At 43.7% G+C, this 141,478-nt stretch overlaps 3 protein-coding genes and 1 long non-coding RNA gene across 6 annotated transcripts; 1 reads left to right on the top strand and 3 right to left on the bottom strand.

Annotated features, from left to right (window-relative positions):
- Window positions 1-20,091: 20,091 nt before the first annotated feature.
- Window positions 20,092-49,513, bottom strand: LOC109283365 (uncharacterized). The gene is made up of 3 exons (XR_002090516.2): window positions 49,465-49,513; window positions 24,306-24,420; window positions 20,092-21,903 (listed from the first exon to the last, which is right to left on the bottom strand). It is a non-coding gene; the product is annotated as an uncharacterized LOC109283365 (long non-coding RNA).
- A 55-nt stretch (window positions 49,514-49,568) lies between these two features.
- Window positions 49,569-63,963, top strand: MEAK7 (MTOR associated protein, eak-7 homolog). Of its 3 annotated transcripts, none has more exons than XM_019488234.2 (8): window positions 49,569-49,617; window positions 52,468-52,658; window positions 54,862-55,092; window positions 55,774-55,918; window positions 56,529-56,969; window positions 59,070-59,188; window positions 60,351-60,530; window positions 61,644-63,963. In XM_019488234.2, the coding sequence occupies exons 2-8, from the start codon at window positions 52,491-52,493 to the stop codon at window positions 61,761-61,763; spliced, it is 1,404 nt and encodes a 467-aa protein (XP_019343779.1). In that variant the 5' UTR covers window positions 49,569-49,617; window positions 52,468-52,490; the 3' UTR covers window positions 61,764-63,963. The 3 variants fall into 3 exon arrangements, with proteins under 3 accessions (XP_019343779.1, XP_014464747.1, XP_019343778.1); XM_014609261.3 differs by lacking the exon at window positions 49,569-49,617 and adding an exon at window positions 49,650-49,743; XM_019488233.2 differs by lacking the exon at window positions 49,569-49,617 and adding an exon at window positions 52,232-52,321.
- A 2,349-nt stretch (window positions 63,964-66,312) lies between these two features.
- On the bottom strand, window positions 66,313-106,814 carry ATP2C2 (ATPase secretory pathway Ca2+ transporting 2). Its single transcript, XM_006263391.4, has 27 exons — window positions 106,527-106,814; window positions 91,584-91,691; window positions 90,206-90,322; window positions 88,395-88,484; window positions 88,273-88,308; window positions 88,105-88,166; window positions 85,907-86,015; window positions 85,674-85,823; window positions 85,511-85,579; window positions 84,449-84,524; window positions 84,223-84,289; window positions 82,865-82,989; window positions 80,647-80,744; window positions 79,445-79,546; window positions 78,251-78,340; window positions 76,448-76,549; window positions 75,401-75,557; window positions 74,042-74,212; window positions 72,969-73,066; window positions 72,822-72,872; window positions 72,184-72,350; window positions 71,204-71,272; window positions 70,987-71,103; window positions 69,712-69,859; window positions 68,480-68,575; window positions 68,023-68,164; window positions 66,313-66,880 (listed from the first exon to the last, which is right to left on the bottom strand). Exons 1-27 carry the CDS (start codon window positions 106,623-106,625, stop codon window positions 66,765-66,767), a joined length of 2,832 nt encoding a protein of 943 aa, XP_006263453.2. The 5' UTR covers window positions 106,626-106,814; the 3' UTR covers window positions 66,313-66,764.
- An 8,189-nt stretch (window positions 106,815-115,003) lies between these two features.
- WFDC1 (WAP four-disulfide core domain 1) lies at window positions 115,004-134,828 on the bottom strand. The gene is made up of 7 exons (XM_014609265.3): window positions 134,353-134,828; window positions 124,665-124,860; window positions 124,020-124,103; window positions 122,188-122,328; window positions 119,964-120,005; window positions 119,226-119,300; window positions 115,004-118,477 (listed from the first exon to the last, which is right to left on the bottom strand). Exons 1-6 carry the CDS (start codon window positions 134,506-134,508, stop codon window positions 119,242-119,244), a joined length of 678 nt encoding a protein of 225 aa, XP_014464751.1. The 5' UTR covers window positions 134,509-134,828; the 3' UTR covers window positions 115,004-118,477; window positions 119,226-119,241.
- Window positions 134,829-141,478: the final 6,650 nt, after the last annotated feature.

Genomic DNA, 141,478 nt, shown 5'->3' with positions numbered 1-141,478 from the left:
TAAATAAAAGCCTTTTTGAAACAAAAAGTCCCTTCAAAATTTCAACCGCTTCTATTCTGAAAACATTGGAACGTCTTCAATATTTTCTTTTTTTGTTTTGTCCAAACATGAAGTTTTGTCAAACCTGGCCCAATCTGGCAGAAAATTTTTATTTTGACAAAAATGAGGTTTTTAGAAGGAAAATGATTCTGTGTGATTTTTGGGGGGACTAGCTTTGCCCTATGTTCTTATTTCTTTAAAGCTTTGAGACTGGACATTAGGAAGAACATCTTCACAGTTAGATTAGACTGGACATTAGGAAGAACTTCTTCACAGTTCGAGTGGCTAAGGTCTGGAACGGGCTCCCAAGGGAGGTGGTGCTCTCCCCTACCCTGGGGGTCTTCAAGAGGAGGTTGGATATGCATCTGGCTGGGGTCATCTAGACCCAGCACTCCTTCCTGCCTATGCAGGGCATCAGACTCGATGATCTATTGAGGTCCCTTCTGCCCCTAACATCTATGAATTTATGAGTTTGGTTGGTATAGATTCCTTCCTCTGGTTTATATTTATTTCTGACAGGTAGAAAATACTCACCTACCCTAAATGCTTCAGTAGTAATAATTGGGACCTCAGCCCTACCTGCTGCATTTTTGGCTTTCTTATAACACATTGTATGTAACAGGAGACCTGGTATTTTGGACATATGGCTGGCATGCATATGACTTAGTCTCACACGTTAGGCGTTGTTAAAGTGCCATGGTGACTGTTGTCAAGGAGACTTCAAAAATATTGATTCATGGTACAATGACAAATGTCTCTGATGTTATTCAGAAAATGTGTTTCTATCACATGTATTTTTTTGGAGCTCTGGGCTTCAAAGGAGCGGGAATTAGCTTATATATTATTTTGATGCTGCATTCCTCAGTTGTTGTGCGACACTTGGAGAACCGCTGTTTATTTTAATCCACTTTCACAGTCTTCATCCACCGTGAAAAACGTCAGCTAGTCCATTTGCTTTCCTTAGAACAAGATGGCAGGAAATAGTGTGGGTCTTAAAATATCCCACTGTTGGCAAATCCTGCTGTTGACAAACCGGCACAAGTATTTCAAGATCCTGCAAACCAAGAATGTGTAAGGATTTCCATAGGACACTTTAGCTGCTAAGTTTTGGATGTATGGATCTCTCTTTGAGTGCACAAAGGTACTCTTCGTGTCAACTTGTTGATGACCATCAGTCAACTAATCCTGGATCCAGGATCTCTTGAGCATATATTGACAACATTTCATAGAAGCAGGACATTGGGTGCCGTGTTTCCCCTGCTTTACCTGTGGCAGGTTAGAGTAGTAGATCTGTGTTGAGTCAGGGTTGATGGTAGTCTTATGTAGACTTTAGCTGATGGATTGTATAGGATGGTTTGGATAGGGATAATCCTGCCTTAGGTGGGGGGTTGGACTAGATGTGACCTCTGGAGGTCCCTTCCAGCCTGACTTCTCTATGATTGTATGATATGATTATGAAAAAGACAGCAAGGCCCAGTTACATTGGTGTAAGCAGGTGACTAAGCTGGCACATGGATTAAGAGCAGGAAAACCTGGGTTTGACTTCTCACGGTGCCACAATGGGCTGACCCTGTGCTCTCTGTCATCATCTGCTTGCCATTTTTAAACCACAGAAAGAAAGATTTGGCTGGGCCAAAGCACAAATCTCAGGAAGAGCTTCCTAACTGTACAGAAAAAGAAGAAGGAATTCAAGAATGACTGACGTTTGATGGTAGAATTTGTTTCCCCCTATTATTAACCACCAGTAACCATTACCAAGCCAGCATACCAGTACAATCTCCAGTGCAAAAGCAAGCCTGTCTCTAGGGTGCTCTTTAGGAAATCTCATCCATTGTGACATGTCAGGTTTTTGGGGGAACTACTTAACAAACGATCCATTTGGCACATGAGGTTTGCTAGCTTGAAAGAATAGCACAAGTATCAGCAATACCTTCAGCGATTAACTGATCCTTGTGCGCACTTTCATCCCATCCAGCATTTGATGTTGCAGATAGAAAGAAGGAGAAGCAGAGACAAAAATGAGTATGCTTGTTGTTCAGATGAAGGACTTTGCCTCCCAGTGTCTGCAAACCTCTTAAAGCAGTAAGACTCCTGAGATGAACAGCATAAACAGTTATATTTAATACTGACATTAAGGCAATTTGGGAGTATCTATGCAATACAGACTGAACACTCAGGCCACGTCCAAATAAGCGTGGACATTTGGTTCCCCAGGGACAACTAGCAGTGGCATACCTTGTGCCTCTGCTAGTTGTCCCCGGGAATGCCCATGCCATGCAACCTCTGGCGCGCAACAAATTACCCCGGGTGGGGTAGAGAAAGTTGGAGCCAGCAACTGTGCTGGCCCCAGAAACTTTATCTGGGGCCCTGGGGACCTTGGGGAGCTGCAGCCGTATGAAGCTGGGAGCCTGGCCGGCAGCTGTAGTGTAGCTTCGGCTGGCCAGGCTCCAGTTTTGGGCAGCCTGCACTGCCTGCATGTGCACAACCCCACTTTTTGTGTGTGTGTGTTGTTTTGACCCCAGGATCCCCAGGGGTCAACAAAACCCCTCGTGCTGCAAGGTAGTAGCACAGGAAATGCTTGAATGTGAGGTGTGTGGTGCCGCAGACAGGTCTGCAGTGCCACATACTTGCGCTCATCTGCGTGCGGCCTCAGACTTTTGTTGCAGCGAGCGCTAGAACATGCTGCATTTCACCGAGCTCACGGAGAAATAGGCATGATTTCTCTTTGGAAAGTCCTTGCTTTCATGGCTCCAGATCCCTTGTTCTTTGGAAGGCAAAACAATTGGGACTCTGCTGACTCGTCTGAGTGTAACCGGAGATTTCCGAGTTTACTATCAAAGTAGCATGTATCAGCACTGTTTCTCCTTGTTGGGGGCTACAAGGAAAGCTTCCAGTAAACCTGATACATTTCCAGTGTGGTCCTTTTTGGCAACCAAACCCAAAGCGTAGCTCCTTCAGATTCCAAAACAGATTATTCATTCTCCTACAAGGGCTTACTAGGAAGACATTTCTTGACTGGAATTGCTAGTACAATTAAAATTAAGGCTACGTGGCACAGCTGCACATTTCTTAAAGAAAGAAGTGACTAGTCAAAACATTGAGAAAATGCAACAGGGACTTTAAGGCATAAAAAAGGATTTGGCAGAACTGAAGAAAGATTGCCATCGGGGCACTAGAAACACAATCTTTGGGTGGTTGGTTAGTTTTCTGGGTGAAAATGTCCTGCATTTGGTTCAAAGCAATGCCATCAGCAAAGGAGTTGGGCAAATCAGCCAAATAGTTTTGCACAGCATTTCTCTGCTGAATCAACTAAAATGCCTTTAAGCTGGTTCACTCACAATTGTCACGGTCCTTTTGAGACGATTTGGGGGCTATGAGAGAAGTTACCGCTAACTAATTTCTTAGGAAATCTTCTCCGTCATGGTGGGAAGATGAAGAGTTCTGCATACCAGGCACTTTGCTGATGTTTCACAGCGTCTTTGTGGTTTTGTAATATCTCATCCCATTCCTCAGTCTCTCCAGCATTTCAGGAAGAGTCCTTTGAAGTGAGCTTTATGTGCAGCTGCTGGTCTTCATCCTGCTGGCAGGATTTGGTGCCAATGGAAGTACTCTCTTGTCCCTGTCCGCACCTTCTGTAATAACATCCAGATCCTAATAAATGCCTTCAGGCTGTCCCAGAGATATGTGCTAGAGAAGAGCCTGAACCAAGCTCGGTGACCCAAAGACAACTTTGCTTTGAAATTGAGGGATCTATTGAAGGTAATGGCAAAACCTATTAGTTGATGCCTGTTCGGTAGCAGTGTGTTGGTGCCCCCATGCCAGGTTTCTCTGACGCAGTTAGGAAGTGTTATTATTTCAATACATGGCACAGCAAATGTTCCCAGGGGAAGAACTGCTGTTAACAGGTTGTTGCTCTTACCAGGTGTTGCTGCAAGCAGGCATTGGCTGCACTAAATGTGGTCAGAATTCAAACTGGTTGGAATTTTCCAAAAATAATAAAACCAAACCCAATTTTTCACAGGAAAATGTTGACTGCTGAACCCAAAGCTTCTGTAGAGACACCCACATCAGACCAAGGATAGGATTTCTGGTCTAAACAACCAGGAAAAGGAGGAGCCCTTACTCAGACGATGGCCAAGAAACTTGGGCACTCGCCTGGTATATGGGAAACCCACATACTAAGGCCCACTCTACCTGATTCACATCAGGTATTTGACCCTTGCCGTAGCTGAGATGTCCTTCAGGACTTTGAGTTGAGCCTCTCTCTAATATGCAACACATTCTCCATATAGGACAGGTGACAAACATGATCTTCACTCCTGAAAAATAACAGGTTCCCAAAAACCCTTTTTGAGTTGTTCTTGTAGGGCTTGTCCAAAAGTTTCTGCAGCAAGCTCAAGTGGCTCTGCTTTTCGTTCTAAATTTGGGATAAGCTGCAAGACAAACAGACCTAGGCGCATGGCAGATCATTACATTTTCTGGGCGATTTAGCCAGCTGAGACTCTAACCGTATTTTTCTTTCCTACATTTTAATTAGAAGAAGAATTTTCTTTCAAGCAGATATGTTTTTTTCCACCAAATGTATTGCTTTAGACGAATGCGTTGCACAGCTACAAAGACAGGTTAATTACAGAATACAATGCAAAAAGCTTCTTGTTTTCATGAATGGGTCAGGCAGAAAAGGGGCCTGTCTCTTCTAAATAAAACCCAGTCAGTTATAAGGGTCAATACTCTGTCTATTCAACATCACAAAGCAGGACAAAACGAGGAGGCGCGTGGGAGATAAAACAATACTGAGACCAGGGGAAGAGGAAGAAAGTAAGGTGGGGAAAGTAGAAGATAAAGTTAAGCTTTGCTGTTCTCTATTTACAGATCTTTAACAAGCCTTCCAGTTTAGAGACTACCTGTAGCAGCAACTCATCCAAACTCTTGTGCGGGTGTGCAATTATGTGAATGTTGGGAGCAGGCTGGGGCAGTTATTGAGTGAAAAAGGAGGCACAGAAACACTGAACTCTGCAACACCCAGTGCCTTGCAGGGATAAATAAAGGCCAACAAGGTTCTTTGGGTAAAAGTGTTTTATTAGACCAAATAAATAGTTGGAAAAATTGTTCTTCGTAAGCTTTCGGGCACAAATGCCCTTCTTCAGGCAGAGGGAAAGTCTGTAGAAGTGTGTTTGTGCTTGAAAGTTTACAAAGAACAATTTTCCCAACTATTTAGTTGGTCTAATAAAGGATATCACATCTACCCAAAGAACCTTGTTTGCCTATGTCCTTGGACCAACATGGCTACAACCAGCAACCCCTTTGCAGGGATAAGGAAATTTATGCCAATACTTCCAGCAGCATCAGTCAGAGCAGTGATGAAAGCATTCAATGCTAGATTTCCTGCCCAGTCTTGACCTCTGAGGCACGGATATTGGAGAACTCCAAGGAAATCACACAAAAAGGTTTATGTTACAAACCACTGGCTAGGTTTTGCATGTAAATCAAGACGTGCAGAAAGCAAGATGCATTTCTGGATCACTTCGGTTAGTGTCACTGCACAGTCCAAGAGGAGAAACCTAGAGGGCCCAAACTATGCATCAGATCTATATGATGAATACAGGGTTGCCAGCTACATTGCCTGAAATTGCTTGGACAGCAGAGAATTGAATTACAATGATGTTAGTCAAAGTATCAGATACTGTGAACTAAGAATATATGTGCACATTGATTACACATTAACCTCTTGCTTTTCATATAGCCATAAATAACACATGAGGTGTTTCTCCAAAATGACTGATGGTCCAGTTCATTTTGGATGTGCATTCACCTACAGGTCAAATGAGTTGTGTTAATGAGAGCTCTCTCACAGAAACATGGGAAGGACTCAGCTCCCAACAGTACACTCCTCTCTATTTGGTGGAGGTGAGGAGAAATCACCCAACCCAGGTATCCTACAGATCTTTCAACTTGGGGCATATAAACATGCTCTATATAGGGCATATAACCATAGGGAAGGAGAAAGGCATATATTATAGTAAACCCACCCTTTGGTTATGGCCTAACCTTGCACAGACCTAACACTGTCAAGCACTTTGTTTTAATTTAGGAAGGCCGATTTCTACAATGATCATTGGTAATGGGATCAGTAGGTGCCGCATCTGATTTCAAGGGGGCAATATAGGAAAGAAAAAAAATGGCAATCTAGCAGTCAAAGAGAGTCAAACTACTCCGTCTGCTTGGACTCTTCAGGTCAGGAAGATGCTACACATCGCTATGGACCACACAAACACTTTGGGGCCATATTTTGAAATAAAGCTTCAACTTCAGGAATATATGACATGTTAATGGGGTTTTGGACATTTTCAGAATTGGACTGAACTGGTAGAGTGGTTTACATGTTTCATGATTTTGTAATAATTTTGTTTCCTAACATTTTTCATAAAAAAATCAAATATTTTTACAGTTTTATTGAAATAGTAAAAAAATGGAGGAATCACAATTTCAATCAAATGAAAAAACAAACAAAACCCCAAACTTTCTCCTTTCCCTGCCCCCTTGGCTGTTTCCTGTTTTGCTACTGCAAAGAAGGGGGAGCAGATTAAAAAAAGGGAGATAGAAAGGAAGATCTAATAAAACATTAAAAGAACCAAAGAATTGTTAGCTTTTGATTGTTTTTTTCCCCAAGGAAAAAGTGAACATTTTTATTTTTGATAAAAATGTAATTTGTTGTTAAAATCACAAAATACATGATTTTATTTTAGTAGCTCTAGTCTAGAGTGGTAATGTTAATAAATAATTGGCTGAGACACTGACTGAATATTGGCTCATTAAAAAGGCAGTGAATACTAGTTCCTTCTCCTTCTTTGCCACATCACATTTTTCCTTTTTGAACTTTCTCATTCAGCTAGTGGCTGGATCCAAGGCTTCGTAGCCTCTTGGAGCCGACCTTCCAAAGCCAGAACCGTGGGGTGAGTTTTCATCTAGGAGCTGTTGGCTGTTCAGGTAGAAGTCGAATGGAGGTTTTCCAAACAAGGACAGAAAGTAACTCCGGTAACCGAGCCAGCATCTCCCATGTGAAACGCAACCAACCACTGACTTCACTGGTGCTAGTGTTCGTGTCAATACGTAGCATATTGCTGTGGACATAATGGCTGCTGTGTTTACATGTTCCCTTCACTTGTCACTCCTTTACCATTCCGTAATTAAGTGCTTTGTAAAGCCCCTTTGGGACATTTGATAATCCGAACGGTTCCATAGAAATGCAATGTAGTGTTGTTTTTGTATGGCCGGCAAAGCTGGAGCTAGAGTTGAAGCGTAGAAAATAGGGCACTTTAACCCTAATTTGACACGTTATTAAATCCTAAAAGCATGAGAACAAAACAGTTAGTGAAAGGGGACTGTGATGAGTCTGTTTTTCACAACCTGCCAAGGGTAATCAGTATTCAGCACACTCGGAGGGAGGAATGCTCTCCATCTTATAATTGTTTTTTTCCTGGTGCTTTACCCCTCCAAGACCAGTTCTTGAAAGAGCATTTCTAAGTGTGCAAAGAACAGTCGAAGGTATTGAAAGAGCAGCACTTCCAAAGATTTTAACCCTCGGTGACCCTGTGTCCTGTTATCCTTTTATTTCTAGGTTTCTAAAAAGATAAATATTTTGCCCAACTAAGATCTTGAATGACAAAATAAGCCAAGATCTTTGTGAGAGGTACCATGCTGTCTAGAAGGCTCAGTCCTAACCTGAAAGCTGGGAGCTCCTGATACTAATTTTTACTATGATGCTGATTTTGCTGTGTGTTGAGATCCAGATCTACTTAATTTCTATTGCCCCAATTTAGCTTTAGCATCTTTAAGCGTTGACTTCTTCAAAAAATTAAATCATCTGCTGCTCTGTCTGGGGTCTGGTGAGATTAAATGAAAGCACTTGGAAGGTATACAAAGGCTTGCTGATGTATACGTCGAAACTCATTAATAGCAAGAAAGTTGGAGATTGCAAATACAGGGGGTTATCCACTGATCAATGTTGCACCTGTCTGAGGCTGAGATATTTGCTGCTGCTTATCTTGCTGTGAAAATAGTGCAGACAATCTAGGTAAGGTCAGAAAAGAGGTAGCGTCTAATTAGAGATGCAGTCAGCTAGCTACTATTCTCAGAAGTTCTTATGGGATCACTTAGGAACAGCTGCAAAATTTCTGCTGCCTTTGCTTGTCAGTGGCTTGGGATAAGAAAGGAAAATTCAGAAGCCATCAGGATCATGGACTGAACTACTTCATCATTGTAATGCATGAACACGTGTCTCTAGCCCTAGCAACAGTATTTGGTATATTGTTGATGACAGTGCTCTCTAAAGAGGAAGAATACTACTGGCTTCACTTAACACTAGTATTATACTTTGTAAGTCACAGATAGTGTAATCCAAATGCACTCCCCATAGGCAAATAGATCTTAACTAGTGATCGGGAGGATCCATACCCCACTATCAACGAGCAATTTGAAATAGCAGACGGGCAGCAACAGACACATGCAGAATGGCATGGAGGGAAGAGGAGGAGGACCGCAGATGAGAAGGATGGCAGGAAGGAGGACCACTGAGAGGAGAAGTTAACGTAAGATTATGGTATCTATCAGCCTTGCTGAAGAGCCTAATGTAAGAGTACATGGCAGAGGTGGCATGTGGAAGTCACAGGAGTCTGGAGGACACAGGGGTGGCCCCAGGAGCAAAGGGCCAACAGAGGGATTTTCCTTTGCTTCATCACATAGTAGTGGAAGAAACTGGTTTTGATTCAAAATAAAATAGAAATTAGGCCAGGGTAGCAGTTAAAATTAGAGGAGTTTAGTGGTGCAATGAAAGAAGTACTATAAAATACCAACTTGGCTGAAGTTATATCCCCCTATCCCTTAACTGTCACACATCTTCTAGGACGAAGTTCTGAAACACGGACCAGGTCTTCTGCCGTGTTTGTGCAGTGGCTGGTGCAACTGGGACCTTCTGGGGCTACTGCAGTATAAATGATAGTAAGTCTCAGACCCTCAAACTGTATCATCCTCCAAGCACTCTTATATGCTTCAGCTTTTCTTCTTGGAGGTTTCTCCACTGGCTTCACTTACCCTATCCCTAGGCTTGCTATCAGGGAGGGATTGAAATCATTCTTATTTAAACAACAGAGGAGACCCAACAATACTTCTTTGCAAGGCTATCACTTCACTGCTCTCATGTGACTGGTCTTGGTGACTTTTCAGTGACATTCGTTATTGTGACATTTTAATTTCTTCAAGCAACAGGAAGATATTAGCAAGGAAAGGTCTTTGGCTGCAAGCACTGCAATAAGGTCCATGGGGAGCCCCACCATATTTTGGATCTCTGTGGGTCATCCAGGGGCGTGCGGCATCACTGAAGACAAAGGGCAACTCGCAGCAGAGGTTACCATTTTGCCTCTGACCTCTTCTTAATACCATACCCCTATTTGGGTGATCCAGAAGCTCTTTGAACACTTTTCAGTCGAGCAATAAGAGCTGGAGAAGGCACAGGAATGTGATAGGAGCTCAAAGAACAGACCGATGTAGGCCTAGAGCTTTTCATTATACACAGAAATTAATTCAATTCGGGATGCATGTCCCTCTTTTTAAAGGTCAACTTCCGTCCTGTCGAGTCTTCTGCTTGTCTGGCTTAAGAAAAGATCTGGCTAGTTAATACATTATTACAACAAAAAGCCCTTTCAGCTGAATTTTGACAGCTGCTTGAAATGGATTCAGAACCCATTCTTAGAAATGAACCATTTGATCTGATAAGACTGTGAACAATTAGCTTAAGTTCTTTGCAGAGGCATAACTAGGCAGACAGTGGCTGCAATGTCAGCAATAGCTTGGACTAAGCCTTAGTATGGAAAATTGGAGCATAACATTTTTTTTGATAGGAGATTGCAGGCATCATCTCCTATGATTCACACTCTCGATCTTCCATGGGAAAGAGGAACGTACAGGCACCGACTGAACCCTCAGATGGGTGAAGTGACCAGAACGCCAGCACTTAACATGTGCTCATATATGGTATAAGCAAAACCGTAGCAAGAATATGAAAGAAATGGGTTGCAATTCTAAAACCGCAATAACTAATGAGCCAAGGAGCTCTTACTTTTAATGCTTTATCACTGTGGTAATCCTGGATCACAGTGACACGGTACATGTCTTCAAGACTTGCTGGTGACGATCATGTGGCAAAGAAAACATGCACATACCATGTAAGAATATTCATGCGTGTTGTATCTTATATTTATAGCTTCATAAAGAACAAAAAGACATGGAGAAAACTGGAGTTAAATTCTTTCATTTCAGATGTGACTTGCTGGAGTCAAGTTGTCTAAAAACAATCCCCTATTTTCGTTGACAGGCTTTTTATAAATAGGAAAATAAACTATGATAAACCGGTGACCATGCAGTTCTTGGACTTCATCCTGCAAGCTCCCTTGACTGGAATGGATCTGGACAGGCGTCACCTGGCAATTCTGCCCATGTCATAGCTCATTCTTCCTGTAAGACATCCCTCAAACGGTGCCTTTTGTCACTTGGTGTCACCTTGTCACCTATATAAGAAACAGAAGGGAGATGCTGATGCTATCTGTGCTGTGCCATCAGCTTTCAAGAGCATTTGATTTGTTTGACTCACCTGACATGCATAGAGGAAGTGGATGGGAAAGTCCTTCAGCAGCACCATTCCCTTGTTTTGTGGATAACAAAAACCATGGTGTACATTCAGGCTTGAGGAGCTTCTGGAGCCCTTCTTCTCGTCTTCATTGTAGGAGCAAGTCCTGCTTGAGAAGAGAGATCATAATTCACAGCTCTCTAAACTCAATGTGGGGGTGGGAGTCTTGCCTTTGGTTTCATTTCTGGATAAGGCTATAAGGGCACACCAGCACTGAAAATGTCCCTGCTGAGCACTGGTGCCCTCAAACACAGCCCTGTGTTGGACAGGCTGTCTCCTGCATCAGGCTACATTCACAACAACCCACAGACCTTGTGATTGTCTGTGGGTCATTTAATTAATGCTACAGGCAGTTCCCATTAGCTCAGCCTCAAGACAATTAGCCTGCCTGCTGTGCCACATGCCTGTGGCTACGTAAGGAGCACCTGGTATGTCCAAGTCTGGCACGTTTTGCTGTGCAGAGCTACCTAGGTGAGCTGCATGGGCCTGCAGTGATCCCAACATGGGGATGACTCAACTCTGCAGTCCTTTTTCACTGATCATGAACACAGCAGGTTCTGGGATTTCCCATGGACTAAAGAGGAAGAAGGGCATGGGAGTGAACTGATGAACTCAATCTGGAACGAAACAGAAGCAATGAAATTCTGCTAGGAGTCGTCTTAGGATGGGGCATAGGGCCATCAGAGCACTCTCAATGGTGTCCAGCTCTGGCCAATAAAATATGTAAGCTTGGTCCACTGAGCAGTCTTCAACATGGACCAGGGGAGGATTGCTGACAACCTTCAAACTGAAAGTCTGATGTGTTCTAGTTTTATTAAAGCATGGCTTCAAGTGGGCCCATATCTTTAACTAACACCCCCAATAACCCTGTGAGTGAGGTATTTTAATCCTCTTTCTATAGCCAGACAACATAGCGTATACAGATATTAAGTAAGTCAATATTCACTAATTCCTCCCTTCTGTACAGACATAGACATTAGGGCTGGAAAGGACCTCGGAAGATCATGTATTTATGTTCATACGTTCTCCAAAGTACTGCTCTAAGAGTTCATTACTAACTGTGCCTGATGCTCCGTCAGCTCCTCAAGTCAAGTCAAATTGTTATTGTGGTCATTACTATTAATCATTGTTTCCTTCATGCCGCCGTGAAAACGTTCCTATGATATGATTCCTACTGCATCTCATGGACTGTTGCACAGTACTGGTTTGTTTCTTGTCCATTTTTTATTAGCTTCATTACTCATCTCTACTTTTTTAAAGCATTCCCTCCTCCAGATTGTTAGGGTGTTCCTATTTCCAGAACTCCCTTCCATTGCAAACGGATTGTGTGTTATTATAAAGCTACTGCAGGGAAGGCCTTTATTAGGACATTCAAACTGACCTATGCATCTAAAGGACCATCATTCCCTCTCTGATATTGTTCAAGAACATGCCAAAAAAGTAGCTAAAACAAAGGCACAGGGGAATGAAAAAGTGCAAGCTGAAGAAACTGGCTGAGTTCAAATACAGACATTTGCACTGGGGCATCTCATTTCATTCCCCTTGCATGAAATATAGTGGAGAATAATTAGCTTGCTTGATGTTAAGTGAGTGCATGCCCTGATTTGACCCCCAGGGAAATCAATGGCAAAACTGCCTTAGATTGCAGATAGGAGCAAAACCAGGCCCTCGTTGCACCTCTTTCTAGGATCATTAAGCACCTGGGGAGTTTTTCTCCTTACAATTATATAACTACCCCCAGGAACTCTCACTAGCATGTTCTACACTGATGGGAATGAGGATTTATGGCCCGGCAGTTACCTCTAGAGTACAGCACAACAGAAACGTGTGTCGGTATCTCTGCCTCTCACAAAATCCCTTCAAGGCTTTATCCAAGGCATAACCCACAAAAATACCATCATAAGTAATTCTAAGCATGTGTCTCAAAGCACCACTGGTTCCCACTCCAGTGTTAAGAATGGGGTAGTTTTTTTGTTACAGTCAGAAAAAAAGAAAAGACAGTTTTTAAAGAATTTGGATCAACTTAATCCCTAGTTATTAGATCAGGCCCATTTTATGCTTCCTGGTGTGTTTGACTTTAAAAAGCATCTGAGCAAGGGTTATGTAATCAAATGTATATAATTCATGGATTTTCCTGTGCTAATGAAGATGGAATGACTTTATAGAGGAGACCTTGCATAAAGCAATGAGTTATGACTGCATCCTGCTTTGCAAGTTCCATGGAAAGTAATGATTTTGAGATCACCAAGGTGGGAGAGAGCCCACTCGACCAGGTTTCTGGTGGTACTGGATAATAATCAGCGGCTTTCCCTCAACAATGGCTTTCCTGCTCTGTCCTCATCCCATGCTGGGTCTCTATCCACCTTTCTGTTCTCTTTTTCTACAGTGATTCTCTCTCCTACCTTCCCACTTCTGCTTCATAAACATTTTCTTTGCATTATATTGCTATGCCTTTTGGCTGCGGTAGCCTCCTATTTCCTGTCCTACGAGAATTTTCCGTTTCCTCCTTCAAATCCTTCCTTAAGATTGACTTCTTTCCCTCTTCTTAAATTAATCTGTTCTCTATCTTGGGGACAAATAGTGCATTAAACTCTCTATCCTGCATTTCAGTTGTCTTCTACTTGCTTGAATTTGGCTGCCAGCATATGGCGGAAATTTTTTGGCTGTAAGAAGAGTTTTTCTCCTTAGTTTTTCTTGAAGGCTGCAGGCTTTACAGCGAAGGATTTTCACCTGTCTGTTTAGAGAGTTTCCTGGTTCCTCCATATGGGTATGAATCTGCCAGGCATCTGGCAGGAGCCTGTGGGCATTTATGGTCCATTAGTCCTCAACAGGATTGAGCCTTCTTTGTCCTATGGAGGCCAGATGGGGAAGTCCAGCTGGGTAATTCAGACTCTGAGAACCAGCAATAATATGTGTCTGTAGGGCACTATTTTATTTGCTGCATAGCACTCAGGTGAGCAGAAGGTTTCTAGAAGGACAGGATGAAGGAATCCTTGATAGCACTTTTTATCCTTCATGTGCTTCAGGACCACATCCCTGTACATGAACCTCTCTGACTATGCCAGCTCAGTCAGGGTTACCCTCTCTATTATGGAAGCCCAGTACTAATAATCCACAACAAAATACAACTCTTCGTCTTCAGTAAACACGGCTTTCCAAAGAGATGTTCCCTCATTTGCAGAGCCATGGCTGTTGTTGAAGGGAGTGGAGCCTGATTTTGCCATTTCCATGCTGAATAATCATTGTTGGCTAGTCTGTTCCTTGAAGATTTATTTTCCATGTTTGCTGACTTGGAAATCCTTCCAGGCAGCTACTCTTAGGAAAGTCTTTATTTATAAACATACCCAATAATCTGACCGTTAACCCCTGATGGGCCCTAAGCAACTACTAGGAGGACTGGTGGTAACAACCACTCTCCTGGTCCAGTGGGAGTGTGTTAAACTGTAGTCAATCGTTATCTAACACACACCACAGGATTTCTGATCTGCTTATTTCCACTTTCTGCTTTAGGTGCCATGAACATTACTCCAGACACGCTGATCTCCAGCCAAAAGGGTATCTAATCCTACATCATATAGTGTGCATCTCTATCGCATGATTCAGCTGAGAGCAGCTGCAGTTATTTACTTGTGGGGTGAACGACTGAAGGCTGGGATCCAGAAGCCATGCCTTCCCAGTGTCAGTTTGGGTCATGCTCAGGGTCTGTGCCTAGCCGAGGGATAGATCAAGAGGGAGATTGTGACTTAGAAAGTCACAGAGTAAACTCTCCTGGGCCTGGCAAAGAGTAGGTTGCCCAAAGTACTGCCATGTAAGCTGGGGACCAAAGTCCAGGCTTTGCCCCTTCAGTCCTATTCCTGCTCCCATGCATGGAGACTGGGAGCCTACAGCAGCTCAGGTGTCTATTTTCCTACTGGCAACCAGGACTCGTGGTAGAGGCGATACCTTTTATTAGACCAACTAGATTTTTGCGCACACACAAAAAAATCTTGATTTTTCTGCAAAAATCTAGTTGGTCTAATAAAAGATATCACTTCTACCATGAGTCCTGATTGCTTTTGCCACTAGACCAATACGGCTACAACCTGGATACCTATTTCCCCACTACTTCGTTGCTCTGGTCTCCTGTGATGTTGAACAAGTCAGAGGAGAATCAATTCCAGCATTAAAGAGCATAAAGACATCTCTTTGCCCCACCAAAGACCCTGTTGACAGACTTATCAGCTTTCTGGACTCCCAAGAGGAATGCAGTCTCTTAAATCTAATCTAGGCTTTCCTTGAGCCGACAGATGATGTCAACATAGTTGTAGTTTAGCCTGGGGCCAAACTTGTTGAGTTGTATCCTCACCAGCTAGGACTGAATTTTGCAAGTATGTGTGGCTGACAAACTGGCAAGTGCTACTGAATTCAAGAGTATTAATCTCCAGTGTGGTTTTGCTTCTGAATTTCCTTCATTATGACTGAGACATACAACTAACACCTTCCCCACATGTGGCTTCTAAGGCCTTGATTTTCTGAAGTACAGATGTCTATTAGCTCATGCCTCTCATTTTTGGATTAAGTAGTGCAGCTGGGTTTGCAAACTGGGTATTTGCATAGGCATGCGGTCAATTGACGGTCTAACTGGATCTGTGAAGCAAATTAGACACTTAGCCTGCATTTTGCATATGAGTCTGCACTGCAAATCAGATCTCTCAGGTAAAGCTTGTCAGGCATTTACTGATGAAACATTTCCCACTGGTGAGTCATCTACATTTTTGTGGGAACATGTTGATTTCTATGAACTTTCATTACAAAATTCAAATGAAACACTCAGCAATGCCAAAACGTTCTGCTTTGGAGTGGCATGCTGCCATTGTTCATTTGGAAATGATTTCTGTTTTGAAACGCATGGCATGGCATGGCATGTTGCTGTGCTCCGGTAAACAGCTGATGGGTTCCACCCCGAGCAGGATGAATGGGATAACAACGTACCTCCTAATTGCTGACTTTTATTCTACATCCCATTCTGCTATTTTCATAGCCGGCAGAATTTCCTTGCACTAGGATACATCACTTGACAAAACAGATTCATCAACCTGGCAGCACAAGAAGAAAGAAATCTCTCCCAGTACTCACATCAAGATATTACTCAACTAACATCCTGCTTAAACGGAAGTATGCAGCATAGCAAATATATTAGGGTACTGCAAAAATCTCTGGATTCTTTTGAGGAACTAACAGTCTTAAGTTTTGTAATATAGGGATCGTTCAGACAATTGCAACATAACTTTACCTTAATTAGCCTACAATATGATACGGGCAATTCTTCAAATTCTTCTTATTGGTTTTCTGCTGGGTTAATTTTGAGCTTCAGTTTAAAAAAGTAAACCCTTTTCATTCTGTCAAGCCAATATGATAGTGGGAGCCCAATGAGCCTGGAAAAAAAATCCCCAAGGAATGTCTTCTACATATTCAAGAGAGAACTTTTGGCTGAACTTCCCTATTTGCTGTTTCAGTCAAGGAACACTCCACCCATCCATCTGGTTCCCCTTGCAGAAGAAGGGTGTAAAGTGCAAATGGATCGTTTCATAATCTCTGCACCACACCCAGTAGTGTAAATTCTCAGATGGACCTAGAGGACATGAAGTTTCAGCAAATGGCCAGATCCTCAGAAACTGGTGTCATTCCTTTCACATTGATGAGGCCAAGTCAGTTGTATGAGCCAAAAAACATATCCCAAATCCTGGCAGGGAGCAAAAGGAGGCACTGATCATGGGCTCACCTGACCCTGAACAATGAAGGGGAAATTTCTCAGTGGCAGATGCAGTAGTAGAAGTGTCCTGGAAAAGCTGCAATTCCTAACAAGTCGCACAAGTAGTGGATGTTGAGAAGGAGTGGATAGGAACATGTAGGACTGATGGACTTTCCTTATTCAGGGGTATAGATAAGCAGGAGGTGGCAATAGAGAACACTTGGGAAAGAAAAGACTCACAATTAAGCTGTTTCAGGCTCTTCTGTACTGAAGCTATTTCCATGATAGGGGGAGGGGAGAAATAAAGACAGGAAGACCACTGAACAGTTTGTGAGCCTGTGTTTGGATTTGGAAAGATACAGTTTGTGATCTGGGTTGTCATGGTGATCATTTCGGATTTGAAAATGAAGGTAGGTATTTGCAGCAATATTCAACTTGCCAGTGCATGGGAACTCCCTGGCATGTGTGGATCATTAGGACACCAATGACTCATATCAAGAGGCGCATCTACACACACATTAAGGTACTTTTTCTAATGCGCATTAAATTTAGTACCTCCAATATGAGGTACTAAAGAAATGCACATTGGACTGCCTTAATGTGCAGTAACGAATATGCATGTTTTTAAAGTGATGCTCCATGTGCAGTAGCCTATTTTACTGCACATTTGTGGAACTACACTGTTTATGTGCCACTTTAATGCACAGTAAAACAGGCTACTACACATTAAAGCACATCTAGACGCACCCAAGGTGTCTGAGTGGGACTGTGGCATCACCAAGCAGGGACAGTGAGCTCCGTTGTATCATTTGCTGTTTTGTTAATGATCAGAGTTTTTAAGAAGTGAGTCCTGCTTTAGGACCTGGTCCTTGGGGGAGCTGAGCACCTAGTTACCTACAAGAGAGGCAAGGATTGGTGTGGGTAATATCGTTTATTGGAGCAACTCCAACTGCATGCTTGGGATAGTCAGCCAAGCTTTTGAATGCAGGGCATTCCTCCCCAGGTCTCTGTTGGAGTGATGTTGTAGCCACGACGGTCCAGGAATTCTCTCTTGCATAATTCCTGGACCATCGTGGCTGCAATGTGACTCCAACGTTAGTCAGACTGAAATCAGAGCAGTTGTAGCCACTACACATCTGGTTGGAGATCTTCAGCCTCCAGCCAAACTGGACCCAGAGATTCCCTAGCAAAAAAGCCCTCCCCAGAGCAGCTGAAGAACAAAAGGACCAATCCTGCATCCATAGAAGTCAATAGCTGTTCTACCACTAACCTCAGTGAGAGTTGGGCAGGCTCCAAATGAAAAAAGGCTAAAACTCCATAACTTTTATCAACAAAGAGGCTGCCACAGAGCCAGGGCTCTGATGTACCGAGTGCCAACATCTCTTCACTCCAGTGGGATTTCAGAGTGCTCAGCATTTCCAAGTTTGCAAAGGCGGTCCACGTAATCCTGCGGTCACATACAAAGGGAAGTCTGTAGTTCTGTGTCTCTCTGAAGAGGAATAGGATCCCATGGCAACTTTTATTCTACAACTTGCAAACAGAAAGCCTTACAGCAGGGCAACAGAGGGCACGGGAGGCGGGGGCAGAATCACAGCCCTGACACATTTCTCTCAGACATTTGTGCCTCGCTGATGTGTCTTGGCTCTGGGAGTCTCCATTGTGTGTATTGGGAAGGCTGATGCCAACCTCGCGCTGCACCTCCATGTTTCTGAGCAGACTGCTCTGAGCCATCCCAGGCTCTGAAATGCTAATAGAAGATGCAGCCTGATGAAGTGCCAAGGTCAACATTCAGGAAGAGGTTCAGGGGTCTCCAGAAGGGGTTTTGTATTGAAAAACCAAAGAAACATGCACTCAACTGCTCTGAGTTGTAATCCCCTTTGTGGCACTGACTTTGTGGCACTGACTTGGAAAGGAGCCACTTATTTCTCTGCCCTATCAGTGAAGGTTACAATACCTGCAGAGCCTAATAACTGTGCAGGCTGCAATGGAGGAAGAATGACAGAATCTGGGGGTGTTTGAAGCAAACCGTATGCTCAGTGAAAACTCCCAGTGTCAGCAGGAGATTTTGACTCAGGGGGCTTGGAAGGTAACATCCCATATGAAAATGCTAGGGATTGTAAAGCGAGGGATCTTCATTCAGTGACTGCTTTGGGGGTCCGTGTGCTCGAACCATGCATCTTACGTGGCCACTGAATAAAAGCTGCAAGACTATTCTGGTTCAAGTCCAGCCCGTGGAACTTTCCTTAATGCTAATAACAAAACCCTTCCTTGATACAGGCTGCAGGACCCATTTTCTTTGACACTCCGTTGTCTTCCATTACCATAGACTGTGCTGAATTTTTGATTTAGAAGCCAAATATTTTGCATTCCTAGCCCCCAACTATACCAAACACCTCTTTCTGAGCCCAGCCCTTGTTTAACGATAACTCTGGTACAGTGGCTTTTTAATAACCCTCTGGAAACAGCTTGCCTTGTGTTGCTGTGCACCCTGGCAGGTCAGCAATTGTTAGCATTATACTTAGCACCACATTAAACATATGCTGGGTGAAATCAGCAGACTCTCCAGCTGAGCAAATTGCTGGGTGTTGCACTGGGATTGTGTTGATGCTGTGGTCATTTACTAGATAGAGCAAAAATACAAACCCACCCCTCACACAGCCTCCAACAAGGGACTGTAGTGCACCAGCTGTCAGGGTGGGGAAAGCACTGTAATTGGAGTGATTAAAAGCTCACAATGACAACAGACATGCTTTCCCACTTAAGGTGGAGAAACAGGCTGCACCGTAAAGCTTCTAGCTCCTTGCCTGGTAATTTTAAATGCTTTAATTCTTAGTTCGATCAGCTGGCTGTAAACGAATACTTTCCATTTTTTTTATTTGGGAGAATAGACTATAAAGGGATCTGTTGACTTTGGTACCGTATACCAATTGTTATACCATCTGTATACCAATCTATTGATTTTGGTACCATCTGTACAGGCGTGTTCTTCCACTCGTGTGCATGTGTCATTTCAAGCATGGACGCTGAATCAGGGGGTCTGGATTTTAAAGCAGATCTGTGTTTGGATAGGTCATAAAATAAATGATACTTTATATATCTATATCCATGCACTTCAGTCAGTCTAGAAAGTGCTAATCTACCTTGCCTTCTGGTTGACTTCAGACTAACATGGCTAAATACATCTTTCCACTTTTTATGACCCAATAAATGACCCATCTGTCCCTTCAGGGTTTTAAACAATAGCTGGGTTTTACAATGTTGCAATTTTTCCACATATATTTGATAGGACTCCCAAAGAATAGGATCCAAACAAGACAAAGGACTGGGGCCAAACCCTCAGCTGGGGGAAATTAGTTCAGTGCAAATGAAATCAGTGGAGTTATTGTCATCTGAACTAGCCAACAACCTAGCCCTTTGCAAATGGGGATTTATGACAGCTGAGGAATTGGCCAAACTGTGTGTGGGTATATGAAGGGCTTTTCTGAATCCCCAGAATAAGGCCAGGTTTGTGTTTTATCCGAAGAATTTCTCCACGTTGCTCAACAAATCCTTGATAAGAGGGAAACCCTGAGGGGACCAAACAGCACTGTCCTCTACTTCCAATTGTTTCACTCCAGACAAATGTCATGCTGAATAAAAATAGTCTGAAAGTAAGCCTCTTATAATTGAGGAATCTGCTTGGAGCTGACAAAGGAAGCAAAACTAAAATACCATGAAACGCCTTCAGTCTCAGAAGCCGCAACTTGAAATACTTTATCAGGTCCATTTGTGTGTCACTCAAGAGGGAACTCAGTAGAACCAAAATGAGTCGAGTAAATACAAAAAGGGAAATGTCTGGAAACAGGGTGTGGGCGTCTAGTTCCCTTTTCAAATTGTCTCTTTTGAGATTAGGTTAAGTTTCTTTACTAGACTCACTGGAAGTTACGTGAAAAAGTCCCCACTGGGCTAAAGCCCAATTTATTCTGCACCATTTAGTACTAAACCAAGAGGATGCTAGATTAAAATCTAGTCAAAATCTGCTACGTAGATAGAAAATTGTCTATGAACAGCATGTTATCATGCTTTTTATAATACACAGTTTTCTAGTTAGTGCCTTCCTATTCACCCTATTCATTTGGTCCCTTTCCATTGATAATTCCATTTTGAGTTACAGATCCATGAACCTATGGTGAGGCAAAGGGGATTGGGGATCCTACAAGTCAGGAGACAGGGACAGGTGAGTCTACTCTCAACTCTATTATTAGCTTGCCGCTGTCTGCCTCAGTTTCCCCATCTGAAAAAAAGGACTAATAGTTACTTTCCTTTGGGAAGAACTTTGAAATCAAGAGAAAAACTCTGGCCCCAATCCCAAAAGTTGCTTTTGGCAGGACTGGACACTGCAGTATTATTATTGTACCTGCTTTCTTTGATCATCTCCAGGTCCAAATTCGGATTTCAGTTCAGATTTGCTGACATGGGAGAATTAGTTTGCAAAGAAACCCACCTGCTCCAATCCTTTCCCCACAGCTGCTTTGGAACAGAGGAAAAATCACTGCCTGACAGTCATTTTTGCTAGGATTAAACAAATGGTCTGATATTTTTTTTTCCGCTGGGTTTGCTGATAGAGAGCATGGAGACTGTGAACATTTGATTGCATCTCAAACTGGGAAGCCTAGGTGAGCTGGGGAAGAATAAAGAAATGACTGTTTTTCTTTCCTAGCTTCCTGGTTTTCATTCAGCAAAGTCTGTGTCTGCTGCATTTAAAGGCTGTTGGATTGAGAAGCTTGGCTCCCTCCAAGCTTAAATGCAAACAAGGGTGTGAGGTGGTGAATTTTCTAGGAGATGAGTCTCCCTCTCCTTACTCACACCTGAATGAAATCAGGAGGCCTGTTCCTCTTGCCCCGTGAAGTAACGCTCACTGCTCAGCATGTGTCATGGTATCAAGGCCATACACGAATAAACTAGAAAAAGGATGTGGTTACTCCGTGCCCTCCTGGCTTCAGACACATTTCTCTCCGTAAAAAATCCCTACTCTGCTTTCTTACAAAGTGCTTGGGTCAAGGATGAGGTGCAGGGACAAAAAGAAATGGCTTGAAACCATTTAGGAGGTGATTTTTTTTTTACATGCATAGCTGATAGACCTCATGAATCCCAAGGCAGCATCAATTCAGGCAATTTTCTGGTCTCTGAGACAGTGGCATTCAGCTGGTCCAGATTTTGATGTCTCTTGCATTCATGTACATCTAGAGCAATTCTCCTGAAGTCACTGAAGCTACTTCAAGGTTTACCAGGCAGAATCCAGTTCTTTGAATTTTGCTGTGAACAGCCCTTGGAAGGAGGAGGCAGGGGAGAAACTGCAAAGCGTGAGCCAGATCTTTCGCCACCTTTTCATGTTGCAAACAGAGACGTGCTTCATCCTGTCAGACATGGTCTCACAAATGGCAGAGCTGCGCGAGCCAGGAGATGCTGGCAACTGTCGACAGGAAGAGATGAGAGAGAGTCTTGTCAGATAAGATATATCTTAAATGCCACATACTTAGCATCTCAGGGATCCTCACGGCCCCACAGTGGGCTCCCAGTAGCTCAGGGGACAGCCTGTTTCAACACATTTTCAAGGCAATGTTTCCTTGGGGGAGGTGAGCCAGTTAGCTCTGAAGCTGTGGAGTTGAGTCAAAGTCCACAGCAAAGTAAAATAACCTCTCTGTGATCCTGCTAAGCAGCTAGCTGGAGCGGAGACCAGCAAGAGTCTAAGCAGGGATTTGCCTGGGGGGGGGGTGGGAAGCGGGAAAGCCACCAGACCCAGAACAGCTGCAAAACTGCAATAATCTGACGGGACTCATTTCGGCAGGAAATGCTCACGCGCCGAAGCACCGGTGACCCACTCGGCAGAATCTGGCACCACCGCTGCCAGCGTCATCATCTGGCTGCAGCAGGAAGCGAACAGGGAAATGAGCTAGGTGGGGTTGCTCCATCAGCACTTGTCTTGCCAAAAAGACATTGCTTTTTCATATGTGGCTGCAATCTGTTTGCAACCGCTCCCCTCCGGGACCCACCCCAGGATGCTGCTTCTGGGGCACTGATGATGACCCAGCACATAAGAAGCTTTGGCATATGTATTCCCTTTTTTAGAAGTCACTAGGATTGCTTTTCTGGTTCAGTTTATACAGAGCACAGCCCACATCACAAACCCACCCCTGCCTGAATTATGTGGACTGAGCACTGATCTCGGTGTGTGGAAACTAAAGAACCCAAATTAAAACCCCCTCTTATATTCTAGGCATCATAGACGGAGCACATTAAATGCCTGAAACAGGCTGATCGGTGGGGATTGTACATAGTTCTCATTCCCCACCCCTGTCCCCTTGCCCCTGCCCCCTTAAAAGCTTAATCAGGACAACTTTTGAAATGCTGAGAAAGGACAGGGCTGGGCTGCATCAATAATGAGGGCCAGGCTGAGGTTTCCAATAGGTTACTGGGTGGAGAAGGATTTCTGTTGCTCTCACACAGCCTGAGCCCAGATAAGCTGGGATGACAGCTAATTTAATGACATGACTGAATAAACCTGATGCAGACAGCAGACAGGACCTGTCAAAACAGCAGAATTCCCTTAATCTTTGACATTGCAGATCACCAGGCGGGGGTCCCGTGTCTGCCTAACAGCAGAGCAGCCCACGTGAGATCTGAAAAATAGAAACCGCCCTTGGACAAAGAAGGCAGGTACAAGCAATTTAAAAATCTGCCCATTTAAATGAATCATGTGCCTGCTCATGCTGGTCTATAGGAGAAAGGCACTGGTCAATAAGTGCCTCCACAATTGTCTCAGTCTGGTTGTGATTGACAAGTTTTTGCAGGATTTTTCAGTAGGTGGAAAATTTCTGTACTGCTGCGTTCCAGTAGGAGGGCTGTAGGTATAAGGCTTAGAAATGCATATAAGTGGAATCGAGGAAGACCTGAAATCTCTGAAAGAACGTCTTAAAGAACAGAAACTGTCCCAAATGAATTCAAAATGTATTATCGGCAAGAGCAGGATGCCTAATGGCTCTCTCCAACTTCAGCATCATCTGGGAATAGTTCTTGGATCTCCCAGAGACCTTAACGCCTTCCAAACTGTATCTGGGAGGAACAGAAGATTTACAGACGTCAGGACTGGTCAGATATTGGGAACTTTATATCCAGGAGATGACACTTGGGATGATAATGCCAGGATTATTGGGTGAAATTTGGTGGCCTGTGCAATGCAGGAGATGGGAGTAGTTAGTTATAATGATCCTTTTGATCACACCATGGTTGAGGCATTGGACAGGGAGTCAAAGTGTTTGGATTTAAATGTTAGCTCTGCCACAGCTTTCTTATATGATGTGGGGCAAGTCACTTAGTCTCTCCAAGAGAGATCCTGGCCTCACTAAAGATAACAACAAAATTATTTCATGGACATAGACATTAGGAGCTGGAAGGGACCTCATGAGATCATCGGGTCCAGCTGATTATGTTTGATTTAAGGTGGGGGGTGGGGGGGCGCTCAGATTTCAACTTCATTCTTTGTTTCCCCTTATATAAAACAGGGAGGATGATCATTTATCCCACCTTTTTTTGGCTGTCCCACCTACTTAAGCATGGAAAGATGCTGAGTGTAGTACTGCTGTCTTTCTGAATGAAACAGTGCTACAAAAGGATTCCCAACAGCACAGGCAAGGTAACAGAAACAGATGAAGTGGAAAAGCAGGGCATGCCGGCCTTCTTGAAACAAACACATCGAAGACGTTCTCTTTCTCAGACTAAAGCAGCAGCACATGTCAACAGATCCGGACTTGAGCTGTGTATCCTGCACGCTGCAAAGGTTAACTTGGTGCACACACAATATAGGAGTTTGGATACCTTTTGTGTAAGGTTTAGCTCGTTAATCTTGTTTCTTGGGCAAAGTTTTTCTTTTCACAAATTCACGCTTCCAAAGAAACTTCTCCTCTTTCTTTGGCCTCAGTGGGAACTTCACCTGCAAAGGCAGTGTTGGATCAGGTCTTTAGGAAGCATTGGAGGAGTGCAAACATTAATCAAGGAAAGGAATAATTTAAGGTAGTCGGAGGGGTTATCACGAGGAATAATAGGGTGAAATTTAGCCATAGGAAATTTAGATTCAAGGTCAAGACAACTGTCTTATCAACAAAAACAAATAGATTATAAAATGATCTCCTATGATATATGGTGGAAGTGCCATCATTTCAGTCATTAAATATTAGACCACTCATGAGAGCTGGCCAAATAGCTCAAAGCTTTCCCACTAATAATTTTGTTTTAAATTACTTCTATACATTTTCCAACTAATAATTGCTACATTTCATTTTAAATTACTTCTAACCAATTTATGCACCTTTTATGGAATTTTTTGCTCTGCAAATATTCTAGCACTTTGATCCCAGAAAAGATATTTTTAAGCTTGATTTGCATATTTTACATTCAAAAACACAATTTGAAATTTGACCTGTCACCATCTAGCTTTCTAAGTCATCCAGTCAGGGAATATGAACAATGCCGGGTTATTTATGTAACTACACAATATATCTCAAAATTCATGTAGCTAACAATTCTCAACGAGCTGTGCACAACGTAATTTGCAAGCTGAGAATTAGGTGCTGGAGACATTTATAAATATCTCTAATGGCAAATAAGCATGAGAATTTTGCAGTTTGTCTGCAAACAGAAAACGTAACAGGATTTGTTGAAATGATTTGCTATGAATTATTTACCAAAGTTCTCTGTATATTAATGTAGAGAACAATTCTACACTGATTGATAGAAAGTAGATGATGATCTAATAGGCCTTTTTCATCTTGGGGGCCTATGAATCAGTAAACACCCTGGAGATCTTGCTTATATATCATCCTTTACAGCATTTAGCATGCTCCTGATGTGAAGTTGATAAGGAGCGTGTGCTACAAAACTCTCATCCTTGCCTAGTAAAAGCTTTTTCATTTTCCCATAACAACAGAATAATGGGCCCCAACCATCTACGCCATCAGCCAGGTTTAGAAGCACAAGACAATGAACAATGTCAATTCTCAGCCATTTTAAGATTTTGGGGGCACACGTATGTCAAAATATAAACCGCTGACAATCCTTTCTAGCAAGTCTATCTCAAGGCCCATGTGAGACCAATCAGTCACTCTGGGCTCTCACCCACTCATCATTTTATTTCAACCTATAGTTGAAAATGGCACCATCTGCTTTTGAAAATCAAAGAGTGGCAGCTGGTGATCAGTTCTCTTTGCAGAAGCCACAAAGTCTGCAGGTCTTAGCAATATTGTCCTGATCAACTCAGCCAAAGTTAATTACAACGTTGCTGGCATTAATTAGTGGCTATCTTTATTTCACCTCTGTTGTTCAGGCAGTCGTTTAGCATTTGCTCACATGATTTGGCAATTATAGTGAAATGATATGTCTTTAAATGAACCGCCCTGAATCCTCTTTGATTTAGATTTACAAGGGCAAGTCCTGTTTTTTAAGTAAATAATAGGGCTATATACTTAAAAGGGAACTGTCAGTTCTCATTACCACTTAGCTGAGGCAAGATAGTAAGAGAGTTGCATCAAAAAAATAGGCTTCGAGAAAGTCATATCAGAAACATAAACTGCTGGGTAAGTAGTATTCTCAGCTGGTGTAAAAAACAGCCTGTGTTCAGTAGAGCTGTATGCATTTACAGCATCATTTAAAAAATGAAGCCAGCAATCAAGTAGGAAAGAAAGGGAACAAACTCAGAGATGAAAGATGGAGCTAAAGAGGAGTGAGAAGAATTGTGAGGGACAGCTTGGGAGAGTAGTTTATTTAAATACTACAATAAAAAAATCCATGCAGTATTTTGGTTATGCCCTTGCTATTTCTGTAGAGACATTTTTGTAGCATTATTTCTACAAAGTGCACCCTACGCAAGGATTTAGGTTGTAGCCGTGTTGGTCTAAGGATATAGGCAGACAAGGTTCCTTGGGTGAATTTGATATCTTTTATTAGACCAACCTAAATGGTTGGAGAATAGTTATTAAGCAAGCTTTCGGGTTCAAAAACCCTTCGTCAGGCTAAGGAAGCTGCAGCAGTTGGTGTGTGCTCTTCCTGGATGGAATGACAAGTACGCAAGGAGCGGCCCAAGTGGAAGAGCGACAATCCCGACCCCTCGGGCCGCCCGTGGCTCTGCATTGGGGGCAGGTGGCTGCACCCCCCGGGCCATGCACCGGTGGCATAGGGGGCTGCAACGAGCCACTACAAAATGCTCTTATTCTCAAAGTTCAGGACATTATCATTATATCGAATATTTTGCACCGCAGAGTAAAATTGGCAGCAATCTTCCAGCCCTTCACCATATTCAAAAGGCATTTGAATGTCTTTACATTCCTGGGCGGGTAGTGGGGGTGCTCTTGGGAGCCGCTCTATTTAAAGCTCCTGCGATGTCTCATATATTTAGTGTCCCGCACTTCAAAATGACTGCGGGGCCGCTTTCACTAACACTCATCAAACGACCATTAGTTAAAGCACCCATGCTGCCACTTTGAAGCATAGGGATGCTGAATACGTGGGACGCTGAGGCTGCTGGAGTGGGGTGTTTCGTTTTAATCATGGAAAAATGTGGATTTGAGTGGGGAGTTTAATTAGAAAATTTGGGGGTTGTTTTAATCAGAGAAAACCGGGATCCCTGCTAATTAGCACATTCCAGCAGACTCGATTAATCAAGTCTGCTCTGATGCGTTCTAATTAAAACGTGGGAGCAGGCACTGGACACGTGTATAAGTGCTACAGGAAATACATTTTCATATTCACCAGCTGCTTTTTCTAGGCTTTCCATGTGCTGGAGATATTACATACACGAGACTCAGCTTTGCGAGGGGAATTGTGTTCAAAGTAGAAGTGGAATACTCTTTCCATTGCTGTACCTAAAGGATCTCTCCAAAGAGGTCTAAGGGGCAGCAGGCCTTCTTTTGGAAGCAGATTTATGCTGGAAACTGTATTTCACATGAGAGCTCTATTTTTAGCACCAACCCAAATGCCATGGTTCTGTTTGGCACTTCCTATTACTATTGTCTTTGGGCAAGTAATGCTAAAATTACTACTTTTGGTTTTTGAGACCTAAGAAAATAGACAGGAAATAATTTCCGCTATGACCAGTACAGTGACAAGAAAAGACACTGGTCCGTATATGATTTGCTGAGCTGATTGGTCATGATGAATTAGGAAAGGCAAAATTACTCTCAATCTATAATGAGAATTTTTTTACTTGTGGTGGGGCAAGAGCCTGGTGGTTCCCCCAGGAGAGGTTCATGGTTTTGGGGGCAATCAATGAAAGGTGTTCCCGATGTCTTTAAGCAAAGACAAAACTAGCAGTTGGGGAACTGGGCCAGGATGAATCCTGAGCTCAAAAGTGGGGTGGAGATGAATGCTTAATTTATTTGGTTCCTGCCGCCAGAAAGCCACAGAGGAGCATGGCTGTAAAGGGTCTATTTTTAGAGACCAGAATCTTATGAAATTATCATGAGTTTGAGATGCATAATACATGAGAGGGCAGAAGGTGCAGCCTCTAATCCTGCTTTTCATACATTTTGCAGTTTACAGCTGTATTTTGGTCTAATCTGTCATATGACGAGGATGTTGGAAAGAGGGATGGAAACAAAAGGACTTACATCTCCTTGAGAGAAACATGTTTCCCTTTCCAAATGTTCCCCCTTCCAGTTTCTGAAGATCTTCCTTATTAAACAGAGGAACAACATCCTTCATCAGAAATTCAAAAGACATACTCTACAACAATCACAGAGGTTTTGTTCTAATAGCTACGGCTACAGCTGGGATATCCACGTGTTGGCAAATGCTGAATAAGCATTTAAAATAATCCAAAACCTGTTCCAGGAGTCAACTGAAGGCAAAACTGAACCACAGGAATTCAAACTTACACTGCATCCTGACTTTATTACAGTGAGTCTGGATTCACCAGAATTTAAGCTCCTATACTACTTTCTGCAACAATCATTTTAATAACACCCCAGTAACTTCACAAGGCATTCCCAACACATCTATTGACTGAAAAATGACATGGGTTTCCTATTGCTATCACAGGTGTGTGGAAGCAGTTTATATGTGCTACTAAAGGCAAATAAAATGTCAAGATGTGTTTTCCTCAGTAGCTGGTGATTCTCCATGGCAGTTTGATTTGATTTTAGAAATACACATATCTTCCCCCCCTCCCCCCCTTCTTTCCTCTTGGGGATCAATAACTATTCATTGTGTGTCTCTGTCTAGATTAGAATCAGTACAGTAAAACATTAAAACAGCCGAGGTCTTGATGTTGGGAAAGGTCATCACTTGCATTATGTTCACTGGAGCAGGGATAAAATTGATTAAAATAAAGAATGGAAATCTTCCTAATAAATAACTGGTTGAGTGAGCAAGAAGTTTAATTTGAAAATGAGCTGGGGAAAAAAGATGCTCTATTCAGTAGCAGCAAAATAAACAGAAACAAATCTCCTTTTAAGCCCAAATTTGCAAATATTGTACCAGCGATGCTGACTGTTTGCAGTCTCTTCCCTGCCTAGAAGTAGGCTTTAACCAGTATATGTCCCAGGCAGCTGGACCATAAAAGCAGCTCCTAGTGTTCAAGGGAAAATGGGTGAAGTTACTTCATGTAAATTGGCAGAGACGCGCAGATCTCAGCAGAACTAGACGGTCGCTTAGATTTCAACAGAAGTATGTGGTTCTGTGCTCTGCTAGGTAAATTCTGCGGCTCGGACTGCGAATGCTGCAGCTCAGGGACTATTATTTGTACAGGACCAAGCACAATGGGCCTTTGATACCCAATTGCGGCTTTGTTTAATGTTACTATGATGGATTTCACTGACTCCAGCAGAATTACATTAAGAATGAATATGGCCTGTTATTTATACTGAATGGAATGTGTAATTAATTGGCTATCTGTAGTGGTTTATGGAAACAGATTCCAGATGGATGGGGATTTGTCATGGTGTTTTCACTGGCATCCGCAGCCTATTACATTTGGGACTCTGAAGGAACTCAGCTCTCTCTCTCAGGTAAGTCTTCTGAGCCAGCATTTCCATTTCCTTTTGGTATCCCATGCAACTGCTTAATGTAACATCTATACAGCCGTGAAGATAATACACCATATGTTTCCTGGTGATCATACGTGTAATAAGAGATACAATGCAGGCAGCAGCTGGAGCAGCTGTTCCCCATCTTTTTACATGTATGACACCACATCTGGTCAGCTCATGGCACAACTTCTTGTGCATGCCCGAGTGCTATAATTGAACTTCCGTACGGCTCGCAAGTACCGTGACACCAGCTGGAGTTGCAATCCTTATCTAGGGAAGTGCTGAGCTGGAAAAAAAACTTTGTCATTAGACCTCAGACTGGAATGTCGACTTAGGGCAGTATATAACAGCCACCGGGACTTTTTTTTGCACACTTGAGCAATATTTTGTTGCTATGGTGCTGAAAGCCTTTGAAGAACACTCTCAGAGGAAGTGTTTTCTTCCAGCTCCCCTGTGCAAGACATGGCCGTTTTATGAGCACGTGAACAGCATGAACTCATGGGTCTGTTGCCAGCAATGTGGCTGCCAGTGCAGCACACATCAAATGGGGCACATCTGCAGTGTTGCAGAGTAGCTTGTCCTCCTACACCCACACCTTTTCTACAGCTAGTAGCAAGCAGGAGCTAATACCATGGCTCATTGTGTTGCCCTACATTACTTGAGACACTCATGGAGGCAAAATGCCTCCTTCAAACACTGTTTATGGGCTACAGCTGTTTCACACTCTATCCCCTACCTTGATGAGCCCTCTATAGCCTCAAGTGCTATATTTTTTCCTATATAAACACCCAGGGGAGCTAAACAAATGGATAGATGAGCATTGCAGCATTTAGTCCTCTGTGGAATACAGTGTACATAAAGCATGCCTTCTTTACCACCTCTCCCATCAGGCATCTTAAACACTTGCTGTAACGCATGGTAATGTAAATGCATGTTTTCAGTGCGACACAGCACCATTAGCTTAGTACTCACAGGGATCTCCTGATTTCTTCAGGGTACTTCACATTAATGTAACATAAGATGTAGACCTGAGTAGGAAACAGAATACGCTGCCATTTCTCTATCCAGTCCTTCCCTTGAACCTTTGTCCTTGGGGCCTTGTCCCTCTCAGATTATATGGTGTACACATTTTTCATATTGATGGCCACGTTCTCTTTACATCAGCATTTTCCAGCAAAATGAAATCTGCAAAATTGGTTCCACCATGTGTTAGCATGAATAATAAATGAGGCAAGCTGATTGTTCCAAATGGCCAATTATCAGGTTATGGCAGAGACGGACCAACAAAAACGATCAGGATTTCACATGGAAATCCAGTATCAACTTTCAGCACTACCCCACCTCGAAGAATAGTGACCTCCCGCTCTTGTGAGAGGAGGCCTAAACAATAAGATAAGATAGCCTACAGAGCAGATCTCCCAGCGCCCAGGTTTGGCGAACATAATCTATCACGTTGCCTTTGATTATGTGACATTTTCCAGGGCTTCATTGATATTTAAATACCACTGGGGCAGTACTGTTAACACTTGATCAATAATAATAATCAAGATGAAAAAAAAGGGACCAGAGGGAAAGTACTGGGGAAAAAGGATGAAAGGAAGTAAATATGTACAGGACAGAAAGTGAGGCTGTATGGAAGGAAACATTAGTATGGTAACAGACATTGCAATTAGGAAGAGGAGGAATTTTTATCATTCAGTAGAGATCGAATACATTTAAATTAAAGGAAGTAAAGCCACATTCCTATGGTGTTAAAATAAAAATAACTCTATGATCAACTAGGATATCAAACTGGCTTCCCATTCTGCAAAAGGTCAGACTGCTGCTTGATCAACAGCAGCTCTGGAAGGTGTGATATTAATTAGAGGCATACAAAAAAGGACAGGGTTTGATTAGCTCTCTTAGCAGTTTTTAGCTTCACTGTTGCTTACATCCTTGGGTTTTTTCCATTTAAAGTTATCCTTCACATTTGAAAACCGCCTGTCACAGAAACATGAATATACTGTAGTTGCCTTCCAAACAGATTCTACTTGGATCCCATATTTGCCTAGATTTTTATATAACTGGCACCGAGGCAGAACGTTACCGTTTTGATGAGAATTTGTTATTTTTAGAATCTGTAGAATAAAGCCTCCTCCTGAAAAAATAAAAATGAATGGCAGCTCATGAAATTTATCCCGTACCATGAGAAACGCGTCACAAAAAGCAGAGTTACTAATCACCGCAGGGCTCCTCTCTATCATAGTAGGAGTGAAAGGCCATTAGCTCCTCCTGATGTTTTATTTCCTCAAAACCCATCTTGTGGCCACGGCAAAGAACAAGAATCAGACCATTTCAAGGAATTTTCAAATAGCGCCAGAGACAAACAAAATGCAGAAGGCTTGCACTTATTCCAGCAACAGCATGTGGCTAGATGAGCTATCGCATTAAATACTGATTCTGGAAACAATCAAACATTTTTAAATCACTTCTTTTCCGGTTTCACAACAAAAAAAAAATATGCACAAAAAAACTTTCTTGCTAGCATAGTGATAAAAATACATTAACAACTCAAACTCCAACTACAAACTTCTTTTATATTCCATGAACATTTTTTGTCTAGGTTTTTTTTTCCTTTCCTTTGCTTTAGTCAAAGCAAATTTCCTCGCTGTGCTTTTATCATCAGCTAGTTATAGAATGCTGGGTTATTCCTAAGATTTATCCCAATGCCAGTGGCTTGGTATAATTTCATGGGAGAGCTTGGCTCTTTTTAAACCCTTTCATCGTAATCGTAAGGCATACAGCATAAATGGGTTTGTATTGTCTCTACTTGGCTGGTTGACTAGCTATTGTGCTGCTGTGACTTCATTCCCACTGAGGGACTTGCTGCTAGTGCAGTCCGATCATCATGTTTTAGTCATGACAAAGAGAAAAAACCCTGTGCGTGGTTATTTAAGGCAGTTGCTTAACTGCTTTTGTGTCGTGTCTGATATTGATTCACTCTTAATTGTGCTTGGCTTTCAATGACACTTACGTGTAATAGGCAATTTGATCCTGCCATGAGGCACACTGTGGGTTGATTTTGACATAGGGACAAAGAATTCTTTGTTTGGGACTCGAAGATTAGCCTGTAAAACAAGCGAAGGGTTAGATCCTTCTCTCTATAAGTTTTAACAGCATGGTCATGAGAACCTCCTAGATGCATTTCTTTATTTATTTGCACAACCAGTGCTGGGCCAGGAAACACTGTCCCCAAACGAATGATGGGAACTTCAGTGTTCAGGTTGTTTAAACACGTGGAATAAAGTGGCCAAGGACTGGACCTACCAGGTTTTTCCGGCCCCTAAGCAGGATTTCTAGGCTTCATGTATTGTGTCACAGTCCAACTATAGACTACCTGGAAATAGAAATCCTTCTTTTTTGCAGTGGTGTAAATCAGGAGGAACTCTACGGTAAGCAAAAGAACAATAGCTTCTTTCCTTCCTTTCAGTGTCATCGCCATAACGGTAGAGGCACCTGTGATTCTGAATGCTTGAAAGCGTATTATAATAAATGCCCCTCCATGGTCAAAATCACCTCTTCATGGTAAGGAAGACAGCTGCTAAATGGATCCCAGGAGCTTTCTGAGGCAGCTGGTTTGCTGAGTCCCATTCCTTTGAGTCACAATCCCTGAGCAAAAAGCAAGCTACAAAGGAGGAACTTCTTTATCCAGTCAGAGGGAGAAAAAATGAGGGGTAAAAATGTTGGACAAACGTCTGGTTCTCCAAATCAAGCAGAGAAGAATTTCAGGAATTCAGAAAGGCAAAATGATGGTAATACTTAATACTTACATTGTGTTTGCAAACATGAATTATTTAATTTAATTATGCAATCCCACAACATCATTCATGTAAATCATATGATTCATTAACAGAATATGTTCATTTTCTTGCAATGGCAACTAAGCGGATTTGACATCTGGTCCTGCTATGTTGCAGCTGGATTTCTGAAAAGAGACTTTTTTTAAATAGGCGGCAAAGCAGGATGATTTCCCAGAAACTCATGCATGAAAATGGACTCTCTGCAAACCATGCAAATGTGCGTGAGATCCTGCTTCAACAAATGAAGTATGAGTGCTCTTCAGGCTAAATCTAGATACTTAATAGGGCTGTGCGAAATGGCACCGTTCCGTTTAGCCTTCAGTTGCAATGGTTCGAAGGAACAGTGTTCTGTTCTGAATTTCATTTCGATTCGAAACAGCTGTCCTGTTCCATTCCGTGGAAACTGAAAGGCTGTTTCAATGCTGTTTCAACATTTCGTTGGGGGTGGGGAGTCAGCCCAGCTAGGATGACTTCTCACCCGCAGTGCTAGATCGCACAGGAGGCGGGAAGTCAGCCCAGCTGAGTTGACTCCCCATCTCTGGCGTTAGATTGGGTGGTGGGGAGCGGAGAGTCAGCCCACCTGGGCTCACTCCCCCCACCCCCCACCGGATAGCAGTGCGGGGGGAGGGGGGAATGAATCCAGCTGTGCTGACTCTCCACCCCGCATCTGATCACAGCTCAGGGAGGGGAGTAAGACCAGTTGGGCTGACTCTCCACCCCTGCACCCGATCGCAGAGCGGGGGTAGGGGAAAGCGAGCCCAGCTGGGCTCACTCTCCACCCTGCACCTGATTGCAGTGCAGGGGAGGGTGGGAGTGAGCCCAGTTGGGCTGACTCTCCGACCCGCACCCAACTGCAGAGCAGAGAGGAGGAGTGAGCCCAGTTGGGCTGACACTCTGCCCTGCACCCAATTGCACCGTGGGGGGTGGGAATGAGCCCAGGTGGGCTGACTCTCCACCTCCCATCACAGGATCACAGCACCCCTTGCTGGATCACAGCACTGGGGTGGGGAACTGAGCCCAGGCTTCCCCTGTACTGTTATCGGCTTCTGGCAGTGGGAAACGGGGAGAGCCAGGGCTGTGCTCCTGGTTGGTGCTGGGAGCGCAGCCCTGTTTCTCCCCCGTCTCTTGCTACTGGATTCAAAGCTTGAAACGTTTCGAAACTTTTGAAATGTTTCGACTAGCCTCGTTTTGTTTTGAGGCTGTTTTGAAGTCCTTCGTTTTGATTCGATCTCACTGTTTCAAGCTCGAAATTAGTCAAAACAGTGTCAAATCGAAACAACCGGTGAAATTTCGCACAGCTCTAATACCTAACCTGTATAGACTGATAGAGACCTGCCTTCCTGGGCCTCATCCTATCTAGCTGTGATGGATAATTTTACAGGCTATGAGACAAGTTGTTGGGCACTTAGTAGGTACATCTACACTGCTGATGGCAGAGGTACTGGAGCTGGCACTGAGCACACAAACTAGAGGCATTAAAGTTGTGTTCACATGGTGCTGCACCTGGACTAATTAGCTTTGCTTCTGAGCAGGTCTTACTAGCCTGGATGCAATGTCATACGTGTGGGGTTATACTGCTTCTGGTTCAGGAAATAGCTCAGATACATTTGGATGGTGCTGCCTTGCACTGTGCAAACACACCCAGTAGTACTCACTACACATAAATAAATGTAAACCGTATTCTCCCTTCACACACATGCTTGACTTTCTGTGCACAAAGTAAAATGCAAGCCTATAAAATACATGTTTACAAGGTCAGGACCTTATGATGTACTTCAAGCCTATTGCAAAGAGGTTGGCCAACTTTATGGCAGTAATTTTGCAGTCTTTCCCCAAGGCAAAGCTATTTTGGTCTTCTGCCATTTGGAGGTGGGCAGAGGGTCACATCTTGCACACCAGGTGAAGCAAGGTGAGACCACATTAATCTCAAAATCAGGGCCGTTGTCATAGAAACCAGAACAGAGTCTTGGAGGTCTAAATAGATGCATTCATATACCAGAGATGAGAAACGGCATTTTCAAAAGTATGGTTACACAAAGGTCCCTAAGGAACAAGTGCACATATTACAGGGGTGGTCTAAGACTTGAACCCAGTAGCACAATAAAACATTGCAGTGTAGGGTCCCATGTGAATGATTGTTTTCTGTAAAACAGTGGGAACTCTTCGGAGTAAATGGCACTTGTGTACGCATACGGGAGGGAGACAGAAAGAGACAGTGGTTGTCATAGAAACAGCCTATTCTTTCTGAGTAGTACAAAGTAGCATGCAAAAGACAACATTGCAAGTGACCTCCACACTCCCACTTATAAAGACTATTTTGGTGGTGTTCATTATGTTTTTGCTGCTACGTTTTACTCTTCTGGAATCAGGATGTCTCCCTTTGTGTGACTTTTCCCCATTTTTCGGTGCATTACATATGATGGCACAGCAGGAATGTTAGATACACATAAGAGAAGGAAGCAGTAGTATTAAGAAGGAGAAGAGACGGCAAGTGATACCGTGATGTAGTGATGTAGGTATGTAACCTGCAAGGTTCCTTTCTTCTTGTATTGTTACTATTTGCATTACACAAGAGCTCCAAGGATCTCATTGTGCTGGGCGCTGTGCAAATACTTTGTAGGGACAGTGATTGTGTCAGGCACCCTAGCAATACCTGACCAGGTGATGCATCAGGCTGATGACATCACCTCTTTGGTTTAAAAGGGCAACTGGTTATTTAAGCCCACCTTTGACAATGGTCTGCAGGCTGCTCAACACCAATATTATCTGCGTGCTACCTGCCTTATCCCTGACGTCCTCTCTCATGGCTCATGAGCTTGTTTTCTGATCTCTACTGACCCTATCTCAACCACCCATGTCCTGGTCACGTAACACCCTGACTCAAAGAGTTTGCTATCTAAATAGATAAGGCAGAGAACAATGGACAGGAAAGAGAAGAGCTGACTTGCTCAAGGTCACCCAGCCAGCAAGAGACAGAACTGGAAGAGAATTAAGGTCTCCTGGCTCCCACTTTAGCACATTATCTACTTAACCACACTCTCTTCTACCCTTAACTCTGTCCAGAGAGCATGGCCCAAATTGGTTCAAGACGGCTGCTTTTGTTAGCTGAGTAGTACACACTGTACTGTCTCTGAGATGCATTCTCTCTTTCATTATTCCCATAATATAAAATGCACCTAATCTAGATTGGATGTGCCTGCTTTGCCTGTTGCCTGTGGAAAATTTACAACAGTGCCCAACCTGGACAATTTACAACTGGTCTTCAAGCACCCCTCAGTTCAGGATTGTTTGTAATTCAAGGCTTTTACCTTTGAGATCAGTGCTAATAAGGATATTTTCACTTTGATGAGCAGAAAGATAAAGAGGGGGCACATGAAACATACACTGGAAATTAGGGAGCAAAGAGATAAGATCCACTACAAAACTACACCTGGTTGAAGAACATATCACACTCTCTTGTTTATAGTCTGGGCTTCCCAAACTTTGAAGTCTTTTACTTCCCCTAGCACGTTGGCAGATCTATCCACTGAAATGCCAGGGTTCAGATGTTATTTGCCACTGGGAATCAGATTTAGCCAACCCAGGAGGAACAGCCAGAGCCAAGGAAAGAGCTGTGATATGCAGGAATCCTAGTTTTCTCTGATAAAAAAATCCCCAATTTTCAGATTTAAAAAAGCAACCTCAAATTCTCATTTTTCCATGATTAAAATGAAACACCACTCATATATATATATATACACATATATATATATACACACACACATATGTATATATGTATATATAGTGGTGTTTCATTTTAACCATGGAAAAATGTGGATTTGAGGTTACTTTTTTAAATCTAAAAATTAGGGGAGGAGGAGGGTGTCAGAGAAAACCAGGATCCCTGGTGATGTGTTTCAAACTAGACATGTTCCTAACCAATGATTCCAAAATTACCAGAAAAGCTGAAATATCCCAATTCACAGGTACCTTGAGCAAAAGGAATAGTATTTAAGAACATTCTGTTCTCTTCTTGGGGAAAGTAGTTTAACTTTTGGAGCAGGGATTGCAGCTTTAGCCAATCAGTGACAACTGGCTACATCTATGATCTGTCAAGAGGTACTTTTACCAGTGATACCTGGAATGATGACTTGGACTTTGAAATCAAGCCTACTAAGGCACTACGCATTGTACAAATATACTTTGTAGGGTCAGTCCTTTTGTCAGGAACCCTAATAGTCAGCCTCACCTGAGGTGTGTCAGGGTGCTATCAGGTGGCAAACATTTGTTCAATGAAAGACAATTCCTGGGTTTCTGATTAACATATTGGTGATGCACTGGGGGAGGCATGGGAGGCATGTGCCTCCCCAGATTACTGTGACAACAGTGGGACACAGGGCACTGGGCTCAGCCTGGCCAGAGCCAGGGCCTGGCAGAAATTAAAGTGGTGGCGGTGGCATGATTTTTGTACCTACGGTGAGGCATGGGAATGTAGCCAGGCCAGACCTAATGCCCGGCAACAGTGGGGGCAGCGATGGCGGCATGGAGGTATGCCCTCCCACTGGCAGCACTTACACGTTGCCTGTGAATAGACCATATGCTTAGAAGCACACGTTCTACCCTTAACTTGTAAGGAAAAGTGTAAGTCACATGTGAGAAAAGATAAAATACCATGGAAAATAAACTGCATTGAACAAAGCAAATCAACACAAAATTTAAACTATATATTCACTAAAAGAAGAAGCTACAGCATCTGACTTGCAAAAAGAGCTATATGTAACAGTTGTGGATCTGCAGTATTAGTTGCAGGAAAACCAAAATAGCAGGGAATTTACTGGTTAACTCAATGGTTCTGAGAAGATGGATCCCTTTTCTGTCACTTTCTGAGCCTCAAGCCTCTTTTCAAAGCCCAAGAGTTCACCATGCAGCAGATGACAAAACACTGGTTTCTTGTTACATGGTGGGTGTAAATACCATGCTGTGCCAAGAATCACAGCTGTCCTGCTGAAAAAGATTTCCTTTACTTATAGCTGCAAGTCTAAAATGTTTGTAAGGTTTTTTCTCCCACTGTTTGGAGAAAGAGAGTGAATCAGTGTGTGAGACAGAAGCAAACAAGGGTGAAACAGGTTTCAGGAATGTTACCCCAGATTCCCACTCCCACTCCCACACCTCTTCCTTGCTGGATTCAAGTTTAACACTGCTGCACTCCTACCCTATTATTGGCATGTCCATAGTTTTGGAACTGACAAATTCATTTTCATTAGAAATCTCGCTGGCCACTTACAGACACACCTAGGGTATTTTATTCAGAACCAGGTATGCCCGTGCCTCGATCTAAAAATCTGGAACATACTGATGACATTCTCCATGTCGAAAAGTGAAACAGCAGAAATATAGGCTGCTCTCTGAGAAAATTAGAACTGCCTTTCCCACTGGAGGCCAAATAATCCCTAGCTTTTGACCGTGCAGTATTATAGAAGGAAATATATAAAGTTGTGAATCACAAGACTCCAGGGAAAACCCCCTCATTAGGACAGAAAAAAAAAATCTTATCCAATTATAGAAAGCCTTTAAGGACCAAGGAGCCTGATCATTTTTAAGAAGTGGTTATAGTCACAGGAAAACAGAATTCTCTCCCTCCGATTCCTTTCATTCAGCTACAGTTGACAGCACCTGGTCAGTCCTTTATCGTCTACACTTATTACAGTTATTTACAAATAAGAAGAAACATATTAGGTGATATAGGAAGTAAACTGATATACTGCAATCAAACCTAGTCTGTGATAAGCAGAAAACTTGTAGGAAATATAGCCACATGTGACTGTCTACCATTTAGCTATCATTTATAGCACTGATGAAAGTATTTTCAAAAATGTTCCCTTGCTTACAAGGTGAATTATCATATTAAATTTACTGTATATTAAATGTAAAAGCAAAGACTATCTTCTACAAGGTTTTTGCTCTCTTCTCTGGGGCTCAAACTGTGGATTAATTTAAGTCACAAATGATTTATAAATATCTGCTATCAAACAACGGTACTGAAAGAGTGTTAAACACTCAAGAATGAGGGAATCCCAGAATTCAGTTGAGTCTTATAATTTAAGCTGTTAACACAGGCCTATGGACCTGAACAAACTTGCTTTGAACATGATTAATGTGGCATGAAGAGACACACTGAAGTATCGAGTTAAACTCAGAACTGTATACATGAGAGATTTCATTAGGTATGAACTGGGCCTTAATTTTTCTACCTTCATTTCTGTCTGCCTATCTGTTTGTACCTATACCACTTAGAACCTCACTTGATCTCTCTTTAAATCAGTCCTTTCATGCTTACTCATGTGAGTAGTTGTACATCAGGGACAGCCAATTATTTTGGGTGGAGGGCTGCTTACTGAGTTTTGGCAAGCCATCGAGGGCTGCATGACAGGCAGCCCGGGGCAGATAAATATTAATTTTCTAAATTTTTTAGGGGCTCCATGGGCCAGATAGAATGGCCTGGCGGGCCACATCCAGCCTGCGGGCCACATTTTGCCCACCGCTGTTGTACATTCATCCCTGGTGTGATGCCCCTGATTGTTTCCAAAGAAGGGATGCATGTGATCCTGGATCTTTGACGGGATTACTCCTCTGAGAGAGCTGCTGTGGCAGCAGTTAGTGCATATACTGGATGAATGATTGCATTGATGTGGGCAACCCCTTGATACAAGAGTGACCGTCTTCCAGTAAGCAGGGAAGTCATCGGTGAATCCAGAGATGACTGAAGAGGCTGATCCGAGATCCACATGGTTGCCTGCAGACATGGCAAACAGTTCCAGGAGGAAGGAATGGGTCCTGATGATGTCAAGTCACAGCTCTTTCCCTTTGTCTTTCTCATCTATCTACCCGCATAGCAAAGTGAGTTTGCTCAAAAAGACTGATGCCTTGTCCTACATCATGGCACCGTTGCATAAGATTCGGTGCATGAATCTCCCATGTATTGATGTTAATATTGCATTTCTTCAGTTTGGCCTTCAGGGTGTCCCTGAATATTTTCTTTTGCCCACTTCTAGAGTGGTGACCACTGGTGCATTGGAAGTATAGGACCTGTTTCAGGAGCTTGTTCTCAGGCATCCTTATGACACGCGCTGTCATGTCAGGGCAGGAATGATTGCATAAAACAGAGAGCCAAACCCTCAGGCCTACTATGTACTACTCAAGTGACACAGAGTCTCCACCTCACCTAGTAACGTGGTGTCCAGGAAATCTCTGATAACTGGAACGGCCCCTGTGACACCCAGTATGAAACAGAGCAGCCTAGAAACACGTAGAAGCCTGGTTCAGGGAGCAGCAAGAGTAACTTGGAGGTCTTTCTTATGCTGAGCCCAACCTAGCCAGCTGGGAAGACATGGGCCATAGCACTAACTATAACAAGAGCTGAGTCTCTTATTACATTAACGATTGTACTGAAATACGGCTTCTGAATGTGAGGCTGCTTAGGCAGAGGAAAAGTTATAGTGAAATATAAGCCCGGCGCATCATTCCTTATATAGATTGTCTTGTAAGGCTTCTTCTTGACTATTTATAGAGCTATTTGATCATCACTTCCTGTATAATATAATGCTTTTATAATAAATAGCGTTTGAAAAGCACTTATGCTGTACAATCAGTAATTAATCCTCTCCATATCCTTGAGGGCAACCCAGACAAAGGAAGTTTAAATGACTTGTTGAAGGCCACTCAATTTGTGCCATTATTGACTCTGATGCGGTTCTGTTGATTTGCAGTTATGTAGAACAATTGTAAACATTGTGAATGTTGACTAATTTAGAGCTAGGATTCAACTGAAATCTAAAGAAAACCTGCGTATGTAAAAACTGCATGCCGTAACAAAAGAACACCTTTTATTACCAGGAGAAAGGTAGTTGGCGGTGAGATCTGAGAGTCAAGATATGTGGTTGCATTTTCTTTCAGAGACTTTCCTTTTGACTTGGGGCGTGCTACTTAAGCTATTCTGCTTTTATTGCCTCACATAAACTAAGGAGACTGTGGACCTCACTGGGTTTCTGTGAGTCTAAATTAGGAGTTGTATCCAGCTTCAGCAGGGGGGCACAATACACCTCTGTTATGATGTGGAATGGATCGAGATACTTTACTCATGAAACAAGGCATATCATAACGTGTCTACTCGTAAAAGGAAGTAGTTATTCTACCCCAAGGCAGTTCCTTCCTGAGCTGTGCCAAGTAGTATCCCTTGGGAGGAAGCACCCCTGCCCTCCTCTCCCTGTCTGGCGCTGAGCTAGCTACTTACCCTGCCAGCCACAGCAGCTCAGATGGGTCTGGACCTGAGGTATCCTCCTTTTCACACCCCACTATATACAAGACCGCCCACCCTTCAAATAAGGTCCCATCTCCTGTTCCTGGTTGCCATGGCTCTCCAGGAAGGGCGAATGGCACAAGGCTCCCAAGTCTCCCAAGAAGCGGAGAGGAGCCTCTCCTCATTGTCTCTTTGAGCTTTCAAAGGGCGCATCCACACTTTCAGGCACTTGCGCTTGCAGCAGCTCAAATAGAAGCAGCGTAAATTTGAGCCGAGGCTTTTTGCCTCAGCGCACGTGCCCGGACGTGCACTTTGGTGTGCGGCAAATTTTGCCATTTGGGGCAAAATAGCCCAGCCTGGCTCCTCCCGGATCTGTAGCCATGGGGATCAAAAACCAGGCAAAATAAATCAAAAACCAAACTTCCAGAAAAAGGCAGTGGTGAATGATACTTTGGGTGTATGGTTTTGCCCCCAAGTGCTACAACCCTCAAACTAGACGGTTCAACTGAAATAGAAGCTTTATTGCTGCATGTGGAATGACTTGAGGAGAATTTGGGAAAGAATGAATCCTTAATGGATTTTAGCATGAAAAGAATAGGAGTGTTCAGGCCCAGCATAATGGAAAAGCACTTTAAAGAGAATATAGCCCTCAGCAGGTAATGTTAATCATATAAGTTTATTTCCTTCCCTACATTATATGTTTCTAGAAACACAAATAACAGAATATAATAAATGCACTAAGAATAGGAGTGGTTGGAACAGTCATTTCCTTCTTATAGCAATGTCAGCAAGATAACAGAAAACACTGAACAACAGGGATAGACTGCCGTGAAGCTAGATTAGTTCAGCTGTGAAGTCATCAAGCAGCATAGACTCTGATGAACTTCTTTCAAAATTTCAATATTTATGCTTCTTGGCAGATATAAAACTGAGAACACCTGAAAACATCATAAGTTTTTTGGAGCTTTTCAGAGGAGTAAGAGACATCATGCTTGTGTCCTGGTCAAATTCTCTCTCTGCTAACAGAAGCCCCCCACTTCCCGCTAAGTAGACAAGAAAGCTTTTCACAATTGCATACACGATTACAGTTGTGCACACAACAGCAGCTGCAATGGCAACCGCACATGCTTGTGACCATCTGTGAAGGTCTTGAGGTCTGAACATCAGAGAGAATATTTTGACCCAGATGCCTTGTACTTTGGCAACCAGAGTGTATTTTAAATGAAACTCTTATCCATTCTCTCCTCATTTAAAATGGACTCTTGAGAGAGCCTGCTGAGAACAATATAGCTGCTTCCAGTTCAAGGACTGAACTGGTTGAACTATATACATAATTATTAGGTAAATTTTAAGTGTCTGATGATTGGCAGTATTTTAATACTAAGTAATAAGACAGAGGCTTTCTGCAATGCTTCTATACATTAAATTCAGCCCATGGTTTAGAGTGGCCTTTATAAATACATACCATGCAGTATATACCATGCTTATATTTTAATTCACCAAAGAATATGTTGCTGTAGATGTAAAATGCTGTTTTTTGGTAACAAGATGCCTCTTCCCTGATGGGCTATGATACATAACAAGTGCAGTGCTCACCGTGCTCTCCTCACATGTTTTAACTTTTCCTTTGCAAATAATTGCAAATTAAGTGTTTTCTACTTCTGCAAAAGGGTGTCAGCTGCTGCCGACAATGTTTTTTGTACAGAGAAGTGTAAAGCCTCTTGCAAAACCCAGAACTTCCTTTGTGACTACCTAAGGACATGCTTCTGATTCACAGTGAGACTGTCTTTTTTAACCATATATGGCAATCCCATTAAAGGAAAAGGCAAATCAGGTAAGCTATCAGCAAAATCGTGGATGCCACAGAGAAAACCACAGGAGATGTCTAAATGCAGAGCTGAAGGATACACTTATGAGAACATCAGCATGTTAGCTTATTTATGCCTTTTATGGTCAAAACAGATGTGCTGTACTGTTTTATAGAGCTCAGATTACACAGGGGATCTGTGGGTTGGGCTTACAGTTGTTCTGGTTGAATGTCAACTTGAAAAAAAAATACTTCAGCAGTGTTTTAAGTCTATAGGTGAATTTTAGAAACCCATAACAATTAGCACACAACATGAAACCTGGGACATTAGTTACAAGTGTGACACCTCCTTCTTTGCAGTTCCATTAGAACTAATAAATAATAAATAATAACCTCACTCATGTTATCAGATTTAACTTGCAAGGGATGAACACGGTCCCATTCACAAGAGTCCCAGACCTGACCATGCGGCATGACTAGAATGATCTGTAATCAAAAGTGAGAAGCACCAGCAAATACTGGGTTTTTTTCTCCCCACTTGATTTTAAATGCAGGACATTTTGAATAATGCTAAAGTGTAAGTTCACTAGAACCAAAGCCTGGAAGTGATGTGTGCCATCAAGCAGATCTATGTTTTAGTCTCTAGAGGTGCTAGAGATGACAGGGAATGAAAATGCTGCTGAGGACACACCATCAACTTTTGTAGTTCACAGGATCTCTCCCTCCAGTCTCCAAGAGCGCTGTATTCCTCATGTGTGTCTATTAATGTAGTTAATATTAATCAATTTGAGGTAGCCACTACCTGTTGTTCTGTGCTTATAAGGATCAGGCTTCATTGCCTGCTGGTCTTCAATACTACTAACCCTATGACCACTCCATGAGGAAGCAGAATAAGGTCTATGCTGAGGATACATGAAAAGCTCAGCTGCCACCAAAACCTGAGAGTGCTTTGATATATGCCTGCACCTGTATATATGTTATGCTGGTGCTTTTAGCTTCTGATTAGGTCAGCATGGGTCCGAGGAGGAAGAAACAATCCAGATTACCTCACATTCAAGACAAAGATCAGTTTAAACAACACAGTCAAATGTGTCAAGTTAGGCATTTAAGTGTGCATGACACAAATGTATTGGCTGCTAAATACATAGTTTAAAATTTGAGGTGGAGAGGTCAGCTTTAATTTCTTTGTAATAACAACTGTAGGAAGCAATATGATATTCTGGAATTCAATCTGGAATTTCATTTTCAAGAGACGTAATGCTAGCAATGAAACATTATTTACAGTATTTATCTGTTCAGCTACAACCAGGCTTTCATTCTGGAAATGTAGGTTTTCTATAGCCTTGGCAAGGCAATACAGAAATAACTTCTGATGTACTCAAGCCTATAAACATCTCTAGGAATATAATTTCTTTGCTGTAGTTACTCCACAAAACCATTTTTTATTTGGCTCTGCAAATAAATATATATTTATTGCTAATGCACAGGACTGGCTACATCTCTCCAAAATGTCGTGGCTTCCGTTTTCTTCCCTTTAAAAAAATATAACAGCATTTTCTTCAATTGCCTTTAAAGGTCTTTTCATCTGTTGTCTGTTTCTTACTGAGGGAGGTTCTGTCATTTGAGATGATCGAATCTAGACTGGGCAAAATAGTGGTAAATATACTTTAAAGAATAACTTCTTATTTGCAGAATGACAGAAAAGCTAGGTAGTTTAGTTGTTAACCTTGTAGGGTGCATCTACATGTGCTATTAATGCAATGCAATAAACTCCAGTGCAGTTTGTGCCAGAGTTAATGACTCACAGGCGCAGTGTCTACATGTATACCTGGGACAATAGCAGTTTGAACTGGGGCGGAGGAGACCCAGGGTTGACAGCAGCAGTACCGTACCTCAACTCCTGGAGGCCCTGAGCAAACTTTTAGTATCAGGCCCCCCTTCGCCAGAGATAATGATAATAATAATCAGACAACAGGAAAAAAATTACCATTTTCAGGCCCCCTTTCTGTCCGGGTCCCGGGCGGCCACCCGGCTCGCCCGTGCCTGTGTCTGGCTCTGCCACAGCTCTGGGACCCAAGTCACGGTGTCAGGAAACATCGGGGCTGCCTGGGGCACGAGAGTACCCAAAGAGCGGGGCCGTGTGGCTAGGCAGCAGGAAGGGGTCTGGCCCCCTGCTGATTGGGCTAACTGGGCACAATTTATACCCAGGTCAGTGTTTACACGTGTGTTTACGTGCAGTTCTTTTCACCACCATAAGATAATACTGTCCCCAATGGTACTCTCTTACAGTGTTGAAAATTAGTTTGCTGCAGCCTAATAGCATCTCACGTGTAGACTGTGATGCTTTACACCAAAGCAAATTAGTCTACTGTGCAGTTAAACGCACATTTAGATGCTCCCCTTGATCAGCTCTGCTGTTGTCTGTCATGGGATAAAAGGGAGCACAAGGTCTCTTGTTACCTGGGAATTCCCTTACAGAAGGAACAGGTACAGAAAACCCAAATGACTTCATGCCAGCCCAGCGGCTGCAAAGGCATGTCTTTACTGAATATTGCCATGTAGTGTGGAGATAAGTAGCTGGGGCCTTGAAAACAGTCTAGATGCAGTGGTACAGAGCACAGCATGGGCTGAGATGAGCCTGCGGTGAGCAGTGTGGACATAACCAATGGCTGTGACTAAAGAAAAGGAAGAAGATCCAGAGCATAGCTGATGTTTAGCAATCTCTTCCTGCCAGAACGGCCTCTGGGGACCAAGGGAAAATGGGCATAACTTTACAGGATCCTTGAGTCTACTCCAAATTAGAAGATATACTAGCCATGGGACTAAGGATTTGCAAAGGTGGCATAAAGTCTTTTATTCTTTTACATGAAACTATATTCATTTTCCCCTGCTCCTGTTGTTCACTCTGCATCAAAATTCACTATCTTGCCATGGGTGAATGGCCAAGTCTGGTGTCACAGAAGACTGCAACCTTCTCAAGGGTCTGATGACTTACTTGACTTTCAAAATTTTGGTTGCAAGCACAGCACTGCCACCTTGTGGCTCTTGGACCAATCTGGGCAGCTCTCTAAACAAACCTTTAATTTCTACAAGTTCTGACTCATACTAATGTCCCATTAATTTATAGCGCACTGATTGCTGCAACGTAGAGTATCTTTTACAAAGTCTGAAATCGAGCCAGCACTGTTCTAATATTGTTCTTCAGGGATATCAATTTGGCATGTGTCCTTTTTCATCTTGTCATCTCTGGTAGAGGATGAATGGAAGTGAAGAATTATGCATCCATTTGAACTGAGGGTATAAGCAGAGCTCTTTTCATTAAAGGTGGTAGAAAGAGATCAGTTGAATTAACACATGTTAACATGCTTGCAAATAAATCACTATGGGATTTCCAGTGGTCACAAGTATTCAGAATATGGGTTTTAGGCTTGCTAAGGATTTCATAATGAATTTACATGGCTGCAATGAACAGCCTCCTCTCCTAAGAATTATCTATACAGAAAAAAAAAGTAAGAGCATGCTTTAGAAATGGCCTTCTATATCCTCTTTCCTGAACAGCTGGGATCAAGTATGTTAAAGGAAGTGCAGAGATGTTATGCCCAAGTCCATAATAAGGACTCCTATAGTCGATTTCTGCTTCAAGCTGAGTCAGTTAACAGATTCTTTCTAAAAAGGGGTAATATTTATGTTTAAAACAAGCCCTGTATATGTTCAATGAGTGCACCTATTCCTTTGTATGTCATCTACCCGCTCCCCTGGAAACAAAATGCAACTTCTTATGTAATAAGCGGCAATAACGCGGTGAGAGTATCCATGCACTCATTCACTACCTAGACGTCAGGTTCTGTGAATTGAGTTCTCCCATCTGCAGGAAAAATATGTCACAGTAAAGAGTCTAGTGCCAGCAGTGAGCTTTAAACTCCATGAGCTGCTAGAAACTTTACTGAATACTCGATCTTGAGGACTTTGTAGTTCTAATAGGAGAGGTTGCTAAATATTTTTATTTCTTGTTAAATGTTTAAAAAAAAAGAAAAAGAACTGTCTGCCTTAAATATTATAATAGATTTGACCTTAAATTTGTGTTTGGGAAAAATAAAAAGGTGATATAGCTGGTTTCTGTAGAAGGACCTAATCAGACTGTTATTGAACATTACATGGGAAAACTGCTAAGTAACCATTTCACTCTCTAATGCCTATTCATAGAATGGGGAAACTCCTAGCTTCCAAAAGAAGTGGCTTGTTTTCCCTCTCAGGTCTCATAATCAGTACCGAAGCCCGAGTACAAACAAGGAACTGAACAAAACCAGGCCAGTCTAAGCAGCAATGCTTGAAAAAACATCAATGACCCCGACTTAATAATGGAAGAAATAAGTGGGAGCTCTGCTGATGCAGTAGAAAAGCACCATCCCTGGTTTGAAACTGGGAAGTTGTAATGAGCCGTTTTGCATCTCTCGGTTTACTCAGGTAATAACGTTCTCATAAATCTTTGAGATCGCAGATCCAAGGAACATCCCGCCCCTCTCGGCACTGTCCTTCTGACCTTGCTTTTGTCTCTTTGCGCATTTATAGCTTTTATTTTGCAGTCAGCAAACTGGCAGAGTAAGCATCACTTGGCCCGTGTGTAAACAGCTGCTTAACCCTTTGGCTGTGCTTCCTCAAAACATCTAAAGCAGCAGTTCTTAACCAATTTTAGACTTAAGGCATCTCTCAATTGGCTCGAGGGCCCCCCTTGGAAAATACCAGCTCTTCGTTTTCACTCTTTTTTTTTTTTTTTTACTACAGAAAAATAATAAAGCAATCCTTTTGTTGCCAAAAGCTCGGAAAGCCCACAGCAGGGCATGTGTTAAACACTATGGGTTCCTATCTGAAATCTCTGGGTGAATCATATGTGCCCATCTAACAGTGCAGCACACTTGAAAGGATCTCAAAGCACCCCAGGGTGCAACAACACCCTGGCTCATAGAAATCAGGAAAGCAGGGCTGGGAGGGAGAGGTCATCTAGTCCCACCCCCTGCCTGAGGCAGGATCATACCTTTCCAAGCCATCCTATACGAATTCATCATCTAAACGCTTTGTAAAACTACTGTCAACACCAGACACAACGCCCTAACCCGCCGCAGGTAAACCAGGGGGATCGCGCACGGCAGCCGACGTCCTGCTTCTAGAAAAGCTTGTTACTATCCACTCAAGGGATGCCAGGCGGAGGAGGAAACCAACCCCCCCAGTCCGTACCAGTCTGACCATGGGGTGCAATTCCTTTCTGACCCCAAATAGGCATCATCCGACTGTGAGCGCAGGGGCAAGACCCTCTAGCCGGGAACCTCCGGCTTTGGTCCCGGCCCAGTCCCCGTCCCCAGCCTGGGCTGCAGCTGACACCCCCGAGGGAGGCTTACACCCCCCTGACACGCAGCAGGAAGAGGGGACGGGGGCAACCAGCAAGGCCCCAAAACCTGGGAAATCCCCATAGCAGAACACAGCAATTATATGGTGTCTTGGCGGGGGGGGGGGGCAGCCCCCCAGGGCAATTATATGGTGTGTTGCAGAGGGTGCAACCCCTCAGGGCAATTACATGGGGTTTTTGTGGGGGATACAGCCCCTCAGGGCAATTATATGGTGATTTTGGGGAGATGCAGCCCCTCAGGGCAAATATATGGTGATTTGGGGGGGATGCAGCCCCTTAGGGCAATTATATGGTGATTTTGGGGAGATGCAGCCCCTCAGGGCAATTATATGGTGGTTTTTGGGGGGGATGCAGCCCCACAGGGCAATTATATGGTGTGTTGGGGGGGGTGCAGATCCTCAGGGAAATTATATGGTGATTTTGGGGGAGCTGCAGCCACACAGGGCAATTATATGGTGATTTTTGGGGGGGGTGCAGCCCCTCAGGGCAATTATGTAGTGTTTTGGGGGGAGGAAAGTCCCTCAGCTTAGTCCCCTCCCATGGAGACTCCCTACCACATCCCAGCACTACAGGGCTCATGACTCACAGGCAGGGAGCAGTGCGCACGCGCGCGGCCTCGAAAGGGGCAGCACCCACCTTCATGATAACGCAAACAAAACGCGCCCGCTCCACACCACGCCCCCGCTCCGTATAGCCCCGCCCCCGTAACGTCATCACGCACTTCGCAGCCGCATCGCCCAGCTGTACACTCGGCTCGCCTTCCTATTGGCGGAGCGGCCTGTCTGTCAGGTCTCTGAGTGAGGGGCGGGGCGGGCCGGCCGGCCGGGCGGGCTAGGGCTGGGGCCGCTCTGCTCTGCAGCCCGCGGCGGGGAACCAGCGAGAGCGGCGGGTCCGCCGGGGCCGCGTGCGAGGGCGGTGAGTCACGGGAGGGGGCGTGGCCTCATGAATATTAAACACCGGGGGGAGGTGCTGGTTGCGCGGCCTCAGGGCTATTAACGAGGGGTGGGCGTGGTCCGAGAGTGGCATCATGCATATTAATAAGATGCGGGTGTGATCACCGAGGACTACCGTTGATATTCATGAGATGGGCGTGGCCACCCACCAAGGAGCCTCATTGATATGAGATGGGCGTGGCCACCAAGGAGCCTCATTGGTAGCGGCAAAATGGGCGTGGCCACATGTAATAATGAAAAGAGGGCGTGGCCACATGTTACAAATCAACGGTGCCATTGCTTATGCATAATTAATATGATTAATATTAATGAGCGGGCAATTTATATTGTTACTATTAATCTAATTATTAATAATGAATAGTGATGCATGTGTGTTTGCGATTTACTGTATTAATTTGCCGTGGTTATAAATATTAACGAGGGGGCGTGTCTCTTTCCACGTATTAATTAGATGCTGGATATTCCTGTTCGTGGCTTGCTGCTGGCCACTGATGTCATGTGGCCTGGGCGAGAGGGAGGGGTCATGAATATGTATGAGCAGGGTGTTAATATTCATGGTCGTGCAAGCTGAGGGCGGGTCACATGCCCGCCTGGGGGCGGCATTGCTGGCTCTTGTCCGAGCCCCAAGGCCGGGGCCCCCAACCATAGGCTCCAGCCTCCAGACCAGTGCCCAGGCCCGCGAGCGAACCTCCATGCTCGTGACCGAGTTTCGGGGGCAGCCCCTCGCCCCATCACGGCTCCATCCGGCTGTCGCGGCAGGCGGCCAATGCACGGGATCGCGGCCAAGCTGGGACCTGGCAGTGCTGGGGCCACCGGCAAGTCCTGGCCTGGGTGTTAACCTGTCTATGCCCCGGAGCAGCTCCCTGCCTTTCCGTGCGCCCTGCCAGCGCGGCTGGGGCCGGTCTCCATGGAAACCCCAGCCCCTGCGGTATCACCATGCAGCTGCTGCTGTGTTCTCCATGGAAACCAGCCCCAGCCATGCTGGCAGGGGCTGCTGGGAAACGGAGGCTGGCTTGCGATTGCCCACCCCCGCTCTGCTTCGCCATGAACAGATGTGGGGCTGGTGAGCCGCCTGACCTTCCTGGTGAGGCGGCTCACCAGCTTAACAACTTACTGGCCAGGAGGTCCCAGGACTTGGGGCCACAGAGAGAAATCCAGTCTGGAGTGGCTTGGGCTTCGGTTCACATCTCCCCGTGGTGCGGCCATGGTGCTTGTAGGGATTTGGGGGGAGGCAGGGAAGGGTTAAATTCTCCGGTTAAACTTGCTGATTTGAACACATCCTGACTTTCTCTGATTTCTCCATCTGGGGGTGAAAAGGGCAGGAGATGGGAGCTGATCCCAAACCGCCAGGGAAAGCAGGAAATGTTGGTGGCAACCTTTAAAAAAAAAAAAAGGAAGAAAAAAACAAAACCCAGGGAGGAGAGGTGCCGCCTGCCAACCAAGGGGGGAAAGTTAATTCACTATCAGTACAATAGAAAGGAAGAGGAAGTTCGTGTAATCTTTAAACCACGCAGGGTGCAATTCTCTGCTGGTTGAGACATGCTCAGCCCCAAGCGCAGTGGAGGAACAGGAAAGGTGGCTCTGCGCTGCCTTTGCCCTTCCGTCTGCTCTGAGTCACTCCGCTGGTACAGTTTGTCCAGCCGTGAAGACGTCCCTACACGCACCTGAAGGGCCATGGAGGCAGCTGAGCACGGTGTGCTCCACCTACGTGCACTACTGGATCAGTGAAATATTTAACACCATAAACACAACAGTGGTCCCCGCTTGTTACTGATAGTTTCTATTGTAGCTGTCTGCATGTCACTGAAGTACACAAGCTGTTTAAGTGCCTGGTGTCTTTCAGCCCCACTGTCTGCTTCGTGACATCTTTGCTAACTAGACAGAAATGGTGACGGGGAAGAGCTGTCACAGGGTTGCTATTAGAAACCTTAACACCGGTCGGAGCTAGACACTTTTATAGCTCTTATCTCCCCTCATTTCCAAAGCTTCTACTAGCAGCCATCAGACTGACTCATTTGTAGTAAATTGTGGACAGTCTGCAATTCAGTTGCAATTTACTGAAAATGACAGGGACGAGTCTAAAAGCCTTGAAAATTTGGTGCACAAATTCAGTGCATAGAAAAAGTTTTCACCTGTTCTGCATTATTGACTCCTTGCCTATGGCAGGTACAGTTTTGCTCCTAAGCGCTAATGGCAGAGGTTGGCTTCAGTCCATCAGAAAGAAACATCAGAAAGAAACAACCTAATTGGTTTGCCTCTCCTGATGTATTCCAACTGACATTTTTACATTAACTCTGTATAAACTAATTTAGTTGTCAGATCTTATCGGTTTTTCCATTTGATAAGCCTTGAGTGACGCGTGTGTTGGTAGAAAGGGCGGGTGGGCGTAGCGTGTGTGGTTTAAAGAACACATTAGGTGTTTTAATACTATTTAATGTTTATATTGTTTCCTTTGAGTGCGTTCAATCTCTATTTTTGCTGTGCTTGCAGTACTTTGTGTGTGATTTAATTATTTCGACTTGCAAAATTTGTGCCTGTAGGTCAGGAATTCTTTCTTTTATTACCAAGGTGTGGGTGTGTTTTGGGGGCAGGGGAGGAAGCGGGGATTGGTTCTCCCTTCCTCTCCCCTAAATCAATCTTTTCATGCTTTTATTCATCTTTTTTCTCTTTCTTTGTTCCATCGCAGGACTCCATCACCTTCCTGGAAAGATGGGCAACGCAGAAAGCAGCTCCTATCAGAATCATCTTTCCAGGTTTCTTCCTGAAGAACAGACGGATATTGATAAAGTGTTTGAGACCTTATCTGGGGTGGATGGTTCAGCAGGAGTAAAGAATGAAAAAACCACCAGAAAATTTGTGACTCTGGCAAAGCTAAAGGCAAGAAAAATCTATCAATCGTGATATGTCTGTAATGTAACGTGTAGAATATTACTTTAGAGAAGAAATGCATACTTGTGGACAGTTAATTATGGACATTATTACATTTTAATATCACATTAAATATTTCTGTATGGAGAAGGAGGTTCAGAAAGGGATTAGATTTATGGAGCATAGGTCCATCAGGGGCTATTAAATACAATTAGGCATGTAGCCCTGAGTATGATGGATTGAATAACTCTACTCATGCCCTGTTTCTAATATAGTTCTTTTAAATCATCTGCTGTTTGCCCCATCAGATCAGATATTGGGTGAGCCTGGGCCTCTTATTTGACACAGTTTGGAATTTGTAGGCCCTTATAATTTTTCTCTTGCAGTTTAAGGTTAACTGTCACTGTGTTTGTACTCGTTACCTTTTGCATTGCACTCAACAGAATAAACAACATCAAGTCCAATTATGAAGTAACTCAAATATGCAAATATCTTTTGTCCAAACCCTCCAAGGGAGAGAATATTGCAGTTTCCCACAATTTATGATGTGTTGTAATTTACAGAAATTCTTGGCAAGTTGTAACATAATTAGATTCGTGTTTGCTCATATCGTTCTCTTTCAACCGCACCTACAGCTGCTAGTCTTCACATTTGGCCGGAAGAGAGAGAATTTAATTTTGCTTGATGAAGCCAAGGCTGTATGTTTTACCTCATTAACATATATTCCAAATTGATTTGCTTTGCATTGATTTTCTAATCAAGAAAAGAGGGGAAAATATTTTTTTTTTGTAATCCTTGACAACTTGAGTGGGACAGGAGGCAAATGTGTAAGTTATGACAATACAAAGAGCATATTTTTATAGAAGCATCACATGCTATAGGATCATTGAAATAAAGTTGAAGGAAAGCAGCAACATGGTGAAGGGCCAGATATTTAAAGTATTTAGGTATCTAACTCGTAAATCAATGAGATCTTTAAATATCTAACACCTGGTGGCCTGAAGACCTAGGTTCCCTTCTTGTCTTTGACACTAACTTGCTGTGGCCTTGGACAGTCACATTCCTGTCACCTTTAGTCTCTCTCTCCCATCTATTTAGATTAGAAAGGCCAGCTCTTTTTATTAAAGCTATTTAAGTCCTTAAAGATGCAGGTAGGGACCTAGAGAGATTTAGAAAAGCTCCCATCTGCCTGAATCCCTTTAAAATCTCTGATGGTATAAGAGCTTTTGCTCTCTTTGGGAGCTCCAGCTGTTGCCATGAAACAAATAATAGGTTGCTGGCTGAGGGGTATAATATAACTCTTGCTATTTTGGATCTGTTCAGGAGAACAATGACCTCTGTCATTTTAGCATAGTTAGTTCTCTTCAGACCCCATTTAAAAAGGAAATGTGAAGCCAAGGATAGGTGTTAGTCTCATGTATGAGCCTCCTAAGCCATCCTGTATCTCCTAGGACAGAAGAGTGTAGTTGTAGTGATGACAGAGGGAGATGTGGGACAGTGATGCAGCTCTGAAGTCATCAGGTAAGCGGCTTACAGGCGTTTCCTGCAGCTTTCCTCACTGCAGGCTCCTACAGTGCTTTCCTAAAGCAGCTCTGCCCACAGTATACTGTTGTGTCTAAGACTTGCTTCCAGTTCTGCTCTCAGTGAAATCAGTGGGCGTTTTACAATTGATGTCAGCGAGAATGGGTTACAGCCGTGTGTAATGGCTGCTGTGATGCAGATACAGAGTTTTCATTGGCTTCATTAGAAATCAAACTAAACCTATGAAATTTAATCCAGCAAAAGGACTTCGCCTGCCTCTATACCAGTGTTACTGCAAAGGCTTGAGTGACGTTTCTGCTATTTTGCCTGGTGACCCCTGAGCTGCAAACCTCTGAATCCATGTTTTCTTATGGAGAGCCTTGGTTTGTGTCTTCTTAACTCTTCCAAAATTCACTCCTAACAGAGTTGTTGTAAAACTATCATGGCCTTTACCTGAAAGTCCAACAACAGCTTACGGGAAGCCTGGACACTATAACTGAGGATGCTATAAAATAATTGATTAAAGATGGGGATTGTCTTTTGGAGAAGTGCTTCAGTACAGGCTTCACACTATTTGTATCTATTAGATGTTGGTCATAACCACTGCACTCGGGCACAGATATAGCTTTAACTCTATACAGAAATCTTCTTCTTCCAAGTTCAAACCTGTCCTTGCTTCTTTCCCTGGCAGGCCTACACACAGCAAGCATTACCAGAGCAGATGACCGTCAGATTATTCAATGGAATGAGAAGTGTCAACCTGCCTAGGAAGGCTGCTGGGCCAAGCGAACAGATCGTTAAGGAGCAGTTCGTAATGTTTATGTCACACCTTTTAAAAGGCTTGGCAGATGAGAAGAGTGGCATCATAATGGGAATGATCTCTGAGACGGCAGGGCCTGTGACGGGGAAACAGATCCAAGAGGTGAAGGGGAAATTCATTGGCTTTTGTTTAAAACTAGACATTTGTTTGGAGGTTGCTGTTAGAGCACAGCGCAGAGAATTAGGACTGGCTCTGACTTTGGGTGTATTTTGGGGCCAGGTGTGTGTGGCAGGTGTTCCAAGGGGAGGAGAGCCTGTGGACTTTTCCGCTGCTACCTTTTTTGAGCTGTGCCCATTGGGTAGCCCTCTTGCGAGCCAGTGGCTGGACTTAGAAGAACTCAGTGACTGTTCCTTGTCCATACCACTCTCCCCAGTGCTGGTCTGGAGTGGCTCAATGGGAGAACAGTCAGGAGGGGACAACCCACCTGCTCCCTGGAGAACTGAGCAAAACTGAGCAGAATTCCTCTGCCACTGCCCCGTTTGGGCTACTTATAAATGACACAGCCCTTTATTTCTGCCACAGGTTGCCCATATAGAAGAGCTGTCTCTTACAAAAATGTCGAGAGAGCAGAGGTGTACAAAGCATTTGAGGGAAGGGTGTAATGCAGATGGGCAATACTTCTAACACTTAAGTACAGCAGTAGGTGTCTTGGTCAATCAGATTACTGCCATCTGTATTGACGGTTGCCCTGGCTGCTAAGAGTCTGGGGTGCTTTGGTGAGGTTCTTGGTGATTTTTTTTTTTTTAATATGGAGTTTGTAATGGGATCACAATCACCTTTAAGTTCACAGAGCATCTGGTCACTGCTGCAGTCCATGTACTGAACTACAGGAAGGAGCTGAAGGGCTGGGATCTGGAAAAGACTCAAGATGTTGCCAGCGGAGTAAAGACTTTAGCTTCTCAGCTGCTGTCAGAACTGAGATCTACAGGTGAGCTTGAACATACTGAAATGATGTGCTGAAAAGTGGCACAGACCTCACAAAATACGCTCGTCCTGTGAGATCTGTTTCCTTGAGCCATATCTGCCTTGGATTTAGTTTAGATCAAAAACCAAAGACTTGAGGATTGAGATCAGATCTGGGACTTTTAATTACCTGTACAAGCTGCTTCTTGGAGTTCCAGTGGCTTTTGGCCTCGAAGTCCCAGTTCAGTCCCAATTGCAGATTTATGGCTAGGTTTCGCAAAACATTGTACAAGCACCTACCTCGCATTTGAAGGGCATTTTGGGGCATCTGTATCCCTTTATGGTTCTCTTTAAAGCCATAATATTAGACCCCTCATTTCCTACTATCTGTTATGTTCTAATAAAGACATAATGGTTCCTTACCACCTTTTACGCACAGCTGCTGCCCTTCTTTCCAGGCATATTTACTCAATCTGGTTGACAGTTTCAGCTATCTTTTGCTCTGTCAGCATGCATTGTTAATATATTGGAAATAGTGATTTTTGAATCTTGGATGAAAAAACACTTGTTTTCTTAAGGAATTACATAGAGGCCCAAAGCAGCTTTGCCACTAACTTGTGTTAATATGTGTCTAGGTGGAGAGAGTCTCGTGGGTGCTGAGCTACAAGATGCCACGTGCGATCAAAGTGTCATTGAGGACTGGGTGTTTCGAGTGCCACAGATCTCTACTTTCCTCAGCATTGTTATCAGGCTGGGTCTCCTTGTTCTTCATTCAATTCCAGATGAGGCCAAAGACCTAGTCAATTTGGTTCCCAAATGCAAAGGCGTCAAAGGAGAAGGATTTGTTAGTCTCCTTGACATGCCATCCATTATATACATCAACTCCCATCTGCCAATGGAGCTGCAGCACAAATGGAGGCTTCTGTTTTCTTCTAGGCTTCACGGAGAAAGTTTTTCACAGCTATGTGGCCATATTGTAAATAAGGGCCCCTGCCTACTGGTCTTAAAGGACACAGATGGATACATCTTTGGTGGGTTTGCATCACATTCGTGGGAAGTTAAACCGCAGTTTCAAGGTAAGAATCTTATTTTTCTGCCTAAATCTTATACCACACAGTAGCTGCATGGGTATGTACCGCTGAAGACTTTACTAGTAGCTTTTGGCTTAATGACAGAAAAGAACTTTTACGGGGTTCTCACATTGCTCCTCTTCTAAGGAATTTTTAATTAAAGTTATCTGCCCCATGGAAGAAAGTAATTTGAACCTGTAATACTTCTCATCTCTTCTTTTTCACATCCACAGTTGTTCATTTTATTAGTAAGACAAAATCTTTAATAGAAGAAATTCTTACAAACTAGGGTTTCATCAAACCATTCTTTCACTATTGTTTTCCTTAGACAGTCTTTCTTTACCGGGCAGGCTGGTGCTGTAGCTAGAGTAAATGTAGTTTTTGTAATGAAAGTACAGGTCCAGAGATGTGGTTCCTTACAGATACCTTTTGATATCCATTTCCTGGACCTGATAATTCCCCAGTGATACTGATAACACACATCATCCTCCTGTAAAATATATGCAGTGCGTGTTTCCTTGTACTCCAAAGCAAAGTCTCATCTGGGATACCATTAAAAAATAAATGTCTAGGTATTCATCGCTGTTGCCAACTCAAAACTGTTTGGGGTGATTGCCTAAAGCTTGTTTGCTATTCACTGACAATTTGAAGAACCTATAGGATTTGCTAACTGTGGAATAACCACCCTGGGATAGAGTTCCCCCTGAGTTTTTAGAGCTATATGGGTACGATGGAGAGACTGTAGCCCTTCAAACTGCAGACTAAATCAAATGTCCAGTAGATGGCAACCTTTTATTTCTGGAGCAACAGCTAGGCAGAATAGTAAAAACAGTACCATTGCATACAGTACAGCTTACTCTGCTACACTGTTTATCAATGTTTTCAATTTAAAAATACAGTGGTGTGGAGCTTGTTGACTAAAAACTTTAATTTATGCTGACGTATTTATGCCGCTTAACTTACGCTGCTTAACTTATTTATGCTTAACTTATTTATGCTTTTTCATTGACAAACTTTGGGGTGCTCTTAAATTAAAGCACTGGAGAACTATGCACAAGGTAGCATATCAATGTGATCGCTTTGTGTCTAGTATTCCAGTGTTTTTAAATGTGGCAGTGCCTAATTGAGTGTATTAATTGGTGCCTTTGGGCATGCTGAGGAGAGGAATTGGAGGATTTAAATAGTCAAGTTATTTCATTCGCAAATGCTACTTATATGTACTAGTACATATTTTAATTGCTGAGAAGTTTTGGGAAAGATTTGCATTCAATAAACTGTCATGGCAGAAAGGATAACAGGATCTGATGTTGCAAGAGACACTTTCTAACTTGTGGTTTTAACTCACTAAGCTGGAAACACAAGGTCTAATAATCCTAGTAAAATTTTGCAGTGATTCAACATTGCACTGACTCAACAGACAATTGAGAGTTCTTCTGTTCTAATACAAACTTCCTGAGACATAGATTGACTCAGTGCATTGCATATGACTAATTTCTAAAATGTTCTTGGCTTTAATTTACCCCTTAGTCTATATTCTTTGCACAGTGATAAATATATCATTATATATGTGTGATGACTCCCGTGAAAAGTGAGTAGCAAATATAATATTCTACCATGCTGGGTGGATAGTACTGTGTACCATCTTTGCACAGGTATAAACAACAAGGGCAAAGCATTGGAAAGTAAGGGCCTCGCAAAGTCATACACATCTTCCACCAGGCTGAGCTAACTGACATCTGTGCAATTGTAGACAGAAGCAGGATGTGTGTACGGGTCTACTGAACCGATCCAGAGTAAACTGGTGCAAGTATTGGGAGTAGACTAGCTTATATGTAGTACTCTGACATCCCTGAGAGACCTCAGATTCCTCCCACACTGATGGACATGCACTCCCTTTGATTTCAGAGAGGCCTCAAAGGGTGCGACTGAGCACTATAACTACATGCCTTGCTTACACATCGGCGTTGGCTCTGCTGCCATGCCAGTACTTGTCTGAATCTATTTAGCTGGGCCTTTTTAAGATCTTCTTACCTATCATATTTGTAGGCAAGTCACGTTCTTGCCCTTCATCTGGTCTCTGATACTTTATCCTCTTGTAATTGGCAGGTGACAACAGATGCTTCTTGTTTTCCATTTTCCCGACTCTTGCCATGTACTTGTACACTGGATACAATGACCACTACATGTACCTGAATCATGGGCAGCAAACTATGCCAAATGGACTCGTAAGTACTAAGAAATGATACATTGGAAAGTAGAGTCACAGCTGGTATCTTAAAGGGTCTTGTAAATTTGCTTCTGCTATTTCAAGCTCATTTATTTCATGTGCTGTGATTCTCAAGGGAGATTTTCATCTTGTCACTGGTATATTGGCTTGAGACTTTTCGTAGACGGACCGTTTATCTTAACGTGTCTTCATCCAATGTGGTATCTGGATAGCGATAGTAGAATTGGTGCCTATTCACCTATTTACTTTAGTTGAAGTTCATGCTAACACACTGAATTGATTAGCTTACATTTTTCTTCATATATATCTAGCCAAAATGATTATCAATTATGAAGATCAAATTTCTGGAGGAGTTGAGGAGTAAAAACCTACACGTAAGTTGAGAACAATGTGCAAATCTGACATCCAGCGCTCTGTATGCTGTCATGCTCGGGCTGTTGGCTGAAAGAGCTGGTTGCCCATCTCTACATCATTTGAAGAGCATTAGAGCCACTGGACCCGAGACATTGAAGATCCAGACAACCTATCCTTAGTGTGATGGCAGTGTCACCCTGCCTGATGGTTTATGTTGGGTTCATACACAGAGCCTCCCAGTACAAATGGTGCCCAGAGATTGTAGAGCCTGTTACCCTACAGCTACATCGCTAGAAGTTCCCCATGTCTAGGACCCTCCACCAGCCTGCCACACCATGGTGGAGTTCACATTTCTGTAAACAGTAAGGGAAACCTTCTGCCATGAAACACATCAGCGTGGTGTCAGCAGTTAGCTCAGAATCACTCATTTCACTCTTGCTTTAGTGAAAGCAACATCAAACTGTACTCACTTCTTCTAGGAGAAGGCTTCACATGAGCATCCCCTCACTGAAAAAGGGAACGGACAGCAGGTGTTAGAATACTCAATGGGTTCAGTTTCCCAAGCAGGGAACAACTAATGTGTTTGCAGAGTACCCCGCTTCTTGTAGCCCTGTTGAAAGGGTGTATGGCACAGATAATGTTTGGGTTGCACCCATGGGTGTTTGATTTATGTATGTCAATTCAGACTTGCTTGAAACACTTCATTTGAAGTGTTAGGATGATGAAACTAATGGTTTGCAAGCTACCACTTACAGCTCAGTTTCTAATTTTACATATATTTAGTGAGTGTTTTATTTACTTTACAGGGCATGGGTGGGCAGCACGAGTACTTTGGGCTCTGGATAGACTGTGACTATGGGAAGGGACACAGCAAAGCAAAATCTAGATGTACCACCTACAACAGTCCTCAGCTGTCAGCTAAGGAAGACTTTACACTAGATGCCATGGAAGTGTGGGCAGTGGGAGAGGTCCCAGAAACTGAAGAGGTAAGTCAATATAATGTCTGAAAGCAGCAGCAGGAAATGCTAAAGTAGAAAAAAACATAGTGTAAAAATCAAGCCAGAAATACTAGAAAGACAACCAAGTGGATATTGATATACAATGAATGTACTTTATTCAGGGTTTGGGGTAACTAATATCTGCTAATGCACAAGCAGCTGTGATGCCAGCATGGTTGCTATGAACTTGTTAGCATGGGATGTCTCATTTCTGATTTGAGCTCTGAAACGGACTGAATTCTGGCAAAATGAATGCAAATGTACAGAATTGCACATGGGATAATACTGAACATGTTTCTGTTGGGGTTTCAAATGTGCTTACTTTTTAGCAATGTGGTTGATGCTTAATTGCAGCAACATCTGTTAGTAGTACCCCAGCTTGTGGTTTAGCAGCAATATTTCATCACAAATATTTTCCATACCACGCCTTCAGGTGTTACTCTGTATAAGAGAATCAGCCCTTTAGATGCAACATAGCCCTAGGCCACCAACACATTGCTGCTAACAAGTGTCAAGCGTATTGTGAAAAAGCCTGTCATTTATTTCCAAAGCACTCATTGCCATGACAGCAAAATATTTGCACTTCAGAAGTTAACAGACACTGTAGGTGCCACTTGGAACGGGGAGGCATCAAGGGAAGAAAGGATTATACTGTAGCAGGTGTCTCTTCCATTAAACAGTGGGCGTATGGCTGCTATTATACAATGGGCACATGCCTTACAAACAGCAACAGAGCCCGTCTTTTAGGAAAGACCTGTCGGGCTGTGTTTGCATCACATTTTTCGATGTTCCCGTCTGTACCTGAACTATTGGGTCAGATTAAACAGTTTGTTCCAGCTGCTTTGTGACCCAAATAAACCATAAATGCTCACCTGGCCCCTTCAGCCAGCTTTATGGCTGGCTTGCATTCCCGGGGCAGTGCAGAGCTGTTAGCATGTCATGGTGAATCTGTTCTGTTTGTAGACACCTTGCTTGGACAGCGCGCACCTTCATTGTAGACGGCTGTAAAACCAAACAATCAGCTTGTATATGATTGAGGGCCACTGACTTGTGACCTGGCACTGTTTACCTTTTAAATTGCCCTTGTGATTTTTCTTTCAGACAAAGAGTAAGAAGAGTGTCCTTGATGCTGACCCTGAGACTCAGGCCTTGCTGGAAATGACAGGGAAGAGTCGTCAGAGCGAAGGGTTGCGAACACCGGTGGAAGACGATGATAATTGAAGTGATCTTGTGACTCAGGAAATTCTACCTGATTCGGAGACCTAAATTTTCTCAGACAGGATATTTTCTCCTCTGTTTCTATTTGCATAATTTCCTGAAAGTAGCATGAAGTATGAGCATGTAATATGTAGGTTTTGGAAGATGGCATGACTGTAGGTTATTTGTGTGGGGAGAGTCAGCATTTTAAATAGCTGATTAAGCCCTTTATTAATGCTGTGTTGGTTGTAGCGCTGTATAAATTGGATAGCCCTCCTAGTAGGCCCATCTTCCTCTCATCATGTAGAATTAAGAACAAATATTAGCACTGCTGCATATTGACATGGAGTATTAACTGGGACTATATATAGGCTGTTCAAAGATGTCAAACAAGCTTCTGATACCTCAGCTGAAAACTTATTTCTGGCAGATGAAATCAGGTCCATCAGTGTGTTATTTACAGTAACAAAGCAAATTAAGTGAATCTTCCCTAAAAGATGAATTGGACTGTTGTGTGTACAGAGAGTTTAAAAAATGTTTCAAAATCCAGCTTTTCGATACGTTCTAGTGTACAGGATTTTATGCAGAAATACGAAACACTGGATGTAGTGTTTCTGGCATTGCACTGAATTATGTTACACATGACTTGTTTCGAGTTCTAGTTAATTCATGAGTTGGTATAGAATATGCCCTGTTGCTTTTACATTTAGCAAAATGTAAAGGTCAGAGAACCATTCGGCGACACAGGACTCCTAGCCAGTTGACCCAGTCCTGTAATCTTTTTACTCAGGAATAACTCCCATTGGACAGATTGACACATCTCATGGAAAATGACTTCACTGGTGGCCTCATCCAAAACTGGTGTGCAGGGTTAGGCCATAAGAAGTGATAAGTCACAAGCCCTGCACAGATGCCTTGAATGGTTCAAGTTTAGCATTGCCTGGAAAAAGAATTTTTTCATACTCTGGTTTTGGTTTTAGAAAAACTAACAATCAGGATATTTTTTTTAAAGTACCTTAACTCCTAGTACACTGCTACTTTTCCTCATTTCTCTATTTACTGCACTTGTCTCTGTTGGCGAGTAGTTACACTCAGGGCTTTTTGTATTAGATTCCAGTCCCAGCAACCAGTATGTTGGTAGCTTGACTATTGCTGACTTTCCAACTATGTAATTAACTTATTAATAACACCTACTTGCACTGGGGACCATTCCATCCCATCCCAGGTAAAGAAACAGGGAATTGAAACTCAGTATTTGTCCTCATGATTAATACGTATAATTGAGCATGCCTTTTCCTAGTAAAAAAGATGGTTTCAAAGAATCTTCCTATTCCACTGTCTGTTGTCAGAGAGGAGACTTGAATTTTCACTGTTACCACAACTTAGTGCAAATAACATCCTGTAACAGTATATATGTAGATACATATAGGCTCCAGTTAGGTCTAACACTAACCTGAAAGTATATTCTGATATACCTTTTACCATGGTGCTTGTGTATAGGGTGCTGAAGTAGGCCGTTTCAATTAGCCTGCACTTGTGCCTTCAATGTATACTGTGAAAAGTAAGGGGAATATGAAAGGGGAATGTGAATGGATCCCTCCAGCTCTTGCTCCTGGTAATCAGCTACACATGTTGTATCCTACCTATAATGATGGTTATGGTGTATATGGTGTCTAGTTAAACACATAGATGTGTCAGGCCTGAGCCAGTATTCTCATACTTATACCTTTGGGTGTCTATACATATGCGCCAGGATGGAGGGGAGAGGGTGCATTAACTAAAGCTGCTCTGATAGCTGCTTTAATTAAAGCCCTTTAATTTCTGTGTCATGTGTATTCAGCATCCCACTCTTCAAAATGGCAGTGGGGGTGCTTGAACAACAAGCTTCAGTTCAGGGACCTTCGCCACCATTTTGAAGTGTGGGGACACTGAATAGACGTGACACGGAGGCTGCTGGAGCGCGTTAATTAACACGCTTCAGCAGAATAGTGTCTGCTTTGACACGTGCTAATCGGCATGCGTCGGAGCAGACATCTGGCAGGTGTATAGGTGCCCTAAGTGATCAAGAGGGGCTCCAGAGTCCTTAGCGCATTGAAAACTTCCTTGTTGAATAATTATGAAACCCTTTTTACATGATTATTTTCTCCTCTGAATGATTACTTGATCCTTTTCAATGATGATGTAACAAACATGCTGTCGAAAATAAATGAATACATGCATGGGCCTTTCTGTCACGCTTTTTTTTCCCCTAAACTTTTGCTTCCTGAAATCCCCCAATTCTTGTGCAGTTTTCATGGAATCATAGAAAATGAGAGCTAAAAGGGAGCTCAAGAGGTCACATCTAGTCCAACCCCCTGCTCCAAGCAGGACCAGCCCCACCTGGATCGTCCCAGATGCAGCTTTGTCTACGCAGGTCTTCAAAACCTTCAAAAATGGAGAGTCCACAACCTCTCTGGGTAACCTGTTCCAGTGCTTTATTACACCCTAGTGAGAGAGTTTTTCCTAATATCTAACTTCAACTTCCCTTGCTGCAGCTTGAGCCCATTGCTCCTTGTCCTGTCATCTGCCCCCACTGAGAACAGTCCAGCTCCATCCTCTTTGCAGCCCACCCCCTGCAGGGAGTTGAAGGCTGCTATTAAATCCCCTCTGTTTTCTCTTCTCCAGACTAAATCAGCCCAGTTTCCTTAGTCTCTTCTCAGAAGTCTTGTGCCACAGTCCCCAAACCATCTTTGTTGCCCTCCGCTGGACTCTCTCCAACTTGTCCACATCCTTTCTGTAGTGGGGAGCCCAAAACTGGACACAGGACTCCAGATGTGGTCTCTCCAGTGCAGAACAGAGAGCAAGAATCACTTCTGTGATGTGCTGGCAATGCTCCTCCTAATGTAGCCCAGTAGCTTCTACACAACAAGGGCTCATATGCTGTCAAAATGGACTGGGACAGAGCAGATAGGTCACTGAATTTCTGGAGCCCCTTCTTGGAAAAAGGCATCATGCAACTTCTCTACTGGAGTGTGTTTTCAGGGGAAGAGGGGGGGTTGTCTATCCTGAGCCACACACTTCTCTTTCTAAGCAGGCTATAATTTATTTAAAAACCCAAGATTCACAAAGAGCTTGTTAATATTTAATGGTGTGCACAAACAGAGGCTGATGCTACCAAACAATGGTTATGGGAGTTACTGTTTTTTTAAAAACTGTTCAGTAAATTGCAGAAATGTTCTTTACCTTCACACTTAGGATTTGAAGAGCTGATTTACGTTTCCCTGAACTGCTGTGCAGCAGCACAGAAAAGATCAGTGTTGGGCAGCTTTTGTCAAGGCTTTGAACCTGATCCTCATCTAATGCACCTCAGCATAGCTGCTTCACTCCTGTGAAGTTCTGCACTTTATGAAGAATCAGGCTATAGACTTTTTATCCCTAAATTAGTTCATATACAGGAAGAAAGGAGCTTCAAGAAGCTCAGCAGCATCAATACGGGGCTGTCAAATTTGGGGTCCCGAGGGCTTTAGGGATACACAGGGTTAGGCTGTAGGTGAGCAGAGTTGTGCAATCCATAAATATCAAACTTGGGAAGTGAAGAAAGGCAGCGAGGTGCCTAAGTCCCATATGGATTTCACCTGCTGTCTTTAGCCCCAAGCAGCTCTTCTTCTCAAGAAGCTTTAAGGGGTGGGAAAGAGAAGCAAGCTAAGCCATTGATGGGGCTGGGGAGTTTGCAGCTTTGTGCCTAACATTTCCACACGGTGAAGTTAGCTGAAAGGAAAAGGATTTGAAATGACGGAGCAGCTAGCTGTGCAAAATTATGCACAAGAAGGGTTGAGCAAGATTTCTGTCAGTAGCTGGGACTCCATTTCTCCTAAAAGCATCTCTTACATACTTTCAGGTAGTCAGCACTCCATTGGCAAAACTTATCCCAGCTCATTTTCACAGGCATTATGCTCTTTACATGCATGCTGTCTGGATTCAGCTCACGGCTGTACCCCTGGCTTGTTAGTTCATGACAGCGATCCAGGTTGGTCCCATGGCTGACTCTATGGAGATATCCTCTGTTGCCTCTGCAGTTCATTCGGGAACCTGCCCGCAGAGCAAAGCCCTGCACTTGTAGGAATTTCCCCATGGCATTCAGTAGGAATGGGCCCTAAATCTCTTATCAAATGCGATGTGGGTAAGAGAGACATCCATGATGATTGTGTATGGTGGAGGCAGACGTGACTCGGGCAGGCCAGGCCATAGTGAGCCTGTGCTCTCCCACTTCAGAGCCCCATCGGGAACAAGTTATTACACCAACTACCAACCCCCCAGCTGGGAGTCAGCAGGATGTAATTGTGCCCCGTTGGGATGATGGTTGCACCACCACTTTTTTTGCTTTGGGAATGGAAGCATTTTCTCACCTGGAGGGAAACTAGTGAGACTTTGCTCACCGGTGGAGAACAAAGCAAGCACAACCCCCATTTCAGGTCTCTAGACACCCAACTGAATGAAGTGCATTTTCTTAAGGCCAGCTGATCTGGGCTCCATGTGCCATAAACATTCACTGTAGGCGATGGGATAACGTTTCATGGAAGCAAAAAGAAAATAATTGGCTGTTATTTAAGCGTTAACCTCTGTTTTTAACAAGGCCAGTCTGAGGTCTACTCAGAAACTTTGTGTTTAAAACATTGGAAACACGCAATTTTATTAATAAAAGTCCTTGTGGTTTAAATAAATAAACTTCCTTTTATGCATAGTGGATTTTTCAGTCCGGGTGTATAGCCACGTGACCCAGAGTGATTGTCTCGGATAAAACAATACAGATCAATGTGTTATGAAAATATACATAATGCTGGGTGCCCGGTGGCAGCTTGGAAGCCTCCTACGGAAAGCTGAAATGACGTTGGTGAAGAACAGGACAGGGATGTAATCCGGTGTGGGAAGGCCTATCCAGGGACGAGGTATCCGAAGGGGGTTTGCATAGGCACAAAATGACACGTCTGGATTACAAAATGTCACGGCTTTGTTCAAAGGACGTTCTTCATAGAAGTCTCTTGTCCATCACACCGCAGGGTGACGCCTCACTAGCTTTGTTCTACAGCAGCGGTTTTCGCACAGCTTGATGAGCTCAGACACAATAAAAACCGAGGAAGCCAATCCAGCGAGAAACAACAGATCTGTCAACAGAGCAGGAGACAGAGTGCAACCCGATGGGTCAGATGGATTTTGTGCTTGGAAGAGCGCTCAAGTAAGGCCCCGACTCCATTAGAGAAATTTGTAAAGATGTCAATACATGGATGCACTTACACCTCTACATGTCACTACATGGATGCATGCACAGCCTCCCAATACTGATACAACACACTGATGAAAAGCATGGTACATATTGCTATGACTTAATCTGATAGCAAGCCATGCACCCAATTGAAGAAGAGCACTGTCTAACAACAGGGTGTCGTAATAGTGTAACTATCCATTAGTTCGTTTTCTTTAATGAAGACAGAAGTCAATATACTAGCCACAAAGAAACATATTTAGCCTGGATAATAGGAGGATGTGATATATTTATAATATAATTAACACTAACATTTGCATTTGATTTAAAAAATTAGTCAAACTGACCTTCTATAAGAAAGAATTTCCCCCTTCCCATCAGTGCACACAACAGCAGGCTGACTACATTTTTATTCATTTTTTCTTCCTTTCTTTTGAGCCATCATATAGTGGCTGGACCTGTATTAAGTAGCTTAGGGCACATCTCTATCACCTCAATGTGACAGGATGGGGCATTACACTATGACACCTGACACACCTTGGGCGCGTCTACACGAGACACTTAGCGTGCATTAGCCTAATAACGCTGTGCGGTAAAGTGGTGGTTAAAAACCGTGCTAATAGCATCCTGCATAGTGTTAATAGGCTAATGCACAGTAAGCGTCACAAAATAACCGTGCGCCAGCACTACTGCACAGTAACTCTAGTTACTGCGCATTTAGTTTAGTACTTTATTAAGCAAGTACTAAACTAAATGCACAGTATCTAAGGTGCATTCATGAATGTGTAGACGCGCCTTCGTGTCCAGAACCGGTATGTGCCCATAAGCTCTGCCTTTTAGGGGAGCTAATTACAACACATGCTCAGTAGTGTGCTAACCTGGCCACACTCATTCGAGTTTGTGCGGTGGCTTGTGTGGAGCAGTTCAGGACAGCGCTCCCTAGTTGACATGCCCTCAGCAGTCAAATCCACTCTAGCAAATCTCACAGTCATCTTAAGCAGTTAAATATATAATGTCACTGTTGCTATTGCCTTATGAACTTACCTAATGCTCCTAAACTCTCTGTTTGGAAGATCTTTTGTAAGGGAGGAATGTACACCACAGCCATTTGCCCTAGAAGCGACCCCAGGACGGAGTACAAGAACATGCGATTCCGGAAAAATCCTACCTCAAATATCAACTTCGTCTGGAAAAAAAGGAAAGAAATGTAAACCTTTCCCAGTGTCTGCACACAGGTGAACTCAGCGGCGCTTTGCAACATTAATCATCATTTGGACAGGCGTGGCTTTGGTGTCGATTCGTTACACGCGGCCGTTGTCGTAATTAAGCAAACCTGGTTCCTTTTTTTTGATCGCATGATCAAATAGAGCTCCTCCAAATTACAGTGAAAGAAATGTGTCCCTTCCCTGTTTCTGAATAGTTTGTCTTAGCAGGAAGGTCAAGCATGCATTTCAGCTCCCAACTAAAGACCAAATAGGTTGCCGGGTGTCCATCACCTCACCTGAGATCGGCACGTCAAGGCATTGAAGAGATCGAAAAACACAAAACAAGTGAAGGTCATTGTTGTGGTTCGGGGGGTTATGCCACTTTTGGGATTCTGGAAACACATGTGAAATGAAGACTCGTTAAAAATAGCCTTTTGAGCCGTGCAACAATGCACTCACAGAACATTTGGATGTTTATCTTGCTGGGATCCTATGACCCCTGCTGATGACTTCCTGCCCTGGGGCAGGGGGCTGGACTCGATGATCTTCCGAGGTCCCTTCCAGCCCCAATGTCGATGAATATGAATCTATGAATCTATGAGTGCAGTGTGTAATGCCGCTGTATAAAAAGTCACAATCAGCTTGCCATCCAAGCCATTACAAAGACAAAGCAGTCTGGCTCCAGGGACACTTGTCACTTAGTCTTCACACCAGCACTGTGCTTACAATCAAATCATTTCATCTCTTAAATTCTTAGCCAAATGGATGAATTCTGATCAAAGATCAAGACAATTTGCTAATTAGTTCCATCCAATTAGCAAGGGACTACAGAAGTATTTTACAGATAGCATGTGCTCCAAACCCAGCATCTTAAATCCTCTCATTTAAGGATCATGTGTTGTATTTTTACATTTTTTCAGTAATCTCATTTAATCTTATTACTGAACATGGACATTAGGATTAATTTGCAGAGTGACACATTCCCAGCTTTAAAAGGTATAACAAGTGCCACATGGGGTGGTTTATGGCAATTTGATGCAGAGATAATTATGCTAGTTTAATAATCATATATATAATAAAAATGTATAAACTCACTATATATTTACTTGCCTGGCTTTGCATGCAGCTGAGAAAGTGGGCAAAAAATTCGGTATTGTTACATGGTAGTTGAACTTTATGGTATAAAATCAGAAGCTAAAACCCTTCAGCAATACTGGTTTAATAACAGGAATAAAAATGCTTACAGGGTGCAAGGTATCAAGGAACCTGTGACTACTTTAATGATGATTATCTATTATAGATGGGAAAAATCGGTATTTAAGCGGTGGAGAAAGCACATGAGTGGTTGATTTGAGAGTCCAACCCAGGTGTCCTGACATGCACCCTGACCAAGTGCTCTTTACTGAATACCCTGCCTTCCTAGACAATTGTCTTCAATGTTAATTCTAGCAAACTAGCTATCCTAGATATAGATAGATATTAGTTCTCAGTGCCAGTGAAAACAGGATGGACTAGAGGCATTTCTCACCTCTTTCCAAAAGACAAAGAGGGTTCCACTGATGATGATGATAGCAGACATGAAGATTTTCAGGATGAGCGACCTGCTGAGTATTGTGCCTGTAATACTCCGGGGAGGGTGTTTGATGGCATCTTTATCAACCGGTTCGACTCCCAAGCTGTCTCAAACACAAATCACATGTAATTAATACAGACCAGTTCATTTGCTCCACTTTTCCCCCCTGCTGTGGAATGGAGCCAGAATCCTAGGGGGTTGAATCCATTGCTCACTGGAGAGACAAAGCTGTAGGATCATTAGCGCTTGCTCTAATGTGATGCCATTTTGCCTCGGTTGTGTGTGGCAGGAATGCAATGAATGCAGGAGAGCTGCATTGGGATTATTTTAACCCCGCAATGTGATTTGTGTATTGGGCCTCTACAGTGATGTGCTAGATTATCAGATGATTCAGACCCTTGTACAAGACTACTGATACCCTAGGCATGAGGGCTTTTTTTCAACAGATAAATACAAACGTTTTGTTGCAAGAAAGCTGGTGGTTTTGGTCTCCCTGAACACAGATTCCCAGGAGGAAGTAAAGCGGGTAACCATTCTCCAATAATATATGGGACATAGCAGACTCATTCCTGGTCCAAGAGTGGAAGAATTTGGAGATTCAACCCCAAGACAGACATACAGTAGAAGCTCAGGTCTTGGGGTAGATGCTCTTGGAGAGTTTGGGAAGGGCTGGGACTAGACATAGGGAGCTTGGTAACAATCACAATAGATGTGTTGGGAACAATAATCCAGTTCAGCAGCCATTACCCTTTCAGCCCACCAAGCATAATAGGCTCAAATGCTTAGGATTTTGCATACACATTTGCATTAGATACCAAATGGTACATATACTTGTAGCCAGGTAGCTATTAAACTGTTTTTTTGCATTTGCAATATCACTCAGACATGTGATCTGAAGAATCTGATTAAGCTTCTACTTCGTATTTGTCCTAAATATAACGTAATTAAAACTCTCAACCATAATCAAACCTTTCAAACGTAATTAAAACTTGCTATTTATAAAAAAACTCCTGTAAAGTAAATGCAATAAAGCCAGGAATGAGAACAAGCAGAGTTGGAAAAAAATTATTGAAGGTTGATAGATCCCTAAAAAGATTTACACTTCTTTAAAGAATCAAGACAGCTTCTACAATTTTAAGATCAAATTCAACTTTCTTACCACCGTGAAAGTCAATGGCATTGCATGCATGGACTGCAAGACTGCTTTTGCCCCTGCGTGTCTTTCATTACCTTTGAGCCGGAGGTCCATCCATAATGATATTGATCCATAAGATCTGCATGGCGTTGAGTGGATTTGGTAAATTGAATACTGTTGACAGAGTAATTAAGCTCAAAGCTGAAATGCTCCTGCAAAGGACATAGTGTAGAAATAGCAGAATATTATTCCAGAGAGTCTAGCTAGCCAAATTGCGGTTCGGCACTAGAGTTAGAGCTAATATGTACTTACGTGCTGAGCTGGAAGCGGACAAAATTTTTTATATTGTAAAATATTCCCTTTCCCTCCTCTATGGCGTTCCTGGAAGGAAGAGATATGAGAATGTAGAGACTGATGGATCCTAATGCTACTTCCTATCTAGCAAACACTTTTGAAACTTTATAGGCAACACTATAACCTCCTTCATTATGCCCTTCTCCCACCCTTTATTTCATGGAAATTCAAATGCTAGTTTGGGATACATCTAATGAGACAGGGGCCATGTATCCTGTATCTATTGTCCAAGTATGATGTTGGTGCCAATGGTATCAGAGGAATTGCACCAAGGAGTTACAGGTCCCTGGGAACCTGCAGTAAGCACACGTCTTCCATGGATCTTGGAGGGGGAGTAAGTAACTGGCTCAGGGTTATACGGGATGCCAGTGGCAGGGCAGGGAAGTTGGGTCCTCTAGTTTTCAGGCTAGCATCTTTACCACTAGACCATCCTTCCTCCCCACATTTTGCTGAAGGGGCTCTGTCAAGACTAGTAGACGAGACGTGTCCATGTGGCATTTTAAATTGTTCTGCCTGCTCTGCCAGCTGGTTCTGTTCTTGGGAACTCACCGCGCTTTGAAAGGCACAAGCATCCTTCCTCTTTGCATCCTGGATGATGCAAATGGAGCAAGGAACAGGATCCCCCACCTTCTTCATTGTGCCTTCAAGCTCCTCCTTTCACCCTCAAACCACTAGCAGCGACCAATCTGTCTTGGTGAAAGGTGGGATTCACAAGATCCACCCTGCTGAAACACTTGAAATACCCAAGTTATCACTGTATTTGGGGGTGGCAAAGAAACCATAACCCAAACCTGTGGCTAGGTCAGATAGACATTGCTTCCTGGACTGCAAGGTATGTTGTACCACCTTATGACACGGCCCTTAAAATAGTCTCCGTACTAGGTCACATAAACACTCATGACGTTTGCTGTCAGGAAAGCATCCGGCGTTCTACCTACATGATAGTTGAGAAATCGTCGTCCACTAGGATCATGTTGGCAGCCTCTTTGCTGACATCGGTGCCTGCTTGTCCCATTGCAATCCCAATATCGGCAGATTTGAGGGCCACCGCATCATTTACCCCATCCCCTGTCATTGCCACAATGGCACCAGCCTTTTGCAAAGCCTGGGTAAAGGGAAAAAATGAATGACTGCCTAGCCGGAAGGATGCCACCTTCATATGGGTCCCTTCCAGTCCCTAAGAACTATGAAAGTATGAACATATAGAAACAAGGCCTGCGGCAAGTGTGCCATTTGCAATTTGTGCTTCATAGGAAGAGGGGAGCTGCACACCTCAGATAAGACAACAAACTTCAGCAGCTCAAAACTGTGCAGAGTGATCTGTGTAGTGCACAGGAAAAGGATTTTCATTTCCAATAGAGCCTAGATTTGCAGAAATGCTTAGCACTCACAACTCAACGTGGGTGCACAGGAGGAGCAGGGAATACTTGAATATGCTGCTTGTGTAATTATGGCTCTATTTTAACTTCTCTCTCTCAAGGAGCCCAATCCTGTTCAGAAGGGGACTCTCTCCCGACGTGGGTGAGAGAAGTCTAGGTCCCCCTTTGAAAGCACAGGGTTGGGAGGAAAGTTGTACCTTTATGATTTTTAGTTTGTGCTTTGGACTTGTTCTGAAGAAGATGGAAACCTGGGGGATGAAGACAGAAAGGAGAAATATATTAAGATGGAGGCTACATTAACTAGAACGATACAGCGTCTCTGCAATTGGTTGCAACACCCTTACTTGTTTGACCGTGGTTGATAGCTCTGACTCTGCCAGTTGTTCCAGCTCTTCCCCAGACATGGCTTTCAGCTTCCCATTGCAGAGTCCAATGCTCCGCCCTGCAATGAAAACCCAGCGGAAAATTCATCCTTCCTCACCAGGAAAGCCTACTTATTTTCTTATTGGCAACAAAACAAGCAGCCTTTTAAGAGGCTCAGGACAAACGACGATGAGCTGTGTCACCTCTGGAGACGAAAGAAATCTCTCCAGGTCTACGACAGGATGATCACACCCTCCTCACTCAAAGGCAGTTGTGCTTGAGTGCGGAGTAAGATGCTCAGGATGGGTCCCAAAACGAATATGCATGTTCACCCGGGATAATTTGATTTTACAAGGCGAATAATGTGCAGAAAGGAGCGGAAACTTCACGCTTCCAAGTTCAGCCTCCTCCTAATGCTTTTCTTGGGGTAAAAGCCAGGTAGCAGCTAAAATCTTTTTACATGCTGCAATGGATTAATCTCCAAATGTACAGTAGAGAATAATAATCATGCTTAACTAAGTATAAAACCTTTTGGCCATGTCTTCAGTTGGTGACAGTCAGTAAAGCTCCACTAGACTTCAGCAGAGCTGCTCCAAGTGAAGCTAGCTGAGGCTATAGCCCTTTCTTTTCTACTGATTGCACAGTTATTTCCAATAGCAAACTGCAAGCCCTAGGTCCAGTAAGCGGGAATGCAGAGATATTTGCATGTGAATAGACGTAAGAGTCCAAAATCCCAATGATGCCATTCACTTCTCATTTATTTCACCATATAAGAAGTAATTTTGGTATCATTGGCAGTGCCACCACAGCATAGTTTACAGTACTGGAAATAGAGCTATCATGCTTTATATAAATATGTATTTAATCACAGTATTTAGCTAGATTTGTTCCAATAGACAAGCAACAAGTGTACTCCACATTGAGACTAAAATATATACTGAGGCAAATGAAAAGGACAGCAAATGGACAAAATAACCTTTATACAACTCAATAAATACATCAGATTTGACATGGATCTGAGAGCTGGGCAATGGGAAGATAGCTAATTTATTACCGATGGCCATAGCCGTTTCGAAGGCATCTCCCGTCACCATCTTCACCGATACCCCTGACTCAAACAGGACCTGGACTGCTTCCTTCACTCCCGCTCTTGGAGGGTCAATTATTCCAACCAGGCCTAAAAATGTCATTCTGCCAAGTTCTGGACCTGAAGCCAAGGCAAGGACTAAAGAGAAAGCGAAGAAGGCACAGAGACCCAGTTAGTCCCCATCAGCTTCCAGATGTGAATCTATACTGTGCATTAAGGTTAGTACAAAGGGGCTGGAGACATATACATGGGAAGGCAGAAGGGGTAATGATGCCAGGCCACTGAGACCCACTGAATAATTGATGGCTTCATGCCACTGGGCAAGCTCTTCTTCATGTGTGCTGCCACCGCACTTTGCAAGTCACATGCTGAAGCCAAGTAAGAGTCAAACTCGGAGCAAGATCTACCTTTCTCTTTACAAATATGGCGCCAGCCCAACCCCACATGACAAATCTGGTGCCAAAGTCAAAGCCCAAACATGCTCTGTGTGACTGGCAATAAAGCTTCTCTGAAGGTGAAGCTTGGTCGCAGACATGACGGCAACATTCAGGGTTTGTCTCGTTAATGAAACCGGCAGACGGTATCTCAGACAAATGAAGTCATTCATGGAGAAGGAACATGCAGGCCTCTGCCTTCAGTTCCTCTGCATTTCACTGATTCAAATCACTGATGAATGATTAGAAGAAAAACAAGGACAAGCTCTTTGGCAAAAGCCGGTGAGTATAAAAAGACATCAGGCAGCGGTTACTGGTGTGACTGAGGATACCTGACACGTGCCACAGTAATGACCCCCACCACCTCTTCTCCTTGATAGGGGCTGAAGTATTCATGCCCACATTTTGAATGTAAGATCTGGAGAAGTTGGGGGTTAGGACTCTCTTAAAGCCAAGCAGAGATTCATTGTAGGCCTGAGATTAGAAAGCAGGACATCCTGGTCCTGCTCATTTCCTTAGCCCAAGATACCATCCTCTGGGTCTCCTATGGGCTCCATGGCTGGACTTTGGATATTATTTCATATTATATTTCATATAATCAAAACATTTGATATTGTTTGCTGCCCCAGTAACAATTTGCACCTGCTGCTTTACAGCCGGCCAGATCTCGCCCTGGTTAAACATGCAGGGGCAGGTTGGACATGAGCAGATGCATGGCTTGCTCCAAAATGTGACAGGGCAAGGAAGAAATAAATCAGTCAAGGTAGGAGGGGATGGGAGGAGGTTTCATTAGAGATGTGCTTGGTCCTGTTTTATCTGCAGCTACTCCACAATTCACTAGAGAAATGAACAGATGTTGACATAGGTTTTAATGGTCGTAGTAACCACTGACCTCTCAGGCCTAACGATCCCATTCTTTTCTCCTCCTGGACATAGATGGCTTTCTGCTGTGGTGTAAGTAGCACCGAGATACCCCCACTGTTATACATGGTACAATAGCGAATCACTTCTTCAAAGGCTCCCTTCATAAAGTAAATTTCTTCCTGTTCCTTTTAATGTATAAAAAGTATTGCCTGTTAAATGATGTGCCTCCTAGATACAGCCATGCTTGTTTTTTTATGATCAGGTAGTGTTTTAGGGCATTTATAAACATGCTTTGGGAGTTGGGGAGGGGACACTTTAATTAAAGCACCTGGAATGCCTTGTGCATCAGGGTCCCCCAGCTGGAAAATGGTGGCAGAGGCGCTTTAACTAAAGCTCATTGAACAAGCTTTAGTTAAAGCACCCCCGCTACCATTTTTCAGTGCGGGGATGCTGATACACATGACGCTGGAGTCTGCTGGAGCGCAGTAATTACCAGGCTCCTGCAGACTTGATTAATAGAGTCTGCTGTGATGCACTGTCATTACAATGCATTGAAGCAGCCTCGCTGCACATGTATAGGTGCCCTTAGAGAATGCAATGTTTATGCTGTGATTATTTTCCACATTGTACACGGATATACCCAGACATGGGGGACCTGGTAGCAAAGGCGCTGTTCTTTTTAAAACTAGAGAATAATGTGAGTGCACGTGGAGGGTGGGGAAAGGAGATTTACATTTTCATTTAAAAAGTTGCTATAGTATTACCACTGAATTTTAATGAAAAAGTTCATTGACCAGTTTATAGCTGGTTGACCAGAAGGATGACTTTTTCCTTAAAAAAAAAAATCCATTGAAAATCATCCTGTTACTCTCTGATATTTAGAATTTGCAGGTAAAATATCATTGCAATTGCCAGTTTTGGCATTTTCTGACCAGTAGTCCTGACAACATTTTAAAACACACCATTTACCAGTATATGAAAGACTTTCTGTGCCTATCCCTATGAGACTTCTATTCATTGCACTGTTCACACATGCAATTAGAAACATAAAACCAGTAAGCAGAACTGGTTATACCTGATTTTTCAATAAACATTTTACTGCCATCCACTTTTGTTCGGAGCTAAATGGGATTTCCTTCCTTCTTACATAAATATCTTTTAGATCATTTAATTCCATCTGAAATAAAGGAAACAAATAGGTTGTTGTAACCCTGAACAAAGCCAGCTGTTTGCAGGCATCCTACACAGCCCCTTTATACACAAACATTGGTCTATTAGCACATATCTCTACACAGTGTGTTTTATAGCCGAGGACAAAGAAGCACAGAAAGATTAAAGCCTTCCATAAGCGTCTGCTCATAGTGGGCATCCAATCTAAGACCCTGTTGTGAACATAGCTTCCCTGAGACATACACCGGACATCCTGAAAATGGAGGCTACTAGAACGGTGAATGAGCTAGAAAGAAAACAATGTCTTGACTCCTGGTATTGATCTTAAACTCTAAGCCTGTGGGCATGTCTACATGTGCATTTACTGCACAGTAACTTACTGCGCAGTAAGTGTTTTTTATGTCGGCATCTACACATGTAGGCATTACAGTGCAGTAACATTAAAGTAACACTAAAGTTAGTCCTAAGTCAGTCCACATGCATAGGGTTACTGCGCAGTAAGGTGTCTACATTTACCTTATTGCGCAGTAACTACTCAGGCGTTAATTTGCTACCTGCATCATGCAGGTAGTAAATTTACACCCAAATAGGCGTAAGTCACTATAGTTACCACACAGCACATATGTGCACATGTAGACATATGCCTGTACTGCACAGTAATTTTTGGTTACTGTGCAGTAAACTAAGTTACTGCGCAGTAACTGTGCACGTGTAGACGCACCCTGTACTTCTGTTATCTCATACCCAATTCACCGCAAAGGAGAGGGAGATGTCAAGTAATGGGCTGGATAAGCTATCGCTGTATACGTGTTAATTTGTTTCCTGAAAATGAAGCAGACAAAGGAAGTCATTGCCAAAACCTCCTTCAGCTGTGCAGTGTGACTAGTCGAAACTTAAACACCAGCTGAATATCATGTAGAATAGAAAAATGAGCTGCGTGCCCTTCCTTGAAACAGTGATATTCTGAAGGTTGCCTTTTAGGGCTTGTTTCCTGCTAGCCTGGTTGACTGCACTTGAATACTCACTCAACTCTTGTGTTTTCAAGCCACAGTGGTAGCGTTTGTACAGCTGTACAAATCAAGTCTGGCTCTGGACAGCTCTCTGCACTCTTTGCAAGATCATCAATAGGACATTCAGCAGAATGCCTTGTTTTTACACTTTTGCGGGCAAATAGGTTGGAAACTAACGGGTGATCAAACTACAGGAAGACCCCATGCCGTTGCCTCTAATTTGTCTGGTGCCTGTTCATTTTCTTTCTGCTTTTTGCAGGACAACTGAAAGCCAGCCTGGTTCAACCCCAAAGAAATCCATTGTGCAGAGTAATTACCTAGAGCAATCAGGCAAGGCTGTTATTATTTTGTCACTGGAACACAATGTGTGGATGTATTGGTCAGCTGCATAAGGTATGCATGGATGCGAGTTGGAATAGAAAAGAGAAGACACTTAAAATAAGGATCAAAAACACAGAGACAGGGTCTTGAAATCCATCTGTTCAATTGCTAACTACAATCGATAATGTTCTATGAATTTTACCCCATTTAATCTCTTCCCATCCCCTTTTTTGGGAGAATTTCTGGGATAATAAAGGATCCCATTCTCTCTCTCTCTTCACAGCACTCAAAAGAAATCTGTTATTTTACTAATGACCTAAATCATGATCCTAACGTGAAGAAATCTGCAAAAGACAAACCCACGCTCAAAATCCTACCTTCATAGCAAGAGCGACGAGGGCGCCTTCGGTTGGCTGACCCATCACAATATTTTTTCGAATAATAGCATTATTGGCTATACAGCCAGCCTAAAAATGACACATTCGCACACATTAGTTTCTCAGTATCAAATACTATACTTTTCATTATACTGAGGAACAACCAGAACAGGGCAGATCAATCATCTCCATACTGGGGCAACCTTTGAATCGCATCAGGTAGAGCCTACATTAAGGATGTGGTGGCAATCAGACCCCAGACACATTAAGACTCATGTTCGGGATTTGCCTAAAGGCTGAAGGTAGAGTGCAGATCAGTGCCACAGGGGTGTAGCTTGCTTAATAATTGTTTTCCAACCATTTAAGTTGGTCTAATAAAAGATATCAGATTCACCCAAAGAACCTTGTCTGATCAATGGCACAGACACTTCAGAAGATTTTGGTCCAAACTAGCAGCACCTTCCCTCGAGATCAGCTGCTGCACTTTTGGTACCGGTAGAATTGGGCAACATGGTTTAGCGTTGGTGAAATTTCAAATTTTGGAAAATTTTTGATGATGTCTTTTTACTTTCCCCTGCTTTTTGGATCGTCTCAGCCAATCAGACATGGAGAAGCAATCCCTAATGATAACTGCTCTAAAACACAAAGCAAATCTGAGGGGTGGGTAGGGATCGAGCCCACGCTATATGTGTTTCACCTTGCACAAGCAAATAGCTGGTAGCAGCATGCAACTCATGAGTGTGTAAAGTTGCACAGATGTCTCTTTAAAACTTGCCATATCAATTCCTTCCCGTATGTTTGCTCTCACTAGAGAAACTGCCTAGCTAACTGGCTGAAGTTTGGAAACCTAAAATGTACTTGAAAATCCCAAACCTAATACATCTCTTTACGCATCACCAATGCACAAGCTTTCATCTGCAACTGTAAAGTATTTCTTCAAGTTAATGATTCAGGCTTCTCCCTAGGTACTACTTGTGATTGTCACCTACTGTCAATCAGGGCTATGCTGGAGACAATCATTACACAAAACCCCTTTGGGACTTGCCTTGCGAGAGCAAGGAAATGTTCATTATTTATTTATTTGATTTACATGCTGCTCTTCCCAAGTTTGTCACATTCATTCATATGAGGAGAGCATCCTAAATTATACCTGAATGTAAAGACAGTGGCTTGGTTCACACACTTTACACTTACCTCTACTAGCTTTCCTACGGAGACATTGGAAAATTCCTTTAAGACTTCCTTGGATGGTAAGAGGCATACACTCCCTTTCCCATTGTATCCAACCCCACTGACCTGGGGAAAATAAATGTGGAAGATGTATAGATAATAGTTCCCAATGTCTCTCTGAAATGTTTGACATTCAGTATATTTTCCTTGCACATCCATGCGTCTTTGGGCAGATTTGTAATCATTAGCATTTTTCCAGTGACAATATTTCTAGCTAAGTGGGCAAATAATATTCAATGTTCAACACTGCCTAGGGATGAAAGACTTGTGTTGCCTTAATTTGAATGGACTTGATCTGCCTGGGTTCAAAAGGTTGCTTCTAGTGCCGTCTGTGGGCCAGAATTTAGCTAGACGCATATATATTGATTTTACCACCTGACATCCAACATCACACAAGCCCATACTCCTGCATTGTGAGCACTGCATTATTGGCTAGTGCCAGTAAAATGTATCTTTATCTTTACCTGTCAGCATTTTGCACCTACTTTGCATTAGTATAAAAGATGATGTGGAGTAAGACAGCAGAGAACCAGGCCTTAACTAGCAAAAAGTGTAAGGAACGTGTCACCCCGTTATAAATCTTCCTGTAGAAATGCAAAGAACAGCATTTGGATTGGGGACAAGACTAAGTCATTATTCCAACACTGGAATAATGACTTAGCCTGACGAAGGGTTTTTGAACCGGAAAGCTTGCTTAATAACTATTCTCCAACCATTTGGGCTGGTCTAATAAATGATATCAAATTCACCCAAGGAGCCTTGTCTGCCTATGTCCTTAGACCAACACGGCTACAACCTAAACCCCTTATTCCAACATCTGCATTTATGCTGATATTTGTGGAGCGAGGTGTGTGCAAAGCACGTGCCGTTTCAGCGCACATGCTCATTCAAGTACAGCATGCTCGCTTTGAGGAGGTAAGTGCATTAGCAGCTTTTGTGACTATAGGCCTGCTTTCTGCACTCTTTAAGCACCTCAAATTGTCATTTATTTTAGTGGCTAGAATAAAGCTTAGGGCAAGAATGCTAATTCTCATACCCAGACTTATCTCCAATCCTGGCTTGCACAAAGCTGGCCAGTTTTAACTGTTTGGGCCTATAGTGATATAAGTGAGAGCTGTCCCTTGGGTGTTTGAACGGAGAAGCCTTCCTAATTTGAGTGGTCATACCTCTGCCTGAAATCCATCCGAGGTTACCAGCTGAGTGACTGTCATCTCATTGGCCGTCAAAGTACCTGTCTTGTCTGAACAGATGACGTTGCAGCATCCTGACACAAGGAGAGTTTCCATCAGAACGAAGCACATGTGCAAGGGGACAACTAGAAATGCTGCAACATGTTCTTATGTCACAAACACCAGCCAGTATTGGGCAAAGGACCCCTGGGAGTCAAAGAACAACGTACAAAAATCTGGGGGAGCTTTCTAGAGAAAAATTCAGTCCTAATATAACCATGCCTCTTTAGTGATTGAATAGCACATTGTGCTACCATGGGTAGGATTTGGGGTCAGCCTCTGGCAGGTGAGAGCTGATGAAAGATTTAATCAGTCACAGGGTAGATAGTTCAGAGGAGGCAATGAATCCTGAGAAACCAAGTGATGTCTCTGAGCAAGATCACACTCCAGTGAAACTGGGAGGAAAGACGGGGTTTCGTTTTTTAAAGCCCTCTTCCACCGCAGGTGTCCTCCACGACCCGAGGCAAATCAGTCACTTAACCTTTCCATGCCTTTCATTTCCCCATCTACAAAATGGGGAGAAAAGCACTTTTCTTCCTCACAGGAGTGATAGAAAGATAGGCACATTAATGACCGCAAAACTCTCTGATACCTCAGCAGCAGATCCCAGATAAGCACCTCAAGCAGAGTTATGGGATGCTGAGAGAGGCAATCCCACATCCAAACAGTTAGAAATCATAAAAAGTTGCATTCAACCATGTAGAAGTATTTTGGGTCCTGCTTCTCATATACATTAGGTCCCTTATCACCACTCCACCAGTTTAAATTCAATGTAAAGTAGGAGCTAACCGAGTTAAATCGATGCCCCAATAAGGCCAGTTTACACCACCAGAGAGGGGTAAAGGGGCATTGGCATAAAGAAAAATTCAGCCCTCTAATTTTAATCTCTTAAATTGCTAAATCTGTTCCGCTGCTTCGGAGTTGGTGAAATGGGCTGAATATAACTGAATTACAGGCCAATCTACTTTATTCCATGGGTTTCAAGTCCAGCATTCATCATCCTCCCAGCATCTAACTGCAGTTTTGGAGGAGTGGCCCAGAGTGAAATCACTTCCTTTAATTAGTGGGAGGTTTGATATTTTTAGAATTAAAAAAAAAAGGGCTGGATAAAGATGGCAACATCTGTTGCTCCCCAGATTTTGAATGCAGTTAAGCCTAGATGAGCCCTGCTTGCTGTCGCCCTTGGGCATCACTGCCGAGGTCCCAGTTATGGGCTGGCACAGGACATTCAGAACTAGAATTAATTTGGTTTTGTGTCTGGTTAAAGCAGGATGTCATGTAGAAAATGGTGCTAGGACTCCCTTGCTGCTTAGCAAGCCAGATCTCTGACAAGGGCAAAACTCCCAGGGGACAGATCCAAGGATGCAGTCGTTCTGGGGATAGTATGATATGATGTGATATTCTGAGATAGTATGATATATGTTATGGTATATCATACCATATCATATCATATATCACATATCATATCATATATCATATCATATATATGATATATGATATGTGATAGATGATGTATCATATATCGTATGTCATGTCATATATCATATAATATATATGATATATGATATGTGATAGATGATGTATCATATATCGTATGTCATGTCATATATGATATGATATATGAGATGATATTTTGGTATAGTACAGTATAGTATAGTATCTGGTAGGGGGAGGTATTTGGAAGATAAAAGGAGCCATAAGAATAGCAGCAAACTTGCAGTTGAGTCAGTCATGCCCTCGATCAGCTGCAGAGAGCTGCTTTCCAAGTGAGGTGCCAAACAGGAATAGCCTCTGGAGCAAAAAAAGTTTGGGGAGGAAGCGAAGGAACAGATCAAGGGGTATAAGCAGGCCTAAAAAAGAAAGGAGAGCTGGAGAGCTGGCTCCATGAATGTCAAGGTCTGCAAGAGTGAAGGGAAACTTCAAACTGGTCCCGAGGGCTGCTTTAGTGCCCTGGGAAATTACAGGGAGGAGTGAGAAATGTCAGTGGGAGTGGAGACGAGGTGTGAGATTATTCAAAGGAATTTGGACTATTTATTGGCTCTCTCATTCAAGTCACAGGCTTGCAGTCAGCTGGTGCCAGGTGCCTTAAGCAAGCAGGTAGCCACGCATGCAGTCACTGCTTTGACCGTATGCAGGGGACAGGCAGATGCCTTACCCAACGTCTCCACTATGGGCAGCTTCTTCACAATCACTCTTTTCTTGGCCATCCTCAAAACGCCGAGGACCAGCGTCACCGTGACCACTATCGGGAGGCCCTCCGGGATGGCAGCCACAGCCAGGCTGGGTTTCAGTAAAGAGAAACAAGACTTTCCATTACAGTGTGTTCAACCCGCCCTGTGCTGCACCCGCCACCTAACTGCATGTTGCAAATCAATGTTTCTGCACCGCACGAGATGGGAACGTTGCCTCAAAAGATAAGATCTGGACTGGAAATAGACTGAACTTGGGTTTCCCACATGTTAAGGACTCCTATTTTGGCCATTCTCTCTCTTAGCAGAAAGTTGGCTATTCTGGTCTCTTGCTCCTTCTCACACAAACCCTAGATCTGAGAAACATTTCAGTGAAACAGCATTTTCCAACTGAAATGGTTTCATCACACATTTTTGCCTAACAACTAAGCAGCATCTTGCACCCCAACAGCAACTTCACCGCTCAGCGCCTAGGAAACCCAGGGTCGCAGCCCACTCAAACGTGCCGTTCAAAACTAGAGACCACTCTTAAAATCCTGACTTAAATTCTTTTCTTCCTTGTCACCACTGACCTCACTTTGTGGTGAACCTGGAACCAAACTAGTTTCTCTTCTTTTCTGTTTAAATGCAAAATACTAGAAAAAATAATGATCTTGGGGCCATGGTAACACTTAACATACTTTTCCCGAGTCTTACCCAAACAGATGGCTCTCTGTATTTATTTAAGGGGCTGTGCACGCAGTTTCATGTCACATAAAAATCTAACTTTCCTTGCGTTATAGACAACTTCATCAGATAAGACCAACAAGGCTAATATTTGCAGATGTAACACTCCCTCTTACTTTATAGCATAGGTATGGTAGGACATGTACGATGGGAAATAGGAACGTAGGCGGGGAAGCCTGAGTTTAAACATGCCTTGCTGAAGGAGCACATTCACAATGCACTTCTGATGCCAATGAAATAATGCACTGGTAAAATAAAACCAGAAATAAAACTTCAAACCTGCTTTTATTTCAATTGTCATGGAAGAAATAGGACATTCTTTCATCCTTGCTCTGAAATCTACTGAAGTGAATTTATCATAGAGAGGTACGGCTGGAAGGGACCTCAAGAGGACATCTAGTCCAAGTGGTAAAACTCCTACTAATTTCGCAGACTCAGGATCGACATCTATACTGAAAAGCTTACACGAGTAACAAAATCTGTTCTGGACAAAGAAAAACTGCCCTCTGTTGTCTCCGTGTCAGTCACTTGAACGAGAAATGTTGTTGAGAGAGATTTCATTGCACGTAAGAAAGCAAGGAGTCTTTTCAATCCTCACCTAACTCCAATAGTAAACATGCTGAGCAGATGTTTTCCTTGCAACCAGCCAATGAGCATTATTAAACCTAAAATGGAGAAAAAACTATATCAATCGAACTTCTTAGGGAATACCATCTTCTTCTTTGTCAACTACCTTTGCATCTGAGTGCCCACCTTCTGACTACTCCGGCCCCGGAGCCAGCCAGACATCCGTAACCAAATGCAGAGGAGACTTCTGAACTCACCGATTATGCCAAAGGAGAAGAGGGTAAGCTGTTTCCCCAGTTGATCCATGCTTTTCTGCAGAGGAGTTTTAGGTGTCTGGAAACATGAATGAAAATAATGCCTGTTATGTAAAACGTGATGTGTGTCTAGAATTAAGGACAAAATGAATATGCCAGTCATCACTCCTCCAGCGCCCGGTAAGCCCAAACTGAGATCAGACGCGGATCAAGCATTGTTGCAACACACACACATAGCCCCTACCTTCAAGAGCCTAAGTCTAAATGGACAAGACAGGCCAGAAAGTTAAATGCTTCAAAGTGGGAGACGAAAGCTGCATGCATACATACATTTCATATTATACAGTCCCTGGATAAAATGCAGAAGCCGTGTTATCTGGAAGCTGGAACTCCCTCCAGTTAAATTCCCTATCAGCTAGGCTGCGCAGGCAGTGAATGGCCCAGTGAATCCTGGTTTCTCTTCTGTACCATGGCACAGCTTCAAGAGAAGAGGATGGAGAGGGCACCCCCAGAACAGCCCAAACCCAGGTCAGACAGTAGTAGAGACTAAAACCAGCTCTCCCTCATGCCGTGCAAGTGCTCTAGTCATTACACTGCTATATCACTGCAAACCCTGCTCCTTTACTGCAAAACTGGTGGCTCCGTTTTGTGGGAAGCCCCTTTCTCTAGGTCCAGTTTAGCTGTATTCTGAGAACGCGACTAGACTGACGCCCTCGGGATGGAGAGCACCTAGTTTCTTGGGGCTTAGGCACGAGACAGGTGCTCAGCCCTGCAGCGCTTCTGCTCAAATGCAGAAACAAAATTCGACATTCCTGGTGGACCTCCACGTCGAAGATGGAAGTTGGGTGCTACCTTTGGAGCTATTGAGCAGAGGGTTTCAGCGCCTGTGGTCTGTGGCAGAAATGGGAACTGAACCCAGGTCTCTCAGGTCCGGCTCATTAACTTCATCCCAAAAATCACAGTGGACTCCACTATTTTAATAAAAGCATGCAGCCTCTGATGCCACAGAGCCCCCGCATGATAGCTACCGCCCTCTTCCAACAAAACCAAGTTCATTTCCCTTACCTCCTCTGCTTGCATCATTTTAAACACTTCTCCAAACTGCGAGTTCTTGCCAGTTCCGATAACCACTCCCTGAATTAGGGCGAGAGAGAGAAGTCACGCCTGTTGTCAACTTGACTTAAGACACGTTGCGGCGACATAGTGACGGAGTGCATAGAGGACTCACTTTTCCCGTCCCATACCGCACCAGGGTTCCCATGAAAACAACATTACTTAGTGTCGTTATGTCCCCAGCTTCCACTAAGGTACCGTCAGTCTTGCTACAAGGCTCAGCTTCGCCAGTAAAACTGGATTCATCCACCAACAGGTCTGTAACCTAATTAAAAATATAAGTGTTCATGGCTTGTCACCCAGCATTGACTAGCGCACGTTATCACTGATGCATGAGCTGAAGCTTACCTCTATCAGTCTGAGATCTGCGGGAACCCTGTCTCCAACAGAAAGACACACAATATCTCCTGGGACAAGTTCCCGTGCAAGAAGATGGTGCAGTTTCCCTTCCCTTATGCTGCGTTACATTGAAAATGAATGTAAATAGCATTAGTTGTAGCAGCCCCACCGTTTGCTAGGGAAAGAGGAGAAGAACTTCTCCCCTGTCCTAAAAAATGAACGTGCTAAGGAGAGGCAATTATGTTCCTACTCTGACTACACTCTCAATCGATAAACAGAAGGCTGGATTTGGAAACTTGGGATTTCAATAGTATGTTCATTTAACCCAAGTGTCTACAACTAGAGAATTATCCCTGCTATTTGAACTCAAAGACTTCTTACATGCAGCTTCAATATCCCGTAAGACTCAGCAGACTGTTGAAAGGTAGAATTATGGTTGATTTTTTTAAATGTTTTTTGGTATTGTTGTCCTATATGTTTGACCTTCAAAAGATTTGGGGCCTCTTAAATGCAATCCACTGAAAGAAACAGGTAAAGGTGATCAGAGTATTTGCAAGGTGAAAAGTTGCATGACCTTTAATGTAGAAAAAGCTGCACCTCTTTTTTGATACAATGGGTATAACTTCACCAGGAACCGCTTATTTACCTTGGCTATGTGAGACCTGATTTTCAGAGATAACAATAGTGGAATGGGCTTATAAACTGGAGAGCACTCAGGCAAGTCAGATTTGATGAACCGGACACCGTTGTAGACTTCAGTGCAATGTAGACTTGTGGTACATACAGAAATACTTTTCAAAATTTAGCACGTGCAATTGCATGCATGCATTAACATGGAGCTAATTTATTCCCAAGAGCCTATCTAGGCATGTACATTGGGTATTTGTATATTGGTGTTAATTTGCATATGCATATGTTTATGTGTATACAGAAATCTCAGTTTCTAAAAAAACCCATTAGGCTCAGTCTCACAATTCAAAGCTATAATAAAGCCAGAAGATATGCTTAATCTGGGATTCTCCTGCCTTGGAGAATCTACAGTAGAGTAAAGGGCATATCTGTGCCTTCCCTACACCCTCCAGATAATGGATTCACTTTTGTGGGCCGTTGGCAGCTAAACAACCTTTTGGTTGCGGTAATCTCTATCTGGAGACCAGTCTGGCATTCAGCCAGCCAAGATGGTGGGGAGGTCACAAAGATGACCTGAAGACATTAATTCCTGCCACTGCTTTTTTACCGGGTGCAGCTCAGTCATCCTGGAGTGAGACTGCTCAGTAGGATGGATGTGTGGGTACATGCTAGGTACTACTTTGCAAATCTAGCCCTTACTATTCTTGATACTGTATAAACTGTCTTTGGACGTGCCTAGTATATGAAATAATAAAAGAAAACACAACTGCAAATTATTCTGAGCATGCAGTTTTCAGGCCAAAAAAAGGAAAGAGAAAGAACAGAATAAGGAGCAAAGGTCTCGAGTTGCAGATATTGCAAGTTAAGTTAGATATTAGGAAAAACTCTCTCAGTAGGAGGGTAATAAAGCATTGGAACAGGTTACCCAAAGGGTTTTGTGGAGTCTCCATCCTTGGAGGTTTTTAAGACTGGGATGACGCAGTTGGGGCTGGTCCTGCTTGGAACAGGGGTTGGACTAGATGTGACCTCCAGAGTTCCCTTCCAACCCTCATTTTCTATGATTCTATCAAATAATGATCTGATAGCATGAGAAATATGACTTTCCCCACCCTCTATAGTGATTTCGCAAAGGTTGGGAAGCCTAAACATTATGTTAACCCTTCATATGCTAATGCAGTCATTTCCATATGCACATCTGGGAAACCAACATTTGATTTATAGGAATGGCTGGACTCTTGGCGTTATAGCCCATATCTGCTGCTTCGCAGTACTTGTGCCCACACCCCTGCAAACAGTTGGTATCACACGCAGGATCTTCAGCGCTCAAACCCCAGGCCTCTGCTACCTGAGCTAAAGGACAACTCCCATAGCCATGACTAACCAGAGCTCCGTAGTCACAGAGGCAAGTTATCATGGGAGATATAATTGCAAGCATGCAGGGTGCTCATGTCCCATCCAGAGACAGGCTTATCATTTATTTGGTTTTGAAGCTCGCTGCATGCACAAGGACTTAAATCATTGCCTTCGTTATCTGCTTCACTGCCCAGAACTTAAACGAATAGGTATGTACGACATACCAGTTACACTCTGGAGGGACTAGCTTGTTGAGCTCTTCCAAAGATTTTTCAGAGCGATATTCCTGATAAGAAAGTAGCACAGAATAAAGTCACAAAAGCAGGATGGATTCCAACGGCGCTATAAATTGAGCTGAAAAGCTACGCTACAAGGTTTCGCTCACGACATACCTGGATGAAGGCCACCGTAACCACAATTAGCACGGCCTAAGAAGAAAAAGGTAGTAAATTCTTGGGCACATGGACTAGAGCTTGCACATGGACACGCTTGCGTTGACGGGGCAGTCGCTTACCATTGCAATGCTCACAGCATCCTCGTACTCTTTTGTGATGATGCTTACTAAGGCAGAAGCCAGCAGCAGCAGAATCAGCGGGTTCTTAAACTAAAAACAAAAAAAGGGCTTTTTTTTTTATTGTGCATGAAAAATCCATCACTGAAGGTGAACCAAGAAGCAGTTTAGGGCCAGACTTCATTCGAAACAGCAAGGCTCGCATAATTTGCAATGAAATCCCCCCCTAAGACTCCCCAGCAGCATCAGTCTGTAATCATTGACTTGGGGAAATTAAACCCAGTCTGCTAGCTTTCAATCTAATCCTACTTAGCCTGCTCATGTGGGCACAGGCGTGGAATGGCTGGGGCACAGACCAGGAAGATAAGATAAAAGCTCAGTTCACAGCACGTGTGCTTCTTGCTGCTGCTGGCTAGTGAAAGCTTCGTATTTTTGAAATTGTGTTAATTTTAGTAGGTGCTAAATATGGATATGAGGCTTAATTTTAAGCTCCAATGTGTAAACATCTTAGCTTCACTTAGCTACTTCCACAAGTGATGCAATTAAATTAGGGTGAAGGAAAGAGAAGAAAAAAGTCTTTGCTTGCCATGGCATACGTGTAAAGGCTTAACAGGTTAAAGGAGTTAAGGCTTGATTCTGTTCCCATTGCAGCCAATGTGAAATGCCACTTCATTGCCATCCTTAGATCCACAGCATTTATTTTACAAGTTTAGTGACAGGAAGAAGCCATGTTGAAATTTAAGTCTATTTTTAATTCACGAATGATGCGATCCACCAAAACTGCCAAAGAGACTGAAGCATTGTCAGAAAGTGCAGGTATAACTAAGGAATGAATATGGTAACGTCAAAGGAAAATAACTTGCTAAGAGTCAGGATTAAGGAAAAAAAAGATTTAACATTTATTAACATTTTTGATTAGGAGTGCTGAACGTGTTAGGAGATTTACTAAGGGTTATGTGCGTAAAGAATATTGATCAGGTCAGATAAAAAATACTGAAATAAAAAGTAACCCTTAAAATAATTAAGGCTTTCAAGATCTGGCTAATATGGAACCAAAACACAAAACTAACCAGCCAGAAAAAAAAATCCCAAAATAATAAATCTCCAACAAAAAAAAAAAAATCCTGCTCTAAGGTAGGCATGAAAGATAGATAAAACTAATGAGATCCACTGGTGAAAGGAAAATTTAATCTATATCTGCGCAAGGATTACTCAGCTGAAGAAGAATAAGATTAAAAATGCCACTCATCCCCATTGCTTGTTTCTGGGGGTTTGTTTGAATCATTGGCTTTTCCAAATAATTTGCAGTATCATATTTATTACCATACCAAAGAGCTGAAAGTCAGCTTTCATCCGAGCTTTAGATGCCACATGCATTTTTGCTGCAGGTTTAGTGCTGATCGCTGAACCATATAATAACTCATATCAGGATGAGACCAATTTATTACTTTCCTTCTAAAACCTTTCATTCTTTCATCACTGGACTGAGAAAGGAATAACCATGCTCCAAGTGTTATGCAATCGATACATGAATGACAAAGCTTGTGATTTATGCACACGGCAAAGCATCTTATGAAAATGATAGGTCTTTATCTTCATACACAGCAAATATGGGTCTTCAGCCTGCAGCGATTTCCCCAGGGATAGATAGTCCAAGTACTTCTTTAAAGAATGGGGGCTCACGAACCAGTATACATCTTACCATACAGACTTCAGGATGATTTTTTTAACAGCTGAGTACTACAGAATTGCAGAAATATATGGCTATCTTGGTTGCTTTATCTAGGCATTTAAAAAATCCACAAAATATTTACCTGGTCTAGATATTTCTTCCATATTGGCTCCGTATTGTCTACTATAAATTCATTCCAGCCATGGGTCAGCCTGCGATGGAGCACAGATAACTCCGAGAGTCCCGTTTGTAAATCGACCTGGAGGGTGATTAAGATCGTAGTGGATAACTGCACAAAGCTACATTAAAAAGCTATTAATAAACTTGGACAGAAGTTGGGTCTAATGTTTGACTAAGTGTTAGAGCTATTTTTTATATGAGAGGGGCTGTACAAACTGGAATATTCAGAATGACCTGAAATTGCAGACAAGGAGAGTATGCTACAGTTTTGTCGTCTACTCTCAAAGAACCAGCAGAAGGGGCATAAATAAATTAATTAACCCTCCTTCCACATGGACGATTGAACGGCAGATCGAAAAGCAAACATGGGACTGAGTTCTGGATTCACTAGAAAAATATACTTCAGTGTTTTTCCATATGAAAGAGACTATTTTAAAAGAAACCAAATTGCAACTGCAAGTTTTAAAAGATGGCAATAGCGACAATATATGAGAAGTTTAGAAAATACTTTGTATTATGGCACTTCTTGATTCTTTAGTCAGTGGGTTTCTATCTTTTGGATTATTAGTCTGATATATCCATGGCCAAGCATGCATTCCTCCCAACATAGTATTAGGTTTCTCCTATGAGAAGAGTTTTATAGGAATTGAGTAACTGTGATCTGGATTTGAAACACAGGTGGAAGCTGGGTCTCTAATAGTTCTCCTGAGTTAGACTCTCCCCTTGTGCTCTTTGTGGGTCACCCCACAAATTTATATGTGCACCCCATCTCACCCCTTCCACTTCACTGAGCACACACAAAGCACATGACTGAGGGCCTGCAAAAGCATCAGATAGTATTTTGAGGATGTATCTCCTGTTCTAGACCCATACGGCAACTTTTCTTGAGATGCTACAACTGTGGTAGGTATAAGTCATGAACCTGAGGCTATACAACAGCCCACTAAGACGCCACATAAGAGTTTGCAAGACCTGAGCTGGAAGACCACATAGCAGGTCAGAGCTGTGCATATTGGATGGACGTTGCAGAATGGGCCTGAACCCCCTACCTGCTGGTGATAGACAAAGAGTCCCCGAGTAATTAATCATCCGGATGGCTTCAGTAATGGTTCACCACCATCATTTGTCCCAACAAGGTAACTCATGTTATTCAGCTCTCATAAAAATCATCCCAAATTTGAGGGGTCTTCCCAAACAACCCCCCAGATCTGCATACCCACAAATTTTGGGGGGGAGGTTGCATTGGCAAGTGGATTTGAACCATGCAGCTTGACCCCATCTCTGAGTAAAACAGCACGTTGAGTCCCGATTGAGCTGACAACACATGTAGTCATGCTTACATGCAGAGCTTTGGCCAAGTCTTCTTTATGGCATTTGCAAGCATCTCTGGAGGACAGAGCTGCGACATCCTTCTCCTGTTTAACTACTTTCAGCTCACATTCTTCAGTCTGAGGAACAGAGAAAGCAAGGATTAGGCAAGGACGCAGCGAGGGCAATCATCACATTGGCTTTGGGTTTCTCCATTTATGGGACTTCTCTCCTGTTATCGCTCCACTCACATGACCTCTTGCTTATCTAAACACTTTGTCTTCAAAAGCACTTTACAGCTATTAGTTAGTAAATCTTTACTATCCCCCTCCAGTTTAAATATCTATTACTTACCTTTATCTGACAACTAGGGAAGATTAAGACAGAGAGATTAAAGGATTTGTCCAAGGCTACAGAGGCACTCATTGTCAGAGGTGCAATAGGAGCTGGTAATGCCTTCATTTCGAGTCTTCTGGTCTTCGCCTCTGAAAGGACTCTCTTCCTGAGCTCTGGACATGTGAATGTGCTTATTTTACTTCGGAAACGAAAGACAAACTTCCAGGAAAATCGGTCTACAATATACCGATGTCTGAGTTAAAAGCTTGCAAGCTCCTCACCATCTTCGTTGCAATACGTATTATCCCGACATATATTAATATTAGGGATGGGTAAGCCTGGTTGCCCATGTTATGCAGCCTTTCTTAGTAAGGGCACATAGCCAGTCAGGGGCTTCTCTTCATTGACAGTAGGCGGGACACAGAAATACCTTTCAGGGGCCTATTACCAACGCTGCATGCCTCACTGATCTTTGTCAGCTAAACAGAAATCAATTGGGATTTTGCAAAACATTTCAGACTGTGTCAAAAGAAGAGAAGGACCAGATGTGAGTGCCCGAAGCAACAAGGGGTGTGTGCACACAGCGGATTTGGTCAGGAAGCTGGGTCTCAACAGCGAGAGTGCATTGGAAAAGTGGGCGAGGACTAAAGTAGGAAACCCAAGAAAGCAGGAGGCCAAGCATGACTGGGAAGGAGGAATGTGCAGGAGAGCAACGCTGAAAGGGCAGGGAGAAGCCTGAGATCAAGAGTCTGATTTGCTGGATAATACAGCTTTTCTGCGGGGCTTAGAAAAAGGACTGTGGCAAAACTGAAAGAGGCTACCATTAAGGGTGCTTGTACACATGAGGGGCATTTAGTCCTCAGGGTTGATTCAATGCCCCCTAAATTGAAATGGGGGGGTTTAATTGAAATTCACCATTTCAATTTTCCCATCATGTCACAGCAAAGGGCCTGATCCTTTTTTTTGGTTTGGTCAGAGCCGCAACCTGCCCATGGCCGGGGGTCAAACCACTGGCAGGCCAAGCTGCCCCAATCCTTCCCTCCACAGCAGGGCTGCCCGGGTTTGCCTCGGGTTGAATCCATCTCTCAATTAGATCTGTCAGCATCTGCATTGGCACCCTTAGCTGTATGTCCTCTCCTCTATTTTTGGCTCCAAACTGCTGTTGATAGTTGCTGCCTCCAAGCTGGGGCAGCAAACTCTTCCCTGACCCTGTGCTGGGGCAGCACGCAGCCCACTAGCAGCCTGCCCGGGTGGCCCCAGTGGGTGCTGCTGCCATGGAGGGAAGGACCAGGGTCCCACACAGCTCAGGGGCTGCTCGGCCCACCGGCAGCTCACCCCCCGGCTGCGAGAGAGGCAGGCAGGCTCTGCCGAAAAATAAAAAAGCATTGGGTCCATCACCACTTTTGCCTTCACCAGGCACCTGTGGCCGGCAGGACACCTGGGGCCATCCAGAAATGGGCTGGCTGCCCCTGGGGCAGCGCGGAAAGGCGGCAGGAGGGTGGCTGGGTGTGTGGGGACAGCGCACAGGGCACCACCTCTTTAGAGCAGCCCATAAAATAAAATCCACCGAACACTATCTGGCTCATGTTCCAGGACATTACTGCTCTCTCATATGACAGAGCATAACTTTATCATCAGGCAATAATGACGCTCTATGAGACTGCAAAGCAGGATGGAGCAGAGTTTATAGGATTAATAGTTATTTTCATGGTAATAATTGATGCTAAGTATTCCTCTGCCATCTGACTCGTTGGCACTGGTAATTCGAGTGTATTGTAGCTGGATTTTGGCTCCGACTAGTCCGACTGCTTAAGAGATTAGCAAATCTCCACCAGCTGCAGCAAAGAAAACTGTGCTCTCATTATCTCTTGTTTCCAGTGAATTGCTTAAGGAAATTATTAGGAATATGTTTGGGGCATTCAAGTCCCACTCCGGCCTTGTGCTCTGAAATTTCCCAGTCGACTTAAATCTGCTGAGTTTTTGCTCTTTTTGCCAGCTACTAGCCCCTTCCTCCTTCAAATAACAGGGCAATCCTCCTGGTACAGAGAAAGGGCTTATCCCTGGGGGAAAAAAACCTGGTTATTCAACAGTCTCATCATAAATTAGAAGCCCTTCACGAAATCCCTGGCAGCTTACTGAAACAAGGAATTGCAAGGCGATAAAGCAAAGCAAGAGTGCATGTTCACAGCATCCATGAAGGAAGTGAAGATTTTTTTCCCGCATCTAGGAGCATTTCTAGGAGACCATCCTCCCTGTCTAGGAGAATGAGATGCACTTGTTTCGCTTCTTGAGCGAGCATCTCTGAGGCTTAGCTCCTCACCTGCCAAGACAGAGGTCATCTCCCTATATCGCAGGGACAAGGATCCACAACCAGGGTTTCTGAAGCATCTCTGTGCCGCTTGCCCAGGAGCGCTCATGGACACGGCCCAGGGATCGGGAGATCCCGGCCACACAGCACCCGAGGTGGCCTTGCAAAATTCACAAGTCTCTACGCCTTGCTTCTCCCTCTCGACAACAACCCCTCACAGCAGGAGTGAAGGGAGTTGTGAAGCTGAATTCATTAATGCATGCCTCCAAGCATGAAAGATGGGTAAGAAAAAACACAAATACAGCCAGAAAAGGGCTGATGTCTCATCCACAGAAAATGCAATTGTGGGTGAACACTGCTGAAAACCCATGGATCTCTGCTTATATTATCTGCCTGCAACTGCTCTGGGTCCAATCCTCCTCTCACTCACAGCATACATTTATGACTATTGATTTCAGTGGTGTCAGGCCACTGCAGCTGGAGGGAGAAATCAGACCCGTGGTGTCCATGCTGCTCTGGTTTTCACCCTGCCTGGTTCAATGTGGGTGACGCTTCTGGCTTCCTAATGGATCTTTGCTTTGCCGTAACCTTTCCAGTTCTCCGTCCCCGCAAGTGCCAAGTAGCCACTTCTGCGGCAACGTTTGTGGCTTTCCTGCACTTGGTTTCCAGACTATGGCACATACTTTAGTTGGTGTTTGGATCCTTACATTGTGGCTCGACACAGCCCAGGCCCTTTGTACAGCCGATTCATAGATTCATAGTTTCTAGGGTCAGAAGGGACCTCAACAGATTATCAAGTCCGACCCCCTGCCTGGGCAGGAAAGGCGCTGGGGGCAGACGACCCCAGCCAGATGCCTATTCAGCCTTCTCTTAAAGACCCCCAAGGTAGGGGAGAGCATCACCTCCCTTGGGAGCCCGTTCCAAATTTTGGCTACCCTCACCGTGATGTGCAGAGACTGGTGGTATGATGAGATGCTACTGAATCACAGACCTCCACTCTCCTTAGCTAGTCCAAGTCTTTTGCAGTGGGTTTGAAGCCCCCTGCACTTTCTAACAGGGAGGAATACCTTACTTGGTTGAAGTTGGCCTTGGTTTTATGGCTTTGGGATATTTTTCCAACAAGCCCTTGAGGATTTTGGAAAAGGATGTGGCAAAATCATTATTAGCATTAATCAGCTAGTAGCGTAACAGAGTTCAGGTTACTAAGAAAACCCCGCAGCTCTCTCTTAGCCGACAAGGCCCGGGTTGCCGTGCTTGCACCTCTCCTAGTGAGCTAAGAGAGTCCTTACAGAGAGTATCTTACAGCCTGCTGCACAGCTCCTCGGCAAACACCGCATTACTCAACAAACAAGCAGAAAACCAGTTTTTCTTTATTTATAAAAGGTTATGTTGTGAAATGTAAAAGGGAGAGGGGAAAACCTCCCCCCCACCAAGAATCATAATGGGAACGCATCAGGTTTCTCAGCTGACAGCTTGCTGTGAAACAAAGAAAAACACTCTTCGCTTCAAAAGGAAAAGACCGTAGGGCAGAATCCCAGGGCCAGCTAATGATCTCAAAGGGGTTACAGCCCCTTCGGGGGGCAGAAGCCAAGACCTGATTTGCTCAGGCTGCTTCGCAAGCGGGCTGGAGACAGACCTGGTCACACCAGGGCACTTGGCACTTGTAGGGGTTTTCTGCCGTTGGGACTTAGGAGCCTCAGCTCCCCCAAGGTAAAGGTGGCTTAAAAACACTTTTTTGTCCCTCTTCGGTTTCACTTTTCCATGCCGCCTTTCCAGAAGGGATGACATGGCACAAAATCTTGGTCCTCCTTACTACAGAGGGAGAGAATGATATGAAAGAGTGATTATGAAGTGCTTCGTGCAATGAAGAGCGCCTCTAGGGTTACAAGGAAGCCTAGGAAAAAAATCTCATGCTGTCACGGAGATAGAGTCGTCTCTGTCCCTTGATGAATTACCTGGGCTTCCTCACCTATGGTTTCTGCCTGGATCTACCTGGATCAACCCAACTCTTGGAAAAGCAACACTGCCTTGATGCAGCTTGAGCAACGAATTAACCCAATGCCACCTTAAAGCTGGACAGCAGCTGATGAGCTGAGTGCACGTGGGACAATGACTGGGCTTTATAGTATTCAACAGAAACAGCTGCTGAACAGTTGCATTTTTGGCTTGCGACTACCAGCTCAATTGCGGGAGGTCACACTTGCTGTTGCAGTCATCGTCTGAACCCTCGGGCTGAGCACGGGGCTATATGGAAGTATGGCTATATGGAAGCCATTCAAAGATTTGAGTGTTGCAATGGTAGGGGCATGTTGAAAGCACTGGACTGGGCCTGGCAGGGAAGGTAGGTGGAGGCATGCCTACTTGCAGAGCCCTGGCAAGACTGAGGTGGGAGGAAAGGCTCCGAGTAGCTTGTCATCATTGGGCCTTACCCAGTTTGGTTCCTGGACACTTTACTGTCAGAAATGTAGCTGCCTATGGGTTAGGCAGTAGCTGAGAAGGGTGTTGAGGGTCTCGGTTGTGCCTACATGTTGGACTGTGGTGAGCCTTTAGCTAGAAACCCTAGCCCTGCTTTAGTCCGAGAGCCCCCTAGGAAGCCAAAGTCTGTAGGAGTTGTAGAGACTCAATGCCTTGCAGAATAAAGCCTGTGGGGAAGCCACATAGTCCCTTTCCTGCTATTATTCTTGCACCTTGCTGGCTTCTGTTTGGTTGCTAATAGAGAGCTCGTAAAAATGAGACACAAACATGATCTAGCCCTGCCCTTATCCTAGTTAACGTTATAGTTTCCCCATGTTGGACCACACTTCCACTCATCCACACAGCTGCCATTTTCCCAGGATGGCCAAACCACTTTCAGATCCCCTCTTTGTGCCCATGTAGCAGGAGACTACGCACTTGCCACCTATTCTAGTCATACGCCTGACCCAATATTATACAGATAGCTGGCATCACCGTGTTCAAGAACAGTAATGTGTGTGTAGAGGTTTTTAGCCCTATACCTGAACACATGCCAGGGTGCGGGGGGAAGAAAGTGGTTCAGGCATGCAAGGACTCTAGGGGCATGATGAGATGAAGCCCTATTCTAGATGTATATATAAGACTGCCCCTAGTCAGCTCACCTGGTCATCTTCAGGGGAATCCAAAGTTGTTGGATGTGATGCTAGCTACATCACTCCCTCATGGGTTATGAACTAGGGTAATTGGTGTGCCCTAACCACTCTGTCCTGATGGGCTGCTAGGCACAACTTTGAGCTGACACATCTTTCTTTCCCTCATTATCATCCTCAGCCTTGGGACCACAGTTTTCCCCATAAAACCTGCCATTCTTGTCCTTTCCTTGGAGCCTCGTCTGTCCTGCTACAACATCGCTCTCATGTGAATATTTTTGCAGATGGTGCTTTCATTGAGCTGCAAATCCCAGACCTTTTTCCTGAGTTTGCAGCTGATTAAGAATCCATCAAGGTGTATCTAATGTACATAAGCAATTATTGGTAGCGTTGAGTTAACTTCTATAGGCACCATCGTACCAGACACTGCATATGCCCATGGTCAGACACAGCCGTTGCGCCTCAAAGGATTTGCACAATACAAAAACTCATCAAAGCTGGGAGGAGAAGCAGAGGCACAGAAGACATGCCCAATGTTATGGAGCCAATGATTAATATAGTTGTATATAAACTCCAGGTGTCTTGGGTTTCATCCAGTTGAGTGCACTAGCATCTACCCATTTGATGTATCTATTTTAAATAATCACATGCTCTGTCTTCTTAATCATGTGGAAACTGGGTTGTATGTGAGAATCCAGTCATTGTTTCACTGTTATTCTTGATATAAAAATTAGTGGCTGTGTGTTTAAAAAAAAAATCCGTACTTTTATAAAGGGATATTTACTGCTGAATTCCATTGCTGTTATTAGGACTTTTCTGGAAGTGAACATTAACCATTTTTCGGTTAGGCTAAGGACAGGCATTACACATAAACCAGTTTAAGTGATCAGAAACTGGTTTAAACCTGTAACAGAACAGATGTTTAGTGCGCATAACCCAACTTGAAAATGGCTGAAACTGGTTTGAGATAAACCTGGTTGAAAGTAGTATCAGACATAACTGGTTTGGGTCAAACCGGTTTATGCAATATCTGTCCCAGACCCCTTGCTGATTTAAGATAAACCAAACTCCCCCAGCATCCCAGCATGCTCTCTGGGCTGAGTGGGGCCCTCTGCTTCACAGCAGGGCTGGTCCCTCACCTCTGCTCTCTGGCGGAAGCTCCAGCAGAGACTTGTAGGCACAGAGCATCTGCCTGGTTTCTCCCTGCTAAGCAGGGATTGTTCCCCCACCCCTCTGCCTCATGCAGACACCTCAGCATTAGCTAGCAGATCACATGCTGGCTATGGTCCGTACTATGGGCAAAGACAGACAGGCTTTTTGGAGCTAATCAATAGGTAGCTTAATGTTCTTCCTTGGAAGAGCTGTTTAAGAAGAGCTTGAATTAATGAGGCTTTGTTTTCTTAGTGGATTGATAAACACTGAGTTAGGGGTGATAAACATGCCCTGCTGGGCAGCTGAGGAAGGGGCGGGGAATAATCAGTGTGTCCTACCAGGGTCCTGGCCATGCCCCACTCAGCTCAGCACTCTGGAAGTGGGGGGGGGGGAGGGGAGGGGAGGGCCTGCTCTAGCCCTCCTGGCTTCTAGCCTGAGCCACTGCAGGCATGTGCCTGCATTTTTCAGTCCAGAGGGGATGTCTTCACAATTACAAAATGATTTAGCCTAGGCAGATTAGACTAACCTGCAAAGATTGAATCAATTCAGGCTCAGGCCTTTTGAATGTCTGTCCCTAGCCTTAGTGGTCATAGTGTTTGGCGTGAGTTGCAATGGCTAGCAGGGTGTGAGGACCTGTTCTATTTGAGTGCCTCCGCATGGTTCAGAGCTTCACCTCTTCAGAACTCAAGTACATCACAGGTTTCTTCCCTGCCACTTGGACTTCTGCACTGGAAACATTGCTTATCCCATCCATAATCCAATAATGCATATTACTATTTATGCAGCTGGTTAACTGCTGAACAAGTGGCTTCACAAAACCAACTTTACACTTGATGCAACTAAATTAAACATAAGGAGTGTGTCATTTAGGGGAAGGGTGGGAGGAGGAAGTGAAACTAGTTCAACAAGGTCAGAAGGCATTGCAAGGTATGAGTGTAATGCTAAGGGCCAAATACCACAGTTTAGTCAACTCTATATCTTCTTTTAACTCTAGAATTACTTAAGTCTTTGATGTAGCGCTCCTTGTGTGACACACTAATTCCTCACTTGCAACAAGGGCTAGTCAACCTGGACAGGATGGGTTGAAGAAGCCGGGCTCTTTTTACATAAGACCCAGGAACCTCAAACCCTCATCCTTCAGAAGAGTATCACAGGTCTTTTATTTTCCATTCAAATAAATTGGTTTATTCTGGGAAGCTATTGGGTTCTTCTGCCTTCCTTGACTGAACTGGGCTTGTTGACACCATACAGTTTACTCCCATGTGAAAGAAATATAGGTTACTTGGTCCAACAAAGAGCTATTACAAACGTGAACCTTTAAGCGTGCATGTTTGGAAGCAAACCAAAACCAACCCTCAAACTCTCCCGTTTCCTTCGTGAGTGTATTTAAGGAAGACCGTACCATTACAAATGTGTAATACTTAAAAAATTCCATGTATACAGAAGTGCATATACTATAAAAACCTGTATAAGAATCCCCCCAGCAAGGTTCTTGGTCTGCTTTGTTTTGTTCTCTGCAGTGCCTTGTTCCTAATCCTGTTTCTATGTGCTATTCCTTCAAGGAGTGCTGCCAAGTCTTGCAATTTCATTACGAGCCTCACAATATTTGATGTTCGTCCCAAAGCTCTTAATTCGCAAAGTCATGCAAATCCTCCAGAATCTCATCTTCCAATTTTCAAAAACAAAAGGAGCTCCCCCCAGCATAGTAGAAACTAGATCAGCCTGCCTCAGAGTGATCCAAATCTGAAAGGAAATGATCCCCGAGTATGTTATTTTTAAAATCTCATGGTTTGAAGTTAATCTGTTTATTGCAAAATGATGCAAAATGATCACCATTGCAAACTTGCAAAATGATCACCATGCCTGTTTGTGGGAACAGGCCCTTCTAGCACATCTGGACCGTTAACTATTATACAGCTCTCTCCCTTTTGCTACCAATGCTCTTTCTTCTTTTCTCTTAATCTAAAGTCAAGCCCTGCAGACTTGAAAAACATGTTTCTCTTTGTGCAGCCAAACCTCAGCACCCTCCATCCCTACTGATGCTCTGGTTCAAACAGGCTACAATCACAAAATAAGGCTTTTTTCCTCTCCCCAAACAGAGACAAGATCTACCCATCAGCAAGAGAGTAAGACCTTAACTGCCCAAGACAGCTGCTTATATAGTTTTCTCTGATACCCTAATTGGGTCCATCCTGCTTCATTACTCTATCCTATAAAGCTGTGGGGCCTTCAGGAATGAAGTTAACCCCGTGCTTGCTGGAAACCATATAAGCCTTCTTGGCTGTTCCCACCCACATTGGTAATAAACCGTGTGTATTTTGGTTAAAGCCTTTGTAGCAAAGTATAATTTGCCAAGGGCATGGGCACCTGAGTGGGAAGCAAAATGTGTTCATTATTACAGCAGTATGGCTTGTGTGACTGCCTGTCTCACCTTTCCTATTCACGGTGGCCAATTCAGAAGGACCGAGGACGAGATGACCCTTGAGCAGTTATGTCAGCCAACTAAATTGTTCCTTTATAAAGCCTTTGAATCAAACTGTGACAGACTATGTAAATAAGCTCTGCTTTTCTACTGAAGTGTGGTGTGCTATGCCAACCCCTCTTTCTGTCTACTTCTATATGGCATTCTTTTCCTTCCAGGTACTTTTATTTTTTCTCAGAGGACACATATTATAGGCTCTGCTGTTGGTATATGAACATATGGTTCAGTAATAAGAATATAAAGTAAAGAACAGCAGCAATAAATAGTTATATGTACCTCCATTAAGAAATAAAAACATAATATAGGAAAGGCCTTTTTAGATGTGCATACCACCAGTATGGCAGATAGTAAAAATTAAGAAGTCAGGCCTATACTAGAATTGGGACGATACCCCAAGCTGGGGTATCGTCACAATTCTAATATAAATTTGTGTTTGCTGGTCTGATGAATATTAGTAGAAAATGGTACATGTCTAAAGGAAGAGGCTGACAAAAAGGGAAAGACTCTATAGTCTGCTGGCTGACTTGGGATGTGGAAAACCTAGGCCAGTCTCTCCCTTGTTTCAATAAGAAATCCCATCCTTGTGCAAACAGATACAGACATTCACAAGGAAAGTTTTGCTGAATTAGCATTTTCCAACAAAAACCCACATTTTGTCAGGCTGTTCCCAACAAAGGAAGGGCTGCTCATCAGTGAGAACTGCAAACGGAGACGGGCAGAGATACACAAACGGGATGAAAGAGATTTCTTTCTGCTTCTCTCAGTGCAGTTGCATCACTGGGCAAATACAACCATACTTTGCTTTGAAGAAGCTGCTTCCATGTCAGTACGTGCAGTTACTGTTCCCAGGGTCCAGATGGAGATCTCTCAAAGGGGAAAGGATACTGGAAAGATACTGAAGCCAACCATCAAACACTAGATTTGTAAACAGTTAGAGAATAACAAGAGTGATAAGTAAAAGCTAACGTGATTTATCAAGAGCAAATCACAGCTACCCAACCTTATTTTCTTCTGTGACAAAGTAATGGGCTTTGTGGGTGCAGGAAGGAGCAGTAGATATACCTTGGCTTTAGTGAAGCTTTTAACACTGTCTCCTACGACATTTTCATAAATAACCTAAAGAAATGTAGTCGAATTGAAATCAGCAGGGCATATAACTGGTTAGATAATCATGCTCTAAGAGCAGTCATCAAGAGCTCAATGCCTAACTAGAGGCAAATACAATGTGGGAATTGATCCACAGCCTGTCCTGGGTTTGGCATTGTTTAAAATACCAGCATTAATAACTTGGAAGATGAAACTGAGAATAAGTTTGCTGGTGACAGCAAGTGGGGTTGGGTAGCAGACCCTTTAGAGGTTAGGATTAGGGTTTAAAATGATCTTAATTGGAAAAAAATGGACTGAAATAAATAGGATGAAATTCAGTAAGGATAGGTACGTTGAAAGGAATAATCAAATGCACAAATGCCAAATCAGGAATGTCTGGCTGCAATACTGAAGAAAAGGACCTGACAGTTATAATGAAGAGCAAGCTGCGTACAAGGCAAGTGTAATATTATTGCAAAAAACCCCTGTCGCATACTGGAACGGATAACTAAATGCATAACACGTATGGCACATGCAAGTCAGGGGAAGACATTGTTCCCGTCAAATCAGCACTGAAGAAGTTTCGCTTTGAATATCGTGTCCCATTTGTGGTCACACTTCAAGAACGATGTGAACAAATTGGAAAGAAAATAGAGAAGAGCAAAGAAAATTATTAGAAATCTAGAATGCATGACATGAGAAAACGTGGGAAGAACTGGAGTTATTTAGCCTAGGTAAAAGAAACCCAGGGGGGGATTTGATAATAGTTTTCAAATGCAGAGGAAGTTGCGATAGAAGATAGTGATCAATTGTCCTCTGTCTCCACATGGGACAGCACGAGAAATAAAGGTATGTCTCTACCAGGCAAGGCAGTGCTGTTCTGGGACATGTCATTACAGTGCTGAGACACTGATACGTGCGTGGTACCACACTCATGTGGCTACACGATATGTCTTTTTCAGTTATAGACTGTGTGAAGCAGACTGGGTTTGTCAGCTTTATACAACTAACCTAAGCAAAACCAATCAGTCCATTAGCTCAAGCTGTGACAGTTCATGCTTCTGGAAGCAGAGGCCTTGGTTTCCATCTCAACAGATGACCTGTTCTTTCATTCATATACACATTATCAGAAACAAACTCTGACTCAAGGGCTAGGGACAGACATTACACATAAACCAGTTTAAGTGTTCAGAAACTTGTTTCAACCTGTAACAGAACAGATGTTCAATGCACATAAACCAGTCTGAAAATGGCTGAAGCCAGTTTGAGATAAACCTGGCTGAATGCAGTATCAGATTTAACTAATTTGGGCAAACCAGTTTATACAATGCCTGTCTCAGACCCCGTGCAGGTTTAAGTCAGACTCCCCCAGCATCCCGGCATGCTGTCTAGGCTAAGCGGGGATCTCTGCTCCACAGCAGGGCTGGCTTCTCCCTTCTGATCCCTGGCTGCAGCTCCGGCAGAGACTGCAGGCATCTACCTGGCTTCTGCTCCCCACCTCCCCTCTATGCAGGGATTTCCCCAACCCCTCTACCTTACACAGACACACAGCATTAGCTAGCAGACCACATACTGGCTACGGTCCGTGCTGTGGGAGACAGGACAAAGGCAGAATCAAGAGGTAGCTGGTAATGTCCCTCTGTTGTTTTCTTAATGGGGTGATAAAAACTGAGTTAGGGGTGATGAACACTGTGTTATCAACTCCTTGCTGGGCTGGTTAGGAGTGGGGGAACCCCTCCCTAATCAGAGCATCCTGCTGGGGCCTGCCCATGCCCCCCCTCTCCTCCAGCTCAGCACTGTGAAAGGGAAGGAAGGGCTGCTCTAGTACCCCATGGCTTCTAGCCTGAGCCACTGCAGGCATGTGCCTGCATTTTTTCAGTCCAGAGGGGATGTCTTTATGGTTACGAACTGGTTTAGCCTAGCCAGGTTAGACTAACCTGCAAAGATTGAATCAATTTTGGCATAGGTTTTTTTGAATGGATGTCTCTACCCAAGGAGTTTAAAGTTTCAATAAAACAGAATGATTATTACCCATTTGAAAGATGAGGAAAAACTGAGGCACCCAGAAATGACATGACTTCCTAAGGTGACATAAGAAATCTGTAATAAAACTAGGAAATGAATAGAGATCCAAAGTCTGAACTTAATAGCTATCATGGCTAGAGGACAAAAATGTAATCTGAAGTGGGTTTGTTTTTTTTAATTTTTATTTCCCTATTGATTTCAGCAAAATATTTCCAAATCAAAAGCAAAATGCACATCTATAGTGAGTCAATTACCAGACTGTAAGAAATAAGGAATTTATTCTTCAGCTATTGATTTTTTTTGCTTTATGACAGTTAATAATAATAATAATAATAATAATAATAATAATAATAATAATTGATGGCAATAATACAATATATTTTCATTGTGCTTCTGTGTAGAATTAATTATAGTCTTTTTTTCCTGTGGGCATATAACAATCATGTCAAGATTTGTGCTTTCACAATATAATGGCATCTGAATAGATTCTCTGTGGATTATCCTTGAAATGGTTTTGACATGTTACTGTCACATCATAATGGCATTGTGGAGAGACCTTCAGCTGTACATTTAAATGATTCTGTAGGCCTTCACTGAAATTATTCTTCAGTTGTCTCTGGGTCTCCGCAGACTTGCGGTGAAATCATCCTGACGCTGTATTTGCATCATAATGGGGTCTCTGTGGACGTGCATGGAAATTGCTTTCCCATTGTCGTTTCACATTTTCTCAGGTTTTTTCCCAGGCTTACATCGAAAAACATGGTCATTGTACTGTTACATTATAATAATGGCCTCATGTTCTGCATAGACTTTAACCTGCAATTTAAGGCCCCATGTCCAGGTAGCAAATATTTCTTATGCTGTAGTAAGAATGGGAAAGCCATAAGAATGCACTGCTACAGTTTTCTAACTAGGGACACATCAGAGCAAGATAGAGTATAATTTTTAGCACCTGAGTAGTTTCTCCTTTTTAGACTGGGATTCTGAGTAATCTGCGGTAGCATTGCTTAGTGGATCAAAGTAAGAGCAGTTTTACTCCCTCTCTCTTCCTGGAGCACCGTCAGACTGTACATTATAGCATCACCAGCAGTTCTGACCTACTCAATATTAGAAAGGCAACAACAGATTGGAAGAAGATCAGAGAAGGGTGCAGGAAATGATTTATGAGGGCAGATTGAAAGAATTAGCTGCAATGAACACCACTTGACCTGCTGTTGTGGTTCAGTGGTAGACTCCTTGCCCACCATGTGGGTTCAATTCCTGGACGTGTATATAGCTACAGCTATTGAGGCACTGAATGTCTAGACTTGGATACCGTCTAAGGGGGGGATAGAAGGTCTGGGCAGCCTTCATTCATCCCCACTCCTACCTAGGTGTGCATGTTAACCTGGTGACCTTTCATACATACACCATGAGCCAAATGGATCAACTGTTGCCTACTACTACAATGTTTGAACACGTGGTACTTAATGGCGATGTTGCTACCTACTGGAAGGTAGAGGTGCTGAAGAAATCAGGCTTATCTTACTCCTTTGAATGTTATCATCCCTCATCTGAGGAAGAAAAGGATCAGGATCCTACATGCACATTGTTATTCAAAAATACCCAATCCCACATTATTATAATTCCTATTACAGTAACACTATTACAGATGCACCAAAAGAGATCTGAATCCTTTTGTGCCGGATAAATGTGTAACAAGTAGCTCCCATAGAAATAATCATCTCCCAGCCCCAATGAATTTACAGCGTGCCTGAGAGCCGAAAGAGAATATTGAAAATATGAAACACACCAACCACTTATTCGGCTTGGAATAGCAAAAATTAGATAAAATGGGATAAAAATGATAATCCTAAGTAAAAATTTAGGGGATTGTTCAAGAAAACTAAAACTCATCCTTGAAAAGGACCAAGAAATGGCTTGTGAAATTCTTTTCCAGTTTTATTTTGCTAGTCAAAAAATAACAATAATCCAGTATCCCCCTTGCAGCAGGATTGGCTCGCTCATCCCATCCACCGGCCAGCTTTGACTCTGACCAGGAGGGACCACTCATTTAGGAAAGAGGCAGCTTTAGTGCTTACTCACAACCCATGCAACTGTCTGCCGAGACTCGTGTCGACACCTTGTTTAAATCCGTATGGTCCGAGAACCTTTATCAGGGCCCGGGCTGCAACTTCTACATTAGTGAGCGAAGCACGTTTTAATCTCTCTCCTACAAAGATGACCGCTAATACTTAGGCCCGTGTGCTGTCCTCTGAAAATACTCTGTGCACGTGAACTACCCCCCTCTGCAAGACATCTATAGGCAGGGAAATGTCATTAATCTCATCCTCCATTTTGCATACGAGGATAAAACCAAGTAGCACGGCAATGCTGGCATCGCCGGAGAGATGCAGAGCTGCCCGTAGGGCACAGTCTTTCTCAGCCCCCGATTACAGCAGACATTTCCTACCGTGCAGCAAGAGGCCTAGAAAAGCCTTACCTCTCCTTCTGGCTCCCCACTCCCAAGTGGCTGATATTTCTGGGATAAGCGGAAAAGGGATCCTTGCTGGAGAAGTTTGGAGAAGCGTCCTTCTACCATCTTGGCTGGGTCTCATCAGCAGCAGCAGCAGCAGAGAGAGGTGCTGCTGCTGCTGCTGCTTCAACGTCACCTGTTCCTGCCGTGGCTCGAATTCCCTTGCAAGCCCTGAGCTTGTAGCTCCAGAAAGGGAGAGGCAGGTGTTACCTGATGCTTGCAGGGAAGCCACGCCTTCGGCCAACAACAGGTGCCAGAGAGGCTGCGCACGCTCACCTGGGCTGCTCAAAGCATCAGGCACTGCCTGGTTCCCTTCACTTATGAAATGCTGCGTCTCGCCCAAGTGCCAGGGGAATTCTGTGTGGGCTGAAGCAAGAACAGCGGCTGTGTATGAACAGAGGGACCTTTGCCTTTACACCAGATCCAGTGGACGCTGAAGGACACATAGTGCGCTCGAAGCTCTTTTATTCCCCCACCCCCTCTTCAAATGCGACAGCGGCAGCAGCGTGGCACATAGGAAGGGTGGATTGCTTTGCAGAGGCTGCTCCACGCTGTGCAATGAGCTCCCAAGTTGTGGGGGAATCACGTGAGAAGAAGTTTCCTTCGGAAACGCTCAAATAAATACGTACGTGTTAGGAGAGATGGGGAGAGCATAAACTCCTACCCTGCTGATCCTGACAACGCAAAGTCCCTGACATTCAAAGTGGTGCAGATTCAAGATATTTATTCTCCTAATAAATACCATGCAAGATTATTTTTACTTTACCTTTTAAAATCCTTCCCTTGCTACGAACAAAACCTTGGCGGTGGAGTCCCAAACTCTGAACCACAGTTAATGAGTTACAACATTCCCGGGCCTGAAGATTTTTAGGTCATGGGGTTAAAAGAGAGAGATTCACACCCATGTTTGGTAACTTGCCTCTTGCGTCTAAGCGGTGGCATTAAAGCACAGCTTCAAGTTTTGGGGGCTCTGAAGACGTGAAGGAGTCAGCATTACCCTCCGGCAGGAAAGCCTGCATTTTTGGTGTGAGGCTGGGGAGAGGAAGCAAAGAGCAAATCAAAGCAAAGAGTTTGATATGCAGCATTTTCTGCAGCAGGATTGCTCCAAAATGGCTGGTGCCGTCCCTCCTCGCTGTTCTGGGGCAGTGCAGTGGATATCCAGTGAAGGAGATGGGCAACTTGAGGGCCGGGAGCCTGAGAGCTCAGCCCCGTGCCCTGCCTGTTTCAATCAGAAGCTTAATCAAAACGGGCACTTTCCCATGGTCATGGCTAACGAGCACTTCCAGGGGTCAGATGACCCCACAGAGACTTTCTGACGCCCTGCCATGAGATTACAACTACTGGGCCTCTGGCAGGCACGTTTCCAGGAGCCATACAGTTATCATTGCATATCTTTTCGGGGTTTTTAGGGCCTTTGTACATGACGTGCGTTGTTTAGATAGATGTTACGAAATGGCACCCAAAATCGCCATTTTGCTAGGTTAGTCACATGTGAAAAATTCGACATCATCTCTGACTCCATCCTTTGGGCCCCACCGTTAGTTTTCTTTCATCAGTACAGAAAGTGTAGCCATTCTTAAACACAAAATTGATTTTCCTATGCAACCCTCCAAAACCAATCTCCCTACACAAGTCATAGATTGACTCTTTTTATCATGGTAGGCTTTGATTTATCGTGGCAAAGTCAACCTCCGGCATGTTTTATTTTTACCGTGGCCAGTTGTTCCACGAGGTTGGATTTTATTCTTGACCCTTTTGTTACGTGTGTTCTCGTGGATGTAGCGCCACGCTCAAGCACAGACTTGACAAACTTCTCAGGAGTGAATCTGCTCCCGGTCCAGTCTAGACGGTCGGGGTGCTGGAGACTGTGCTTCCAGAGGAGGGGTGCTGTGAAACCTAGTTATCCACGGAGCATTTTGGGAGCTTTTATTAGGACATGTCTTGGAGTACGGAGCCTTCATGTGCAATGTTTCCCCGTCTGGTTTCCTTGGAGGAAGTACTTTATTGCTGAACTCACCTGGATGCATCATAGGCCAAGCAAAGGACATTCATGAATCAATGACACGTGGGTCCGCTCTGGGCCAACGTGCAGGCTGCTCACGTTGGATGAGAGGCTGTGACATGCTTAGAGCCATCGTTACACCCATAAACCAAAGCTCAGAGCCTCAGATGTGTTTAGGTGGTTTTCTCTCATTGTAATTCATAGGAATTAGGCACCTCACTTAGAGATCCTGACTTAAGTACACATCTGCTTTGCATGTTTCTGTCTTTTTGCAGCATAGATAAGGATCTGGACAGCTGCCAGTTTGCTCAGTCTCAGTCTAGATAGGGCACAACTGGTGCTGTTTGGCAAGGAGATAAACTCTGCTACTGATCTGAGCATGGCTGTAGCAGTTCTTTGCCCTGGGATCATCCTGAACTGCTGTGACGTTCTCAGGCAGCAAGAGTGGTCGGAAGGTTTTCTTCAGCTTCAACTAGAGAAGAGGCTATTTCTTCTCACAGGTTGACTTTGTGCGTTGTCCACGTGACTAGCTACTGCAATATGGCTTCCAAATCTCCATTGGGGTCCAAGTTGTGGAAACAAGAATTAGGTTATGCAGATTTTTTGCCCTGAATTCAATTTCCTAGTTTTTGCTCAGTTTGACTGAGTATCATTTCCTTATTTAGATTTGGGTGGTGGCAAGTCTGATTAAGCAAGAACAGTTTTCAGACTTTCCTTATTGCACTTTCTTTTCTTGGCAACAACAGATAGAAGCCAAATGTTATGCCCGTGTAAAACAGGCGCAACTCTGTTGATATCCAAAGAGTGTAACCAAGTTACACCAATATAAAATTTGGCCTGATATTTTCATTTCTTTATTCGTCTATGGGGGGAGAATAGCTAGCACGGAAGAAGTACTGAGAAAATACTGAGACAGCCAACACAGAAATGAAGAAATTTGACTTGATAAACATAGTAACGTCTGCTGCCACATTCATGAATTACATCCCATTGTTCAATGGACTCTTAGGTGGAATAAAAGTATCCAATTAAAGATCAACCCTAGGGGTCATGTCTCCGCCTTTTTATGAATGACATCCTGTATGACTGAATTATATTTTAGTAGTGATTCATTTGAGAAAACACAGAATGAAAGTGCTGTTAACTGAGAATAGTCATTATAGATTTCTTAGGACTGTAGGACTAACTAGAGCTTCCTCTGTTTGCGTTCTTTATTTCTGTTCCTCCTCCTCGTCAAAGGGAGTTTGATCCATTTGACTATTACAGTTCATGAAGTAAGCATAAGAGATTATAGTGTTCATCAGTGGCCACCAATCCAACTGGTACTTTATGGGTAATGACATACTTATGATGCCATACAGCAGGGCTATCCAACTGGTGGCCCATGAGCTGCATCTAAAGGAGGTTAGTTGTGGCTCATGGGCTCCTACCCAGCCACTTCTCCCACCACTTTCCCTTCTGCTGCTGATGGGTTCACCAGCCTACCTCTCCCTCCTCCAGCTCCTGCTGTCTGCCTCTATCCTTGGGGTGCATGGCACAGCTTGCCGGGACCCAGAGAGTCTGTCCCGAATGCAAACCAGTGGAGTCCACGTGGTGAGAACAGCCCCTGGCTGCTAAGAGGTTGGAGATCCCTATCATACAGTTATCATCCAATATCTTCTCAGGGTCTTTTAAAGTAATTTTAGAAATATCTGTATTTTAAACACATAATTATAATCTTTTTTTTCTCCAGCACACACAGAGTGGTTATAAATGTCATTACCTCCCAGTGACTATAAACTCACAGCAGGAAAATAAGATGCACACCCATTGTCGGTGATCTAAAGCAGAGCCACTAGCATTAAGGCAGCAGGTTTCTGCTGTGGTTATTAAGGTCTTTGCTGTAGTTATTTAGCTTGTCAAGTCACTGTGAATCATGCCCTTCAGGATAACACACACTTTCAAGGAGATGGCCATTAATCAAGTAGCGAAGGCTGAGGCCAGGTTCCACCACATTTTAGTTAGTGTGCTGTGTTAAGGAAGGAAATGTCTGAGAAGCACATGGAGGAAGACAATTTTAATATTGAGAGACATCAAGGTACGCATGGAAATATGTGCTGTCATCACTGTGAGGCTCACATCTTTGCTTAGTCAATGCATCTAGGCCACCAAATCCCATCCACAGCTGCACTTACACAACCCCGTAGTAAAAACCGGGATGCAATTTATCCTGGTGGCCGTAGGGGAAACAGCTACGCTGCTAGAACTAGAGAACAATCAAATGCAAATCCTGAGGAAGGGCTTTCAATTGAAAAAGGTTTGTCAGTGGCATCAGGAGCACTTAGACACACCACTCAGAGAGAAGTCGTTGCTTATATAATCCTTAGGTAACGTAGCATCACCTCCAGATCAGACTGGCTCATGCTGGGGTCTTTTCAAGATACAGTTCCTCACGCTCATTAGGTCTCAAGTTCATTAAACTGAAGATCCCCTTCTACCTAGCTGATGAAGAAAATGAGGGTGTATTGGAGGCGGATGAACTTACTGCCACTCAGAACTATAACTCACTACTCACACGCAGCTGATATTCTCCCCTTGTTCCAAATGCAGAATAGAGATTGCGCTGGTTATGAATAGAGATCTAAATGTGAGAAGGCTTCTACACAGGAGTTTAAGTTGCAAATGACGATCTCTTCAACTAATGGCCAAGGCTTCATGGAGTCCAGTCCTGTGTATTGGCCCACGATTAGCTTGCAAAGAAGAGGATCATGGTTGGATTCATGACTTCATTCTGTCCCCTTGCTGCCCAGCACTATAGGCCTCTTATACAAGGGGATGCGCTGAATTTGGGGGCAGAAGAAAAGTAATTGGTGGTGGCATTCACCCCCTGGGTTCTGGAGCCATGCCAATGTAGGCCCTGATATGGCTGTAGCGAAGAGCCAGTGATCTCAATTAACTGCACCTCACAGCCAAAGCAGGGTCCAGTTGCATCTCCTGGAGGTCCCCACTGGATCTGCCCATAGTCCAATCCCCTGTACAGATACAGGATGCACTATTCCTTAACCACCCCAGACATGCCTGCCGTGGCTTTTCCTATTCCACCTGTCACTTTGGCAGCCCAGGTTGGTAGCAACAAACAGGAAACTATTAATAAAAACAAGATGATTGACCTGACGCCCCTCTTCTCTGAGGTGAACTAGTCAAATCAACAGGGCTTGTACTTTTCTTTCTATTTTTCTTTTAAAACGACACTCATAAAATTTCCCCAAGTTAAAAATTCGACATCATCTCTGACTCCATCCTTTGGGCCCCACCGTTAGTTCTCTTTCATCAGTACAGAAAGCGTAGCCATTCTTAAACGCAAAATTGATTTTCCTATGCAACCCTCCAAAACCAATCCCCCTACACAAGTCATAGATTCATAGATGGTAGAGTTGGAAGGGACCCAATGGATCATCGTGGCCGAACCCCTGCCCCTGGCAGGAAAGAGGGCCGAGGTCAGACGACCCCAGCCAGGTGATTGTCAAGCCTACTCTTGAAGACCTCCAAGTTAGGTGACAGCACCACCTCTCTTGGAAGCCCTTTCCAGACTCTAGCCACCCTTACTGTGAAAAATTTCTTTCTAATCTCTAACCTATATCTACTTTCCACTAGTTTGCACCCTTTATTCCTAGAGTCCTCTCTCTGATCAGTGGGAGACGTGGGCATGGAGCATTTTGACCTCATTGTGCCACTTTTGTTTTTGCAGGCGGTAAAGTTGTAACACAGATAGCAATCGGACAACCGCTGCCACAGAAAAATGTGTAAGTGACCTGCATGCATGAATATATCCGTGTTTATCCACGGACATATCCAAACCGTAGCTGCAAAGCCTTACGCTTGGTCTCTGAAGCCTCTCTTCCAGCAGATTGTCTTGACATCGTGACATTCATCTCTCCTTGCATGTGCTATTTGGATGCTTGAATAAGGAAAAAGAAATCTAGTTGCAATCAGAGGAGTGCTCAGAATGAGGCCTCTCTACTTTATAGCTGAATATTTGCTTTAACACTACTCTCCTGATAATGACTTTTACAGTCATGGCACTCAGATTGTAACGTCTTTGGCAACCGTGCTGTTGTACACTCTTACATTCCCCTTTTATCTTCCAGGAGCACTAAAAAGGGACTCAGCCACTGAGGTCAACCAGTCTTAATTAAAAAGCAATTATAAATAACGGCAAGTTACTTGCAAGTCAGGGGAGTGCACTGGCACGTGTCCACAGTCACCTGTGAACTAGAGACACCCACTGGAAAAGCAAATGTCTAGGTCCAAAGAACCTTCCATCTCCTTGACCATTGACATATTTCTTTTATCCTACCGTTGATGTCTGAATTACTTTCTCATTTCCCTAGTGGTTCTTCTTTCCTGTTTAGCCGATACCAGCTGGTGCTCTCTAGCTCCGTCTTGACTTTCGCTCAGTTTGTCAAAAGCAGATTCCTTGCACATAGACAGTTTTATCTGTACCGAACTCTTAGAAAGTTATCACTCGCTAAGGAGCTGCCAACTGCTTGAAAGTGGTTAGATCACAGTAGGCTTAGTTAGCCCACAAAATCTGCCTTTGCTCCCAATACAGAGGTGCCAATAAGGGAGAGTTTGGTCAAAGAACGATGTCCTACTCAACTGGTGCCAGTAAGGGAGATGATTCATTTAGTGCTCGGAGCTAGCTCTGAGAGTCAGATCCCCAATTGCTGCCGATCAGCTTAGCTCTGTTTGCTTTAGTTGAGCTACATGGGTTTACAACAGCTGGGAATCTGCCTCTCTCTTACTTTGCTGTAATTTAACTGCCCATTTTTGAATGTTGGATTCAGTTGTTAGACCTTTTCCTGCCAATTTCTAGCTCTCCTGGCCTAGAGGAAACTGCTAACTCTGGAGTTTTTCAGTGCCATTTACTTTGCAGAAACACAGCTGAACTAGATGGGAGGGTAAGATGGATGTTTGCAGCTTCTCTGTCCCAGTGTGAACCAGCCTGTTAGCTTGGCTTCCAAATAAGGTGTCTTCCAGCACAGTAGAAGCTGCAATCCTTATAAGAATAAAATGTCCTTTACCTGCTCCCCATCCAAAACTGAGCCAGCTAAACAAGCCCCTTTTCTCATCTCAGGGAAGAATCCACATGGCCCCTTCCAGGGATAGAGCTAAGGATGAAATATATCTTGTAAATCTTCCTCTGCCCATCCTGTGCTGATTATGGCAGGATAGGCCATCATGGCATATGGCATGATATTCATTCACAGGTGAAGACTTGTTCCAGAAGAGATCTGAGCTGAGACTAAAAGGAAAGGCAGGATGGAGGAACAGAGCCAGAGGAGTGGTAATTGTTGCCTGGCACCGTTCAGAAGTGGGACATTTCTTGGAGTACACGGAGGAGTTTGGAAAATTCTGCACACTTTACTGGTCATTAACTCTGCCGAGATAATTATATTTTATACTCACGACTGGTCATTGCACTGCGCACAGCCTTTCTCCTGCACTGGGTTTTGTGCTGAACCATGCTTTAGCAGAGCGAAGATATTCTGCATATAACTCTACAGCTAGACCAAAACCGTCCATGGCACTAATTCCATGTGATCCCATAGCCCCCCTCAAAACGATAGACAGCACCGTTAGAAACAAGTGTTTTCTCCTCGCTGGCTGAAGCAATGGCATCTTCCCCCTCCTGTACCCCTCTTACAATTGCAGAAAGATGAGGGAAACAGCACGCATGGCTTTTTTTCTGGAGAAGCTACAGCAAGTATTGCACAGACATTGCCGGGGATGGGAGATGGGACCAGAGCTGGAGCTGGCTCAGGCACCAGTACCTAGAAACACCTTGGTTAGCAGTATGTAAAGGCCGTCATGTTGCTAACACCAATCCCCATTGAAGTGACCAGCACTGAAAACCAGAATAGCATTTCTTCTCTTTGCTTATATGGGGGAAGATATAAATCAGCCCTTCATCTCCTACATCCTTTCAATCAGAGGGCCATTAAGTGTCCTTTCATGCTTGAGCTATGAACTCAAGGCCCTCAGTAATGACCAAAATGTGCTGAGTGGATTGCTGGGGGCTTAAGCAAAGTGAGTTGATTGGTCTCAGTTCCCAAAGAAGAGCTACTTACATCATAACAACGTACTGTTCAATGCACCCCTCTGTCCGCAGCTACGGCAGACAAGCCAAGAACTGAACAAGCCATGGTAATCCAACTTCCATCTGACTGCTAAAGGTCCAGGAAGGAGCACTGGTGCGTAGGGATAGACACGAGGAGGGCATGGATAAGGAAAGCTGGTATGGTTTCTAGATCAGCTTTGGCAGAACAGAAGTTTGGAGTCTCCTAGAGTTTCCATCTTGCAGCTTCCTTAAGGTTTGGCAGCCATGTGAAATGCCCTTTTTATTTTAACGTCAAGGTAAGCCAAGTCCGTATAGACCATACACACTTGAAACTAGACAGAGTTGAAAAATATAGTGGGTATTTTTATTGAGCACCAAAGTAAATCAGCGCACTTCTAAACACAAAGATTAGGCACCGCGACTTCTAGCACTGAATCAATCTTTGCAGCAAAACCCCAGCCAGTGAGAGCTGGAAGAACTCCTCACTAATGAGTGTGTACTGTTGTATGAGAAGTGTATTGTAGCACCAAGACACGCTTTAAAACGGCACTAAACACAGCATGGGAAAAAGAGACATAATCAAAAAGCTAACAGTGCCAATTTCCTATCAAGCTTTGTTGTGCTGCTCTTAAAAACATTTTTTCCAGGGCAGAAATAAGAAATCAGGAACATGTATGGGACAGTCGACAATATTTGTACAAGCGTTAGGAACTTTATGATTGAAAGTCCAGCGTTCGTACAGATCTCTACAGCTTTCTACTGAGGCTGGCAATTCATAAGACCTTTAAAAGAGCAACACAGCACCAACAGAAAGGCCGACTTCTCTCTCGGCACACAGTGAATATTCAATGGTTCATTATTTTATCAGCTTTCTTTCTTTACAGTCAATTTATCAAATTTCTGCTCTGCTGCTCCTATCTAGCAAATTCAAATATATGCTTATCTATGCTTATTTATACTTGAAGTTCAAGCAAACAGATTGCTCAAATTAAGTACATGCTTAAATGCTGTCTGGGATTAGACGGCGGCCTAGACGCTTGATCTTGTAAGGCCTTTAACACGCAAGACAGCAAGTGTCTAGGCCCAAAAAACCTTCCATCTCCTTGATCAGTGGTCGGTCACTGTGAGTGTTAAAGAGCCAATCGAAAGACTAGTGAAAAGTTTCATGAATATTATTACTGGATTTTCAGCATTTTTCAACATTTGATTTTTTTTTAAAGAATTTAAAAAAACCATCAAATGTTGACCAATTCTTTAGCTGACTGAAAAATATTACATGAAAAGAATTGCTCAATTTTTTTTGGCTGCAAAAAATGGAAAATTATTTTTTACAAAAAGTCAAGCAATTCTCTGAGCACCGTTCAGAATCGGGATCTCCGGTAAGATTTCTGTGATATACAGGTTGAGGTGTTTTGTGGTATCGGTGGAACCTGTCTTTAATGCAGAGGCATGTTGTAAAAGTAGAGGTAGTACAAGATAGTAGCACTTTGATAGAGTATATTTAGACTGGATCTACTGGATATTATAATACCAAATCTATCTAATGGCAGCTAAGCTGGGGAAAAGAATTTTGTCCGAAAAAACAAGTGGAGGAAATATCCTTATGTGCCTAAAATAGGTATGTTCGAATATAATTGTGCCTTTAATAACTTCAGGTAAATGCAGAGACTCAGCCAAGCAAATACAATCTAATGTATGTAGATGTTTAGGAAAAGAAGGAACTGTAAACTCATTCCTCTGTAAGGCAATAGCTCTGAGGTATGTGCCTCTACGAATAAAAATAATCAGCATCTCTCATCTCTGAGTTGGCTTCAGTCACATATATTATTACATGCAAAGTCTCATATGTTTATACAGGCCCCTGAGCTTGGTACCTATATACTTTGAAAACACCAACTTGCATTTGCATGGATATTACAATATGGAGCAACCACTCATCTGATAACATACCATATTTATCTATGTACATGGGACATGGGCAAAATGTTTGTGGAAATATTGCAGCCACTAATTTTGAATGCGAGTCAAAGTGAAGAGTCAGAAGTTGGGTTGAGCGCGTTATTCCAAAAGAAACCAAGCCGTTACAGAGCCCTCTCCATTTTACTAACATTGATCACTAGAAAGAAAGTCTGGGGCCCAGACAGGCATAAGGATTTGTGGAAGGAAGTACAAAGGACCTGATTTCCTCTAAGCAGCTTCCTATTTGATGGGGACTCGTACTGCAGCAATTAATTTGCCCATTCATTTGCATCTCCAACTGGTGTGGCCACAAATTGGGCTGTTATAACGGTCGGTACATAAGCTCCAGCACAGTTTGCATTCTGCAGATCTTATTTTGCCAACACAAATTGGCACATCCTAAAAATAAAGGGAAGACTTTCACGTTCCCCAAACACTCCAATACTTTTTGTGATAAAATGTTTGGGTGAACCATTCTGTGCACAGGGGTGTAGGAAAGGCAATGGTTTTTTGGATCAATGAATTTTCCACAGGTCCTTGGTGCTTAAATCAATCAGCTGCTTAAACCCATCATAGAAATAGCCTTTGCTTTGAAGTTTATATCCAGGCTCAGACTTCTTTAAGTCAAGGGGATTTCAGATCCAAGGTTCTGGCTTGGGCTCATTTCTTAGCTTGTTCTGGTTACAAATAGAAAAAGAAAGCTTTCAGGATTTTTTGCTTGTTGGTTTAGAAAAGGAATGATATAATGTGGTACCCTGTGACAGCAGGGGGCTGGACGTAATGACCCATGAATCCCTTCCAGTCTCCTGTTCTGAAGTGATAAACTATACAACAAAATGTTCAGTACTTCTACTTCCACCTTCACCATGTAAGGATTCAAGACCCAGGGGAATAAATGTTGGCACAGACTGTACTTCCCAACAGAATACCCAACAGAGCACCACAATAGACACCCCTCACCTCATGTTAAAAACACACATGTACCTATTATGCTAAATTATAAAAAGCTAGCATGAGTCACTGGAGGAAATCCATTCTTTGGAGTTCACTTTCAATAGGGAACATCTTCAAGTTATGCATGCTGTTGATAAATCAGCGGCCAATGGCTTCCCTTACAAGTATGAGAACTTTTGAGCTGTGTTAAAATAACCTATGTGCAGTATGTAGGTCATTCCCTGTATTCATTGCACGCACTTCACAAAAATCAATCAAGCTGTAGATACCTAGAGCCTTGCTCTGAACTCATCTACATCATTTTTAGACCAGTGCTACTGCTGAGTTATATCCATGGAATTGAAATCAGAAGCAGTCCTTTAATATGCATTACAGTGTGCGTGTCTATACATGCATTAATGCACCTTAGGTACTGCACATTTAGTTTAGTACTTCCTTAATAAAGTACTAAATGCTCAGTACTGAAAGTTACTCTGTAGTAGTGCTGGTGCACGGTTATTTGGTGATGTTTACTGTGCATTAGCTTAATAATACCGCGCAGTAGGCTATTAGCACATTTTTTGCCATGACACACTACTACGCAGTGACGTTAGGCTAATGTGCAGTAAGTGTCTCGTGTAGATGCACCCAGCATATACTCTTCTGATTTGAAAATGAATTTCCAAGTGATTATCTGTGCAACGCAGCACGGTCCGTTTGTAGAGGAGCTGCTTCTAAGGGCTGTGGTTTCTTTCGAGGGACTGAAACTGTCTTTCTTGCATAGCGCAGTTCTTCTGTTAACAAGTGGCAGAGATCAGGGAGATGCTGAATGGACACCATTGGCGATGTAGGGCAAGAGTTCTCCTGGAGTGGACAACTACGGGGTATATCTTTCATTTAAAGCTTCTTATCACCTAGGTCCCACTGCGTGAAAAATCAAACAAAAAAGGCAATTAAAATCTTAGCCACTGATGTGATGTTTGCACAGAACATGCCCCTACATGTCCATACGACCTCAACCACATGACTCTCACCAAAATTTAGTGACAAGAGATTTAACTCGTTAACTGATGTATTTGTAACCGGTGCCTTATTGCTGTCACTTCTCATTTTGAAAGATAAAGAGTAGAGAGGGTCAGGGTTTGAGAAAGAGACATGTGAGTTAAAATCATGTGCTGTATAAAACACGAGAGCATGTACTAGTATTAAAAACAACCGACACCATTTGGATGCAAATGTTTAAGCTTTGTCTAAAAGATGTTTTGAAACTCCTAGCACCCCCTCCAAATTCTGCAGCCATTTTTCATCCTCACAATGTATTCTCAATGGAAAAAGAAAGCCCACAAATGTCAGAGGTTCTTTAATTTTGTGCAAGTGAAACAAAAGGAGAAAGCCGGATGAATTGCACTAGGAGTAGTTTGCAGAGATCTCTCTGCAATGCAGGCTGTCCTTGGGAGGGTTAAAGACACCTCCTATTTGTCAGCCGATTCCTTCCAGTGCATCTAGTTCACCTCTGTGTAAGAGAGCCACTTTAAGTCCTAAGGTGCACATACTTTACCTGTCTTTAAAAAGCCCGTTGAAGAACATCCATAAAAAACCCCCTGTAACAGTCACGTAGTATCCCATAGCTCTCAATATCACATAGGTGTCCGTACGCGTAGATGGTACTTACTTGGACATCTCTGTGGTTAACCTAAGTGCTTCTGCTGCTGTTTCACATAGCCGACCACATTATTGGAATTACTCCCTGTAGAACAAACCTCGGCACAATTAATTATGCCTTTTTTTAATGAAGAATCCTTTAAAAAAAAAAAAAAAGATCTCTAGCTCTATTTTGAATGAGCGCTGTGTTATTTTGCAGCTCTTTGGTGGACGTGTTGTACCAGTGATGCAGTTAAGGTTGGGGAGCATATCTAGCCCTGGGTTATTGATGTCAAATCAGCTAGGAAGCATAGGTGCAACAAGGCGGGTTGGGACCTGAAATGACTGTTATGTTTTAGATCTGAGGTGTGTTGCACGTCTGAACTCAGGCATGGACTGAGGCACACAGGCCGTGTCTACACGAGACGCTGATGGTGCAGTTGCTACTGCACAGTCATTTAGTACTTGCACAGCCAAGGACTAAATGACGGCGCAGTAACCGGCATGACTGCACAGTAGTGTCCCCACGCGGCTTCCTGGTGATGCTGATGGCACAGTAGCTCGTTCCTACTGCGCTGTAGCATCACATCACGGTTCGTGCCCTGCGACGCTACTGCGCAGTAAATGTCTCGTGTAGACGCAGCCACCGAGAAGCCTCTAAAGCATCTCTCCCTATTATGCCTGGCTCCTTCCTTTCATAAACAGCCTCCTCAACAAACTGACCCATGCAAAGCTCAGCAATAGAAAAGATTCAGTGCTGATGTCTTACCAAAATATTCCTTGTAGTATTTATGCCTTAGGTTGCGGCTATCTGGAAAGCAAGAAGATGGATTATGAGAACATGTCTCCTGAACTATTTCCCATGGCTTAAATCTTTGGCCTGGTGCATTGCCTGAGAACGTCACGGGTGAATGACACTGGGGCTAGGATTATCCTCTGATCCCCAACACATCTGTAGCTGCTGCCAGTACTGGTGTCCGCAGGCCTCTGTGGAGCTCCCCCAGTGGATCCACGCAGCCACCGTTATCCCAGATAGTCTGAGCTTTACGACATCTATGCTGAACTCTATTAGTCGTAAGGAATCGCACTTTCTTAAATAGGAGGCGTTGATTAAAGAAGACATAGCTACAATCTCGAGACAATATCACTGGGTTCGGAGGCATGGGGGCAGACTGGTTATGGCATCCTGCTATGGATCACTAAAGGCTGCCTCAGGTGCAAATCAGTACCTGGTCATTTGGGCTGGGGAGGAGACAGGGGCCAAAGGCAGCCCAACACGATGCTAACAACGTCCCTTCCTTCTTTGTTGCTAGCTATTGAATCTGATGCGCTTTATTTGCACAAGCCCAATGGGTATCTAGGCTTGAGTGGTCTTCTGAGCCAACAGGTTTCTCTGCAACTCGAATTCGAGCTTGGGATCTGAACACACATATATCTGGAGCTATTTTAAAAGGGCAGCAGCTGTTATGTTCTAGCTGTTACATGTAGATAATTGAGGAAAGACACAAAACTGCTCCAACTTTAGCCTTGGCTGAAGCTCCAAAAGTATGTGCGTTCATACCTGTGATCTCCTTTGTTTGCTAGGATCACATTATACATGAAAAACTCCAGAGAAATTATTAGGACACCATAATTATGGGATCATATAATTATACATATAATTATGGATCATAGGACATAAATAAAAAAATATTAAGGAGGACATTAAAAAGGAAAGTAAGCAGAAAATCTACAGCTTCTTTCATAGACAGGGTCCAGTTTGACGTCTCTGCAGCTGTTACTGTGATGCAGTAAGAATAGGGACTGTTAATGCTTTGAGCCCGTGATGATTTGTATCCTAGTATATGTGCATATCTTTCACAGAAGCTGCACACACTTTTACAGGTTGTAAAATGTCTTGGAAAATAAATTGGCCTTTCTGAGCTCTCTTGTTGGCAAACACTAGTGTATTTGACTCCAAAAAGCAAGGACCCGTAGTCAGAGGGCAGAAAACGATGTCAGTCATGAGTCTCTGCTGTAGTTTTATCACTTTAATATTAAGGTTGACCATCCCATGCAGAAGGGAATAAATGTGTGCCTGCCAAAAATGAAATGGATGGACATGGACATGCCTGTGTAGAACAAACATTCAGGGATGACTCCACAGCTGCTGTAAATTAATATAGATTAAAGTCAAGACTTTAATTAGGCTACACTCATTTACACCAGCTAAGGATATGGCTCACAGTCCAAAATGCCATGTGCTGTGCACAGAATAACAAACAGGGCTGCTATAAGGAGTTACTTGTGGGACGGCTACTGAAAACTACCAAGCAATTGCTTCCTTTTGAGCTCCATGAGGATATAAATACTATCACCTCCCAAGAGGTCCTTAAAGATCATGTAGAAGAGGTGATGTACTGATTGTGCCCTTTATATTTTTCCAAGGCTTCAGTTTAGTTCTCTCTAATTTAAAGCATCTAAACTCTCAATTAAAGTTTTTTTTCCCATTAAGTGATTTCATTCCTTGCATCCTCTTGGTCTCAAGTATTGCACTTGGATGATGAAGCAAACATACTGCAAAAGCTGGCCATAAAAACATATGCTCCAAATTCTGTCTCCACTTTCATATTGGCCATCCACTGATCTTAAGCCCAAACCAATGGCTTGATCAACAGCATCCTGACCACGGGACTCTTGCTTCTTGAAGCACCCACTCAACTGAGACACGAGAAATGGAGGGATAGCAGAGGTGATAATGTACAGCCTTCTCCAAAGCAGAGGCCTTTCCTTTTTCGGGTTGGAAGTGTAATGCCTCCAGAAGCAGCCTTGAGGAGGCTAGAAAGGTCAGATTTGTGGCTAGAGAAAACTGGCATTAAAGATGGCAGAAATGCAAACCTAGGAACCCTACGTTACCTAACCCGATATTTTGAAAGTCTCTAGCTCAGGGCAGAGGTGTCCCTCAATGTAGTCCCTTACAATATGAGCAGAAAGATGTTTTCTAATGAACTGACCAGGATTTCCACGTTGCTTGATGCATTGTCCCCTGTTGGGAATCCCTTCTGCTGTGTTGCCAGGATTAATGATGTGGCATTCGTATCCCGTTGGACAATGCAGAGGCTCATCTCCATCCTCAGTAGTGCTGCAGGCCTCAGCTGGAAAATAAGCCCCCAAGTCATAAACGTAGACTGTACTAACTTGGAGAATCAGACAGTAACATGGTGGTGTCCTTCTCTAGCCCCTCACAGCCAGTTATCCCAAGGTGCTTCCCAAACCCTGAACATCTACAGAGAGGTTGGCAGAGAATGGCTTTGACACATCCCTGGAGCCTCTTGCCCCTGACAGTGGCCAGCATCAGATGCTTCAGGGCAAGGTGAAAGAACCCCACAAAAGGCAAAGGGGAGAGAAAATTCCCCCATCACTATGCCTCACCTTCTCCTCTAGCAGAGAGAAATTAGCTTGAACCCCAAGTCAGGTTTTCCAAGTCCTTCAAGAACAGTTGACTAGCTCATTCAACCCCAAAAGCAGGTAATTGTAGGCTCGCTGCATCCACTTGGAAAGTACAGCTGGGTTAGGAGCCTTCCTGGAAGACCTCAGGCCTGCGTTTCTCCATACAAACTTGCTTTCTACGGGCACAGTCACGCAAGCATGGGAAACACAAAATCACATGGGCGACTAACATTGAGGCCAGAATCTGAATGTCTGAAACCCCAAGGTCTAAAAGATTGGCTGAAGGTCATCAAAGTTGCCCAAATCAGGGCTGGGATGAGTTTTGTGCAGTTCCTGCCTTCTATAGCTGAGGGCAAAAACCTTCCTCCCTGAGTGCCAGAGGGCACCTCCCCAGGCACTGACGTTAGCCGTGCATCTGCAATACAGATGGAAGGGAAGAATTTTGCCCCTGCTCAGGAAGCTTCATTTCATGGACAATTAATTTACAGGAAGTCTCTTTCCAGGCTAACACTGATTGATTGCCTTTGTTACACAATGCAGATGAAGTGGTGTTACAGAAAAACTTGAGGCGCTGAACTGAGACCACAGCCTCTCCAAAACTGCTTTGGGAAGGGATGATTGATCAACACTGAGCTGCAGCTCACTAGGGTTGGTTGAAAGCTGGATTATCGGTTCCCAGGGGAAAGCCTGATTTTATTTTCCTCCCTCCTTTCGAAACGGTTTGTTTTGAAAATTTCTAAACAAAATTAACTGATGGAGCCCATGCTTTGGCTGATCTGTAGCTAAGCCCCCAAATTCATATGAGCCTGACTTGCTGCAGGGAGTCAAGAGCGCTCCCAGAGTCTCCGGGACTCCAAGTTCCCCCCGATCCCATGAACCATGGACCCCAGCCTCTCCAGCAGCCTGTCAGATGAATGAGTAGGAAACCTGCCTATGTCATAGATTTCATAGACATAAGGGCTGGAAGGGACCTTGGAAGATCATAGGGTCCAGCCCCCTGCCCCAGGGGCAGGAAGTCAGCTGGGGTCAAAGGATCCCAGCAAAATATGCATCCAAATGTTTCTCAAAAGAGTCCAGAGTAGGTGCTTGCACCATCTGTGGAGGGAGTCTATTCCTGGCCTTGGGGGCTCGGACAGTAAAGAAGTTTTTCCTTATGCCCAGCTTAAAATGGTCTTGGAGGAGACTTACTGGAAGTCTACCAAGAAGAACATATTTCCATAGAATATTTCCATTTTGCCAAATTGGCATTTTTTGAGGATCTGTTTTGTTGGACATTTCCCTGATCTGCTTTATAGCTAACTTGCATGTTTTCCAAACCACAGTCCTTTGTACAACAAGTATCCAAGAACCAATATTGCGCAGGTGATTAAAATGCCAAAAGCGACACAAGCCATACCTTGTAACACTTCCTCTGGTCCATCTAACAACCAACCGTTTCCTCCCAGCCAGCGTGGCTTGGGCTGCACCAACCAGTCTAAAACTATTTTTAAAAAAGCACAATATCAAGGATGAGCAATCATTGGACACACAGTTAGTTTTACAAAACTGATTTCCCCCACCCCGATCAGCACCGTACCTAGACCCCTGGCAGCCCCAAGCAAACTTTTTGTATCAGGCCCCACTTTGTCAGAGAGAATGATAAGAATAATAATAAAAAATACCATTTTCAGGCCCACTTTCTGTCCGGGCCCCAGCTGGCTGCCCAGTCTGCCCCATGCCTGTGTCTGGCCCTGCCCCTTATCAGGCAGCACCTGTTAGAAGGGTTTGACTGGGTTTCTTTCAATGAGATCTGCCCTTGTTCAGATTGCCCCTAGGAGCAGCAGCAGCTCCCATCAAGGAGACCTGACTCATGGCGTCACAAAGGTCATAACTTTTGTTTCCTTTGGAGGCATAGTCCCAAACCCCAACTCCTCCCTCTAAACTTAAGGTAGGCTTATCTACCTTCTACTGCCTGCAATTATGCTGGACCCATTTTATTTGCCTCTTGGCAAAAGCCCAGACATTTCTATCTGATGCAGTTGGATCATGCAGGCTGCCGTACCTGGAGGGGGTTGCACCGATTCTAGACATGCATAGATGCATCCATTGTAACAGCAGCGCTTGTGTCTTTCACACTCTGAATCTGAGCGGCAGCTGGGCACTTCGCATGCTCGGTCCGGCAAAGTCTGGGGGGGCGGGGGGCAGCGGTCGTTCTTCTGATAGTGGGCACTGTGAGAATGAAGAGGGTACTCATAATCCTTGCAGAAGAGAAAAAGGGAGAACAAAGATTTGGCATAAGGAGAGTGTGTGGTCAACACCAAACACATTGTAACTTGAAATAGATGGGGCGATGGATAGGACTGTTCATATTTCTTTTTGTTATTGAATAACACCAGTGGTTTGGGTGAGGCTATTTGGGGGAGGAGAAGGCCTCATTGGAACCCCACAACAGTGTGGAGACCTGGTACCAGTGTGGGCACAGGATTTGGGGTGCATTGACCCCGGCACCAGAGAAGGCACAGTGTTAGGGGTACATAGGCCCTGGCACCAGTGTGGGTGTGAGATTTTGGGGTGCACTGACCCCGGCACCAGAGGGTGTGATCTTAAAACATCAGGGTGGTCTGGTGCACCTGACGTGCAAATTTATTTATTTATTTTTGGACTGAGATGCTGTGAGTTCAAGGCTGTTCCCCAACTTTGAACTTGCGCCCCCTTAGCTATGGGGCCAGTGGCCACGCCTCTAGGCCAGGGAGGCCGGGTGCCAGATTGGAGCAGAAAAAGGGGCCACGAGCCTCAAGACAATGAAAGGCTAGAGCATCATAGTCAAACCCTGTTTGGTGGGTTTAGACGGGGAGGCCTAGCTAGAGAAAGACCAGGGTCAAGCCCTATGGAGGCGAAAGACCCCAAGATACGAAATACAATAGGCAGTCTCCCGCTTACAAGAACATCAGCATAATAACTTCCATCAAGACGTGGCAGCCAAGTAGAGAGCGGAACATAAGAGCCTTAAAGGGGACTCCAAGGGCGCCCCACGTAAGGTGCAGATTAACAGGGAAGATGGTGCTGGGGAGGGCAACCTGTTACAAACCCCATGGTACATTCAGCCTGGGCAAAACATGCTTCCTCCTCCCCTCCACCTCCTACAGAAAGCCAAGAGCAGGAGGAATGGGATTTGTAAAGGATGGAAGGAATCTCCCCATTTTTTATTTTTTATTTTGCTGATGCTCCTGCAGCCTCAACTTTCTCACTCCTCTTGTGAGTGGCTCAGTATAGTGGCAATAATAATGGCTCTGGGTCCAATGAACACACCTATCTCTACACGGCTATACAGACAGACTTGTAGCCCTCAGCTTTTGTGGGGCGCCATTTTATTTGGCACCGGCTGTCCCCTTGGATCCCCAAAGCAGTTGAAGAGCTGTGGTTCCCACCAGAAAGGAGAAAAGGTTTTCCCTGAGTCCAAATATGTTGGCTCAAATCCTATTTCAGGCTGTAGTGGAGGAGCATACAGTACAACCCCAGAATGATGGGTTTGCTCATATGCACACACCAAACTGGAATGAAACCTTTCTTGAAAACTTTCAACCCTCCACTGTTGGTGTCCTGGTCCATGGGCTGTTAGAGCAACCTGAGTGTAGCTCTTTCATGTAGCTGCTACCTACAGTAAGGTGTCAACTGAGGAAGTGGACAACGAAGGAAATTCCAGCTGTGTCCTTTCCCCCAATCACATACATTTTCCTCATGGAGAAAATTTGCTGTTGGGTGTGTGTTATTGGGTTGCTCTAGAGAGGTTATGCCAATAAGGTTAGCTACCCTATGGCTTTGAGTCATAAGGGGTGGCTCTGCTTCTGAAGCAGTCGTTCTGTGGCTAGCTATGCCAGCCTTTGAGCGGTTTTATGCCAGCAATACAGTACAAAGCAACCCAAGTTCAGGGGAGAACTGGATCCATCGTCTAAATACTGAACCTCAGTCTCATTGCGTGTGCCAATGAACTCTCTCGGGAAAGCTGGGGCTACATTACGTTGGTTTCCAGAGGCAGTGCATGCCAAGTGGGCACACACTGGGCTTCGTTGCGGTCCTCCTGGGCAGAGTCCTGAAGTGATAGGGTTTTACCCAGTGTGTACTCTCAGAAGGTGTCCTTCCCTGTAATATCTGTGCATCAGTGACAAAAAGCCAAGTTCTCTACTGCACGCTACCACCACGGCCAGGATATTTTCCGGGCAGCTTTGGGGAAAATTCTACCCCCAGGGGACAGAGACGCTTAGAGTGACATTGATGTCTCCTTCTCTGCATGTTTCCAAATCAGCACTAACCTGAGACTCAATAATGCTTCCGCAGAGCAAATATTTGCCTTTGAGATACAGTTCACTGCTTCAGACACTTGCAAAATACAAGTCCTCAGGGGAGATACCAAAAGGCTCCCCTGTAAGACTTACGACTTCTGCCTCAAATGTATAAGGCTGAGTGCTATGCTTTTACTATTCAATGCACCCATAGGTTTAATGCATATAAACTGTTCCCTGTGATCTGCACCTAACAGAACTTTATCAAGAGTTTAACCTCCTTTCTCTGGTCTGGGGGTGTATGGGAAACTGCCTTTTTTCCAAATGGGAGCAGAAGTAGATTTCCAGTTCACTCTCTCCTCTCCTTTCCCAAAGCATATAGACAGGGGGTACAGGTTAAGTGGGATTTTTTTATGGAGCCTTTCATTCAAATATTATTATCACTCAGTATGTAAGGAAACATCAATTTGGGGAGCTTTGCTGCAGTTCTTTTAGATTCCAGTAGATGGCCTCAATTTGCAACAATTGAGTTATTTGCAAGATGCAAATAACTAGGTCAATTAATTTTGGAATTAGCTTCTTCTACTATGTGTCCTTATTGTTACAAATGAGTGAAGTGATTTTAAAATGTAATCAGTACAAAATACACGGTTCCCTCAGCAGTTAGAATGGTTAATTGTACAAAATGAGCACAATTTGACATAAGCGATAATGATATTTATTTGTAATGCTGATGCAATAGATGTACTTCTATTGTCTTTGCAATGGGCCACCCATAATGTATAGTTACAACGATATAGTCTTTGTTCCTTTATTAAAGCCAATCTTATTCATTTGTATTACAGCAAGAAAATAAAACAGACTCTCTCATGTGTCCAATTGCCCACTGATTGAATTGCATTTAATTTAATTACCCTGGAATTTCAAGGCAGCCTCAGCAACATTAAATATAAATAGATAGACAATTTGAACTTGTAAATCAGGGAGTGTGGGAGGAGAAATCCAGAATATGGTTTGCTTTTGTTTTTAACTGGATGAATGGTGAAGGGAAAAGATTCAGTTTCTAATATTTCCATGGATGAAGCATCAAGCTCCATTCACACTCAGACAGGTTCTCATGTGCTGACTAGTAACAGTGCCATATCTTGGACTAGCACTTACTCATGGAACAGTGCGCTACTCAATTCCCCTTTATAAGTCATATTATAGGTCATATTATTAATAATTAGTAATGCTAATTTCAATTTGCGGTTGACTTTATTTTCAAAATGTTTTAAAAAATATTTTTTTTAAATGAAAATATAAGCATATTTCCCTCCCCCCCAATCCATTTTATTACCAGAGATGAGAGTTGTTCAGAATTCCTCATTTAGGAAGTTATGAATTTCAAAATCCAAAAAAAAATCAAATGTATATATATTTTTTCATTTTAAAATGAGTTGGTTTTTTTTATTCATAAGCTATTTTTGTTTCTTGGACCAGGTCTCTTGACAATTTATGGGCTTTGGGGTAAGCAGTGGATATCACTGAAATTGCTTGGGAATCTCAAAGGTTTCACAGATGTTAACGAGGATGTTTATTCATTTTGACATTTGTATATTGTTCGGGACATTTGTATATTGTGTATTATTTGTACATTGTTAAGTTCCTTATTTGTTATTTTATTTAAAATGTTATTCAACCTATACCAGTCAATACTATGACTGGTATAGACTGAAACGTATTGACCCAAACTCTGGTGAATACTACAAATTGTGACATTAAGCAAATGACCGTGATTGATTCACTGATGTTTCATTCACTGGAAATGAAAGATTCACAATGAACAGGTCACTGTAATGAATGCAGTTTTCTTTTTGGAACAATGTGAGCTCTGAGGCCAACAATTCCCAAAGTGACTTTCTTTTACTTGTCCTTTTCCCCTGGTTTTTTTTTTAGTTCTCCTATTGGTCTGAATCGATCTCTTGAAACATTGACTTCAGTAGACTATGTTTTATAAAACTTTTATGCAATATATATGCTGCCAGTGCTTCAGAGGATTCTGAAGAAAAATAGCAAATAAAAAATGTCTCCATTTTTTTTACTCACTCTGCAGTGGTTCCCGTTTCAGATTATGGATTTCATGATGGCCTACTTAAAAGCTCTCCTGGGATTTATATTTTGACTTGCAGCATGACTTGGATTTTTAAGTTTTACAGACCTTGGCAAGTAATAAAATTTCTGCATTTGAGGATATTTTTTTCAATCCAGGAGGCAAATTTCTATTTCCCAGGAGACTTATGAACACATTTTAATAGAAATTTCTGCATTAAAGACAGCCAGGAGCTAGTTGAGACAGAACAAATGAGGAGTTCATCTGAGGAACACAGAAAGCCAAGAGCAGCCTGATGAAGAGATATCTGAATGAAGTCTCTTTATTTTAAAGCGTTCACTAAATCCCGTGTCCTTCCAATAACAAATGACGGACGTGACCTGCCTAATAAAAATTCCATATAGCCCTTATATTTTTCTCATCTGGTTTGTCTCTAAGCCCAATTTCTGCAACTTGAATTCTAAGTAGGTTTCCACCCCAAACAAGGATATTATAGCATAATATTACTCCTATGAGAGAGCTTTCTAATAAGGTTTTCATTGACAGAGATTTCAGGCTACATTCTCATCTGGTACAAATCTGTGTATCACTGAAGTCAATGGGGCTGCACTGATTGACACCCAGTCTGCCTGTATGACTCTTTAATGGTTAGAGCTTCCTCCCATAACTCTAGATGTCGGCCTTAGTGAGGCAGTGTGCGGGGCTCAACCAAGTCTGGTCCTCGAGTCAGCTGGAGCGTTGCCATTGACTTCAATGGAAGCAGTGAGAATGGTATGATTTGTTCAGCCAGTGGCCCCAAGCCAGCTTTTCCTCTGAAACAACAAAAAAAACCCCCTTCATTCTTCATTATTCAGAGAAACAATAAGGACTGTGGGGGTTGGACCAGGTGATGCTTCAGGCCCTTTCCAACCCTAGGATTCTAGGAAGACAATATGTCTACACACAGGAAACTGGAGGATAGGGTTATTGGCCTTATCCTCTCTCATATTTAGAAGAAAAGATATCATTAAAGATCAAAGATCATAGAAAAGCAGAGCTGGAAGGGACCTCACAAGGGCATTTGGTCCAGCTTCCTGCTCAAGGCAGGATCATCCCTGATTTAATCATCCTAGCCAGACTGAAACAGGACAATCTGGATCTGAGGGATGCTCAGATGAACTCAAGCTCCCAGTGTGACAGTGGCCAGAAGGATTAATGGCATCCTTGAACATGCAGGGCAGTATTGAGTGGGAGTATGAAGGCTATGGTGGTCGTGGATGAGCTCACTCTTGGAAAACCATATTTGGTTCTGATGTCCATATTCAAGAAGGATTTTGATAAATTGGAGAGCATTCCTAGAAGAGTCAAGAGAATAATTAAAAGATTGAAAACCAGGACTTATGGTGGAAGGGTCCATGGGCAAAATACATCTAGCTGTCAAAGACAAGGTCAGAGTGATTCAATCATGCTCTCTAAGCACCTACATGGCAAACAGAAATTGGAGAAGAGAGGGCTCTTCTGTCTAGCAGAAAAAGGCATAACAAGATCCAGGGGGCAGAAGATGATGCTGGACAAAATTGAGCCTAAAAATAAGATAAACATTTTTAATAAAGAGGGAATTTAATTCAAATTGGCTAAGACAGGGCCAGGTTCTCCATTGCTGAAAATCTTTAAATCAAGACAGGATGCTTTTCTAAAAGATGCTCTGAAGTTCACACAGGAATTAATTCAGGAAGTCATAAAGCCTTTGACAGATACAGAAGCAACAGGGTGATCAGAATGGTCTCTTTCGGCTTTATGATTTAGGAATTTATGGAAATATCCTAGGCCGCATCTTCTATGCCACATTCATCTGCTGTAGATAATTCTTTCTCAGTCTGAGGAAGTCCAGATGAGTTTGCCAGATCAGTAGCTCCTGGATTAACTGCGGGCAGGAAAAACAGCCCTTTGAAGAACCGCAGGTTGAAGGAAGATGATGTATCCCTGAGGGAACAGGCTTTGTGCCATTACAGAACAAGAGAGCCAAACAGCAAGTTCTAATTCCCTGTTTTACTGCTTTTTGAGCTCTGAGTACCAGTTGCTTTATAGTTTAAGTTGAGCCGCTATTTTGAGAGAGGAGAAGGAGCATCTAACGGGAGTTAAAGCTCTGAAACATCTTAGAAATAATAGTAATCATTAATTTTCCCAGGAGTGCAATGAGACATTTAGTAAGCCAGACACTTTTCTTGGTCCATATTGCAAAATGTTAACAAAATGACACTGGGATCCATGGATAGATTGTGAGATGGCTAAGAGGAAGCTAATTTCACACTGACAAATAACTAGTCATCTTTGAGACATCATGGTGCTTTTGCTCAAAAACTGTTCATGAAATGAAAGCCGGGAATTTTGCAGGCTTCTTGGCTAGGGACAGACATTCAAAAAGCCTGAGCCTGAATTGATTCAATCTTTGCAGGTTAGTCTAACCTGGCTAGGCTGAACCTGTTTGTAACTGTAAAGACATTCTCTCTGGACAGAGGAAATGCAGGCACATGCCTGCAGTGGCTCAGGCCAGAAACCAGGGGTGCTAGAGCAGCCCTCCCTTCCCTTTCATAGTGCTGAGCAGGGAGTGGCCAGGCCCTGGCAGGATGCTTTAATTAGGGAGGGGTTCCCTACCCCTTCTTGATAACAGAGCATTTATCAGCTCTGTTATCAGCATTTCATACCCCATCAGAAAACAAAACCTCTCTCATTAGTTCAAGCTCTTCTTAAACAGCTTTTTCCAAGGAAGGGAACATTCCAAGGAGGGACATCACCACCTACCTGTTGATTAGCTCCAAAAAGCCCTAAGCGGACACTCTCCTGTCTGCCTTGGTCCTGTCTGCCTTACACAGACATCTCAGCATTAGCTAGCACACCACATGCTGGCTACAGTCCATGCTGTGGGAGGGAGGGATCCCTGCTTGAGCAGCTAGTGGTGAGGTGGGGTAGGGGGAAGCCAGGCAGACCCCACTGTACCTGCAAGTCTCTGCTGGAGCTGCAGCCAGGGAGCAGAGGGGAGGAGCCAGCACAGTTCTCTGCCCAGCCCAGAGAGCATGCTGGGGGACTCTGATTTAACTTCAACCAGGAAGGGGTCTGGGACAGACATTGCATAAACCAGTTTGACCCAAATCAGTTAAGTCTGATACTGCATTCAGCCAGGTTTATCTCAAACCGGTTTCAGCCATTTTCAAACTGGTTTATGTGCACTGAATGTCTGTTCTGTTACAGGTTGAAACCAGTTTCTGATCACTTGAACCAGTTTACATGTAATGTCTGTCCCTAGCTCTCCTGTTACCCTCTCCTCTCTCTGATTGTCTCAGTGCCGGGTGATTTGTGAAGTGTGGTGCACCCACCTGACAAAGTCAGTCTACTCCTGAGCATGTCGGAGTTGCTTCCCCAGGTCTAATATCCTGCCTGTTGTCTTCATGGCCCTGGTTGTGATTGCAGCAAGGAAGCTGAAACCGGCCTGTGGGCTCAAACACCTCCCTGTGTGTTTAGAGGCAAGGACTGGGTGCAGAGGTAAAATGAGTCTTATGCTTATGGGCACAGGAAGACTTCTGCATAAAAAAAGTGGATGCCACGTGAGTTTGGCAGGAAACTATTTGAGAGGCAAGAGCAAGTGGCAGTTACGAGCTATTAAAGGGACAAGGCTGAGCTGAACTTTTTAAAGGGGCTATTTTATTGTCTCCCCCCACCCCAAAGCCACATCACAGCATTTTTACCCTGTAAATTCTTTTGCATAAAAATGTTATCGCTTTATTTATTTATTTTTTTGCTTCCAGAGACGTGCTTAGAAGAGTCTTTTGGCCCGAGAACAAGAACACCTGAAACATCAGACACGTTCTTAGCCCCACCCTTCCCCACCTCTTCTGTGCAAACACCAGCCCTCTGCCTCTTCAGTTCCCATTTCTGCTTTCCTGCTAACCAGATCTGCAAGATTAGGGTCCTGGGGGTGAATACCTCTGTGCAACCCACTCGTTAAGCACTGAATTGTCTTTCACCTCCACTGCAACTCCGTTGCTGGGCAAGAGAAATTTGAGCTCAGCTTAGCAGGATTTTGCAGGAAGTCTCCTGCACTTTTCTGGCTAGTGCTCAGCTCTGACGGCTTGATGAGAAGAGTGAGGCTGGTGCCAGCTGCCAGCCCATGGGCCAGGAGCAGGCGCCAGCAAGCAGCATTAATGACCACCTGCCAGGAGCCAGGGATGGCTGCCTGGCATGGCTACTGCCAAGGAACAGGCAAGAGAAGAGAAGGAGGATGGATTCTTTTGTGAGCCACGTAAGGCATAGCGGCCACTTTCCCTCCCTCTAGTGCCTGTTACATGTGGATCCCAGCACTCCACAGTGAAATACCTGTTGTGAATTTAGTGAAATGCGGTATAGATAATCCCCATTTTGTGTCTTGGGTAACAGCTTAACCGAGGACACAGCATGGCAGCCCCCCTGCTCTGAGCACTGAACTGCATCCCTTGGCTTTTGCTAGCATATGCTGGCACTTCTCGTCTCATCGCATGACTATTGCCACCTGCAACCACTTGCCTGTTCTGTCCGTTCGGGTTTCCCTTTGCCCCCATCCGCAGCCTCTGGATACGCAGGGGGGCTGCTTAGGCCGCTGCTATTGTAACACAAAGTTCTAGGGGAAAACAATCCTAGTTATGTGAAGTTGAATTCATTCCTTATCGACAGGTAAAAATGGAGTTCAACGTGATTTATCACCATTTCCTTTAAATAACCAGCTGGATAGACTATAATTTACAGCGTAACCGCTAAAAATCCATTTTTCTGCAAGCAGGGGACTCCAAGGATTGTTAATGCTACATGTATTGTTTGAAGTTAAATTATTAAGATGTATAATTAAATATACATTTTAACATATACATACATATACATTTAATATATAATTAAATGGTAGATGTCTGCAGAACCGGCTGGCTGCAGGAATACTGTGAATAAGCTTACAGCACCTTCAGACCTCGTTTCTGGAAAGTTTTTCTAAAGCACAAATGGAGCCGTTTGAAGCGTTCCAATTCTGCTCATTATATAACAACAATAACCAAGCCCCCGAGCTGTGGGAGCTCGTTGGATAGGTCCATAACAGTAGTTCTTCTATATCCCTAATGGTAAGTGATATTTTTAAAAATCTTTCAGCGGAAACAAGTTTATTCAGCTTCCTCTCCTTTCCAAAGGTGTTTCGCGACGTCCCCCAAGACCCCAACCCTGCAGCCGGGGGGGGGGTAATAGTTTAGCACAAGCTGGAGGGAGCCCGCCCAAGAGAGAAAGGCCGAGGCTTCACACACCGGGCACATGAAAATGCACTATTCCCAATGCCTCCCATGAGTTCACACGCAGCGCTCCCCTCCCCACCGCAGCCGGCTACTCACATCATACTTCTCTGTCAGTTTGAGATGGAGAGCACGTTTCCAGAGATTCTTTGCAAAGCCTGAATCTGGGAGCAAGATTACGATGCACAAGGCTGTGGCAAAGATCTTGCTACAGACGTGCGGCTCAGGCACCAGCTTCTGGCTGCTGGCATCCATCTTCCTAAGGAGAGAGAGAACAGGGAGCTGAGCTTTCAAGGATCCAGGCGAGTCCTGGGAGGGAGGGAGGGAGGGAGAGGGCAGACGGCTGGAGTGAGCTGCTCTTTGCTGCGAGGCTTCTGGGCGGGGAGGGAAATATAGAAAGGGTTTGGAGCTCCCAAGCCAGAGCCAGGAGCGGTGGTTGAACTTAATCGCTCCAAGTTAGACGCGGCTCTCCGATCTCTTGTTCGCACAGAGCACATGTGCTGCCGGGCTGAGAGATGGGAAGATTATTTTTAGACTTTTGTTCGCAACATCTGGCTTCCTCGGAGAGCTCCTTTCAAAGCCGAGGCAGGGGATCAAATGACAGCTGCGGCAGGGAGGTGGTGGGGGGGATACGGTCTTGGAAGAGCAGGCTGGACAGCTTCCAGCCACCAGCTCCCCCAAACCTCCCAGGGTAATAAGCACTCCCGTGGCGTGCTTCCCCTACACAGGTAGATGCACTGCTCTCCGATTTGGGTTCTCTAGGCTGGTAACTCTGAACATAGAGCTGTTTCCACCGGGGAATTATTGTTCAAAACCTGACAAACGAATGGGTGCTTTAATTGAAACAGTTAAAGCTTTAGATTTCCCAGGCGCCTTTACAATAGGGGAAGACATGGCCTCTAGGGAAACATGAGCCCATTAAGCACTGGGCTTGATTTGGAAATGACATGCTCCGACAGACACGACGTGCATTTATAGACCATGGGATGAACGAGTCCGTGTGCCTGACAAGGGGCGACACTGAGCAACTGGACTTGGGACTGTTACCCTGGGTTATCCTACACTGTCCTGTTTGAAAACTTAATTTCTTAGGATTAGGCATCTAATTAAATATTTAGGCAGATAAATACTGACTTTAAGCCCATCGAACCTAAGAGCTTACAGCAACAAATCACTAGCACCAACCTTGAAGCACCAGAGTTTGAAGGTAAGGCTTGTAGCTTAGGTAAAACACAATGATTCGGGATGTGCAGTGATGATGGGTGTCGGTAACAAGGGAAGCATATAGGAGCCAACCCTATTCCCACTCCCCTCAGTGAAGGGGCCCTTTACCAACCATGCAAGTGCAACTCCAGCCTAGCCAGAGGCTCCTGCTGGTCCGAGCAGCTGCAGAAGCAGCCAAGGAAGGGTTGAAATGGAGGCCCAGTTGGAGCCATCCCACCCCACCTCCCTAGGCACCCCCCCAAATTTAGTGTAGACCCGTGAGGTGCCAATCCCCACTTCACCATCTGGTCTTGGGGAAAAACTGAGAGGGGCCAGCCAGCCACTGCAGCTGCAGAAGTAGCCAAGGCTGTGACCTGTGGGCATTATGGGCGCTTGTACACATGACGATTGAGATCCTCTGACAGTTTTGACTGGGTTTCCCTTGCCCTGCGCTGCCTGGCTGTGTGCTCGTGCCCCTTTCCTCCTTTCTCTGACAGTGTAGTGTGAATGTCAGGTGTGTAACAGCAGGAGGAACCAGGGGGCAGTTTGTGGAGCTGTGCTGACGCGCGGGAAGGCCTTTACAGCTAATCGTCTTAGGGCAATGCCAAACTCTTGCACCAATTCTGCTGAAGTCTTCTTAGTTTAAAGCAAGCTGCACAGTCCCAGTTTGGACCTGCACCTGGGTCCAGGGCATTCCTGAGAGCCCCTGGCAGGTGCTTGTAATACTGTTTGGCTTCACTGCTGAGCCCATGGTAGACCCCCCTCACCTTCGCTGTGAGAAAGGCTTAAGGGTTTTAGCTTGGTATTCTCATTCCCCGCATTTAATTCAGCTGCCACTTCAAGTTGCTCATAGCAGTCACCCTAGTCTTGTTGCTCCCCTCTTTAGGATGCTGGATTGAATATAGACTTCAAGAAACTAGACGGGGTGCGTCTGTTTTTCCCTCCCACCGAGGCTACCCCTCCTCCATGATACGCATCTCCCCTGATCAAATGCCCCCACAAACAAAAACCTACATGCTCACTGCAGCAATTTGCCTTGCTCCTTATGGCCTGTAACCCCCAATCCCCATTTGCTGCACTTGTGGGAGAGCCTTCAGAATCCCACTTCTGGCACCAATTTGTGCAAACCCAGCAGCCGCAGAAAGTGGCACAAGAAGCAAGGGGGAGTTCCCACGTTTATGTAGAAAACCATAGGGGTTAGGGTCACAAGCCAACAGACCAAAGGGAGGGACCAGATAAAAAAGTTTAAGCAACATCAACAGCGTGGTAACATTCACTCAACTTAATTCAACCCCACACCTCTGGAGGTGTCCCCAAACAAGCCGTTAGTCCCCAGAGCACTAAAACATCAGACTGCAGCTGTCCCCAAGTCTGAGTCCAGCTCCTTCAGTCCACAGTCCTGGCTGACCGAGCCAGCAAGATCTCCAGCTCCACTTTGCGCTCCTCTGTGTAGGCCTGACCAGATTCCACCTGCACGCTGCTCTCTTTCCCTTACTCCAGCCTCAAGCTTCGTCTCCCTTTTTTCCCTTGGCCCCCAGGCCCTGGGGGTTTCTGGGAGTTGCAGTCCAGATTAACACTCAGCACAGCTCTGCAGATTGCCCCTGGTTCCTCCTGCTGTTACACATATTGCATTCATGTTACACCAAAATCTTCACCATAGCTTCACTCTACATTTGCCCCTCCTACGTTTCTCTTTCCTGCTCCTTTCCTTTCTTTCCCCATTTAACTCCTTGCCTTCTAACTCAGCCTCCCCTCCCTAAGAGACACTGCCTTTAGGTCTAGAAGACCCTTCCTCCCTTACAACAGATCCCCCCTGAGGAATCCCCATGGAGCGCTCTCTCCCCAGCAGTTGGAGAGAGATGTTCCCTTTCTCTCCCCAAGCCTCAAAAAGCATGGTGCAATCACTAGAAATGGGCCTGCTTGTACTTGTCACTTGTACAGGACTGCCTTTACTTCCCCTGAATACATAGTTGGCTCAAGAGGGTGAGGGCACCAAGGTGCCTTGATCAGAGCTTGGTCAGCTTCCCAGGCTGTGTGGTGTATGCTTTCTAGTCACAGCCTGGGATCTGAACTCTTCTCTCTCATGGTTCATGGATGGTTGGTTTTACCACCTCATTGAGCTTTGAAGGCTATGAAGACACATGTGCACCACATGTGTCACCTGCGGTTTCATTCAGTAATGAATATATATTACTTCCTTCTGTAGAGGTCTCCCTTCAGTTTAAGAGGCTGGGTTGAGCACCTTGGGGCAGGCCTCCTTTCCCAACAAGATCCCCAACTGGTTCTCCTTTAAACAGGTCATTTTCTCCATAAATCCCAGGGATTAAATTAACTACAGCTGTGGACACCCAACCCTTGAATTGAAGAGTAATTATGTCTGACTTTTTGGGGGATAATTTTACCCCAAAGGAAATGGCTTCTACAGGTATAGGGCAGCCCCACTGTGTGCCTGCTCCACATTTACAAGGCGATAAGGGCAGATTAAACCAGCATAAATATGCTGTGTCCACACCCTTAGAAATGTTAGTACATCCAGAGATAAATTCACCCCGGAGATATATCTATCTCTTCTTTGGCTCAAAAAAGGTTATCATGTTCCATAGCCTGCATCAAACTATTTTCTTTATTTTGAGAACAAATTTCCTTTCTCTGTCATTGTTATTAATAACAGCAGCTTGATAAAGCTTCTTTCATACACAAATTGTAGCTGCCTCTGGGTATTCTGAGTCTTGCGTTTTGGGTAATAAATGGCAAGACTGAACGCTCAGAATAAACAAGTGCTTTTTATTGTACTATGTCCACTTAATCTATGCCTTTGTGCAGATATTTCACTTCTTCACTACAACTCTGAAGCCAAGTGGCATGAAATGACAGTTGCTTGCTAAAAAATCTTTCTGATTTCATACACTGGGGACCTACTAATTCTTCGGCACAGGGACCTATTCATTCAGAAGATTAATGGCCAATGTAGAAAGCATTTACTGGCCTTTTTCTTGGAAGAAATGCAGCTCTGACATTTACCCACTGGAAAGAAAGGGATGCGTGTCACAATTGATCTATCGTACCCTGGGGAAGCAGGAATCCTCTTGCCATGCTAAATATCAAGAGGTGTTTGTGATCACAGTGAGGAGCTGGACACGTTGCTACCAAATATCAGTGTTATAATACTTAGCACTTCTCGACTCAGTAGTTCGCACCTTAGGTTCTCAAAGCACCAGCCCAAATCGTGGGAGCTTTATTATCTCCACTTTACAACTGGGAAAAGTGCAGTCTAAGACATTAAGTAACTTTCCAAGGTCACAGTACAAGCTATTAGTTCTCTACATTTTTCCCCCTGAGCCCTGTCCACTTGACTAGATCCACTCCACTCTATTCCACTCCCTGGCTAGGGACAGACTTTACACACAAACCGGTTTAAATGATCAGAAACTGATTTAAACCTGTAACAGATGTTCCGTGCACATCAACCAGTTGGAAAATGGCTGAAACCGGTTGAATGTGCTATCAGACTTAACTGAGATAAACCTGGTTGAATGTAGTGTCAGACTTCACTGATTTGGGTCAAACCAGTGCCTGCAAGGTCTGTCCCAGACCCCGAGGTCCTTGAATGGAAGAGCCCTTGTGTTTTGAAACATGGTTGATCACAGCCCGGAGAGCGTTACTCAAAGCTTCCAGGTGCTTCCTCCTAGTTGAGAATTCAGAAAGTCCAAGATGGAAAAGATCTACTTGGATAGACTCACCATGACCGGGACAGCCTCATCCTGTATATTGTGCACAATAAGGAGGTGTGTGCAGGGGAGAGGACCAAGGCATGTTTTCACCGCGAGTCTAGAAACTAGATCAGAGAAGGCTGCTTGAATTTGTCTGTAGGCTCAATAGCGACACAAGCAATGGAAAATAGGGAGGGGATATTGCATCTCTCAGCCACGGTAGACATCCATGCTCCTAGTTGTCTCAGTTTAGGGATATTCCAAGTCTTTGCAAGACAACCGATCGAGGGGAGATTGGCTCATTTTTTATCATTTTAACTCCCAGTGGAGCCATGTAGATCCACTGCCAAATTAAGTCAGGGGTGAACTGAGCCCACAAGGACATGAAGTCTGACCTCCACAGGTGCAGCTTTGTTCATGGTTTGTCAAGTGCATTTTTACACTGGGAAATATTTCTCCATTCAGAAAAAGGAGCTCTGACTTTCGGAAGAAACTCTTGTTTTACAAAGCTTGTCACTGCAGGTTTCTGGCTCCCACAATTAGTATAAAGGATTCCTGGCAAACTGGAAAGTAATTATAGGAACCAGGTGCAAATCTTGAGCAAACAGAGTCACTGCAATAATTAGAAGTTTCAAAGGAATATCCTTTAACCTCTGCCATGATTTGTTGAAAGTCTTTAGCCTAATGACTTTACAGTGAAGAAATTGTGTTGCTTAAGTGTTAGGTGTTTAATAAAATACACTAGGCATTAAGCACAGAGAGAAAACTGACTGCTGCATCATGTATTACCGACGCACGAGTTGTGCCGTTTCTACAATCCTGACATAGTTAAAATGGAACGGCCCTGCCCATCCACGGTGGATGTAGATATATCAGTATAAAAGGTGTTTAGATTACTATACCCTTCCTTGTAGACGAATTAACTTCATATAAGGCATCTTTGTACTGTATAACTGTGTCCATACTAGGGGTAATACAAGTGTTATGATAAAAAGCATCTCCTAATCCAAAAAGCAGGCCTTAAATGTATATAAAAAGTTAGAGATGTTGTGGGCTCCCTTGTAAAAGATCCTTCCCAGGATAAAATATTGTATTGAACTTTCTCCTCCTCCTAGATAATGGGAGTTTGGGAAAAAAATTGGGACTCTGGGATGCAATAATGAATTGAACGTTTCCCCTTCAAGTTGCGTCTAACACCGAAACAGTCCTCATGCTTTAATCCCATCTCAGGTCCCATTGCAGTGGTTAGGTCAAATGGAGCGTTTCCTTAAACCACCCAGGGAGGAGCCAGGGGCAGAAGCGGGCTTGTTTTGGCTGGCTGCAGTCATAGTTTCTTCATGCCAGGGTGTTCATATTGCTTTCCCTGCTGGCGACCAGACATAGTCTATCTGCTCCATCACAGGGAGTCAGGGGATTGCAATCCTCTGGGCATCAGGATGAACGCTGTGCTGCATTGCAGATAACTGGGGAGATGCTTGAGTACCCTGTGACTGGCTTTAGCTGATGGGAATTAAGCTATAATCTACCATTCCTCTTTTTTGATAATGAAACTTTGCTGCAGAACCCACCACCTCATCTGGCTTTCCTTTCTTCAGTAAAACTGCCAGAGACGTCAACCCTGTCCTGGGATACAAGACAGGGGACTTGTGTTTTCTGGGATAAAAAAACCTCAGCATATCACATGCCTCATTCAAATGAAATATCATCATCGTCATCATCATTTTTTTTCTCGTATGGCAACATCAAGCAACAACCTTCAGCGATTAGGGCTTTTACACGGCAGAGGGTAAGAAAAGGGACCAGTTCCTTTCTTGCTGGGCAAACATGCAGCGAGAGGTGAATGAGTGTGGAAGTGAGGGAATGAGGTCGCGATATAAGGGATGATAATTAAGCCAGCCAGTAATGGATGCCCGCCAGCAAAGAACTGGGCTAAGACCGTGGGTTATTTCAAATGCATCTGACACTTCTTCCCATAAGGCTGAGGCTACAGCAGCCACCCAAGAGAATGGATGGGGCATCTTTGCTTCTGTCTACGAGCAGGGAAGTCTGGCTGTAGGGTGCTGTACCAGATGTTTGCAACCGCTGGATTCGGAGACTTTACACCACCAAATAAAAGATCAAAGGCTGTGCAAAATGAAGGCAGGTGTTTAAGTGTCTGCCCTCAGCCATCCCCAACCCTGGAAAAGTTCAACTAGAAGCAGCCCCATCTGGTTGGAAAGCATTGCAAAGAGACTCACAGCGGTTGGACTTTTAAGGAGTTTTATGGGGCACAAGACAGAAGTTAAACAGATGAAGGTTTATTAGGGAAACGC

Source organism: Alligator mississippiensis, chromosome 10 (assembly GCF_030867095.1).
Source record: "Alligator mississippiensis isolate rAllMis1 chromosome 10, rAllMis1, whole genome shotgun sequence".
NCBI classification, from domain to species: domain Eukaryota; kingdom Metazoa; phylum Chordata; order Crocodylia; family Alligatoridae; genus Alligator; species Alligator mississippiensis.
Note: the sequence above shows the minus strand (reverse complement) of the source record. Positions and strands in the feature narration are given on the sequence as shown.

What these genes read in the sequence shown, in the direction of transcription:
- MEAK7 (XM_019488234.2), top strand. Translation starts at nt 52,491, where the DNA reads ATGGGCAACGCAGAAAGCAGCTCCTATCAGAATCATCTTTCCAGGTTT. An exon ending in GTCAGAACTGAGATCTACAG is followed by an intron (nt 55,919 to 56,528) that starts GTGAGCTTGAAC and finishes ATATGTGTCTAG; the next exon opens with GTGGAGAGAGTCTCGTGGGT. An exon ending in AGTTAAACCGCAGTTTCAAG is followed by an intron (nt 56,970 to 59,069) that starts GTAAGAATCTTA and finishes TGTAATTGGCAG; the next exon opens with GTGACAACAGATGCTTCTTG.
- ATP2C2 (XM_006263391.4), bottom strand. Translation starts at nt 106,625, where the DNA reads ATGGTAGAAGGACGCTTCTCCAAACTTCTCCAGCAAGGATCCCTTTTC. An exon ending in TTACGGTGGCCTTCATCCAG is followed by an intron (nt 88,167 to 88,272) that starts GTATGTCGTGAG and finishes CTTTCTTATCAG; the next exon opens with GAATATCGCTCTGAAAAATC. An exon ending in ACAAACTAAAAATCATAAAG is followed by an intron (nt 72,351 to 72,821) that starts GTACAACTTTCC and finishes CCCTTTACCCAG; the next exon opens with GCTTTGCAAAAGGCTGGTGC.
- WFDC1 (XM_014609265.3), bottom strand. Translation starts at nt 134,508, where the DNA reads ATGGATGCCAGCAGCCAGAAGCTGGTGCCTGAGCCGCACGTCTGTAGC. An exon ending in AACTGACAGAGAAGTATGAT is followed by an intron (nt 124,861 to 134,352) that starts GTGAGTAGCCGG and finishes CTCTTCTGCAAG; the next exon opens with GATTATGAGTACCCTCTTCA. An exon ending in ATCGGTGCAACCCCCTCCAG is followed by an intron (nt 124,104 to 124,664) that starts GTACGGCAGCCT and finishes TTTTAAAAATAG; the next exon opens with TTTTAGACTGGTTGGTGCAG.